The sequence below is a fragment of the Mobula hypostoma genome, chromosome 7 (assembly GCF_963921235.1).
Source record: "Mobula hypostoma chromosome 7, sMobHyp1.1, whole genome shotgun sequence".
Lineage (NCBI taxonomy): Eukaryota > Metazoa > Chordata > Chondrichthyes > Myliobatiformes > Myliobatidae > Mobula > Mobula hypostoma.
In genome coordinates, this window is record NC_086103.1 from 140,419,949 (window position 1) to 140,538,992 (window position 119,044).

The window sequence follows — 119,044 nt, forward strand, 5'->3', positions numbered from 1 at the left end:
TATGTGCAGTAAGTGCAGAAATTGCTGAGGCCCTTGCAGAGATATTTAAAACATACTTTGTGACAGGTGAGGTACCAGAGGATTTGAGGATAGCCAATGTTGTTCGTTGTTTAAAAAAAGGCTTTAAACAGAAACCCAGAAATTATAGGCCAGTGAGTCTGACATCAGTAGTGGGAAAGTTATTCCAAGGACCAGATATATGAGTATTTGGATAAACAAGTACTGATTAAGGATAGTCAGCATGGGTTTCTGCATGGTAGGTCATGTCTAACCAATTTTATAGAGTTTTTTGAGGTCACCAGGAAAATGGATGAAGATAAGGCAGTGGATGTTGTCTACATGGACCTTAGTTAGGCATTTGACTAAGTCCCACATGGGAGGCTGGTCAACAGGATGAGATAGGGCTATAAAGAACACAAAATAATCTGCAGATGCTGGGATCAAAGCAACACTCAAATCATGCTGGAGGAACTCAGCAGGCCGGGCAGCCTCCGTGGAAACGACGAGTTGACGTTTCGGGCTGGAACCCTTCGTCAGGACTGAAGAGGGAAGGGGCAGAGGCCCTATAAAGAAGGTGGGGGAGGGTTGGAAGGAGAAGGCTGGTAGATTCAGTTGAAAAACCAGTAATTTGAAAGACAAAGGGGTGGGGGAGGGGAAGCAGGGAGGTGATAGGCAGGAAAACAATGGGTAGTAGGAGGAGGCGGAACCATAAGGGAGGTGATAGGCAGCTGGGGTAGGGGGCAAAGTGAAATAGGGATAGAGGAAGGGAGGGGGAGGGAATTACCGGAAGTTGGAGAATTCTATGTTCATACCAAGGGGCTGGAGACTACCTAGACGGTATATGAGGTGTTGCTCCTCCAACCTGAGTTTAGCCTCATCATGGCAGTAGAGGAGGCCATGTATGGACATATCTGAATGGGAATGGATAGCAGAGTTGAAATGGGTGGCTACCAGGAGATCCTGTCTGTTGTGGCGGACGGAGCGGAGGTGCTCGATGAAGCGGTCCCCCAATCTGTGCCGGGTTTCACCGATGTAGAGGAGGCCGCACCGGGATCACCGGATGCAATAGATGACCCCAACAGACTCACAAGTGAAGTGTTGCCTCACCTAGAAGGACTGTTTGGGGCCCTGAATGGTGGCAAGAGAGGAGGCGTAGGGACAGGTGTACAGGGAGATCCACCCGGCACTTATCCCTGTAAGCTTAAGTGCTACCTCTACATCGGCCTCCTCTACATCGATGAAACCCAACGCAGATTGGGGTGGGGGACCGCTTCGTCGAGCACCTCTGCTCCGTCCGCCACAACAGACAGGATCTCCCAGTAGCCACCCACTTCAACTCTGCTTTCCATTCCCATTCAGATATGTCCATACATGGCCTCCTCTACCGCCATGATGAGGCTAAACTCAGGTTGGAGGAGCAACACCTCATATACCGTCTAGGTAGTCTCTAGCCCCTTGGTATGAACATAGAATTCTCCAACTTCCGGTAATTCCCTTCCCCTATCCCTATTTCACTCTGCCCCCTCCCCCAGCTGCCTATCACCTCCCTCATGGTTCCGCCTCCTCCTACTACCCATTATTTTCCTGTCTATCACCTCCCTGCTTCCCCTCCCCCACCCCTTTGTCTTTCAAAATACCGGTTTTTCAACTGAACCTACCAGCTTTCTCCTTCCAACCCTCCCCCACCTTCTTTGTGGGGCCTCTGCCCCTTCCTTCTTCAGTACTGATGAAGGGTTCCAGCCTGAAACGTCGACTCATCGTTTCCACAGATGCTGCCCGACCTGTTGAGTTCCTCCAGCGTGTTGTGAGGGTTATAAGGAAAGCTTTTAGCACATTGGCCTTCATAAATCAATGTATTGAGTACAGAAGATGGGATGTTATGTTGAAGTTGTAGAAGACATTGGCGAGGCCTAATTTGGAGCATCGTGTGTCGTTTTAGTCACCTACCTAAAGGAAAGATGTCAACAAGGTCAAAGGAATGCAGAGAAAATTTACTAGGATGTTGCTGGGTCTGGAGGACCTGAGTTATAAGGAAAGATTGAATAGGTTAGGACTTTATTCTTTAGAACGTAGAAGATTGAGAGGAGATTTGATAGAGGTCTACAAAATTATGAGGGGTATAGATAGGGTAAATGCAAGCAGGCTTTTTCCACTGAGGTTGGGTGGGACTGCAACCAGAGGTCATAGGTTAAGAGTGAAAGGTGACAATTTTAAGCAGAACATGAGGGGAAATTTCTTCACTCAAGAGGGTCAAGACAGTATGGAACGAGCTACCAGCACAAGTGATGTATACAAGCTCGATTTCAACAAGAGAAGTTTGGATAGATACTTGAATAGTAGGGATATGGAAGGCTATGGTCTCCGTGCAGGTAAATAGGAGTAGGCAGTTTAAATGGTTTTGGCATTAACTAGATGGGCTGAAGGGCCTGTTTCTGTGCTGCACTTCTCTATGACCGTAGCTTTGTTAAGGAGTCATAACTAGCACAGTCTGGCTGAAATATTAAAAGTGGCTTTTATAAGGCTGCTGTTTTCTGTTCATTATGGCCTATTTTTAGCCAAAACACCACACCCTGTCACCACTGAAAATCTGCTCAGAGTGCATATCTCTGTTATGCACTCTGCTCTGTTGATCTGTTCTGTTGATCTTGCTGAGTCTGATATTTTCAATTTGCCACTCCTCATCGGTTCATCTTCCTTCTTACATAGCATTCCTGATGTCAACCTTTATAGGATGACTAATATAGCTTTAATAGTTACCCTGTATTAGGATGCAATATTGCACACAGTTAGAGTAAAGGCTGGTTCCCTTTTTATAAATTTAGGTCATGATTCCTCAGTACTATTTTAATAGACACCAAGCTGCTTGGCAAATTGGAAATGAGAGATTATGCTGTATTGTTTGAAAATTTTGTAAGTAATATAAATATTATTTATAAACATACTTGTATGTCATAGTAAATATTATGGAAATTTACTTGTAATTTGAAAATCAAGAAACATTGGTAAAAAGGCAGAACTATACATGCTTTAGTCACCCTTTTGTGAATGGAGAGCCAACTGCTTTAATTTCATGAATAAAAGCAGAATGTACTAAAAATATTCAGCAAGTCAGGAAATATTGTGAGTGCAAAGTAGGATTACTGTTACAGGCTGATGATTAGAATTTCTTTCCTTTTTAGGTATTCATACAGTAGCATCACTCCACGTTAAGGCAGTGTACATAAATTCATCATTGTGCCTCCACTGAAATACTGTGCATATTGCTCCCTGTCTGTGGGGAGATGTGGATTGGATAATCTCCCTTCTAAATTCCCTGTAACCACTGATAGTCAACTTAATATCAGCAATCTTTTCTACCTCAGTGCACTGTGTAATGATTTGATCTGTGTGAATAGTATATATAACAAGTATATATAGGTTTTTCATGGTTACCCCGGTATATGTGACAACAGTAAATCAATTCTAATTCCAGTTCCAACTGACTCACAGTTGAATATGAGTTGCAGCCTCCAGGATACAGTGTGCTACATTTATCGAGTAAACAATGCTCCAGACATCCTTAGACCTTAGGACATAGGAGTGGAATTAGGCCATTCAGCCTATTGAGTCTGCTCCATCATGCATTAGGGTTGAGGAAGAACTTGGGACAGATTAGAAGAATGGACAAGAGGTGACAGATGGAATACAGTTCAGGGAACTACATGATCATGCACTTGGTAGAAGGAAGAGAGATGTAGACTATTTTCTAAATGGGAAGCAAATTCTAAACAGGAAATCGGAGTTGCAATGAAACTTGGGCATACTGGTGCAAGATTTCCTAAAGGTTAAGACCATAAGATAAAGGAATAGAATTTGGCCATTTGGGCCATCGAGTCTGCTCTGCCATTTGATCTTGGCTCATTTATTTTCCCTCTAAACCCCAGTCTCCTGCCTTCTTTCTGTGACCTTTGACACCCTTATTGATCAATAACCTATCAACATTCACTTTAAATAAACTCAACGACTTGGCCTCCACTGCCATATGTGGCAATTGTTACGTACCCGGTAACTGGGTTGCCAAACCAGCAGAAATGGACCACTTAGTTGGAGTCTGGATTACTGGAATTAAGAAAGTTTTATTAAAGAAATAAGTAACACAGTATTCTAATCGTAAGGATATAAATGCAACAGGTTAACAATGATAAAACACACATGTACACAGAACTAGGGTAATAGGAATCAATCAAGCTCTATTGCAGTCTAGGGGTAAAATGATCAGTCTCAAGTGACGCAGAGTTCAGTTCAGCTCAGTACAGTTCGCAGCAATCGCTGTTGTGCCGTTGGAGAGAGAGAGAGCGACTATGCAAATTTCTGATTCAAACAGACCTTTGACGTTCCTCGCAGTTAGCTTTTGGGCGAGCCCTTTTACTGTCTTCTGAGGTCACCGACTGTGACCCCTCCGTTCCAGATACGATCGTTCTTCCGTGGTGAACCCGGCACCCAGGCAAGGGCGGACACACACACCAGGTTCTCGCCGATCGTACCTTTTCACCCTGTGCGTCTATGGTCAGTCCCGCGACCAGACCTCCAAACTCTCACCAACTTGTGGGGGCACACCGCACTTCCAGGGTCTCATTATCTCGTGATCTCGTGGTGTCTCTTGCCTTAGTGAACCTGTTCCTTTTATCCCCCTACTGGGGTATCGCCTGTCCATCAAACTTCAAACAGTTCAGGTTCAAAGACAATACTCGGAATTGTGTCTCTTTTAGTTAATCTCTCTCGTCTCTCATTAACATTTCTGAATTCTACTCCATTGTCTCACTTATCTCTCTCATTAGCATCGATCTTCTGATAACTTGGTCTTTCGTCACACAATGAACTCCACAGATTCACCACACTCTGACCAAAGAAATTCTGCCTCATCTCTATTTTAAAGGACATCCTTCTATTCTGAGGCTGTGCCCTCTGGTTATAGACCCTCCCTCTACTGGAAACATCCTTTCCAACATCCACTCTATCTAGGCCTTTCGATATTTAGTAGGTTTTAATTAGAACAACCCCTCCCCCCTTTCATTCTTTTAAAGTCAAGTAAATACAGGTCCAAAGCCATCAAGTGCCTCTTAAACATTAACCATTTTATTCCCAGAATCATTCTAGTGAACCTCCTATGGTTCCTCTCCAATACCAGGACATCCTTTGTTAGATATGGGGCCTAAAATTGTTCATAATACTCCATTTATGGCCTGACCAAGTAAAATCTCAGCATTACATTCTTGCTTTTATATTCTAGACCCTTCAAAATGAATGCTAACATCGTATTTGCCTACCTTACTACTGACTCAACTTGAAAGTTAACCTTTAGGGAATCCTGCACTAGGTCTCCCAAGTCCTTTTGCACCTTCAATTTCTGAATTAGTTCAGAAACCAATTAAGGAAACCATGCTGACTTCCATCTACTTTATCATGTGCCTCCAAGTATCTTAAAACCAAAACCTTAATAATGGACTCTAAAACATCTTACCAACCATTGAAGTCAGGCTAACATGCCTAGAATTTGTCTCCTTAATCTTATCACCTTAATTTCCTAACTTCATCATTCTGATTAGTGATTCGTTTATCTTAAATATATCTTCATGAAGGTCAAAAGCCATCTGTAGCTTACACATGAAAATCCTTGGGTTTTGAAAAGTCGCAACTTGTATGAAGGTTGGTGGAAAGAGTGCAGGAGGCACAATAACCACAATATGCATGGATTTTAGAATAATGTCAAAATTATCAAATATTCAAGAACTCCCCCAAATAAAACTTAAGATCTGAAGAGAGGACTGAGAAGTCATCAACTAGAGGAAGTACTTCAAAGGTGTCTTCTTTGAAGCGGGAGTTCTTGGCAGCACATAATTCACTACAATCTTGGCATTACCCCAGCCAGTAAGAGTTTCATGAGATCATCAGTAACTGAAAAACAAAAAGGTCGCTGAAGCAGACAAAATTCCTGCTGAAGAACATATTGTGTAGTAGTTAAACCACAAGTTAACCAGTTGATGATTCATTACGAAGATCAAAAAACCTTGAAACAGTTGCTTTTTCAAGGCTTTATTTAATGCAGCTACATAACTCTCTGTCACTTCCCTGGAAGGAGAATTATACAGAAAAATCAATGAATATTTGATGCCATGACACTGCATAATACTCTCAATCAATGTTCTCTGTGATTTATTGTCCGGCACTTACCTTGTATGTATTCATGCATAGATCTGAACTCATCAATGGTACATTCCAATGTTATAAAAAGTGTCACTATGTCCAATTTCAATATATTTCAAGTATCCACAGAAAATAAACCTGACATGAACGCATCAGAATAATTGAATAATCCATTTCTTTCCATGGTTGTATTGATGTCTTGTATGATACTGCTCTAAGTTCTTGGGACAATTTACATACCGATGCTACTTCTTCCAGGTCTCTCCCAATATTCATTCAATAAGCAAAACTTCTGGCAACAGCTTTCATGTTGAAGATGCCAGTATGTTTTGAATATAGCTCATCTCAGGTACTTCTTCCTGAGAATGCTTGAAATAATGACTCAGCATTCCCGTTTCAAACAACACTGGTATGTTTGACAATTCAAGTGCTAAATTGAAGAATATTCTGCAAGTCTTCATTTTAGACGTGTCTATGCTGTACCTGTATACTTGCTGAGTCACCTGACTAGTAGTGATAGCAGGGACCTGGAAATCATCAGCTCTAAACTTCAGTTTGAAAATCTTGCACTCTCTACCCATAGCAGAAAATTCATGCAATGATCTGGACAGAGTATCTTGAGTTTGTAATTACATTTTAATTTGATAAATGATATTCAATTGTATATTTACCCTATGAAAGTAAACCTGCCACCAGGGAACTTCCCAATAGGAATCAATGCTATTTCTTCACATGGAAGATAATGGCTTCCTTCCCAGTGATGCTTATTTAATGAATGAGGCAAATAATAAAGGGAACTTTCTAAATACAGTAAAATTCATAACATGGTTGATGACAGCGCCAGTGCTATAACTTGAATCATCTTATGACCATAGGACATAGGAGCAGAATTAGGGCATTTGACCCATCAAGCCTGCTCCAGCATTCAATCATGCCTGATTTACTATCCCCCATTAACTTCATTCTCCTGCCTTCAACTCATAACCTTTGACGTCTTTAGTAATCAAGAACCTATCAACCTCTGCTTTAAATATACCCAAATTGACCTTTCCAGCCGTGTGTGGCAATGAATTCCACAGATTCACCAACCTCTGACCAAAGAAATTCTGTTTTAAAGGACATCCTTCCATTCTGAGACAGTGCCCTCTGACTATAGACCCTCGTACTATTAGAAACATCCTCTCCACATCCACTCTATCTAGGCCTTTCAATATTTAGTAGGTTTTGATGAGATCCCCTCTTTCTTCTAAATTCAAGCAAGTACAGGCTCAGAGCCATCGCATGTGCCTCATACATTAACCATTTCATTTCTGGGATCATTCTCATATCTTATTCTTTCATTAAGGCTTTTGTTCTATCAGAGTGATTCAGCACATTTTTTTAATTTAAGATGTGCATTTATTAAATGTTTTTTTGTTGCACGTTACTCCAATTTCTCATTCTTAAGATACAACAGAGTTAGCACAATTATTAGGTTAGACATACATCTGGAATAACAGTTAGTCATTCCAAGAGTGAAACATTGTGATATTGTCTGGATATTTGGTTCTCATGATAGCATTACTTTTGTCTTTAGGCTTTGGGCTGCTAATACTCACCTTCAAATTTAAGACATGCCATTCCTGGCTGTGCTAATGCACAAGTAAACTATTTACATTCCACATAATGATGATGGAGAAACTTTAATACTTCCTCCAAAATATATGGATTATTTTCTGTAACGACCTGTGGGTTGCATGGACAGATTGTTTGTTAATGCCCAACACAACTGTGTGCATAGAAGGCTAAAAGTTCTTTGAGGATGATTTAATTATATAAAGCAGTTTAGTATAGGAATTCATAATCAGAGACTCCCACCAACCAGGTCATGCTCCCTTCTTGCCACTGCCATCAGGAAGAAAATGCAGGAGCCTCAGGATTCACCTTATCAGGTTCAGGAACAGTTATTAGCCTCAGCCATCAGGTTCTTGAATTACAGGGGATAACTTCACCCATCTTCACTTGCCCCATCACTGAACTGTTCCCACAACCTAAGGACCCACCTTCAAGGATTCTTCACTTCATGTTCTCAATATTTAAGAATGACTCTGTAGCCTGCATCGGTTAGCGGCGCAGGGCTATACTGAACTAAACTAAACCGAATATACTATGGGTTTGATGCTTGATTTTCTATGTGTATTTCGCTCACTTTTTGCCATTTACATAATTTGTTCTTTTTTTTGTGTGTTGGTATTCTATGTTTTCTTGAATGGATTCCATGGTGTTCCTTTGTTTTGTGGCTGCCTGCAGGTGGATGACTCTCAGTGCTGTATTCTGGGTACAGACTCTGATAATAAATTTACTTTGACTTCGTATTATTTATTATTAGTAGCAGTATTCCTTTTTTTTGTATTTGCAGAGTTTTCTTTTTTGTATTTGCAGTTTGTTGTCTTCCACACCTATTGGTGCAGTCTTTCATTGATTCGATTACAGTTACTGGATTTAGAGCATGCCCGCAAGAAAATGAGTCTCAGGGTTATATATAGTGACATATATGTACTTTGATTACAAATTTACTTTGAACTTTTGAACCTATTGTATGTATCAATTAGATGCTCTTCTAACTGTCCTAATCGATTTCCAGCTGCTAATAGGGTACAGCAAATCATTTCTTTCTGAAAAATATGAATGCTCAGTAGGTCTTAAGATTAAAATAACCAAACCTATTGTATGTATCAATAGGCATCCGTTACTCTCATGAGACCATGCATTTGCACCTTGGAAGGTTTCCAGGGTGCAGGCCTGGGCAAGGTTGTATGGAAGACCAGCAGTTGCCCATGCTGTAAGTCTCCCCTCTCCATGGGTGTTGTCCAAGGGAAGGGTACTACAGCTTGGCACTGGTATCGTCACAGAGCAATGTGTGGTTAAGTGCCTTGCTCAAGGACACAACACGCTGCCTCAGCTGAGGCTCGAACTAGCAACTTCAGATCACTAGACTGACAACTTAACCACTTGGCCACATGCCAACAATATGCATCAATTAGATCACTTCTTTCTGACAAATAGGTCTTGAGATTAAAATAACTAAAATGTTCTTCTGGGAAGTGTAGTAAATCATTAGAATTCTCTAATCAAAACTCAGTAAAAGTGAATAAATTCAAGCCAAAGAAAGATAAATACAAAAGATTCTGCAGATGCTGGAGATCTTGAGCAACACACACAAAGACTGATAATTTTTTGGATACCACGGAAATCAAGAGATGAAGAGGCAGGGCCGGATTTTGATGCAGATGATATTGTTGATTGGTAGAGCGGGTTTGATGGATGTAATGGCCTGTTGCTGCTTTTTATGTTCAAAAGTTTTCAGTTCCCTTTGCCATTCTCACATTTTCCACTCTTCAAGAGCTTCTCATTCTCACTTGTCCCTTATTTTATTCTGCACTATCATCGGCGTCCTTTCTAACTTTGGTCCCAACGTTCTGCTCCACATCGCAATTTCACCTCATTCTCCTTTTCATCACTCCACCCGAATCATATATACTTCAACATAGAAATATAAATACTGATCAGAATCAGAATCCTTTATTATCGCCAAGTATGTGGACACATACAGGGAATTTGATGCCGGTTTCCCCGAGCTCTCGCTGTACAGAATCAAAAAACAAATAAAACAATAGCGCAAATAATCGTGAACTATATACAATGAGGTATACCTGTGTATGTACAGGTGGACTTGGTTTATAATAAACTAAAATTCAAGTGTTCATAAGACTGATGCCATACGGAAAAAACTGTTCTTGTACCTATTTGCCCTGATCGCGCATTGTATGTGAAGACAAAATTCATGCTAACGTTTGCCATGCAATCTTTGCACTGGAAACTCACTCTGCTTCACCCGCTGAGCATTTCCAGTATTCTCTTCTCATTACGGTTTGAACTCAACCGCAGGACTAAAGAAATATTCTGTTTACGGCTCGCGGCCGTTTCAGATTTTACACCAGTTCCAACACATGTAAACGAGGTGGTGATGAAAGGAACTGGGCTGAGCGGGCAGTCTGCACCGGCCCTGCTTTGGCTGCAGGTGGCACCAACCCCGGCCCGGGCCTCGGAACGTCGGCGCAGCCTGCTCGCGAGACCGCTTGAATTCGCGAACCGTTTGGGAGCCCGCTCCGGATCAGACCGGCTGTAGCCGGCGCCGGGTGGCGGCTCTACTGGCTGGTGGCAGGGAGAAGATGGACGAGGAGGAAGCAAGCCCTCGGGCCGTTCGCCGGAAAGCACATCCTCGGTTTCCATCTTCGGCCTTCAGCTCGAAGCCGGAGCCGTCGGCGTGAACCAGCGGGCGGCTGCTCCAATCGCCAGGCACGTTCGGCGCGGTGAGTGTGAGCGCTAGCTTGTACAGCCGTCTGGAGTTACTCTGGGTCGGGCGTTGCTATGGCAAATAAGAGGGGAATAGAAAGCTTTCACCACTTCTCCAGTACTTTAACAACAGGCCTTTCTCCAGGAAATGGCAGTGGACTTAACTAATTTGTGCGTGTCTTCACAGAAAAATAAAACAAACACAAATCCTGCCAGAAATAATAATGTATCAGTGACAAGGGGAAACTGAAGGAAATTAGTATTAGCCCAAAAATAGTCCTAAATGATGTTGAAAGCTAATCTACACCCGATCCTGATGAAATATCTTCGAGATGAAACGTCAACTGTTTCTCTTTCCGCGGACGCTGCCTGATCTCCAAGTTTGTCCGGTATTTTATGTTTTCATTTCAAATTTCCCATTATAAAGGTTTTATTTTATCTCAGAATCAGGTTTATTATCACTGGCATGTGACGTGAAATTTGTTAACTTGAAACAGACAAGAGACATAGTGGATACCCTGGTCATTTAAAAATGCTATAGACTCTGAAATTTGTTATTGCAATTTGTTACTTTAAGAAAGCAAAAAGAGACACAACAGAACCACTGTCCTAAACTCTAATGGTGAAACTCCTGAAATGTGAAGTGAAAGATGCAATAATAGAACATTTTCACAGTGTAACAATGTAAAGAATTGAGCAGGGTCAGTGTATATTTATGAAAGGAAACGATTTCTGACTAATCTGCTGGAGAACTCTGAGGACATAACCAGTAGAACCAGTGGATGTGGTGTGTTTGAAAGTTTAGAAGGCTGTTGATAAGGTTCTGCACAAAGACCCACATAGAATTGGGGCTAATTTGAATATTAGACAGAAAGCAAATAATATGAATAAGTGGATTATTCTCATGACAGGGATAGGTGCTTTGGTCACAATTTAGGAATTATTTGAAGAAAATAGTAAACTCACCAGTCACCTGCTTTTCTGCCAAATTTTTCTTAATTCAATAGCAAAGTTTCAATGCTTCTGTTTAGTTTTACAAGTAGAAGTTTTCATGTTTTGGCAAATGCTTTCTGTGGTAAATAATGCTGAGGTTGGGCCTATTCCTGCCTGTACTTTGATCTAAAAGAATGCTTAAAAATCTTAAGTGATGCACAATACCATTTTAAATTAAACTTGTGACAGGCATTTTGGCTTTTTTCTATGTTGATTATGTTGCCAAAATGCATAATATATCATCTGTATTACAATTAATAGTGAGTGGGATGATGCCGATATTTGGATCCCAACATCTACATCTCTCTCATATTGCCTCTATTCCTTATTGAGCCAGTGTTGCTTGTATGTTTACTCCAACCATCAATGTTATTGTTTCAGTTACAGCTTCGGAGCATAGAAAATGAAGGGGGAGGGGTTGAGTTACCAAAAAAAAATTGTGGGGGGTGGGGTGAGTTACCAAAAAATTAGGGGGATCAGAAAGAGGGAATAAAACATTGCATGATTAAGGAAATTCCCAATTCCTTTTAAGTATAAGGACAGGAGGGTTACCAACATAAAAAGTAGGATCCATTGACAATATGTGCACGAAATCAAAGGATGTAGGCGAGGTCTTAAAATTATTTATTCTCATCCATATTCACCAGGAAGAAGGAAACTATAATTAAGAATTTGGAAGTGGATCAATTGAGAAGATAGCATGGCAATGGCAGGTGAAATTTAATCTTGATAAATGTGAGATGTTGTACTTTGAGAAGACCAGTAAGGGTAGAAGTATTGAAGATGGAAAGGCTTTCATTTACAAGTCCAAGATCCTGAAGGTGGCAGCACAAGGAAATAAGATATTGAAGAAGGCTTGCAATATAATTGACCTTGTTGATTGAATCAAAGGCAGTGACGAATTGGCATATAGGAGAGAGATTGAAATTCTGGTTGAATGGTGCCACAACAGCACCCCCTCTCACTCAATGTCAATAAAACCAAAGAGGTTTTATTAAAGGAGGAAGAAACCAAAGGCCCATGAGCCAGTCCTCATTAGAGATGCAATTTAATGTGGATAAATCTGAAGTTATCCACTTTGGTGGCAAAAACAAGAAAACAGATTATTATCTGAATGGTGGCCAATTAGGAAAAGGGGAGGTGCAACAAGACATGGTGTCATTATACACCAGTCATTGAAAGTGGGCATGCAGGTACAGCAGGTGGTGAAAAAGGCAAATGGTATGCTGGCATTCATAGCAAGAGGATTCAAGTACAGGAGCAGGAAGGTACTACTGCAGTTGTACAAGGCCTTGGTGAGACCACACCTGGAGTATTGTGTGCAGTTTTGGTCCCCTAATCTGAGGAAAGACATCCTTGCCATAGAGGGAGTACAAAGAAGGTTCACCAGATTGATTCCTGGGATGGCAGGACTTTCATATGATGAAAGACTGGATCGACTGGGCTTGTACTCATTGGAATTTAGAAGATTGAGGGGGGATCTTATTGAAACATATAAAATCCTAAAGGGATTGGACAGGCTAGATGCAGGAAGATTGTTCACGATGTTGGGGAAGTCCAGAACGGGGGGTCACAGTTTGAGGATACAGGGGAAGCCTTCTAGGACCGAGATTAGGAAAAACTTCTTCACACAGAGAGTGGTGAATCTGTGGAATTCTCTGCCACAGGAAACAGTTGAGGCCAGTTCATTGGCTATATTTAAGAGGGAGTTAGATATGGCCCTTGTTGCTAAAGGGATCAGGGGGTATGGAGGGAAGGCTGGTACAGGGTTCTGAGTTGGATGATCAGCCATGATCATACTGAATGGTGGTGCAGGCTCGAAGGGCCAAATGGCCTACTCCTGCACCTATTTTCTATGTTTCTGGAGGATTGGAGGTGGAGAGGGTCAGTAACTTTAAATTTCTTGGCCTTATCGGAGGATCTAACCTGGGACTATTGCAAAGAAGGCACAACAGTGCCTCAACTTTCTTAGAAGGTTGAGCAGATTCAACATGTCATCTAAAAACTTTAACAAACTTCTATAGATGCACAGTGGAGAGTATCCTGACTGGTTGCATAATGGCCTGATATGGAAACACCAATGCCCAAGAAAGGTAAAACCTACAAAAATGTGGTGGATACAGTCCAGTACATCATAGGATAAGCACATTTACATTCAGCACTGCCACAAGTAAGCAGCATCCATCATCAATGACCCCCACCATCCAGGCCATGCTCTCTTCTCACTGCTGCCAAAGCAAAGGAGATTGAGGAGCCTTGGGTCCAGTCCTACACTACCAGTTGAGGAACACTTATTACCATCCAACCATCATGCTCCTGAAACAATCTGTATAACTTCACTCACCTCAACTCTGAACTAATGCCACAACCTGTTGACTCACTTTCAAGGTGATGTCATTGTGTGAGTTGGCCAGTGTTAGAGTGGGGAGTTCAGGCTTTGGCTCATAAAGGCATCAGTGAGGAGAGGCAAAGGCTCTCTGTAGGAGATTTTTTTTTGTCATAGCAGAGCAGTGGGGATGCCAGGTAGGATATTGGAATGCTTCTTGTAGGATGTGGGAAGGCAGGGAGCTGCAACAAATGGAGCTGAAGTTGGATGAACTCCGGATCATTCAGAAAGCTGAGGGGTTGATTGACAGGACATACAGGAAGGTAGTTATGTCCAAGGTGCAGGGCACCAGTAATTGGTGACCATCAGGAGGGTGGAAGGGAATAGTTAGCGCTTGTGGCTATTCCTCTCAGTAACGGGTATTCCACTTTGGATACTGTTGGGGAGAATGATCCAGCAGAGGAAAGCCACAGCAGTCAGGTCTCTGGTACCAAGTCAGTCTCTGTGGCTTAGAAGGGAAAGTGGGAGAAGAGGCGAGCTTTGGTGATAGGGGATTCATGGACTAGGGGAACAGAAAGGAGGTTTTGTGGGTGAGAATGAGATTTCTGCATGGTAGATTTCTCCTGGTGCCACAGTTAGGACATCTCGGATCGAGTTCATATCATTCTTAAGTGGGAGGGTGAGCAGTGAGAGGTCAAGGTCCACATCAGAACCGATAACATGGGTAGGAAGGGTAATGATCCTGCAATGTGAGCTCATGGAGTTAGGTGCTAAGTTAAAAGACAGGACCTCCAGTATTGTGATCTCAGGGTTGCTACCCATGCCACATGCTAGTGAGGCCAGAAATAGGAAGATCATACAGTTTAACACATGGCTAAGGAGATGGTGCTGGAGGGAGGGCTTCAGATTTTTGGATGATTGGGTTCTCTTCCAGGGAAGGTGGGACCTGTACAGGTGGAAGAGTTAGCACCTGAAGGGGATTAATATCCTTGCAGGAAGGTTTGCTAGTGCTACCTGGTGGGGGGGGGGGGTGGAATGTATAAACTAGAGTTCAAAGGAATAGGAACCAGAGCAGTTAGTGGAGTAGTTATGGGAAAGATGTTGTTAAACCTTCATACAAAGTCAGAGGAATCTAAAGATTCAGCATAGTGGGAGTGACTTTCTGAGTTCTGTACATTTCAATGCAGGGATTTTTGTAGGAAAGGTGGATGAGCTTAGGGCATGGATCAGCACAAGGTCTTATGACATTGTAGCCATTAGTGAGACTTTGTTGCAGGAGGGTCAGAACTGGCAAATCAATGTTCTATGTGATAGAATGGGAGAGATTAAAGGGTGAGGGGTAGCATTACTAGTCAGGGGAAATGTCATGGCAGTGCTCAGACAGGACAGACTGGAGAACTCATCTACTAAGGCAATGTGGGTGGAGCTGGAGTATAAGAAAGGGATGACTGCCAAACAGTCCATGGGATTCAGAGGAATAAATCTGTTGAGAGATTGCAGACTGTTGCAAGAAACATAAAGCTGTGTTAATAGGTGAATTTAACTTTCCACACTGACAAATGTGGACTGACTGGGATTCCTATACTATAAATGGGCTGGATGGGATAGACTTTGTCAATGTATTCAGGAAAATTTCCTTAATCAATATGTAGAGGTACCAACCAGAGAGAGAGTGTGATACTAGATTTCCTATTAGGAAATGAAACAGAAGTTTGTGTAGGGGGACACTTTGCATTTAGTGATTGTAATTATCAAGATAATTACAGAGGATAGGTCTGATCCTCGGGTTGAGATTTAAATTAGATGGCCAGTTTTGATGGTATCAGAAAGGATCTGGCAAGTGTGAATTGGAACAGATTGTTTTCTGAAAAAAGTGTGGATGGTAAGTGGGAGGCCTTCAGAAGTATGAATTTGAGAGTACATAATTTGCGTGTTCTTGTGAGAACAAAAGGCAAGGATAACAGATTTAGGGAACCTTGGTTTTTGAGAAATATTGAGGCCCTGCTTAAGGAAAAGAGGCGCAAGGAAGTATAGGCAGGAAGGAGCAAATAAGGCACTTGAGTGAAAGAAATGCGCGAGAATACTTAAGGAAATCGGGAGGGCTAAAAGAAGGCATGAGTTTGTTCTAGCAGACAAGGTGAAGGAGAATCTCAAGGGTTTCTACAGATATATTAAGAGCAAAAGGATAGCAAAGGACAAAATTGGTCCTCTGGAAGATCAGAGTGGTCATCTATGCATGGAGCTGAAAGAGACTGGGGAGATCTTAAATGGATTTTTTTGCATCTGTATTTACTCGGGAGATGGACACAGAATCTATTGATGTGAGGCAAAGCAGCAGTGAGATCATAGACCATATACAGTTTACAGAGGAGGAGGTGTTTGCTTGCTTGAGGAAAATTAGGGTGGATAAATCCTCAGGGCCTGACAAGGTGTTCCCTCAGACCCTGTGGGAAGCTAGTGCAGAAATTGCAGGGGGCTAGCAGAGATATTTAAAACATCCTTAGCCACGAATGAGATGCCAGGGGATTGGAGGATATCTAATGTTCTGTTATTTAAGAAAGGGTCTAAGAATAATCTAGGAAATTATAGGCCAGTGAGCCTGATGTCAGAAGGGGGTAAGGTATGGTAAGGGACTGGATATATAAGTATTTGGTTAGACAGGGACTGATTAGGGATAGTCAACATGGCTTTGTGCCTGTTGGGTCATATCTAACCAATCTTATAGAGTTTTTAAAGGAAGTTAGCAGGAAAGCTGATGAAGGCAAGGCAGAGGATGCTGTCTAGATGGACTTTAGCAAGGCCTTTGACAAGGTCCCTTATGGGAGATTGGTCACGAGGGTTCAGTCACTTGGCATTCAAAGTAATGTTGTAAATTGGATTAGGCTTTGGCTTTGTGGGAGAAGTCAGAGAGTAGTGGTAGATGGTTGCTTCTCTGACTGGAGGCCTGTGACTAGTGGTGTGCCGCATCCGTTGTTATTTTTCACTATTTCAGTGGTCTAGATAGTAATGAAATAAACTGGATCAGAAAATTTGCAAATGCAACTAAGATTGGGGATGTAGTGGATGGCGAAGAAGGCTATCAAAGCTTGCAGCAGAATCCGGACCAGCAAGATGAGTGGGCTGAAAAATGGCAAATGCAATTTAATGCAGATCAGTGTGAGATGTTGCACTTTGGGAGGATAAACCAGGATTTGCTCGGTGAGCAGTATGGCAAGGAGAGGAGAGTGCCAGAATAGAAGGATCTGGACATGCAGATCCATAATTCTTTGAAAATGTCAACACAGGTAGATAGGGATGTAAAGAGAGCTTTTGGAACATTGGCCTTCATAAATTAAAGTATTAAGTATAGGTGTTGGGATGTTATGTTGAAGTTGTGTTAGAAATTGGGGAGGCCTAATTTGGAGTATTGTGTGCAATTTTGGTCACCTACCTACAGGAAAAATGTTAATACAATTGAAAGAGTGCAAAGAAAATTCAAAGGGTGTTGCCAGGATTTGAGGACCTGAGTTATAGGGAAAGGTTCAATAGGCTTTTTCCTCTGATGTTGGGTGACACTAGAACTAGAGGTTATGGGTGAGAGGTGAAATATTTAAAGGGAACATGAGGGGGAACTTTTTCACTAATAGGGTAGTGAAAGTGTGAAATGAGCTGCCAGAGGAAGTAGTGAATGTGGGTTTGATTTCAACATTTAAGAGAAATTTGGATAGGTACATGGATGGGAGGGATATGGTCCAGGTGCAGATTAATTAATAGTTTGGCATGGACTAGATGGCCTGAAGGGCCTGCTTCTGTACTATAGTGTCTGATAGGATCTATGACTCTGATTCTACAACTCATTCTGTTTGTTTGCTTATCTCTTTACTTAATATTTTTTGTATTTGCACAGATTGTGTTGTTTTGTACATTGGTTGTGTAACACTCAGGTCTAGCAACCCACGTTCATCTAGGGGAAACCGCCAAACCCTGTCTCACGTTTGCGTAGATACTGTGTAATGTATCCCGGTACAACCCACAACGTAAAATATCAGGCAGTACACAATGTACGTTAAACGATTACATTTTATAAATTTTACCGTGGCTATGGGGTTAGTAGAGCAACAAAACTATAAAGTAAAAAGGTGCCAAGAATAGGGATTATACTGTTCATGCACAATGTTGGAGCTCACGCAATATCCTCGATCCACGAGTCAATTTCCTCCAAACTCCACGACCCTCGGACTGGGACCAACCATGGTGGTCTACCAGAGTGCTCCCCGCACGTCCTTCCTCTTCGCCTCTCCTCACCGATCTCCCGCGCACTTCCCAGGTTCCCACATGTACAGATAGAATAACATGACTTCCATTGGTTAGTTCCCCATTATCTATAATTATAACCCAAACATTTCAGCTACAAAGAACATTACCTCATCAGTTAATATTACAGAGAGGCCATTTCATTATAACACTACAGAGAAGCCATTTTATTCTTAGCAATTAACAGTTAACATTACAGTTATATTACTGAGAACCCTACATTCTCCCCCCACCGAATTTAGTCATGCGCTCATGACGTTCAGATAATTCGCCAGCCCTTCCTGCAAAACACAGAGCCCAATCCAAGTGCAGAAAGCAGTGACATAGCTCCCCAAAACAGTAGAGATCACACCCTGTTCCCCAGGCGCTACATAGGCCAACCTTTCCGGGGGGGGGGGTTCCTAATTCTCTGAGACCTCCATACCCCCTCTTCTAACTGTTCCGCCTCAGACACTATGGGGAACTCCTTGGGGCTACGTGGCAAACACTCCTGCGAGCGGTCACTCAAGCCCCTCTGCACCTTGGAGCCCCTTGTCTTGGGTTCAGATCCCACTACCTCTCCTCCCAAGTCCGGCTGTACTCTCAGCTGCCCAGCAATAGCCCCCCCCCTCCCCCCCCGCTCACCTGACACAGTGGGAGAAGGGCCTGGAGTTTCTTCCTCCGTCACAGGTAAGTTAGCGAATGGCAGCGTGTACCACTCATCCGAATCAGCATCTTCCAAATCATTGTCCTTTTCCGGGCCAGTCTCTTTCGCAGTGGGCTCTTCCATCGCCCCGTGCTTCTGCAGAGTCCTCGTACTAGGTGTAGACTCCAAGTTGGGCTCTAGGTCTACCTGCACTTCTTGTCCCTGGGAAACAGGTGGTTCCGATGAAGAATCTTGACAGGCCCCTTCCCTTCCTCGGGCCTCACCCGGAATACGGGTAGGTTTGGCATCTGACTCTCCACCACATAGGGTGTGGCTGCCCAGCGGTCAGCCAACTTTTGCTTTCCAGGTAATCCCAAATTCCTTATGAGGACTCGATCTACCGGCAGGAGTTGGGAGACCAACACTTTCAGGTCATAACTCCTCTTATTTCCCCAATTCTGCTTGGCAGCCGCCACCCCAACCAATTCATAAGTCCTTTTCAGCTCTCTCCTTATATCAGACACGTATTTCAGATAAGGCTTTGGTTGTATGTCACCCACGTCAGTCCCGAAACAGAGGTCAATGGGCAACCTTGCCTCGCACCCAAATGTCAGATAATAGAGTGAGTACCCCGTAGATTCAATGCGTGTACAGTTGTAACAGTGACCCAGATGCCCAATATGTTGACTCCATCTGCTCTTTTTGCTGATGTCCAGAGTCCCGAGCATGTCTAGCAAGGTCCGATTAAACCTCTCGGGCTGGGGATCGCCCTGCAGATGAAAAGGCGTGCTCCTCAATTTCTCAACTCCCAGTATGCCCAGTAACTCATAGATGAGCTTACTCTCAAAGTCCTGTTCCAGGTCACTATGTATCCACCAGGGAAGGCCATAATGCACAAAATACTTCCCCCATAACACTTTTACCACCGTAGTTGCCCTCTGGTCCTTGGTAGGAAAAGCCTGAGCATATCTAGTGTAGTGGTCCGTGATGGCTAAAACATTCGCCGCGTTGCTGGCATCGGGTTCTATGGACAGAAAATCCATACACACCAGGTCCAGAGGCCCTGTACTCTGCAAGTGGGACAGAGGAACGGCCTGCACAGGCAGTGTCTTCGGCGTATGCAGCGAATGCACAACTTGCAGTACTCCTCAACCTCCAATTTCATTCTGGGCCAGTAAAAGCTGTCTTTGAGCAATCCATAGGTCTTTTCTACCCCCAAAGGTCCAGAATCATCGTGCAGTGACTTCAACGCAATCTTCCGATACTTCTCAGACAGGACCAACTGCCAGCACAGAGGTTGGTCTTGGGGTGACGTTACCCAATATCGAATTTGGTTCCTCAACTTCAACCGAGGCCATTCCCTGAGTAATGGAGGCACCAAAGCGTGTTTCGTCTTCTCCGCCCGTGCCATATCCTCCTTCTCCACCGTGTACCAGACAGTACCAATGCCCGGGTCATCTTGCTGAGCAGCTGCCACTTCTCCAGGGCTTAATTTCGGCAGCTGCTTGGTCTTCAGAGCAGTCAGGTCACAGTAAACTGGGGGCAGGGCATCATCAGAAGCCTCCAATGGGTCCACTGCGCAATCCAGCCTCCCCTTTTCCTCAGCCTTCACGGCGGTAGCAAACTGACACATGGCCTTCACCCCAGGGGCTGGAACGCTCTCCCAGTCCTCGACCCCCTCCAGTTCCTCATGCATCCGTCGGGACGAAGCATCTGCATCGACATTCTGGCTCCCCGGCCGGTAATTCAGGCTGAAATCATATACCGACAATGCCACCAACCACCGATGACTGGTAGCATCCAGTTTCGCCGAGGTCAGTATGTAAGTGAGCAGGTTGTTGTCCGTCCTCACCTCAAACTTGACCCCATAGAGATAATCACTCAGCTTATCCACCACCGCCCATTTCAACACCAGGAACTCCAACTTGTGGGTGGGATAGTTTCTCTCGGAGGGCGACAAACTCCGGCTGACAAACGCTCCCGGCCTCAACCCGGTGCCCTGATCCTGATACAGGATGGCCCCTAATCCCTCTCAGCTGGCATTGGTGTGTAGTACATAGGGCAATCGTGGGTCCGCAAAAGCCAGCACCGCTGCCTGGGTCAGCAACTCTTTCTGCGATTTAAAAGCCTCCTCACATTTTGCATCCCACCTCTGTCTGAAGGGCTCTGATGGGTTGAGATATTCTCCAACCTCCTGTCCCCCTTTCCCTTTCTTCCCCAAGGGAGGGTAACCACGCAGAAGCTGGTGCAAGGGTGACTCACTTTGGCGTAGCCCTTCATGAATCTCCAATAATAACCACAGAACCCCAAGAATGAGTGCAGAGCGCTCACAGTCTGGGGCCTTGGCCACATGGTCACTGCTTCTATCTTAGCCGGGTCTGGAGCTACTCCATTCTGCAAGATTATGTGCCTAACATAACTAACAGATGTCTTTCAGAACTGGCATTTGTCCAGGGAAAGATTTAACCCTTCCTCCTTCAGTCAGTTTTGCACCTTCAGTTGCCTCGCTTCATGTTCTTCCAAGGTAGATCCAAATACTATCAAGTCACCTAAACACACCAATACCTGAGCAAATTCATATCCCCCACTGTCTTCTCCATGACCCTCTGGAAGGTGGCAGGGGCTCCTGATATGTCCTGGGGCATCGTTTCGAACTGGAAAAATCCCAGAGGGCGTATAAATGCCGTCTTCTCTTTGTCGGCCTCACTCATCGGGATTTGGTAATATCCACTCCTCAAGTCCAGCACACTAAACCATTTCATACCACTCAGACAGGCCAGTGCGTCTTCGCCCCTTGGGACAGTATACTGATCAGGGACAGTGCACCTGTTCGGGGTCCCATAGTCCACACACATGCGTAACTTTCCGTTCTTCTGGGCCACTATTATTGGGGATGCATAAGGGCTTCGGGATTCAGTGATGATCCCAGCTCGTTCAACTTACGCAAGTGCTGCCGCACATCTTCCACATCTGCAGGGGCCAGTCGCCGTGACCTAAGACCATAAGATAAAGGAGCAGAAGTAGGCCATTCGGCCCATCGAGTCTGCTCCGCCATTTTATCGTGAGCTGATCCATTTTATCCTATTTAGTCCCACTGCCCCGCCTTCTCACCATAACCTTTGATGCCCTGGCTACTCAGATACCTATCAATCTCTGCCTTAAATACACCCAATGACTTGACCTCCACTGCTGCCCGTGGCAACAAATTCCATAGATTCACCACCCTCTGACTAAAAAAATTTTTTCGCATTTCTGTTCTGAAAGGGCGCCCTGCAATCCTGAAGTCATGCCCTCTCGTAATAGACTCCCCCATCATGGGAAACAACTTTGCCACATCCATTCTGTCCATGCCTTTTAACATTCGAAATGTTTCTATGAGGTCCCCCCTCATTCTTCTAAACTCCAAGGAATACAGTCCAAGAGCGGACAAACGTTCCTCATATGTTAACCCTCTCATTCCCGGAATCATTCTAGTGAATCTTCTCTGTACCCTCTCCAACGTCAGCACATCCTTTCTTAAATAAGGAGACCAAAACTGCCCACAGTACTCCAAGTGAGGTCTCACCAGCACCTTATAGAGCCTCAACATCACATCCCTGCTCCTATACTCTATTCCTCTAGAAATGAATGCCAACATTGCATTCGCCTTCTTCACTACCGATTCAACCTGGAGGTTAACTTTAAGGGAATCCTGTACGAGGACTCCCAAGTCCTGTTGCATCTCAGAACTTTGGATTCTTTCCCCATTTAAATAATAGTCTGCCCGTTTATTTTTTCTGCCGAAGTGCATAACCATACACTTTCCAACATTGTACTTCATTTGCCACTTCTCTGCCCATTCTTCCAATCTATCCAAGTCTCTCTGCAGACTCTCTGTTTCCTCAGCACTACCGACCCCTCCACCTATCTTTGTATCATCAGCAAACTTAGCCACAAAGCCATCTATTCCATAATCCAAATCGTTGATGTACAATGTAAAAAGAAGCGGCCCCAACACTGATCCCTGTGGAACACCACTGGTAACCGGCAGCCAACCAGAATAGGATCCCTTTATTCCCACTCTCTGTTTCCTGCCAATCAGCCAACGCTCTATCCACGTATGTAACTTTCCTGTAATTCCATGGGCTCTTATCTTGTTAAGCAGCTTCATGTGTGGCACCTTGTCAGAGGCCTTCTGAAAATCCAAATATACAACATCCACTGCATCTCCCTTGTCTAGCCTACTGGTAATTTCCACAAAAAATTGTAATAGGTTTGTCAGGCAGGATTTTCCTTTAAGGAAACCATGCTGAGTTCTGCCTATCTTGTCATATGCCTCCAGGTACTCTGTAACCTCATCCTTGACAATCGACTCCAACAACTTCCCAACCACCGACGTCAAGCTAACAGGTCTATAATTTCCTTTTTGCCTCCTTGCACCCTTCTTAAATAGCGGAGTGACATTTGCCATCTTACAGTCTTCCGGAACCATGCCAGAATCTATCGACTTTTGAAAGATCATCGCTAATGCCTTCGCAATCTCCACAGCTACTTCCTTCAGAACACGAGGGTGCATTCCATCTGGTCCAGGAGATTTATCGACCTTTAGCCTATTCAGCTTCCTGAGTACTTTCTCTGTCGTAATTGTGACTGCGCACCCTTCTCTTCCCTGCCACCCTGGAGTGTCCGGTATCCTGCTGTCTTCCTCAGTGAAGACTGATGCAAAATACTTGTTCAGTTCCTCTGCCATCTTTCCTCATCTCCCATTACAATTTCTCCAGTATCATTTTCTATCAGTCCTATATCTACTCTCACCTGTCTTTTACACTTTATATACTTGAAAAAGCTTTTAGTATCCTCTTTGATATTATTTGCTAGTTTCCTTTCATAGTTAATCTTTTCTCTCTTAATGACCTTCTTGGGTTCCTTTTGTAAGGTTTTAAAGACTTCCCAATCCTCTGTCTTCCCACTAATTTTTGCTTCCTTGTATGCCCTCTCCTTAGCTTTAACTTTGGCTTTGACTTCTCTTGTCAACCACGGTTGCATCCTTTTTCCACTCGAAAATTTCTTCTTTTTTGGAATATACCTGTCTTGCACATTCCTCATTTCTCGCATAAACTCTAGCCACTGCTGCTCTGCCGTCTTTCCCGCCAGTGTCTCTTTCCAGTCAACTTTGGCCAGTTCCTCTCACATGCCACTGTAGTTTCCTTTACTCCACTGAAACACCGACACATCAAATTTCGGCTTCTCTTTTTCTAATTTCACAGTGAACTCAATCATGTTATGATCACTGCCTCCTAAGGTTTCCTTCACCTCAATCTCTCCAATCACCTCCGGTTCATTACACAATACCCAATCCAGTACAGCCGCTCCCCTAGTGGGCTCAACAACAAGCTGTTCTAAAAAGCCATCTCGCAGACATTCTACAAATTCTCTCTCTTGAGATCCAGTGCCGACCTGATTTTTCCAATCTACTCGCATGTTAAAATCCCCCACAATTATCATAACACTGCCCTTCTGACAAGCCTTTTCTATTTCCAGTTGTAATTTGTAGTCCACATCCCTGCAGCTGTTTGGAGGCCTATAAATAACTGCCATCAGGGTCCTTTTACCTCTCTCTAAATAGGGTGTCCTCAGTCACCCGGATGGTGTGGCGAGTGCTCTTGGAACAACCCACATCAAACTCGCCAAGGGAAAAAACATCTTCGGGCTTCAACATCTTCTCCACCAACCTTTGCTTCCAACCCGGCGGCACAGGAGAGTCCCCAAAGTTAAAGGCCTCAGCAGTCAACTTGCCTCTGTTGTCCAATAGTTCCCCCCCCCCCAGCGGGCCTCACGGGGGCGCTAGACATTACCATCATCAGGAACAAATGCGCCAGCGGCATCCCTCTCTTAAAGGTGATTCCTCTCTTTGTAGTGTTCTGGACAACCACTGCCATCCTGCTTGCCTGTACAACCGGGGGCCTCTGCACTTCGGGCCTCACCAGCACCCCAGCTGGAAATTGTGACTCCCCTTCGAGGTCTTCCAGGACGTCCACTAAAAGGGCCCCTCCATCAGGCACTCTGGGGAAATCTAGGGGTTCCCATCACTCTTGCTACTTCCCTGGGCCTTATTACCTTAGGTGTTGACTGGGTGCACCACACAGTCCCTCATTTAAATTCAGCATCCAGCACTGGGCAGCTCCGCACTTCCTCAAAAGCAGCTCGAAGCACTGGGTGCACAGACAGGGTCCCCAAAAAGTTCTCACTCGCCCTCTCCTTACAGGCTCCCATGAGCCTCCGCACCACAGGGGTGTTGGTTCCCACCAGAATTGAAGTGCCACCCGTCTCAACTGAGTCCGGACAAACCAGCACTAACGTCTCCAGAACTTCAGACACTCCCATCTCGGCTTCTGAAAACTCCAGTCTCACTGACAAATACCCGTCATACGGCTAATCACCCGCACTGACGCCCCAAATCTCCAGCGCACTGAATGGGGACAAGGGCAAATGCTTTAAATACTGGTTGTAAAACGAACGGTATAGTAACGTGACCTGCGACCGGGTGTCAGGTATGGCTTTAGCATAGATCCCTCCTATCCGTAGCAACACACTGGAGCAGGGTCCCACTAATCCTTCTGGAATCGATCTTTTGCTTTCAGAGGTTCCTTGGTACATTGCTGGGAACGTGTTCCCCCAGAGACACCAGGCTGTTCCCTCACTGGCTCTCCTCTATGTCTCCCTACACCTCTCCCTGCTTGGATGTCCGGGGACTCGCTCTCCAAGGGGCTCCTTGCTGCTCACATTCCCGCTGGAAGTGGCCCTCTTCCCCACAGTTATAGCACACTCCCTGCCGCTCACATTCTCTCTGGAAATGCCCCTCTTTCCCACAGTTATAGCACACGCTATCGGCCACTGCTCTTCCCACAAACCCCCCACCCCACTTACAGCCCTCTGCACGGTCTGTCCCAGGGGGGTGGGGGGGGGGAGCCCTCCTGACCCCTCAGTTCTCAGCTTGGCCACCACCTCCTTTATCAATTTCCGGATGGAGCCAGCTCTGATCACTTCCCCACCAGGGGCTGCAACTGAGGATTTCACCCTACTGACAGAGTTGTCCCGTGGCCTCAATGCGTTCTCAGCCCCCCTCACGTCTCTGACCAACTGAACGAACGTCGGAGGAGGGCGCATTTTATAGGACTGCCAGAGACTCCAAGCAATCTTGTCCTCAGCCTGGGCACCTCCAATTACCTGATCCATCCTTAACTGATCTACCCCCTCAGCCTGAATGACCCCCCCCCCCACCACGCCGCAGCCCATTAAGCCGTCTCTCTAGGTATGTGGAGAGCTTCTCACCCTTCTCCTGATGCATGTTTTGAAACTCCCCGAGGAGCTCCTGGTCAACCCAAAAGCACTTTCCAAGGCCTCCAGATAGTCATCCAGAGTGGCCGAAGGCTGGTTAACCTTCACTCCCGGCAAACTTTCAATCAATCTCTGTCGCCTTTCCTCATCTGAGCACTGCCACTCACTTAACAACTGTGACGTTTGCTCTACCCACGTCTCATAATCCTTTTCACCGTCGGGGGTGGGTGTTATCCCTGAGAAAATTCTTATCTTTTGACGGGGCCCCTCTGCCTTTCTTGCCAGGGAGGTAATTGCAAATGCCAACTCAGAACTCTCGCCTTTCGCTGGGGGACAGGAACTAACCAAATCTTCCAAATCTAACCACTCCTTCCCTTCATCCCTCAGTACCGAGAGAATTTGTTCCCTAAGATCCCCTCCCTCATCCGCTGATGACTCAGCTTGCTGAGCTCCAGCCCCTCCCTCCCTGACAACTTGCAGGTGCCATGGTCCCGCCTCCCGGGGATGCCAGTCTCCTGTGGCAACTTCGCCCCTCTTATGTCCTCACTTGTCTGCACTAACACTATGTCTGTACCTGTCTCAAAATCAAAATTGCGTGATACAATCTCCATTTTGCCAACAACTTTAACCCCACTCAAACCTGGAAGTAACACTTCATCCGATGCACTAGACTCCACCCCCTCAACACGCACGCATTGCTCTCTGCCAGCCTCATAGCCGCACACCATCACCAAAATGCTGCTGTCACCATCACAACTTTAAGCTGAGTGGCCACACAGCATCCATAGAATTCAATCCTGGACGAGCCCCTACCTATGTAACACTCAGCTCTATCAACCCACGTTCAGCTAGGGGAAACAGCCGTCTGCCCGCCAAACTGTGTCTCACGTTTGCGTAGATGCTGTGTAATGCACCCGGGTACAACCCACAATGTAAAAATATCAGGCAGTACAAAATGTACGTTAAACGATTACACTTTATAAATTTTACTGTGGCTATGGGGTTAGTAGAGAAACAAAAATATAAAATAAAAAGGCACCAAGAATAAGGATTATACAGTTTGTGCACAACATTGGAACTCATACACGATCCCTGATCCACCATTTGATTTCCTCCGACTCCACGACCCTCGTCCTGGGACCGACCACGGTGGTCTACCAGAGTGCTTCCCGTACATCCTTCTTCTTCGCCTCTCCTCGCCGATCTCCCGCGCACTCCCCAGGTTCCCACACATACAGATAGAATAACATGACTTCCATTGGTTAGTTCCCCATTATCTATAATTATAACCCAAATATTTCAGCTACAAAGAACATTACCTCATTAGTTAACATTACAGAGAAGCCTTTTCATTATAACACCACAGAGAAGCCATTTTATTCTTAGCAGTTAACAGTTAACATTACAGTTAATATTACTGAGAACCCTACAGTTATTTATCATTCTTTGTGTGTAGTTTTTCATTAATCCTTTTTCTTTGTTCTACTGTGAATGTCTGCAAGAAAATGAATCTCAGAATAGTATATGGGGACATTTCCATACTTCGATAATAAATTTACTTCTGAACTTTTAACTTGAGACATCATTTGCCAGTGCATAGAATGTAAGAACAGGGAGGTTATTTATAACCTTAAACTAAACATAGCTAGAGTACTGGTTATAGCACTTTGCAGAATGCCACTGCTTTGGATAGGTTGTAGAAAAAATTCAGGAGGATTTTGCTTGGGATAGAGCATTTCAGTTATGAAGAGACAGTATATAGGCAAGGCTTGTTTACCTAAGAACAGAAGTCACTGAGGGGGATTCCTGATTATGTACAGGCAGGCCTGAGGAGTGTCCATAAGACATTTTTTATCCTGTAAGTTGGAAGCAAGTTATTTCAATAAAGGTTGATTAACAGGGGCATTTGTTTATTGTCTTCCCCTGTGAAGGTAAATGGTACAGAATGAAAATGACCTACATCAAGTGGTCATTAGATGATTGGTAGGGTTCTTGTAACAGGAGGAGGTATTTTAAATATTCGTTAATTGGGTTGGGCATAAGGAGCCCAATAGAGAACAATAAAATAAATAAAGAGGATCTCCTTATGTAAGTTGCTATTCAGTGCTAATATCCCAACTTGAGGACCCTATAAGTTGCACAGAAACCAGGTCCCCGAGTGCTATAAATAGCTGCTTTTATAAATTGAATTGAAGGTGAACGAGCAATTCAAGTGCAGAGGTAGTGTGCTGCCTGCCACTAGACGTTGAATATAACTGCATTTTAACCTGTATTACATGACAGATAAATAGTAAAACAGAACAAATCTGAGCTATGCCAGTTTTTTATTTACTTTTAACTTTGTATAAAAATTGGATTACACTGCACTAAAAATTAGGGTGGTCTGCAGTGTATCTTCTTGGTACTGCTTTTAGATATCTTCTCATCTTTCACAATATGTCTGGGGAAAGAGGGCTTTTGTCATGCACATAGGACTGTGGATGTAAAACTTGCTGTAATGTGGTTGATTTAGATTGCATTTAAAGGAGAAGATAATTTCATATATGGAGGCAGAAAGAGAAGTAATTTATACATTAAGTGGTTAATCCATAGCTTTATTTGCTTAAGTTTCTATGACTAATGTATTTCATGAGTAGTGTTATTGTTACATTATTACAAGCAATTTTGTCTTTAAAGAATTGCCACTGAGCATTGTCAGGTGATCCGAAGTGATTTGATAATGGTGCTGCAATTTGTAAGCATATCACAAAAATATGAGTCAATATAAGTCACATTGACCCTGGTAAAAATTTGGTCAGAGGTAGATTTTGAGGATGTCTTAAAGGGAGTGGTAAAATTAGAAAAGCTTAGGTAAGAAATTCTAAAGCTCTGGGTTTTAGCAGCTGAAAGAATGGCAGTTCATGGTATGTGTGTGTGTGAATATTAGTACTTGCTGCTCATTACGCCACTGGCGTTTAGGGCAGCAATGAAGATCCCTATTTCTGGGGGTGTTCAGGGCTTCCTTCATCATTTCAGTAGCTTCCTCTCAAATTTTCACTACTGTCATTTATGCAAGTCTCAGGTGAAGATTCAGGAATATTGTCACACTCAGATGTAGAGGATTCTTCATTGCTGTTTCCATAACAATTTTTTTACCAGTCAGGGTTGTTACCCCTGAAGCTGAACCCCTGAACCTGGAGGACCAGTGGACCACTTTTAGTCTGGCCTCTACCCTTTGAACTGTTTGGCATGGGTGACCCTACCAAGGGCCAAAGCATAAAGCCCTGATTCCAACCAGCATAACTCATTGAGGTATGCAAGATTCCAAACCCAACAACAAGGTTGTGGTCCTCTTGGAGCTATAGATGGGTAAGGATGTCATAAAGCAAAATTTTGAAAAATGATGTTATAAATTTTAAAATTGTACTGTTGCTTAATTATGGAAAATTAAAGGATCAGACTGAGATTTGGTTGCTGGTGATCAACGGTCAAAGTTGGCAGTCAGCCTGCAGTCAAGTAGAGGATGTTTAATTGGTAGGTGCCAATTGATTTTGTTGGAGGTGAGGAGGTCATAGGATTAGTAGGTGATCCTATGGGAAGGACTGGTTGGTTAGGTCATTGGAAGATTGTGGGGTTTTCAGCTTGACTGGTGAGTGTAGAAAGTTCTTCAGTTAGATAATTGGATTTGCAGCTTGAGACTGCAGGTGCAACATCTGCTGGAAAAACTCAAAGTAAGGCAGCATCTGTATGGGTAAGAAATTGCTGATATTTTAATGGCTACAAGATCTATTTTGCTGAATTGGAAAGAGATTAACCCTCCTACCGCATCTCATTGGTTTTCTCAAATTATGCTGTGTTTAAATTTGGAAAAAGTTAGAAGTGTTGTTTATGAGCCCTCTATTAAATTGGAAAAGACTTGGAGGCCGTTTATACAACATTTTCATATGATGTAATTTGACTTTTTCCAAACTTATTTATCTCTCTGTAATGTTGGTTGAGAGGAACCGAGTCGTCGACACTAAGGTTTTCTCCTTTCTCTTTTTTTTTACGATGTTACAAAACAGCCCATGTCTTTTTTTTAGTTCAGTTGATTAATTCTGTTTAGATTAGTTTTTTTTGGGGGGGGGTTATTTTTTTTTTCTTTCTCATATTTTTTAGATATTTTTCTTTGTTATATATTGTTCATTTGTATCCTATATGATCGGGAGTTTTATCATTTAAGTGTCAACTGGCTTTATAATCACTTATGCTAATTATAACAATGTATTCCCAATAACTCTGTACCATTATCATGTTTTGTTTATTTTTATGAAATTGTTTTGTTTATTTTTATGAAATTAATAAAAAGATGAAAAAGAAAAAAAACAAAATTGCTGATGTTTTGAATTGAAATCCTATATCAGGACTGCGATGGGAGATGGGGGAGTAGCGAAAAAAGAGCCCAAGGTATTGATGGAATAAGAAGGGGTGAAAGATGATAGACTGCATAAGATAAGGGAGGGTTTGAAAGACGATAGCAGGTGAATGATGGCCGGAGGCAGACAAAGAAAAGTGAGACACAGGTGGAGTAAGACATGTGGGGGAGGTTGGAAGTTGAAGAGACTGCAGGAGGATGATAAGCAGAAATACAAAGTGCTACATGGCTGGAATGTGATGCACAGGAGCCTGTGGGTGAACTACAGTGGTGCTAGAACATTTGTGAACCCTGCAGAATTTTCTCAATTTCTGCATAAATACGACCAAAAATGTGATCAAATCTTCATGCAAGTCCTAAAACTAGATAAAGAGAATCCAATCAAATAAATAACACAAAAACATTATACGTGTTCATTTATTTATTGAGGAAAGATGATCCAATATTACATGTATTGGAAAAAGTATGTGAACCTCTGGGGTAATGCCATCTACAAAAGCTACTTGGAATCAGGTGTTCCAATCAAAGAGACGAGATTGGAAATGTGGGTTGTCGAGGTGCCCTGCCCTGTGGAAGAAAGAGAAACACAAAGTCAGGTTACTGACAGAGCCTGCTCTTCTCAAGAAAGATCTGTTTATGTGCAGCATGCCTCTATCAAAACAGCTTCCGGAGGACCTTAGGAGGAGAATTGTAGAGATGCATAAAGCTGGAAAAGGCTACAAAATTATTTCTAAAGACCTGAGTGTTCATCAGTCCACAGTAAGAGAAATTGTCTACAAATGGAGGAAACACAGTAATCTTGCTACTTTCCCTAGGAGTGGGCATTCTGCAAAGATCACACCAAGAGCACAACGTGCAATGCTGAAGGAGGTGAAAAAGAACCCAAGGGTAATGGCAAAAGTCCTGAAGAAATCTCTAGAACTTGCTAAAGTCTCTGTTCGTATGTCCTCTATAAGAAAAACACTGAACAAGAATGGTGTTTGTGGAAAGACACCATGGAGGAAACCACTGCTCTCCGAAAAAAAAACATTGCTGTACGTCTCAATGAAATGCAGATTGCTATGTTTGAAGTAAAAAGGGCGCTGCACACCAACTCCAAAACCTCATTCTAACAGTGAAGCATAGTGGAAGTAGAATCATGGTCTGGGGCTGCTTTGCTGCCTCACAGCCTGGACAGCTTGAAATCGTTGAGCAAGCAATGAATTCAAAAGGGTAGCAGTCCGACACCTGAAACTTAATACAAGTTTGATAATGCAAGAAGACAATAATAAGAACATAAGAAATAGGAGCAGGAGTAGGTCATCTGAGCTGTTGAGCCTGCTCTGCCATTCAATAAGATCATGGCTAATGTGGCCATAGTCTGACAATGATCTGAAAGACAAGACAACAGCAGAAAGGTTTAAAAAGAAGAAAATTCATGTTTTGGCCTTAGTCCTTTAGAAACGTTGTGGAAGGACCTGAAGCAAGCAGTTCATGCAAGGAAGCCTACCAACATCCCAGAGTAAAAACAGTTTTGTAAAGAGGAATGGCCTAAAATTCCTCTAAGTCGATGTGTAGGACTGATCAACAGATACCAGAAACATTTGGTTAAAGTTATTGCTGTACAAGGGTGTCACACTAGTTCCCAAAAGCAAAGATTTACATGCTTTTTCCTTCAAATACACGTAATATTGGACCATTTTTCCTCAATAAATCAACAAGTATAATGTTTTTTGTGTTATTTATTTATTTAATTGGATTCTCTTTAAGCAACACACACAAAAAAATGCTGGTGAATGCAGCAGGCCAGGCAGCATCTGTAAGAAGAGGTACAGTCGACGTTTCGGGCTGAGACCCTTTGTCAGGACTAACTGAAAGAAGAGATTGTAAGAGATTTGAAAGTGGGAGGGGGAAGGGAGATCTGAAATGATAGGAGAAGGCAGGAGGGGGAGGGATGGAGCTAAGAGCTGGAACGTTGATTGGCAAAAGGGATATGAGGCTGGAGAAGGGAGAGGATCATGGGACGGGAGACCGGGGGGGGGGGGCGGGGGAACCCAGAGGATGGGCAAGAAGTTATAGTGAGAGGGACAGAGGGAGAAAAAAGAGAGTAAAAAAAGGGGAAAGAAAAAAATAATAATAAACAAATAAGGGATGGGGTACGAAGGGGAGGTGGGGCATTAATGGAAGTTAGAGAAGTCAATGTTCATGCCATCAGTTTGGAGGCTACCCAGACGGAATATAGGGTATTGTTCCTCCAACCTGAGTGTGGCTTCGTCTTGACAGTAGAAGAGGCCGTGGATAGACATGTCAGAATGCGAATGGGACGTGGAACTAAAATGTGTGGCCACTGGGAGATCTTGCTTTCTCTGGTGGACAGAGCGTAGGTGTTTTCTCTGGTGGACAGAGCGTAGGTGTTTTCTCTGGTGGACAGAGCATAGGTGTTCAGCGAAACAGTCTCTCAGCCTGCGTCAGGTTTCGCCAATATATAGAAGGCTGCATCGGGAGCACCGGACACAGTATATCAGCCCCAGACAGTCCTTCCAGGTGAGGCGACACTTCACCTGTGGGTCGGCTGGGGTGATGTACTGCGTCTGGTGCTCCCGATGCGGCCTTCTATATATTGGCGAGACCCGACGCAGGCTGGGAAACCGTTTCGCTGAACACCTGCGCTCTGTCTGCCAGAGAAAGCAGGATCTTCCAGTGGCCACACATTTTAATTCCATGTCCCATTCCCATTTTGATATGTCTATCCACGGCCTCCTCTACTGTCAAGATGAAGCCACACTCAGGTTGGAGGAACAACACCTTATATTCCGTCTGGGTAGCCTCCAACCTGATGGCATGAACATTGACTTCTCTAACTTCTGTTAATGTCCCAGCTCCCCTTCGTATCCCATCCCTTGTTTGTTTGTTTAGTTATTTATTTTTTTTTTCTTTCCCCTTTTTTCTCTTTCTTTTCTCCCTCTGTCCCTCTCACTATAACTCCTTGCCCATCCTCTGGGTTTTTCCCCCTCCCCCTTTCTTTCTCCCTAGGCCTCCCGTCCCATGATCCTCTCCCTTCTCCAGCCTCGTATCCCTTTTGCCAATCAACTTTCCAGCTCTTAGCTCCATCCCTCCCCCTCCTGTCGTCTCCTATCATTTCTGATCTCTCCCTCCCACTTTCAAATCTCTTACTATCTCTTTCAGTTAGTCCTGACGAAGGGTCTCGGCCCGAAACATCGACTGCACCTCTTCCTATAGATGCTGCCTGGCCTGCTGCGTTCACCAGCATTTTTTGTGTGTGTTGCTTGAATTTCCAGCATCTGCAGATCTCCTCGTGTTTGGATTCTCTTTATCTAGTTTCATGACTTGCATGAAGATCTGATCATATTTTAGGTCATATTAATGCAGAAATAGTGAAAAATTTTCAAGGTTCACCAACTTTCTAGCACCATTGTTTGTGTGTAGTGTGTGAATGGAATTGGTGGGGGGAAGAGATAAAGATGGTTGATGGGGAACTTGCGGGTGGGATGTAGGAAAGTAAGCTAATCATTAGAGATTGGGTTAAAGTGAATTTATTATATAAAACATAGAATTTCTGAGTACAGCACAGTAAGTCAGGGTCCTTCTTCCCACAATGTTTTGCTGACCAAAGTAAATGTATAATACACCATGATTAAACCATCCTTTCACTTCCATAAAGCCCATCTCATTATTTTTCATATATTGTGAACTTTTTTTAAGAGTTCTTTTATTTGTATTTGTGAGCTAAGGGGCAAAAGTTTAGGGGTAACATGAGGGGGAACTTCTTTACTCAAGAGAGTGGTAGCTGTGTGGAACGAGCTTCCAGTAGAAGTGGTAGAGGCAGGTTCGATTTTGTCATTTAAAAAAAAATTGGATAAGGTTATGGGCTGAGTGCCGGTAGATGGGACTAGGTAAGAGTAAGTGTTTGGCACGGACTAGAAGAGCCGAGATGGCCTGTTTCCATGCTGTAATTGTTATATTGTTTTATGAGCTTATCTAAATATACCTATTGTGTCTGCCTCTATCTCCATCCCCAGCAGTACATTCAAGGAACCTACCACTCACTTTGTTTAAAAAAAACTATGTCAGACATCTCCCCTAAACTTTGCTCAACTCACCCTAAACAGATACCAAGAACAGATATACAGTATAAAGACTATGTTGATGAATGGCATACATTGCAGCAAAATTAGTACTGGTTTCATTTTGCACCTTAAAATCATAATATTTCTGACATGAATAATGTTTGTTTTGTGTTTGTATTTATGTGAGCTATGACAGGTATATGGAGGAATTTAAGGTGGGGGCTTATATGGGAGGCAGGGTTTGAGGGTCGGCACAACATTATGGGCCGAAGGGCCTGTACTGTGCTGTACTATTCTATGTTCTATGAGCTGAAAATTTTAAATAGGTGAATCAATGTCTGAAATACTATCTGGAATCTAAAACTTTAAATACAAATCTTATTTTCTGTCTGTCTCAGTCACCTGCAAGCTTGTGAAAATACTGCTACTTTATTGAATTGTGTACATAGTAGCCTTTAAAATTGTTGGGTAGAAAAAGGCTAAAATAAGTCATTTTATCTAAAGTACACAGAAGAATTCAATCAAAAGGAGCAATATAGTGTACAAGGAATTTTAAACTTTTCATTTAAAACTTCTGTTAATAACAGTTGATTTGGAGTAGCCGAAAACTTGTACAACCTTTCTGCTTAGGAATTTGTATTAGGTAATGTGAGAGTTCAAGGCTTTGCCACTGGGCTGAAATCTGCCAAGTAATATTAGAGTAAAATCAGTTATAGATTTTAAAAAGTGTTCAACTCCTATATTAGTAAATGATGGACTTCTTTGTGTATATAATTTCTTGAATTTAGTGAAACTACGAGAGCTGAAACGTAGTTGTTTCATTGTAAGATGAGTGAGTATTAATTGCTAGATTTCTGAAGCTTATTGCTAATAAATTCTTGTTGCACTGGAATCCTTGTGAAAATTTATGAGCTCTGGAAATAGTGAAATAATTTTGCCCCCCCCCAGTACAGTATAAGCTTTTGCAGCCATTTCATCATAATTTATTCTTCTACTGGATGTGATATTGCTTTAAAAGTGTTCCTAACCTAACTCTGAATATTTATGTCAGTTACAAAAGGCCATTTATTTTTATTTATTTTTTATATAGCTAAATATGCTGATCTATTTTAATATTGTAGCAACTTGTATCACTTGTGTAACAATAACAAAAAAGGCAAGACCTTAATGTTTAAATGTTTAAACTTTCAACATGTTTTATCTGATTATGATAGTAGCATGGTTTTGGTGAAGTCCATGGCTGGCCAGGTGTTTTTGCTGACAGCCTGCTGCCTAATGACTCATGCCCTCATTCAGCAGCTGCCTGCTAGTTCCCTTTGTTATGGGTATTGTTGCTGCACACCCCTTGTTAATACACATGATGCCCAGGGCAGACCTTGGTTGACATCAGTGTACTTGTCTTAAAAGGCCCCAAGACCTGACGTGGGATAGAAGTTGGTTTGCATCTGCCTAGGAAACTAATTGTTAGCTGGGTGAGCTCTTATTGGCTAGAAATCTGGTTTGGTAATGGGGGAAAGCATAGACATTGTCGGTCCATCTGTTCAGCTATTCATTGTTCTCTCTGACTGCCTCGACGTCTGCAGCTCAAAGTGTTATAAGGATTTTTTTTGTTAACTGCAATAAAGAACCAAATGTCTGTCTGCTGTTCAACTAATGTAAGTGTTGGAAGTAACAGTTTTTAAAACATGGTTGTGCTTTTTTAATAACTTTATACTATTAAATATTGAAGCAGTGGATTATATTTGAATTGGTCTGAAATCTAGGTGTATTGTGACTAATGTACATCACTTCCTCTTAGCCAGTTCTGAATGGCAATTGAACATGTATTTTGTGAATTTAATGCCAAATATGCAGTTTAACATTTTATACTTTTTACTTTGAATAATTTTATATAAGCTGTTAGGTATTTTGATGATGTATAAATAGGGAGAAAATGATAAAAGCTAATTTCCATTGTTGTCTTTGTATCAACAAAATTAATATACAGTATCAATATAATGGCTTCATAAATGTGTATTGGTTGCAAATTCTGGTTAAAGATTCAACCAAAAATATTTAGATTCCTTTTTTGTTCTATGTTGGAAATTGATTTGAGAACTTTGTTTCAAAAATGAAAACAGGAAGAGCTAGCCAGTCAGCATCTGGAAAGATAAAATAAAAGTTTTTATTTTTAAAGGATGCTTTTTTAGAAATGTGTTTTACAAATGTTAACAAGCAACGTGAATAAATCCAGTTTTTTGTCCCTTCTTTTTGTATGCTTTAGTTCATTTCCACAAAACAAAAGAGCAAGTTGGCTTTGAAGTTTTTAAGAAGATTTCTTGCATCACTGTTTAATTGTTGTCCATGTTGCTTGTGCATTTTAGGTTGCGGAAGTTTTTTTTTCCAGACTTTTACATATTCTTTGAAAATACAATGTAGTGTCCTTAAAAACACTGCTATTGTATCTGTACATTCAGCAATTAATGGAAAGATTTCACTGATTAGTCCACCAGTTGCTTGCCTTAGTGACATCTGGTAGTCCTTTTGCATTAACAAGTTTAGTTTATACAAGTCTTTTTTTATACCAAATTATCAGATTTTGGTTTTAAATAAAGAGTAAGGGAATTGAAAGCTTAATTTTGCAGTGGTTATGATTTGGATTTGATTGGGAAAACTACATGTAGAACAGCGCTGGTTTAAAGCAAAATTTAGATGGCACAGTCTGTTTAGGAAAGGTTGAATTGAAAGTCTTTGATATAAATAAAATACTTTAAAAAATTTTAATATATGCATTGCCTCCTGTGTTTGATTAACAGATTTGGTTATTTTGACACATTGTAAAATTAAAATTGATTCTTTGTTTAAAAAAATCAATTGAGTTTTCAATTTAAATTTCCATTCCTGCTGCAATTGCATCATAGCATTTGTACTGTAAGTGATTTGACCAAAGAGCAAAATTATGTGGGAAATGGTAAAGAATTTACTTTCTGCATTCCTAAATTGGGTTTAATTTTATGCCTTTCGCATGAATTCTAAACAACTTGGGAAAACAATAGTCAAAGGCATTCAACAGTAAAACATTGAACTTGGCTTCTGGGTATTGCTATTAAAATGTGGTATGTATATGCACTTCAGGCTGTAAATGGTAGTTCTGATGTACATATTTTCATACACTGTCAGCATTTAATGACATTTGGTGTATCCAATTAGAATTCTGGTGTTCCATGATCTGGAATAATCACTCACTAAAAGGAAAGAATTCATATTGGCATCAGTAGATCTCTATTTCGCATTATGCATGCATAATTCAAATTAAGTTAGTGTTGTAGCATAATAGTATATTGGACAGTAAGCAAAATCTGCCAGAAAAATTGCATCTTTTTTTTTAAGGCATCTCTAAGGACACTTTACTTACAACCATTGTTCATGTGATTTGTGGAAGATGGAAACAATTTGCATCAAACATTGGTACTCATTATTGGAGTTTCAAAGACTGAATTGATTTCTAGGAAGAGTGTTTTAACTTTCATACAGTTATGCAAAGGAACTTCCAATACTGTATATCCCTCAGATTCATCATTGCTCTAACATGTTTGACTGGTGTACTGTGCAGACTAAAATAATTTTAAAAATAATTATTAAATGTGGTAATTGTACTCATTTTGGGGGGGGGGTGGGCACAAAATGATCCTACTTTGTGTTCTTTATGCTGTTGATCCTATTTTGATATAAGATGTGTTTTGGAAGATACTGAGAAATTTATTTTTGTTAAGTGTTTATTAAATGACTTTGCAATCATGAGTTGGTACATTGTCTAGAACATCACCATTAGGGCAATGAATATTACTCATTAAATAACTTCCCCATTTGTGGTAGAACACAGTCTATATAAGACAATGATGTCGGTTTTCCATGATTTGTTTGGCAGTTTTATTGTTCTAAGAGGGCAAGCCAGACATACTTGAGTCCCTGCACTTTTTGGCCTTTGTTCATTCAAAATTGTTCATTCACTATTGGTGCATTCGTGGTGGTATTTTGAAAGATTGCATCCTAGCAACAGGGAGCGGTTGCTTAGCATCATGTTTTTTGAAATAGATTCTTCCTTTAACAATTTTAAACTAGTTCATAAAGAATATTGTTTTCTTTAAGTTGAATGGTTTAAGTTGTATTTTATAAAAAGCATTCCCTAATAAATTTGATAATCATCTTCTCTGGTTCATTCCGTCTCCACATTTAATTTCCTTTGGTCTTGAATTATAGGAAACAATACCCAACCTTGTGTTGTGAATTGGTGCTCAGCTGAGTTCATTATGCTGATTTTTAACAAATTGTATGACAGTTGAGTTTATAAAGTTCCTTTACATTTGGTTCTGATGAAGTGTCCTTGACCCAAAACATTAATTCTTCCTCTATAAATGTTGCCTAATCTGTTGAGTATTTACAGCATTCTTTGCTTTATTTCAGAATTATTTGGAAAAGTTTTTGTTAGTTCATGTAGTTTGGACCTGACTGACTGGTTCTGAGTATCAGCTTGTAAGTGCCTCTTGAGGTCCGGGTTCAGTCTTTTGCCCTAGTGCTTAAGTCCAGTTTTAAAAGTTTTGACAATGGTACATAACATTTCTGCAAGTACACCTCTTCCCACTTTGTCACTTGTAAAAATGTTATCCCCTTCTGCCAGTTCCTCTGTTTCTGCTATATTTGTTCTCAGGATGAGGCTTTCCATTTGGAACATCTGAGATGTTCTTTTTTTTCAAAGAATGGGGTTTCCCTTCCACCAACATTGACAATCCCCTCACCCATATCACCTCCATTTCCCACCCATCTGCCTTCACTCCATCTTCCTGCATCATAACAGGGATATGTTTCTCCTTACCATTACCTACCACCCCATGGGTCTCCACTTTTGTCTATAATTACCATCTCCAACAGGACCCTACCACTAAGCACATTTTCCAAACCCCCCCACCACCACACCAGTTTCCATAGGTGTTGCTGCCTCCCACCTGATCTCACCTATCACCTGCCAGCCTGTGCTCCTTCCCTTCCATCCTCTTCCTTATTCTGCCTCCTCCTTTACTAGTCTAGCTAAAGGGTATCGGCTTGAGATGTCACCTGTTTATTCCCCACCATTGATGCTACCCGACTTGCTGAGTTCTTACAGCGTTTTTTTGTGTATTGCTTAAGATTTCCAGCATCTGTAGAATCTCTTGTGTTTAAGAAGAACTCCTGTTAGGGCATGATTAATTATTCTGACTACAGTTGTTTCATTTACTGATTTCTATGTATCACAGTTGATTTCTAAGTAGAATTCTCGAACTTCTGTTTAATGCAAGTGTAGCAACATGCTTTACGAAAATGTTCTGAAGGAGGCTGAGTGAATAGCCATTCTGGGAAGAATTTTTAGTCATTTGCCTTAAATTAGGTGGTATTTGCTTTCAGTCTCAACATTTCCATGAACAGGTTTGTTTCCTTCAGTGTAAATCCTGCCACAAGAGCTTAACTTAATAATTAGGAATACACAAACATAACATAATAGGTGAAAAAATATGCCATTCATATTCTCATACTCTTATGCTCTACTATTCATTACAATCATGGCTAATACTCTGTCAATAACATATTCTTGCACTCTGTCCATATCTTTCAACATTTTTCCATCAAGATATTGGTCCACCATCTCGCTAAATATATTCAGCAAATTAATTTCTACCCAACTTTAATCATTTCACCTGAGCTCCATCCACCATGGTTTATGCCTACTGCACTAGTAATCTAATATTCCTAATGGATATACTAGAAATTATAGGCATGTGACATCTTGGATGTTTGGAAATAAGAAATTATTTGTGCATTGAAAACTTTATATAAATAACAATTGTGATGCAGCATTTTTTAGACTTTACTAATATTAAAACCTTCTTCAAAATCTGAAAAAGATGACACCAACAAACATTGTGAGCAAAGGTGTCGTCCTTCAGAGAGTTCATGAAACTCCTTTTACTACTTTCAAATATGATACTGTTACTAAGCTTGAAAGCTGTGATTTCCATTTTGATAGTGTGTTTTTGGGCCGACTGAGTGCTCTGGCGTTTTGCTCTCTGTAGAAGTTCAGTGAGGCTTTGAGCCAAGTGTGCAGACTGGAGGCCAAAAAGCCTAGAGCTTGAGCCCATGATCAGCTCTATTTCTTGCTGATTAAAGTGTTGAACAAGATTGAAATCCACAAGGACGAGTGGAAGGTGAGTGAGTGTTCAGCGCTGTCTGTCTGCAATTGCCTGCTCTCTCCCTCTCCCTCTTCCCACCCCCCCCCGAGGAAGGTGCCTGCATTTGATCGACCTCCCCCTCGCCCTCGCTCACGCTCTCTCTACCTGCTGGAGTTTATTTGAATGTGGAGTGATCTAATTGAAAACTATCAAATATCGAAAGGCCTAGGTAGTGTGGATGTGTAGAGGATGTTTCCTATAGTGGGTGAGCCTAAGACCAGAGTGCACAGCTTCATAATGGAGGGACGTCTATTTGGAACAGAGATGAGGAGAAGTTTCTTCAGCCAGAGGGTAGTGAATCTATGGAATTCATTGGCTCAGATGGCTGTAGGAACAAAATCATTGAGTATATTTAAAGCGGAGGTTGAAAGGTTCTTAGTCAGAGTGTCAAAGGTTAGAGGAGAATGGGGTTGAGCGGGATAATAAAGCAGCCATAATGAAATGTTAGAGGAGACATATGGGCCGTGTCCATCGAAACATCCCATTCCGACATATCTATCAGTGGTCTCCTCTAATGTCGCAATGAGGCCACACTCAGGTTGGAGGAACAACACCTTGTATTCCGTCTTGGTATTCTTCCAATCTGATGGCATGAACGTCGATTTCTCGAACTTCTGGTAATGGCCCCCCCCCCACTCTCTATTCCCCACCCATTCCCCCCCCCCCCACCTTATCTCTTGCCTACCCATCGCCTCCCTCTGGTGCACCTCCCCCTTTTCTCTTTCTTCCATGGCCTTCTGTCCTCTCCTATTAGATCAGGGGTCCCCAACCTTTTTTGCACTGCGGACCGGTTTAATATTGACAATATTCTTGTGGACCGGCCGACCCGGGGTGGGGGTAGGGTTGCCAACGGATAAGAGTAGCAGTAACATTATGTTTACCCCAAGAAAGACTACAATGACCATGAAGACTTGTGCAGGCACCTGTGTGCGCATGCGTGATTCGTGCTGGGTTTTTTTTCCAAATATCGTTTTTGGTGATTCTGTTCGGGGGGGTGGGGGGTAATCACGACCGGAATATAGGTGATAAGTGGCTAATACACTCAATTTCGTTTCTAAAAGGGTTTATCTAACGAATTTAATATTAAACACACAGCGCATATTTTCCTCACATGAATATAGTGATAAGTCAATTATCAGGGGAGGTCAGGGGAGCTTGAAGTAAGTGTTGAACGAACTTTCGGTAGAAGTGGTTGAGGCAGGTTCGATATTATCATTTAAAGAAAAATTGGATAGGTATATGGACAGGCGAGGAATGGAGGGTTATGGGCTGAGTGCAGGTCGGTGGGACTAGGTGTGAGTAGCTTTGCCACAGACTAGAAGGGCAGAGATGGCCTGTTTCCATGTGGTAATTGTTATATGGTTATATAAGTCACTTATAAGTCAATAACATCATAACATTTTAAGTAACGTTTGGATATTAAACACACAGCACATATTTTCCCCGTAAGAACATATAAAATCATTGCAACACACCAATATCGCTGAATCAGTGGGAGCCCTGGGCTTGTTTCCCTGCAAAGAGACAGTGCCATCGAGGGGTGATGGGAGACAGCGATACTCGAAGGGGGTTCCTTATGTCAAGTCTATTCCGCAATTTAGTTTTCGTTGCATTCATTGCAGAGATATGTTGGAAATGGAAGCAACATTTTCAGTGCTTTCGTGGCTATCTCAGGATATTTAGCCTTGACTTTGCTCAAGAATGACGGCAGAGATGTTATGTCAAACATACTTTTCAGCCCGCCGTCATTTGCAAGCTCGAGTTGATCTCCTTCCCGCGCTGACATGGATGACACGCAGGTAAATGACCTCGCGTGTGTTCAAGCTCAACAGTGGGCATGACAGGGAATGAGGAAAGGTGCAGCTGACTCATATCGCCAAATCATATTGTTTCCTCGCGGCCCAGTAGCACATGCTTTGCGGCCCGGCACTGGTCCGCAGCCCGGTGGTTGGGGACCGCTGTATTAGATTCCTCCTTCTCCAACCTTGTATCTCTTTCACCAATCAACTTCCACCTCTTTATTTCACTCTTCTCCCTTCCCAGTTTCACCTATCACCTTGTGTTTCTTCCTCCCCTGCCCCCACCTTCTAGCTCTGACTCCTCATCCTTTTTCTCCAGTCCTGCTGAAGGGCCTTGGCCTGAAATGTTGACTCTGCTCTTCCATAGATGCTGGCTGGCCTGCTATGTTCCTCCAGCATTTTGTGTGTGTTGCTTGGATTTCCAGCATCTGCAGATTTTCTCTTGTTTCTAATTGTGGGTTTACATCTTTAGCACATTTTGGTCCTTCCTTGCCACCTAATATTTCAGATTTGCATATAATGGAATTAAACCCAGTGAGAACTTTGTGCTGAAAAATCACAACAAAAGATCCGAAGTATGTATACAGTATACCAGTGGTGGCCAACCTCTGGGCCGCGGACCGATACATTGCCGCGAAGAATGCAGGGGTGCAGCAGTAGCCGGGACACACCCAGCACATCTTTAAGAAAAAAGCCGAAATAAACAAGCTAATTAATTAGGTGCAGCCCGGCAAGTAAATGTCGGCCCAGATCAGAGGCGATGCAATCGGCAATCGCCTCTGACCTGGGCTGACATTTATGTGCCAGGCAGCACCTAATTAATTAGCTTGTTTATTTTGGCTTTTTTCTTAAAGATGTGCTGGGTGTGTCCCGGCCACCGCTGCTCTGCTGCATTCTCCGTGGCAATGTATCGGTCCGCGGCCTGGAGGTTGGGGACCACTGCAGTATACAGGTTTCCCCCGCCGTCCGAAGGTAGAGTGTTCCTATGAAACGGTTCGTAAGCCGGAATGGCGTAAAGCGAAGAAGCAATTACCATTTATTTATATGGGAAAATTTTGTGAGCGTTCGCCGACCCAAAAATAACCTACCAAATCATGCCAAATAACACATAAAACCTAAAATAACAGTAACATATAGTAAAAGCAGGAATGATATAGTAAATACACAGCATATATAAAGTAGAAATACTTTTCCACAATCATTGTCTGAACTGTTCTCCGTAGCGAAAATCTCACTCAAGCGCCATTGGCAAAAAGACGGCGCAAGCACTTTCGGCAGAAAATCTCACGCGAGCGCTCTCGGCAAAAACACTCTCTCCAGTAACCTTTAAGCTATGAAGCTGCCAAATCATACCAAATAACACGTAAAAATACACAGCCTATATAAAGTAGAAATAATGTATGTACAGTGTAGTATCAGTTACGGGAATCGGGAAGACAGCGCAGAGCACACTGATGATGGTGTGTTAGGCTGAGTCGTTGCAGGTTGGGGTGGTGCAGTGGCCCCCAACCTTTGGGCAGCGAACCGATACCAATCCGCGAAGCATGCAGGGGTACAGCGGCACCTAATTAATTAGTTTGTTTATTTCGGCTTTTTTCTTAAAGATGTGCTGAGTGCCTCCCGGCTACTGCTGCATTCTCCGCAAATCGGAATCTGTCCGCAACCTGGGGTTTGGGGCAGTGGGACACAGGGGTGTCATCTCATCGTCGTCTGTTTCCATGAGGGTAGGCAGGTCATCTTCTTCTATCTCTGCCTGCCTCGATGTCGAAGATCGAGGTTCGTCGTCTGCTGTGGCTGATGTGGAAGGCTTGCTTGACTGCTTAGCCTGGCGCATTTTTAGATCGTACAGTTCTTTGTAAGGACTCAAACCATCTTGCAGATATGCCATAAACCGACGTACCCTTTCAAAATTAAAGTCGTACTTTATCATTACTCATTCGGTTTCGATTGTTATCCTTTCCTCTTCCAATTGCATCAGCTCTTCATCTATCAGTACTTGGTCATGGGATGCCAAAACCTCTTCACCATCATCTTCGTCAACTTCCACAAGCCAAACTTACTTTGTCCTTACTTCGTTCACCACGATCAAATCGCTTAATTATGTCTAGTTTTACGCTAAGTGTAACACCCTTACGAGCTCTTTTAGGCTTTTCCAATACCTTAGAACTCATCTTGCTAACAGCTGCTCACAGGCACGTGTTTAAGCAGTGCCGGCGAGAATGCTGTTCCGAATCCGGGGGAGAGCGGCTGCTTGGGGCGCACGCTGCTTTTTTCATAACACTGAAAACACCTGTTAGCGAAAACAGGGGACTAATGTAGGACTTTTGCAACAGTGAGGTTTCGTAAAGCGAACGTTCAAAAAATGGGGGACACCTGTATAAGCCTGGGATTCATCCTGCTGCAGGCAGCCGCAAAACAAAGAAACACCATGGAATCTGTTCAAAGAAAACATTAAATGTCCAACATATGAAAAAAAAACACACATCACACAAATGGCAAGCTGTAGTGTCTTTGAAATGGTCTAGGCTAGGCGTGTTCAGTTCAGTTCAATTTAGCACTCTGTTGTTCGTTCACTGCAGGCTGCAGAGCCAGTTTGCAATATGCAATATTTTAACAAACTAAGGATTCTGCAACACTTGTAGTGGTTGCAATAATTCAACTTTACCAAGCAGTTTTCATAACTAAAAGACTGATTGAAAGCATAAAAGTTGGGTCAGTGTTGCTTATGGCAACCACAGCAGTATAATAGTTATGTGGTTTGTTACAATGATACCAGAGATATATGGCATCAGACTGGATCATGAGTATTTTAAGTACACAGTAAATTGCACCTTGAGCAGTCTGTATATTGTTTAATGGGCCTTACTTAATTTTTGAAATCTAGTGCAAGATATTTTCCATTGAACTTGTATTAAATTCTGTTGTCTTTGAAGCAATTGACAAATTATAGTTAATAAGTGTGAAAAGATGCTGAAATGAATGCCTTTCTGTAAACAGGAAGATTGCTTCTCCTTTGTGGTATTTTGAATTGGTCTAAGTGGGTCAGTGGATTAAAATTTATAGAGCATTTTCATTTCAGCATTTTCAAGAGTATATATCATACTGTATGATGTAATATTATCTGGGAAAATTATTAAATGCAGAGCACTATGTTTATTTGAGTTCCTTGAAACTTGTGTTACAACAGCGGTCCCCAACCACCGGGCTGCGGATCGGTACCGGGCTGCGAGGAAACAATATGATTTGGCGATATGAGTCAGCTGCACCTTTCCTCGTTCCCTGTCACGCCCATTGTTGAGCTTGAACACACGCGAGGTCATTAACCACGTGTCATCCATGTCAGCGCGGGAAGGAGATCAACTCCTCGAGCTTGCAAATGACAACAGGCTGAAAAGTATGTTTGATATAACATCTCTGTCGGCATTCTGGATCAAAGTCAAGGCTAGATATCCTGAGATAGCCACGAAAGCACTGAAAACGTTGCTTCCATTTCCAACATATCTCTGCAATGAATGCAACGAAAACTAAATTGCGGAATAGACTGGACATAAAGAACCCCCTTTGAGTATTGCTGTCTCCCATCACCCCTCGATGGGACCATCTTGCTGCAGGGAAACAAGCCCAGGGCTCCCACTGATTCAGCGATATAAGTGCGTTGCAATGATTTTATATGTTCATACGGGGAAAGTATGTGCTGTGTGTTTAATATCCAAACGTTACTTAAAATGTGATGATGCTATTGTATTATAAGTGACTTATATAACCATATAACATTCACAGCACGGAAAGTGGCCATCTTTGCCCTTCTAGTCCGTGCCGAACGCTACTCTCACCTAGTCCTGCCGACCTACACTCAGCCCATAATCCTCCATTCCTTTCCTGTCCATATACCTACCCAATTTTTCTTTAAATGATAATATGGAACCTGCCTCTACCACTTCTACTGGAAGTTTGTTCAACACTTACTTCAAGCTTCCCTGTCCTCTCCAATAATTGACTTATCACTATATCCATGCGAGGAAAATATGCGCTGTGTGTTTAATGTTAAATTCGTTAGATAATCCCTTTTAGAAACGAAATTGAGTGCATTAGCACCTTATCACCTATATTCCGGTCGTGATTAACCCCCCTCCTGAACAGAATCGCCAAAAACAATTTGTAGAACACATGCATTTGCTAGTCACACATGCGCACTGGTGCCTGCGCAAGGCTTCATGGTTATTGTCTTTCTCAGGGTAAGCTCAACGTATTTGACTGCTACTCTTGTCCGTTGACAACCCTACCCCCCCCCCCGCCCCCAGATCGGCAAGTCCGCAAGATTATTGTCAATATTAAACCGGTCCGCAGTGCAAAAAAGGTTGGGGGCCCCTGTGTTACAAGATCCAGTGTTATAAATTGATTCCATTAATATGTTACATGGCTCTGTGTTGATGTAACAACCAAGAAAATATTTTCTTCCCTTGGCAGTTCAAGTTTCATGCAGTTCAAGCTTCATTCAGTTCAATTTAATTATGGTAGTAGTTTTTTTTAAAATTAGAGCTTCATTTAAATATTTAGAGAAAATGCTTTGCTTTTTGAATTGTTAGTTGGCTGATAAGATTATGGTAGATATTCAGTTTTGCTCAGTCTTTACATTTGGTCATTGGCTTTTTGTTTGTCCACAGAGTGCCAGCCTGCAGTTCTAGCACTTTCTTTTTTTGTTTAATTTCAATATATTTATGGCCTTGCCTCTTCAAGAAAAAAAGGTTAGATTGTTGAAAAAGGGTAGAAATGAGTAAAGTACATAAAGATCTCTGTATTCCAGTGCACAAATCAGTGGATAGCTAGCAGACAACTTCAAAAAGTCCGAACTATCTTTCACTAGGATTCAAAAATTTAAATAAGATCCTTTTAAGAAGGTATACAGCATTTTGACCTTCATTCCAAAGTGTTTGCTTTTCAAAAATAGGCAGGTTTTATTGCAATTGTACGAGTTTGTGCATGGTTTGATCCCCTTATCTAAAACAAATTAGTAACGTTAGAGCAATACAAAGGAGACTCACCAGGCTAATTCCTAGGATAAGTGGATTGCCCGAAGAGAGAGTAAACAGTTTGGGCCTCTATTCCTTGGAGTTTGTACAAATTGGAGATGACATGAAATAGATTTGCAGATGAGGATAGTTATCCTTTTTTCTTAATATACTTTCTTTATAGATAAGATAGATAAAATTTTAAATATATATATATATACACACACTGTACACACAAATAATATAAAAATATGGGTGGTACAATGGTCGATGAAGGTTATCTAAAATCACAACAGGATTCAGATGAACTGGGGAAGTGAATGAAGGAATGGGTGATGGAATTTAATGAGAGACACAAAAGATTCTGCAGATGCTAGAAATCTTGAACAACACACACACACAAAATGCTGGAGGAATTTAACAAGTCAGGTAGCAGCCATGGAAGGAAATAAATGGTTAACATTTTGAGCCAAGACCCTTCGCTGCAACTGAAAAGGAAGGGGGCAGAAGCCAGAATAAGGAAGTGTGAGAAATGGCCAAGTACAACCTGCAAGGTGATAAATGAGACCAGATGTGGGCGGAGGGGATGTTGTGAGAAGCTGGGAGGTGTTGGGTGGGATAGGCTAAGGCTGAAGAAGAACTTTGATGGAAGAGGACAATGGAATGAAAGGGTGGAAATGAAGAGTCTTGGCCCAAAACCGCGATCTCTTTAACTTTGAGTTCTACCAGCATTTTGTGTGTGTTGCTGGAACTTAATGAAGACAAGTGCAAGGAGTTGCATTTAGCTCAATAAAACCAGGTCAAATGTGCACAATAAATGGTAGGGCTCTTCAGAGTTTTGTAGGACAGAGGAAAATTTTTCTGCTCCATTTAAGAGGAAGACAGTGAAAAGAGCAATAAACACATAGTTGTGCATGCCTTCAGAACATTATTGCACAGAAACAGGCCCTTTTGGTCCATGAAGTTGTACTGACCCATTAAACTACTCCAAGATCAATCTAACTCTTCCCTCCTACATACACCTCCATTTTTCTTTCATCCATGTACCTGTCTAAGAGTTTCTTAAATGTCTTTATCTACCTCTCAAAATTATTAATTTGTTAGTAAATTTATTATTAAAGTACATATTGTATATGTCACCACATACAATGTAAGATTATTTTTTTAAAAAGGACAAACTCAATAAATCCATACTAACCAGAGTAGTATCAATGAAAGACAATATCAATTTGGGCATTTACAGTGCACAAAAGACAACAAACTGTGAAAATACAAGAAAGTAATAATAATTAATAAGCAATAAATACAAGACCATAAGACATAGATTAATTAGGTCATTCAGCCCATTGAGCCTGCTCTGCCATATTATTATGGCTGATTCCAGATCCCACTCAACCACATACACCACCCTTCTTGCCATATCCTTTGATGCCCTGACCAATCAGGAAGCTATCAACATCCGCCTTAAATATACCCACAGACTTGGCCTCACTGTAGACTGTGGCAGAGCATTCCACAAATTTACTACTCTCTGGCTAAAAAAAATCCTCCTTACTTCTGTTCTAAAGGGTCGCCCCCCCCCCCCCCAATTTTGAGGCTCTGCCTTCTAGTTCTGGATACCCCCACCATAGGAAATATCCTCTCCACATCCACCCTATTTAGTCCTTTCAACATTCGGTAGTTTTCAATGAGATCCCCACGCATTCTTCTAAACTCCAGAGAGTACAGGCCCAAAGCTACCAAACGCTTCTCATATGTTAACCCCTTCATTCCCAGAACAATCTTCGTGAACCTCCTCTGGACTCCTTCCAATGTCAACACATTCTTTCTGAGATATGGTGCCCGAAAGTATTGACAATCTCATAGGATACAAGTCTCTTGTAAAGGCTCAGCATTATCTCCTTGCTTTTATATTCTATTCCCCTTGAAATAAATGCCAACGTTGCATTTGCCGCCTTTACCACAGACTCAACCTGTAAATTAACCTTCAGGGAGTCAAAGGTCAAATTTAATGTCAGAGAAATGTATACAATACATCCTGAAATGCTTTTTCTTCGCAAACATCCACCAAAACAGAGAAAGTGCCCCAAAGAATGAACGACAGTTAAACATGAGAACCCCAAAGTCCTCCCGCAGGTCCCCCCTGCACATAAGCAGTAGTGAGCAACAATCCCCCCACCAGCAAAAAAAAAGCTCACCCACTACCGAGCGAGCACAAGCATGAGCTAAGCAATGGGAAAGACACAGACCAAAGTTACCCCAAAGGCCTCGCATTTCATCTGAAATTCGACAACCCACAGGTTCCATTCCTCTCTCCCTGGCAAGGGAGAGGGAGGTGTCCCCCATTTTCACAGTGAGCAGGAGACATAACAACAACCTGCTGGTTTACGATGTTAAAAGTCCGTATCGTTGCTTTTTTCATGCACAAAGAATCCCAAGTCCCTCTGCACTTCTGCTTTGAACTTTCTCCCTATTTAAATAATAGTCCACACTATTGTTCCATTTACCAAAATGCATTATCATACATTTCCCAACACTGTATTCCATCTGCCACTTTTTTGCCCACTCATCCAATTTGTCTAAGTCCTGCTGCAATTACATTGCTTCCTCACCACTACCTACCCCTACACCTACCTTCACATCATGCGCAAACTTTGCCACAAAGCCATCAATTCCATTATCCAAACAATGTGAAAAGTAGTGGCCCAATACTGACCCCTGAGGAACACCACTAGTTCTCTGGCAGCCAACCAGAAAAGGTCTCCTTTATTCCCACTCACTGCCTCCTGCCTGTCAGCCATTCCTCTATCCATGCCAGTATCCTCCCTGTAACACCACAGGATTTTATCTTGTTAAGCAGCCTCATGTGTGGTACCTTATCAAATGCCTTATGAAAATCTAAGTAAATGATATCCACTGTCTCACCTTTGTCCACCCTGCTTGTTACTTCCTTGAAGAACTCTAACAGATTTGTCAGGCAAGATTTCCCTTACAGAAACCATGCTGACTTTAACTTATTTTGTCATTAGTCTCCAAGTACCCCGAAACCTCATCCTTAATAAGAGACACCAACACTTTCTCAACCACTGAGGTTAAGCTAACTGGCCTATAATTTCCATTCTTTTGCCTTCCTCCCTTCTTAAAGAGTGGAGTGACATTTGCAATTTTCCAGTCCTCCAGGACCATACCAGAATCAAGTGATTTTTGAAAGATCATGACCAATGCATCCGTAATCTCTTCTGCAACCACTCTCAGGACTCTGGGATGTAGTCCACCTGGTCCAGGTGACTTATCAACCTTAAGACCTTTGAGTTTGCGTAGCACTTTTTCCTTTGTAATAGCAATGGCACTCACTCCTGCTCCCTGAACCCATGGACCTCTGGCACACTGCTGATGTCTTCCACAGTGAAGACAGATATAAAGTGGGTTGGTGGCAGGGATCGCGCAATTCCAACTCCAGCCTTGACCTTCAGGCTGAGTCTTCATGTGCTGCTGCTGGAACCACCACCTTCATTTCCCCACCACCACTCTGCAATCCCATGTCTCTCAGGACCCACCACCAGCTCTTGGGCCCTTGGAAACTCCATCTTCCTCTCACCTCACCATCCTCGAGTACCCCAAACCTCCCTTCCCCTCAGACACTACCAACCCCCTCACCCCTCTAATCTCGGCTCTCATCCATGCCAGGTCTTCACCATTCCCTCTGACCTTCTCTTCTCTGAGGCAGAACGTTCAGTCCTCAGTAAGGGCCTCACCATCGTCCCCTGCGCCCACACCTCAGTGAGTTCTGCGCCCACACCTCAGTGAGTTCTGCGCCCGCACCTCAGTGAGTTCTGCGCCTGCCATGATGCTGCTTTTCTTCCACCACCTCTGTCTCCGAGCCTTTTTTTTTGGCAAGGACTGTCCTCTTCCTGGACACCCTGCCCTGGTCTTCTGCCTGCTCTGGCCCTTTTCATTGCTAGCTGCCAATGGGACATTAACCATCTAGACTTCAACACTCCTCTCTCCTATTCCAACCTCATTCCTTCCGAATGCTCAGCTCTCCACTCCCTCTGCATCAATCCTCACCGCACCATCAAACTCACTGTAGTAGTCTGGCGTACTGACCTCCACCTTGCTGAGGCCGGGCACCAACTCTCAGACACCTTTTACTTATCCCTTGAACAGGACCCCTCTAAGGAACACCAGGCCATTGTCTCCCACATCATCACTAACCCTATCGACTCTGGGGGAGCTCCCATCCACAGCCACCAACCTCAGTTTCCACACCGTGTACTACCTGTTTCTACCTCCTACCCAAAATCCACAAACCTGCTTGTCTAGATAGATCCATTGTTTCAGCTTGTTCCTGCACCACCAAACTCACATCAGAATACCTTGACTCTGTGTTATTCCCTCCCCCCCAGTTCAGTCCCTTCCTACCTACATCCGTGACACCTGACATGCTCTTGATTTTTTCAAGGATTTCAAGTTCCCTGGCCCCTGTCATCTTATTTTTACTATGGATGTCCAATCCCTATACACCTCCATCTCCCACCAGGACACCTCAAAGCTCTCCATTTTTTTTCTGGACACCAGGCCTAACCAGTTCCCCTCCACCACCATTCTCCTCCGCCTAGCGTAACTTATCCTCTCACTAAATAATTTCTCCTTTGGGTCCTCCCATTTCCTTCAAACAGAAGCGGTAGCCATGGGCACTCATGTGGGTCCCAGCTGTGCCTGCCTGTTTGTTGGTTACATGGAACAGTCTATGTTACAAGCCTATACTGTTGACCATCCCACATTTTTCCTACGCTACATCAACGACTGCATTGGTACTGCTTCCTGCACCCATTCTGAACTCGTCGACTTCATCCACTTTGCCTCTGACTTCCACACTGCCCTCAAATTTACCTTGTTCATTTCTGACACCTCCCTCCCCCTTTCTCAATCTCACTGTCTATCTCCAGAGACAGCTTATGGACTGATGTCTATTACAAACCCATGGACTCTCACAGCGACCTGGACTATGCCTCGTCCCACCCTGCTACTTGTAAAAATGCCATCCCCTTCTCTCAATTCCTCCACCTCTACTGCACCTGCTCTGAGGATGAGGCTTTTCATTCTAGAGTGAAGGACATGTCCTCCTTTATCAAAGAAGGGGGCTTCCCTTCCTCCACCATCAATGCTACCCTCAACCACACCTCTTCCATTTCATGCATGTCTGCTCTTACCCCATCTTCCCGCCACGCTACCAGGGATAACCTTCCTCTTGTCCTCACCTACCATCCCACTGGCCTCCGCATCCAGCGCATAATTCTCTGAAACTTCTACTACCTCAACAGTATCCCATCATCAAACACATCTTTCTCTCTCCCTCACTTTCTGCTTTCCGTAGGGATCGCTCCTATGTAACTCCTTTGTCCATTCTTCCCTCCCCACTTATCTCCTTCCTGGCACTTATTCTTAGGAGTGGAACATATGCTACACTTGCCCCTACACCTCCTCCCTCACTACCATTTAGGACCTTAGATAGTCCTTCCAGGTGAGGTGACACTTCACCTGTGAGTCCCTTAGGGTAATGTACTGTGTTTGGTGCTCCCAGTGTGGCCAACTATATATCGGTGAGACCCCAAGGTAGATTGAGAGACTGGTTCGCTGAGCACCTACACTCTGTCTGCCAGAAAAAGTGGGATCTCCCAGAGGCCAACCATTTTAATTCCACTTCTCATTCCCATTCCGATATGTCCATCCATGGCCTCCTCCACTGTTGTGATGGGGCCACACTTAGGTTGGAGGAATAACACCTTGTATTCCGTTTGGGTAGACCCCCAACCTGATGGCATGGGCTTTGATTTCTCAAACTTCCTGTAATGTCCCCCACCCCTCCCCATTCATTTCGCATCCCCTTTTCCCTCCCTCGTCTTATCTCCTTGCCCACCCATCGCCTCCCTCTGGTGCTCCTCCCCCCTTTTCTTTCTTCCACGGCTTTCTGTCTCTTTCACCAATCAACTTACCAGCTCTTTTTACTTTATCCCTCTCCCTTCAGGTTTCACAGGTTTCATCTATCACCCTGTGTTTCTCTCTCCCCTTCCCCCACCTTTTAAATCTACTCCTCAGCTTTTTCTCTCCAGTTCTGCCGAAGGGTTTCAGACTGAAACACAGACTGTACTTTTTTGCATAGGTGCTGCCTGGCCTGCTGAGTTCCTCCAATATTTTGTGTGTTGCACAGATGCAAAGTACCCATTAAGTTCATCTGCCATTTCTTTGTCCTCATTATATCGCATCAGCATCATTTTCCAGTGGTCCAATATCAGCTCTCACCCCTTTTTACTCTTTATTTAATTGAAAAACTTTTGGTATCCTGCTTTATATTATTGGCTAACCTGCCCTCATATTGCATCTTTTTACTTATAGCTTTTTTTTAGTTACCTTTTGTTGGGTTTTAAAAGCTTCCCAATCATCCAACGTCCCACTCACTTTGCTACCTTATATGTCCTTCCCTTCGCTTTTATGCAGTCCTTAACTTCCTTTGTCAGCCACGGTTACCTACCTCTGCCATTTGAGAACTCGTTCTGTGGGACATATCTATCCTGAGCCTCGTGAACTATTTCCGGAAACTTCAGCCACCTCTGTTCTGCCATCATCCCATCTGGTATCCTCCTCCAATCCACCTAGGAAAGCTCCTCTTTCATGCCTCTGTAATTTCCTTTACAGTATACCATTGTGATACTGATAAATGCGACTGGTGCTTCTTCCTCTCAAAAGGCGGTACAAATTCAAGCATATCATGATCACTGCCTCCAAAGGGTTCTTTTACATTAAGGTCCCTAATAAGATCTGGGTTGTTACACAACACCCAATCTAAGGTGGCCTTTCCCCGAGTATGCTCAAGCACAAGCTGCTCTAAAAAGCCATCTAGTAGGCATTCAACAGATTCCTTCTCTTGCGATCTGACACCAGTCTGACTTTCCAAATTTCCTTGCATATTGAAGTTCTCCATTACAATTGTGGCATTACCCTTATACATGCTTTTTCCAGATCCTTTGCAATCTCAACTCCACATCTTTGCTACTATTTGGAGGCCTATATACGATTCCCATAATGGTCTTTTTTACCCTTGCAATTTCTTAACATCCACAAAGGTTCGACATTCTCTGACCCTACGTCACCCCTTTTTAAAGATGTAATTCCATCTTTTACCAACAGAGCCACACCACTGCCTATGACTTCCTGCCTGTACTTTTGATACCAAGTATATCCTTTGATGTTAAGCTCCCAACTATGGCCTTCTTTCAGCCACGTCTCAGTGATGCCCATGTCATACCAACCAATCTCTAATTGTGCCTCAAGTTCGTGTTTAAATTGTGCATCTAAACACAGCACCTTCAGTCCAGCATTCTTCGCCCTTTTGAATTTTGCCTCTGTGGTACAATTTAACTTTTTGCTCCATCTGCACTTGTACCCAGGACTTGCAGCATTCCACGTTAACGAAGTCCATCAGGATCTTACGACAAGAAGAAAAGTGACTGAGACTATCACTCACTGTTTGACTGTACACTGCCTTCGTGCACCAACTCCTCAATGCCTTTCTGATGCAGACAGGAGCATGATCCACACCAAATCCAGCTCCTTCATTTTCTCCACCAATGAACAACTGGCTGATGGGGTAGACCTTCAGTACTTTAACTTCTTAATGTCCAGCAGGGTCTTGTGATCGTAAAAACTGTTTATAAAAGACAGTTCTAATCAAAAAGCTCCAAAATCTGGGGGACTGTACCTCTCCCTACAACTGGATCCTCGACTTCCTCACTGGGAGACCACAGTTTGTGTGGATTGAAATAACATGTCCTTGCTGACAGTCAACGCTGGTGCACCTCAAAGATGCATGCTTAGCTACTGCTCTGTTCTTTCTACCCATGACTGCCTGGCTAGGTACAGCTCACATACTCCACGTCCGCGATGGTTGGTCTCCAGAGAGTTGTCGCTATTTGAGCCCCCCAAACTTATCTATTTTTATAGTTTTCCTTATCAGGTCAATCTATAATGTCTCAATTTTGTTGGTTTGAGGTCTTCTGACTGACATGATAAATATTGTACTACGGCCTTTCCCTTCAACTTAGTGCCTTGGGTTACTAACATGGATGGAGCATTGGCTGATCGGCAGAAAAGAGAGAGTTGGAATAAAGGGATCCTATTCTGACTGGCTGCTGGTTACCAGTGGAGTTCCACAGGGGTCAGTGTTGGGACCACTGCTTTTTACGATATATGTCAATGACTTGCACTATGGGGATAATGGATTTGAGATTAAATTTGCGATACAAAGATAGGTGGAGGAGTGGGTAGTGTTGAGGAAGCAGACAGCCTGCAGAGAGACTTGGATAGTTTAGGGGAATGGGCAAAGGAAATGCAATGTTGGAAAATGAATGGTCATGCACTTTGGTGGAAGAAATAAATGGGCAGACTATTATTTAGATGGGGAGAGAATTCAAAATGCAGAGATGCAAAGGAACTTGGGAGTCTTGTACAGGATACCCTAAAGGTTAACCTCCAGGTTGAGTCAGTGGTGAAGAAGGCAAATGCAACGTTAGCGTTCATTTCTAGAGGTATAGAATATAAGAGCAGGGATGTGATGTTGAGGCTCTGTAAGGCACTCATGAGACCACACTTGGAGTATTGTGTGTAGTTTTGGGCTCCTTATTTTAGAAAGGACATTGGAGAGGGTTCAGAGAAGATTCACGAGAATGATTCCAGGAATGAAAGGGTTACTGTATGAGGAACGTTTGGCAGTTCTTGGGCTGTATTCCCTGGAGTTCAGGAGAATAAGGGGGGGATCTCATAGAAACATTCTGAATTTTAAAAGTCCGGAACAGATTAGATATGGCAAAGTTATTTCCCATGGTAGGGGAGTCTAGGACAAGAGAGCATGATTTCAGGACTGAAGGACGTCCATTTAGAACAGAGATGCGGAGAAGTTACTTAAGTCAGTGGGTGGTAAATCTGTGGAATTTGTTGCCACGAGAGGCTGTGGAGGCCAAGTCATTGGGTGTATTTAAGATAGATAGGTTCTTGATTAGCCAGGGCATCAAAGGGTTTGGGGAGAAGGCAGGGGAGTGGGGATGACTGGAAGGATTGGATCAGCCCTTGACTGAATGGCGGAGCAGACTCGATGGGCCAAATGGCCAACTTCTGTTCCTATATCTTATGGTCTTGGGTGACTTCTTTTGTTCTGTTTAACTTTGGTTCAACCAGTCAAACCAGGTCACCTAGTCACTGGGCCTAACAAGGTCACAGACTGCTTCTTCAAGCCTGCCATTTTACACAATAAACCGCCTACCTGAGAATGGTCTCAGCTTTAGCGGATACTCCTTGTGTCCGCATTTCATCAAACAGTGCACAAAATGGCAGCTCAAGGACAGACTCATGAAATGGCCTCCTTCATTCCTGTTCACTTACTGATTGTCATTCTTTCTGGCGAACACACTCAATGTTAGTAAAACCAAGGAATTGATTGCACAGTTCAGGAAGGGGAAGTCAAGGGAACACACAACAGTCCTCACCACAGGATCCCTTCCCACTACTCTAGCTAGGCACTAATAGACAGAGTAAGAAATAAACTTATTAGAAACTTAATTTAGCCTTTGCCTCTTCTCACTGAAGCCTTTTGAGCCAAAACCTCAAATTCGCAGCTCTCACAATGGTCGCTCTGCTTAAATCCAACTTCTTTTTATAGTCCTTTGTCAAATGCCTAATAAACTGCTATGTTTCAAGTCTGCTGAAAAGTTCTGAAAGAGGTAACTGGTTAGGCATATTATTCGTAAAATCTCTTAAGAGCTTTAAATGACTTAACAAAATCATAGACTGCAAAGTTATCTGAGGGATTAAGGAAAAAAGACCTTGGAGGAAAGGGTGTCAAATTTTGCACAGTTAGACGAGAGATTATTTAGGGGATATAGTTATTGTTGTAATTTGTGAGTGAGCCATCAGTGAAAAAGCTGTTGCAATGAATTAACGCATCTGCAAGGACCAGAATGAAGAGCTATAGATTAGGAGAATTAAGGAAATATTAATGCAAAATGGATTATGGGTAACACAAAAATAAGTCTGCCCTTGGTTTTTCTCCAATTTGAATTTTAAATAGCTTTGTAAAATAGATTAAACTTATTGCTGAGTATTCAGAATAAGTATGTACCCAGAATAAGCTAACCACATGACAATTGTTAAATTACACAAGGAACTGGTTTACCAACATTTAATATAACAAGCATAAAGCAAAAACAAGTAATCAAGACTCCAACAAAAAAAAAACCTGGAAAGAAAACATAATTATTTTTCTGAATCACAGACCAGGTGGAAAGACCCAAATAATTTATCTATCTTATGTGAGGAGTAGTGAGCACCCAATGAAGAAGCAGAACTGGAATTGACAAAGTATAACATTTCCAAATTACAGAAATTAGATCTGAAATCTTTGCAAGTCTTTGGTTAATTACATTAAAAGAAATAATCTGGATTATTGTATTGAAATGTTCGAATTTCTTATGCGGATTGACAAGGTAGTTGCAGAAATTACCTAGGCTGAGGGGTCAGGGGTCATGATCTATATAATACTAAAACTCTCATGCTCTGTTTGTCTGTTTGTGACCTCCAGTTAGCTCAAATGGTGCATTACAGCGGCACTTTCTTTGGCTAAATCGAATTAAAATGTGCTAACTTACAGAGTGCAGGCAAAGTTCAAGGTTATATATTCGTATAAAATTGCTCATTCCCCAAAAATCAACAGGCTGGCTTTCACCCGAGACCCGAACGGCCATCATGGAAATCGGAACGCGACAGCCTGACGCATGCACATGGCCATCCTCAGCAGCGACACCTACCAGAGCAAAAGGGCAGGGCAGCTGTATTTCAAGGGGTCACATTCTGCTGATCACCATCAGCATGCACAGGATTGGGACAGATCTAACTGCCACTCATCAATAAGAGATAATTACATCTTATTGTAATGACGTACTTCGAGACCCTTTGCTGCAGTCAAAGGACAGCTGTGACTATATCACGTCCATTTAGGAGAGCGCCAACCACATCATCAAGAATAATCAGCATCCTTTGGTGTTACTGCTTCGTATCTTCTATCCAGCATTAGGGTAAAAAAAATGGTCAGCCTAATTATGCCCCATGGAAAGGGAAGGGTGACATTATGGTCAAGAGATGATGCCAAACATAGTCGGGAAGTGGCAAGGAGAGGGAGAGAACAAGAATCGGATGAGGTCCGGGATGTATGGCTCCAGGGTCAAAGAGTCAGGACAAAAAAAGATGAGAGAAGAAGAGACAGAGGAGGAGAGGCATGCACGTCTCCAGGATCAGAGAGAAAGAATAAACAGCAGAAGAGATGAAGGATGAAAGGGCTGCATGTCTCCAGAATGACAATGAGAGGCACAAGGGTGGCAGATAACCAGAAATGATGCCATCAAAAGTGTCCTTCGTTAAACGAGGAGCAGCTATATTTGCTTTGCTACGCTTTGTTCTTCTTTAATAAACTGAGGTTTTCTATTTCAGTTTCCAAAGCAAAGCGATACCAATAGCATTCAGGAAAATTTAATGTTCATCTGGTCACATCAGACTGCACCACCCTTCTCTCAAAGGGTGCCCCAATGGGTCACCCCGTTGTCTAGTTTTAAAATAAAGGGGAAGGCCATTTAGGCTTTTTCTTTTACTGATGGAACAAATCTTTGAAATTCAGTAACCAAGAGGTTATTGGAGACCCAGTTGATGATTATATTCAAGCTGGGGATCAATAAATGCTTAGGTATTATATCAATCAAGAGATGCAAGAAATTTCCACTGAAATAAAATAGAAGTCATGATATTATTGAATTTTGAAGCAGGTACAAGAGGCTGAATGACCTACTTCTGCTTTTTCACATGTTATGTTCTCTACATCATCTTGTCCCAGGCTGCCGGAGAGTTCTGCAAGGGCTCGAAAAGCTGGTGGAGTGGGCCCGGATGCGTTTCAAACCTGCCAAATCAAGATCGATGGTACTGAGGAAAGGGAAGGTGGAGGACAAGTTCCAGTTCAGCATCGCAGGCACAGCCATCCCAACCATCACAGAAAAGCCAGTCAAGAGCTTAGGCAAAGTTTTTGACAGCTCTTTAAGGGACACAACATCCATTCAGGCAACCTGCACCGAGTTGGATGGCTGGCTGAAATCTGTGGACAAGTCTGGCCTACCTGGGAAGTTTAAAGCCTGGGTGTATCAGCATAGCATTCTTCCCAGAATCCTGTGGCCCCTCCTGGTCTATGCAGTTCCGATCTCGACAGTCAAAACCTTAGAGAGGAGGGTTAGCAACCACCTCAGGAGATGGCTAGGGCTGCCAAAGAGCCTGAGCAGCATCGCACTCTATGGACACCACAACAAACTGCAACTGCCATTCAAATCCTTGGAGGAAGAATTCAAGGTAACAAGAGTCAGCGAAGTGCTACAGTGACCCAAAGGTGGCTGGAGCAGGGATCCAAGTAAGTACTGGCAGGAAGTGGAGGGCAGAGGAAGCTGTTCAGGAGGCAGCGGTGAGGCTGCGTCACAGGAGGCTGGTGGGAGTGGTCACACGAGGCCGAGCTGGGCTAGGATCCTTTCCAACTCCCCAAATGGACACCAGAGGGAAGGAAAGGCGTCGTCTAGTTCAGGAGGAGGTGAGAGCAGTAGTGGAGAAGATGAGAGCCTGCAAGGCGGTGGGAATGAAGCAACAGGGAGCTTGGACAAGATGGGAGAATGCGGTTGAGAGGAAAGTGACCTGGGCTGATCTTTGGAAAGCCGAACCACACCGCATCCAGTTTCTCATTCAGGCGGTGTACGATGTGCTTCCAAGCCCATCAAACCTGCACACATAGGGCAAGGCAGAGTCATCTGCATGCCCACAGTGCTCCAAGCGAGGAACCCTGGAGCACATCCTCAGCAGCTGTGCAAGGGCACTTGGTGAGGGACGGTACAGTTGGAGGCATGATCAGGTCCTGAAGACCATCGCTGAAGCTGTCAGTGCAGGAATTGTGTGGGCGAAGCGGTCCCGACCCTCCAAGCAGACCATTGCCTTTGTCAGAGCTGGGGAGCAGCCAATACCTGCCAAAAGAACATCTGCAAGCATTCCGACCTCTGCAGGGGACTGGCAGCTGTTGGTGGACCTCGAAGGGCAGCTAAGTTCCCCAACCATATCGCAGCCACCACCCTGCGACCAGACATTGTCCTAGTGTCTGAGTCTACTAAGCAAGTGGTGCTGTTGGAGCTGACAGTCCCATGGGAAGATAGCTTGGAAGAGGCCTTTGAAAGGAAGTTCTCCAAGTATGCGGGACTGGTCAGCAACTGTCAGCAGGCTGGATGGAGAGCGAGGTGTTTCCCAGTGGAGGTTGGTTGTAGGGGATTCGTAGCCCGTTCTTTAGTTAGAGCCCTCGGCATTTTGGGCATCAAGGGAGAGAGGAAGAGGAGAGCCATCCGCAGTACCACCGATGCAGCAGAGAGGGCCTCAAGATGGCTGTGGCTCAAAAGAGGGGAGCCATGGAGTCATAAGTAGCTAGCCATCTGGACACAAGCTGGGGTCTGATCAGCCCTGGCTGGGTCACCTGGAGGAGGGTGTATGATGTTGAAAGACCCGAAACACCCGATGATTCCAGGAATATCACTGAAGATGTGTCCAGAAGCATCAATAGATGTATGTACACAGCGAACAAAGCATCCTATCTACTGTCCCAACTTGTTCTCCTTTACAATGAGCCCAATGTGGCTGTTGTACCATTTGCAAAATAAAGTTTAGCAACTCATCTGGTTGCAAAACATTATAACCCAGATTTTGTGCTTTTTATTCAAGATTAATTTATTATCAAAGAATGGATAAATTATACTACCTTAAGATTTGCTTGCCCACAGATAGCTATAAAGGAAGAAACTCAAAGGAATCCAATTAATAAGAAAAAAAGAATAAAAAATAAAAATAAAAGACCAACACTTGATGCACAGGAGAAAGTTAAAAAGTACAAGTCATGCAAAAAATTTAAGTGAACAACAACATTCCAAACCAAAATGGAGTCCTCAGATCTGAACCCCAGAGCAGCCTAGAGTAGGCTCAAAGCCTCGCTATCAGTTCATTATATTAACAGGCACAGAACATAGCAACTGGGGCAATCTTCATAGCCTCAGCACCATGGAGATGACCATCACAGTGAACAACTGAAATCAGCTCTATTCCTGACTGACACCCTGCCTTGTGAATGGCATCACTTGTGCATTCCTTTTTCAAGATGTATACAATACCAATTTGGACTTTTGTTTAAAATTTCTGGAAAACGCTATAAACATTCAGTAGAAAAGCTGCAGCTGTTTTAGAATGGTGATTCCTTAAACATGACAATTAAGAATGCCCAGTAGTGCTTAATATGCAAATCGATGTCTTATGAGTAAATAAAACAAGAGTAATTTTGAGTACAGTTCACTTTTATATAAGTGGATTTTCCACAATTTTTAATGTTGGTTAAAAACGTTTCTAGCATAAATTGGTCAGTCACTGAGAAACCTATTGAATTTTGAAAGGCCTGGATACAGTGGGCATGGAGAAGATGTTTCATATAGTGAGGGAGTTTAGAACCAGAAGGCACAGCTTCAGAATAGAATCAGATTCCCTTTGAAACAGAGATGAGGAATTTCTTTATCCAAAGGGCGGTAATCTGTGGAATTCATAGCCACAGATGGCAGTGGAGACCAAATCATTAGGTATATTTAAGCTGAGGTTGATAGGTTCCTGGTTAGTCAGGCATCAAAATGTATTGGGGAAAAGGCAGGAGAATCGGGTTGAGAGGGATAAGAAATCAGCCACGGTGGAGCAGACTCAATGGGCTGAATAGCCTAATCCTGCTTCTACATCTTATGGTCTATAATAAAGAGCTTGACACACTGACCGTGACTGAGTTGTTTAAAATTTTGTTTTTAGTGCATGAAGATACTCACATTTTAAGCATTATAAATGTTTATTTTATTAATATAGATTACTACATACAAAGAAAGTTTATATGACAAGTGTTTTAAAATGCTAGTTAATTGTGAGATTTTTAAATAATCTCAAACAAAATGATAGTTTAGCCACAGTATTAAAATCAATACTTGCCTTTTGGAGAGTAATAAAAGTAGGGGGTGGGGGGATGAGGAAGGGAAGAGGAGCAGGAGGGGTGTTTTCCCAAGTTGCTATAGAACAGTTAGCAAATCAAATAAACCTAGATTTTCAATCAAAGGAGCTAAGTCATGGTCCAGTGCTTCATCTTTCCCGGTGCTTCGTCCTTTCTTCTCCATCCTACTTCTCTCTCTGTTACTCTTGCTGCCTTTAAAGGTTGTTTTTTTTAATCCTGATACGTTGTTTCTTTTTCCTATTAGATCATGTGATTAACGTGTATTTACAGTGCCTATAAAAAGTATTCACCCCTGCCCCTCCTGGGAAATTTTCATTTTTTTTTAGAACATTGAACCACCACAGTGAATTTAATTTGGCTTTTTTGACTCTGGTCAGCACAAAAGACTCTTTCGTGTCAGTGAAAACAAATTTCGCCAAATTGGTCTAAATTTAATACAAATGTTAAATGAAATAATTGATTGCATAATTACTCACCCCCTTCAAGTCAGTATTCAGTAGATTTACCTTTGGCCGCAGTTATAGCCTTGACTCTGTGTGGATAGGTCTCTATCAGCTTTGCACATCTGGACATTGCAATTTTTCCCCTTTCTTCTTTACAAAACTGCTCAGGCTCTGTCAGGTTGCATGGGGTTCGTGAGTGAACAGCCCTTTTCAAGTTCAGCTGTAAATTCTCAATTGAATTGAGCTCTGCATTGAGTGACTTAGACACTATGGGACATTAACTTTGTTGTTTTTAAGCCATTCCTGTGTAGCATTGGCTTTATGCTTGGGGTTATTGTCTTGCTGGAAAACAAATCTTCTCCCAAGTTGCAGTTTTCTTGCAGACTGCATCAGGTTTTCCTCCAGGATTTCCCTGTATTTTGCTGCATTCATTTTACCTTCTACCTTCACAAGCCTTCCACGGCCTGCTGAAATGAAGCATACCCACAGCATAATGCACCCATCACCATGCTTCAGGGTAGGGATGGTGTGTTTTTGATGATGTGCGGTGTCCGGCTTACGACAAGCATAGCATTTAGTCTGATGGACAAAAAGCTCAATTTTGGTTTCATCAGACCATAGAACCTTTTTCCAGATGATTTCAGAGTCTCCCATGTGCCAACTGGCAATTTCTAGCCAAGATTTCCTGAGATTTTTTTTTCAACAGTAACTTTCTCTTTGCCACTTGCCCATAAAGCTGTGACTGTGAAGCACCTAGGCAACAGGTGCAGTCTCTCCCATCTCAGCCACTGAAGCTTGTAACTTTTCCAGAGTTGTCATAGGTCTCTTGGTGGCCTCCCTCACTAATCCCCTTTTTGCATGGTCACTCAAGTTTTTGAGGACGGCCTGCTCCAGGCAGATTTACAGCAATGCCATATTCTTTCTATTTCTTGATGATTGACTTAACTATATTCCAAGGGATATTCAATATCTTGGAAATTTTCTTGTATCCATTTCCTGACTTGTGCTTTTCAATTACTTTTTTGCAGAGTTGCTTAGAGTGTGTTTTTTTTTGTCTTCATAGTGCAGTTTTTGCCAGGATACTGACTCACCAGCAGTTGGGCCTTATACCTTGACTACACACAGGTGATGTCCATTTAACTTGTGATTTTTAAATCAAATTGGCTGTACCAGTGATAATTTAGTGTGTCATATTAAAGGGGTTGAATTCTTATGCAATCAATTATTTTATGTTTTATATTTGTAATTAATTTAGATCTATTTTCACTTTGACATGAAAGAATTTTTTTCTGTTCATCAGTGTCAAAAAAGCCAAATTAATTCCACTGGGATTCAATGTTGAAAAAACAATAAAACATGAAAATTTCCAGGGGGAGATAAATATTTTTTATAGGCACCGTAACAAATGAATTTGGGATCAAAAATATCAAATGCTATTGACAGATACTATTTTTTTAATTGGACTGCTCACAAATGTTGGAATAAACACTTTGAAATTCAAACTCTGAATTTCAGCTACTTTGGTTTGTTTAATGCAATGAATTTTCATTTTATATTACTTCATTCATTTCTGTTGGTGTTTGGAGGATTTTCTTATTGGTGAATATGCAAATAGATTTGGGGAAAACATTAACCATGACTTTGGTAAATCCACACAGTTTGGCATAATTTGGGTGGCATTTTAACTTAATGGTTAGCGTAACACAATTGTAGCATCAATGATCGGGGTTCAATTCCCACCACTGTCTCTAAGGAGTTTTTACGTTCCCTGACCACATGGGTTTCCTCCAAGTGATCCGGTTTCCTTCTACATTCTAAAGACGTATGGATTATGGTTAGTAAGTGTGGGCATGCCACGGTGGTGCCGTGGGCTTGCGGCTGCCCTCAGTGCACACTCAGGCTGTGTTGGCAATGGTGCAAATGACACATTTCAATGTACATGTGACAAATTTAGCTAATATTTAATCTTTATGTTGAAGCTGGTGATTGCACTTGTGATTCAACATACTTTTGTGCTTCATTCAAATCTCTTATTGCCTTCTATATTTTGTTTTTTGAAGCATTTTTGTCAAGTAGCATATTTTTCTCTGGAATACTTTATGAATGTACGTTGTTTGTTTAGTACAGCAAATCTAACTCTATTTACCTAGCAGTCATTGCCATTTTTTTATGTGGCTGATTCAAGAGAGCACCACCTGCTGTTAAATTCTGAGAAACCTTGGAATTTCTTTGTCTAATACTGGTGTAATTTTCATCTAGTTTATAAAATGAATCACATTTGCGCTGTATTTTATTGAAATGTAATTTGGTGCTACACAATATAAAGTAATTAAAGCACAGATATCATGAATACATGTGTTCGGGAATTACTGTTGAATTGAGAGGAAAAACTGGCCTAGATTTTATGGTCTATGGTGAACATGACATTGTTTCTCGACAATCTTTCCTCACAGGAATGATTTTATATTGATGGCCAAAAGTAACCTTTGCTACTACATGAATTATTTAATGTACAAAAGGAATGTGTTCCTTGGAAACATTTCACTAAGGAGATTTTAATTTTAAAAGATTGAGCAAAATTGCATTTTGGGAATTATGGTGCAGTACATTTCTATGCAAATGCAACTTAGTCATTATTGTAAAAAATAACTTGGCAAATTGAAAATGTGTGCCCCAAGTATCAATACTATTGTAATGAAAGCTCATTAATCAAAGAATACCTGTGCTCTTACTAAAATATTCTATAATCTTGAAAGGCTCTATTAAAACTTCATTTAACTGCTTTTCCAGTGGAAATGTTTGTAGCATTTTGTGTGTAAATTTTGTCTCAATCAGTGTTTCAGCCTTGGTTTGTTTCAGATTAATGCTGAATCCTCTTATTTTATAGTAACACCTGTGATGGTGGGCATAGAATTCTATGGAACATATTTTAGTATCACCACCAACATATAACCAGGCATAATGGACTCGAGTCCTTGCATATAATGCAGGGAGGAAAAACCACACACCAGCAACAAGATAGATTGGATGGGTTCCTTCGCTCAGTGTCTTTTTATGATATATTCTAGGCATGTTTGAATGCTCAAACATGTCAATCAACAACTTGTGTGCTGAACTGTCCTGAGTACTGTACACGAAAAGTACTATTTAAGTAAAACTGTTTTACAACAAACTATTTATTATTGTTGCAGTGGATTAGCAGTCTTTGTGGAAGCTCACTATATACTATGGCTTGTTTAATTTTTAGAAGGAAACTGATAATATCTCCCTTTTTTTTGTGTCACTTTGCTTTCCTATGTACACTTCTATAATTCTTTGCCTCCTTTTGTCTTACTGGGATGTGTCCCGAAAACATTTTCTTTTGCCAAAAGAAAATCAAGAAATTGGACACTATCATTCATTGCCAACAGCATTTATACTGCACCTCTATTTAAAAAAAACTCTTCCAAGCTTTAGAGACTTGTGTTCTGTAGGTTTTCAGTTTAACATTAAAATCAATAAGTTGTTTGCTTTTTCACTTGTAGAATGCACTGTTATCTCTAAAACATACAATTCAAACTTCAAAAGGGAAAATACCTGAAACATTTAGCAGATCAGTGTCATCTGTAGAGAGAAATAAAAGTAATGTTTCAAACCAATGACCTTTCTCACAAATATACTGTACAGTGGATTCCAGTTCATTGGGCCATCAGTCAATCGGGGCAACTGCTTATTTGGGACAACTCTTAAGTACAAAAGCTATTCGAGAAAATAGCCAGGCTTCCCTTTGTTTAAATGGGACACCATGCCACTTGGAACAGCAGACAGTTGCCAAACAGTTTCTAATTAGCAACAGTTACATATACTTACATGGCTGTTAGACATGATACTATGCTTAAAGCAAACAGTTTTTAAATACAGGTGTCACCTGCTATTCAAATGTTCGCTTTATGAAACCTCACTGTTACGAAAGACCTACATTAGTTCCCTGTTTTCACTAACAAAAAAAAGCAGCGCATGCCCTGAGCAGCCCCCCGGATTCGGAACTGCATTCTCGCTGGCATTGCTTAAACACGTGCCTTTGAGCAGCCGTTAGCAAGATGAGTTCTAAAGTATCGGAAAAGCCTAAAAGAGCTCGTAAGGGTGTTAAGGGTACATAAAACTAGACATAATTAAGCGTTTCGCTCATGGTGAACGAAGTAAGGACAAAGTGAGTTTGGCTTGTGGAAGTTGACGAAGATGATGTTGAAGAGGTTTTGGTATCCCTTGACCAAGAGCTGATAGATGAAGAGCTGATGCAATTGGAAGAGGAAAGGATAACAACCGAAACCGAATACGGTAGCAAACAAACCGAAAGTGAAGTCGTCCAGGAACTGAACGTGAAGCAAATGCGTGAGATTTTCGCTGCAATGATAAAGTACGACTTTAATTTTGAAAGAGTAGGTCAGCTTAGGGCATATTTGCAGGATGGTTTGAGTTCTTACAAAGAACTGTATGATAGAAAAATGTGCGAGGCTAAGCAGTCAAGCAAGCCTTCCACATCAGCCACAGCAGACGACGAACCTCGACCTTCGACATCGAGGCAGGCACAGATAGAAGAAAATGACCTGCTTGCCCTCATGGAAACAGATGACGAGATGACACCCCAGTGTCTCACCACCCCAACCCCTGAGCTGGGGACAGATACCGATCCGCGAAGAATGCAGCAGTAGCCAGGACGCACCCAGCACATCTTTAAGAAAAAAGTCAAAATAAACAAGCTAATTAATTAGGTGCTGCCCGACACGTAAATTTTGGCCCAGATCAGAGGTGATGCAATCGGCAATCGCCTCTGATCTGGGCCAACATTTACGTGCCGAGCGGCACCTAATTAATTAGCTTGTTTATTTCGGCTTTTTTCTTGAAGATGTGCTGGGTGCGTCCCAGCTACCGCTGTACCCCTGCATGCTTCACAGATCGGTATCGGGCAGCCTGGAGGGTGGGGACCACTGCACCACCCCAACCTCCGACAACTCAGCCTAACACACATCATCAGTGTGCTCGGCGCTGTCCCAATTCCAGTAATTGATACTACGTTGTACGTACATTATTTCTACTTTATATCGGCTGTGTATTTTTACGCGTTATTTGGTATGATTTGGCAGTTTCATAGCTTAAAGGTTACTGGAGAGCGCTTGTGCTGTGGTTTTGCTGACGGCACTTGCGCCATGTTTCTGCCGAGAGCGCTTGCGTGAGATTTTCGCTACCGAGAACAGGGCAGGCAATGATTGTAGAGAAGTATTTCTACTTTATATAGGCTGCGTATTCATCATATCATTCCTACTTTTACTATATGTTACTGTTATTTTAGGTTTTGTGTTATTTGGCATGATTTGGTAGGTTATTTTTGGGTCTGCGAACGCTCACAAATTTTTCCCATATAAATTAATGGTAATTGCTTCTTCGCTTTACGACATTCCGGCTTACGAACCGTTTCATAGGAACGCTCTACCTTCGGATGGCGGGGGAAACCTGTAGCATCAGTTGTGTGTGTGTGTGTTCATAAAGCAGTGAGGCAATTCAGAAATGTTCTCCACACTGCAGTTTCAAACATTCAGGCTTGGAGTTGCCAGAAAAGGCCATGAGTGAAAATGTAATTATTTCACTACTTCCAACAAGTTAGCGACTATGAAGAATTTCAAGGTATCAACAATTATTTTGAATGTTAAAATGAAAATTAAGATTCGGAAAATACAATTGTTGAAAGTATCGTATGAAGTTAGTCCATTATCTGCACTGGGTGTTTGCGCTGATTTTGTTCATTTGCAGTCAATTAAAAGAACACAGCTGCATATACTGGATTAATTCCTCCATCTGTAACTATTAGGAACCAATACACAGTTTGATAGTACTGTAGTAGTATTCGTAATGTTCTAATTTGTTCTGTATTTCATAAAAATACATGTTACTCAGTTAAATGGTAGGTTTTTTTTATATATAACTTTTTAACAATTTCCATGAAACTTCAGCTAATTGGGGCAGCTGCTTTACTTGGCCAAAATGTATTGTGCCCTAATTAACCAGAATTTACTGTATTTGTATTGGAATGTAACAATTAGAAGGTGGCCTCTTAAACTCTGAACATAGTGACTAATCAGCTTGTATCTGCACTTACCATTCCCTCTTTTCCCTAGTGACATACTACTTCATTGTATGTCACAGATCTATTCATCTCTACATTAAATGTATTCAAAGATTATTTTTCTTCTGCCCTTTGAAGAAAAGCGTTCAAAGACACAAGCCTTTCTAAAAGAAAAACGTCTGCCTCACCTTAGACTCAATTCTAACTCATCATTCTTAACCAAATAACCTATGGTTCTAGATTCTTCCACAGGAAGAAACTTATCTTTTCATATCCACACTATCAAGAACCTTCAGGATGTTAAATGCTCTCGGTTTTTTTGCTGTACCTTACTTTCCATTTTTCTATTTTAAATTTATGATTTATAATTTAAATTTTTAATATTTACTATCGATTTGTAATCCAGGGAGTGGAAAGCGCAGAGTCAAATATCGCTGTGATGATTGTACGTTCTAGTATCAATTGTTTGGTGACAATAAAGTATAAAGTATAATCAAGTTGCCTCTCTCTTTCCTAAATTCCAAAAATTTTTGACTGGTTTAACCTTTTCTTATAAGGCAATCTGTCAATTTCTTATATCAGTTTGGTAAACCTCTGAGATACTGCTTGCACTCGTACATCTTCTTTGTAGCAGTACACAGTACTCCCAGTGAAATGTCATCACCAATGCTGTATATAATTGATGCATAATCATTTGCATTCAATTCCTTAGCAACCAACTATAGCATTGCTGTACCTGCATATTCACCACTTCTGAATCATGTTCTGTGACACCCAGATTCCACTGTACCTTAGAGTTCTCCAGTTTCTCACCAATTTTTCCCTGCCCAAATTTCTTATTTTCTCCCATTTCACTCCACTTAGCTCAACTATGCCCACTCACTGACCTAACAATACCACTTTGAATCAGTCAGTATCAGAATCAAGTTTAATATCACTGGCATATGTCATGAAATTTGTTGTTTTGCAGCAGTAATACATTGCAATACATAATAAAACTTCAAATTACAATAAGGAAAATAATTACCTTAAAAATAATTGCATTATGATCATTAGAGGCAAAGTGATCTCCTATACAAACTTCTGTCACCTGCCCTGTCTCATTCCCTAATAGGAGATTTTGTATTGCATTGTCTCTAGTTGGAAACTTTCCTGAACAAATATGACAAACTCTTTCCCATCCAACCCTTTTACAGAATGGGAATCCCATACTGTACCTCTGCTCCCTGACACTCTGTAAGTTCTGGCATTCTGCTAGTGCCCATCACAGTGAAGACTGAAGCAAAAAACTTATGTTTGTCTGCCATTACTTTGACCCCTTTACTAGCTCTTCAGTGTAATTTTTTATGGTCCAATATCCACTCTCACTTCTCTTTTATTCTTTATATGTCTGAAAAATCTTTTGGTATCCTCTTTGTCATTATTGACTAGCTTATCTTCATATTACATCTCTTAACTCCTTATGTTTTTTTTTAGTTGCCTTCTGGTTTTTAAAAGCTTCTGAATCCTCTATTTTCCCACTAATTTATGCTATATTATATGCCCTCTTTTTCGTTTTTATGGCGTGTTTAACTTCACTTGTCAGTCATGGGTACCTCATTCTCCTTTTAGAATACTTCTTTATCATTGGGATATAATTATCTTGTGCCTTCCAAATTGCTCCTAGAAATTCAGCTATTGCTGTTCTGCTGACATACCTACCAATATTCCCCTCTAAATGAAGCATGTCTCCTTCTGGATGAAACTTTGGCTAACTCCTCGTTCATGCCTCTGTAACACAGATACACCTGATTTTAGCTTCTCTCTCGCAAACTGCAGGGTGAATTCTATCGTATTTTACTGATTCCTAAGGGCTCCTTTACCCTAAGTTCACAAATCAAATCTGATTTATTACACAACACCCAATCCAGAATTGCCTTATGCCTGGTGGGCTCAGCCACAAGCTGATTTAAGAAGCCATCTTGTAAACATTCTAAAATTCCTTCTCGAAATCCAGCAATCCACCTGAATGTTGAAATCCCTATGACTATCGTAATGTCGCCCTTTTTACATACCTTTTCTATTTCCCATTGAAATTTATATCCTACATCCTGGTTATCATTTGGGGTCCTGTATATAACTCCCATCGGTATTTTTATCCCTGCGGTTTCTTAACTCTACCCACAAGGATTCTGCATCTTCTGATTCTATGTCACTTCTTCCTAAGGATTTGATTTCATCTTTACCAATACTGTCACTGCACCCCCTCTACTGGCCTGCCTTCCTTTCGATACAATGTGTATCTTTGAAATATTAAGCTCCCAACTATGATCTTTCAGCTACGATTCAGTGATGCCCACATCATACTCGCCAGTCTCTAACTGCTTTTCAAGATCATCTACCTTATTCCATGTACTGTAGACATTCAAATGTAATGTCTACAATTCTGTATTCACTACCCTTTTCAATTTTACCCCCATTTTACACTTCGACTCGACCCACTATCATCTGTCTCTACTTTCTCTCAGTCTCACTGCACAATGCATCGACTTGTATACCAACTGCTCCATCCTGAGCCCTATCACTCCAGTTCCCATTCCCTTCCAAATTAGTTTAAGACTTCCCCAGTAGCTCTAGTAAACCTGCCTGCAAGGATATTGGTTCTCTTCAGGTTCAGCTGTAACTATTCTTTGTACAGGTCAACCTTCCCTAGAAGAGTTCCCAGTGATACAGAAACCTGTAACACCGCACACTGCACCACTTCCTCAGCCACTCATTCATCTGTACTATCATCATATTCCTGCCCTGACTAGCACATGGCACTGGGAGTAATCCGGAGATTATACCTTGGAGGTCCTGCTCTTCAGCTTCTTCTCTATGTCATTGGTGCCACTGTGCACCATGACTTCTGGCTGCTCATTCCTCCTCTTGAAAATCTTCTGCAGCCGCTCTGAGACATCCTGGACCATATCACCCGGAAGGCAAAACACCATTTTGGCTTTCTCTCTCAGTCACAGAATCTGCTGTCCATACCCTAACTATTGTTAACTCTGCACCTGATTTTACCCTTCCCTTCTGAGCCTTAGAGCCAGCTACGGTGCCACTCACCTGTCTGCTGCTGATCGGTCATCCCTCCCAGCAGTATCTAAAGGAGTAAAATTGTTGCCAAGGAGAACGTCCAATGGGGAACCCTGCACTGATTGCTTATTTCTCTTGCTTCTCCTGGTGGTCAACCGTCTCCTATCTGAAGGCCGGACCCTAGCTGTGCCCACCTCAGTAAAAGTCTCATCTATGAGCTTTTCTGCCTCCCAGATAGTCCTAAGTATATCCAGCTCCAGCTCCAGTCCCTTGACCTTGTCAATCAGGACTTGAAATTGGGTACCCTTCCTGAAGATCTGGTCATCAGGGTACTGAAATCCTACATCTCACAGGAGGTGCATTCCTCTGCCTGAACTACCATCCTGCCAGCACTTGTTATTCATATAACTTCTCAAGCTTAAATTCTAGCCTCTGCCTGTTCTCACCCAAGCCTGTTGAGCCAAAGTCTGATCACTCTATCACTGTCCCATCCACACGTCTGCTTTGCTTACACCTCACTTTTTATTAGCCTCTGCCGAGTGCCTAAAAGATCATGATGATTGCAGCCTGCTTAAATGTTCCAAAAGGCCACAAGCTCTTTTTAAACCTCATGCAGCCTCACCAGTTGATGACTTCTTGCAATTATTGCAGCCCACTAAAAAGATTGGCACTGGAAGTATGGCAAAACTTGGAGGCTGACCCCAGCATATCCCTACTCTGTTGATCATTTACGCAACTGATGAATTCTACTGGATGTTTCGTTGTGCAAGTGACAAATAAAGCTAATCTTTATCTTAATTTTATGTGTCTCATACTTAAATAACACATTTTAAAATATTACGGGCTCCTCTCAGTAGTCAAGTTCAAGTTTATTGTCATCTGACTATACATACATACAACTAAATGAAACAGTTCTCTGGACCACAGTGCACCCACAATACACACAGCACATAAACAAAATAGTATTACAAATAACAATAAAATATAATTTAGAATACATACAATGCACAGCACAGGTAAATAGTAAACGGTTCAGTAAACACCTTGCTGTCCTAGTGACGAAACCTCAGTGGTGGCAGGGTTTTCGTTAGTATCACAGCCTGCAGGAAGGAGCTGTTACCCAGTGTGGCAGTCCTAATCCTGATGCTCCTGTACCTCTTTCCTGATGGTAGTTGGTTAAAGAGATTATGGGATGGGTGGGAAGGATTCTCAACAGTGCTTCATATTGTACTGTAACCAACTTCTGGGTAATCTGTTGGGGACTCTGAATTTAGGCATTCCTTGACAAAGTAGGCATATTAAAGTGCACATAATTAGTGTGTTCTTGTGGGAGATGTGTGTTTGCAATCCAAGTAAATTTCTCATTGGAAATCTTGATTTAAATACGGTGAAATGTCAAATCATTTCACAAAATTGGTCATCAAATCCTTGACATTCTTGATTCAGGCCATCCAGTGACTTCAGACTTTCAGAAAGTTAGCCCTTGTTGATGAGAAACATTATTCTTTAAAAAGTTGGATTTTAGTCATCAGTTTTCCTGTTTTTTAAATGTAAAGGTTTATTTTGAGAAAGTGAATTGATGCATAATACTACAACTCCTGGTTGCTACTGTTATCCTATTATGTGATTCATTTATGTGACCCAGTCCTGCCGAAGAGTTTCAACCCAGAACGTCGACTGGACTTTTTTTCCATAGAAGCTGCCTGGCCTGAGTTCCTCCAGCATTTTGTGTGTGTTGCTTGGATTTCCAGCATCTGCAGATCTTTTCTTGTATGCAGATTTTCTCTTGTATGTGATTCATTTGATGTTTTCTTGCACAGCAACCTGTTTTATGTTTTAAAGGCACATTTAGCATTCTTGTGAAGAATGTTAAATATAAACATTTGGATCAGCCTTTCTTAAGCTTTTTGCTGTAGAGGAACCCTTGAAGTAATTTTCAGGTCTCAGGGAATCCCTGCTTAAAAATTGTTGTACCTACAGCTCACAGTATGTTAGTGTGGTCAATAAGTTATAGATATACTAATGCAAAAATAATTGTCAATACTCTTTCGAGTAGAGAATGAATTTTTAGCCAACCTTTCTTGGAAAAAAGGAAAAAGCTTAGCTTACCTTTCTTGAAATTAATCTCTTTCTTGCCCTTTCATAAATTTTAAAAACTCATATGGCAAACATAATAATTTTCTGTTAAATAACTGCCAAAAGAGGACTTAATTTTTCTAAAGGTAAGCATAGTAGTTTTAATTCAAATAAAGGTTGTAAATTGATTTTAATTAATGCTATTTACGACATGAACTTTTATTTGCAATGTTGAAGCAGTGTGTTGTGACCATGTCAGGATTATTTTTACAAAAAAATCAGAACCTTTCAAGGAGCCAACCATTGATGGGGCACCATCAGTACAGATACCAATACAGTTCCTCCAAGACAGACCTTATGTTTCCAGATATGAAGACCAAATATTAAATGTTTCTTGGCTTGTTTCCGGCAGCTCTTTGCAACAAAAAGGTTTACTTGAATTTCACCATCATTTATAAATCTTTCAAATGCTACAACATGACATTTATTGGTGAAGTCTTTTTACTCATCAACCTGGATAGGGAAGCTGTTGTTTTTCAGTTTATCACACAAAACCTCTTCAGCATCATGTGATATGTCATCAGTACGTCAACCTTTCATACTGTTTGAGAGTGAAATTTTTTCAATTTCTCATACTGCATCTTGTCCTAACATTTTACCCACTATAATTTTACATGCTGGCATTATTAGGTTCTCACCAACTGTATGACTTTTCCTTCTCGGGGTAATAATTTCTGCTACTAAATAACTTGCTTCCTGATTCCCTTTACTGAATGACTTTATTAACAAAAGCTTTACTCTGTTGGTTTTGAGATTCCAATAGCTGTTTAAAATAATTAGCACTTTTACATGTCATATGGCTGTGATTTGTAGTTAAGTGTCTTTTTAATTTAGCTGAAGCCATTTCTACATTTGTAAGTTGTTTGCCACAGACTAGACACAATGGAATAGGACAGCTTGGATCACCAGTCCATGTAAAACCCATTGATCAGTAGCCTTCATTGTAAAGGCAGACTTTTTTTGTGTCTATTGCTGCACAATAAGAATGGCATAATAATAACTAAATGAGAAAACCACAAAAAATATGAAAACTTCACAGTACAATCATCAGTCTACCGTCTTCCCCTCTGTGCAATACAGCACTCGCCAATTATCAACGGTCTCCCCTAACTCGCATTAAAAAAAACTGAGCATGGACTCACCCGAATAAACACAGCCCTACTGCGCACTGCCATACTGGCGTGAAAGGCCTCCAACAAAATTGCTGGTCACTGCCCACCACTGCAAGTGCAAGCATCACACTTTGCGCAAAGTTCAAAAATCAATGTTTATTTTTTAAATCACGATCTCTTGCAGAACCCCAGTTGAGAAACCCTGATTTGGATGGTAACAAGGTAGTTTTCACAAACTGCACAGGTGGTCCAAACTAGAAGCCTCATTAGTCTGTGATGATTTTAGCAATACAACTGATAAAGAAGAATCCTATCTGGGCAAATCATTTTAATTACAGTTTTCATAGACTAAATAGTGACAGGAATGTAGTCAAAATATCACTGGATACAAATTGAAGTTTCAATATACTTATAGTTCCCATATAATGTAATCGTATTTGTGATAGCACAGCTCATGGCAACGCAAACTAGACGCAAGGGAAATATTTTAATTTTCTACCCAATGGTTGATGCGCATCCACAATAACAATGTGTAAAGTTTCAATTCCTTGGCTTTCTACAAATTACAGTAAGAACATAAAGCAATTGATGTAGGAAATTTGCTCTCAATTTGACAAGTTTATTTATTTATGGCTCTTTTCACTTTTAGAAGCACAGCCTGTTGTGTGTCCAAACACACACAGCTCCAGGATTGACTCTCCATACACGCAACAAATTCATGGGCTTGAAGGATCACTCAGTGACTGAGAACAGCACAGTTCTTAGACTTCTACATCTCAATGTGGAAAACACTAACAACCCGCTAAACGTGATTACATCTTGGTCAGTAGTGGATAAAATAGCAATGGATAAAGGATATTCCAATACAGAGCATTTTAAAGAATGGGAAGTGCAAGACACAGACAGCTCTGGTTCAGACAGTGAATTGGAGCAGTTAGGAATTGCCATGTTGGAGACCAGTTCTAATATGAAACAGTTTTGTCAGTCACCTAGTGTGGAATCAAAACTACTGAAATGCAACGAGCTTCTGCAAGACTTTAAAATTGATACTGAAACAAAACCAAAGGATGATTTACGGATTACAGATGAAGACAAAGTTTACAAAACCAAAATGGAGTTTGCACTGAAACTGGGATATTCAGAGGAACAACTGCAGTTGGTCCTGAACAAGTTAGGAACTGATGCCTTGCCCAATGATATACTAGGTGAACTTGTGAAACTGGGGAACAAAATTAATTCTGATGCCTCCTGTGGCAAAAGTACTCCTGGAACTATAAATCTACGAGATACAGCATCAACAGATTCTCAGCGATCTGATTCTCCTGTAGAAGATGTGATGGATGATGGGAATAATCTAAAACCTATAGTAATTGATGGCAGTAACGTGGCAATGAGGTGAGTGCAGAAAATTGTTTTCCTTTCCATACCCCCACCTCTCAATCTCTCTCATACATTTTCTATCTCTCTCAAACTCTCATACACTCTTTCTCAAATTCTCTCCCTCAAGCTCTCAAACCCTCCCCCCAAGTTCTCACTTCCCCCCAAGCCTCCTGAGCTCTCTCCCTCAGGCTGTTTTGGAGAATATAGAACGGTACAGCACAATGCAGGTCCTCTGGCCCATAATGTTCTGCGGACTTTTTAACGTACGGCGATTAATTTTAGCATTCTCTCCAACACAGTCCTCCATTTTTCTTTCATCCATGTGTCTATCTAAGAATCTAATAAATGTCTCTAATGTATCAACTTCTACCACAAGTCCCAGCCTGGCGTCCATGCACTTACCTCTCTCTGCAATATAAAAGCCTACCCCTAACCTCACCTCTACACGTTTTCCAGGCACCTGAAAAGTATGTCCTCTTGTATTTATCTTTGCCGTCACGGGAAAAAGGCATTGGCTGTTCACTCTATCTTTAGTTTTATTAACGTGATGCTATTATAGCTTGGGGGCATTGGAGTTCGGAGTTCGTTTACTGTATCCTCTGTAAGAAGTTTGTATGTTCTTCCCATGAGCGTGTGGGTTTTCCCTGGATGCTCTGGTTTCTTCCTATATTTCAAAGACGTACTGGTTGGTAGGTTAATAGCCATTGTAAATTGTCCTGTGATTAGGTTAGGGTTAAGTAGGTGGGTTTCTGGGTGGTTGGGCCAGAAGGGCCAGTTTATTTATTTATTTATTTAGAGATACAAATAAAAGATTATTTATTTGCATCTCTAAATAAATAAGTACATACATAAATAGCTAAATAAACAAACAAACAAGCAAACAAACCTCTACCTAGTCATCTCTGAACCTCCTTCTCTCCAAAGAGAAAAGCCTTGTGCTCAACATTTCCTCATAACAAATGTTCTCTAATCCAGGTAGCATCATGGTAAATCTTCACTGCACTCTCTCTAAAGCTTCCACATCCTTGCTGTAATGAGGTGACCAGAACTGAACACCATACTTCAATTGTAATCTAACCTAAATTTTATAGAGCTACAACATTATATCACAGCTCTTGAATTCAATGCCCTGACTAATGAAGGCTAACACACCACCTTAATCACCCTATCAACCTGGGCATCAACTTTGAAGGATTTATGGACTTGGACCACAAGATCCCTCTTCCTCCACACTGTTAAAAATCCTGCCATTAACCTTGAATTCTGCCTTCAAGTTCAACCTCAAAAAGTGTATCACTTAATACTTTACTGGATTGCATTCCATCTGCCACTTCTCACCCCCGCTCCTCATCCGTGTAATCTACAACAGTGTCCTATTATAACCTACAGAACAACACCTTTCTACACTATAACACCACCAAGTTCATGCCGTTTGCAAACTTACTAACCCACCCTTCCACTTCATCATCTAGGTCATTTGTAAAAGTCACTAAGAGCAGGGGTCCCAGAACAGATCCCTGAAGAAGACCCACTAGTCAATAACCTCCAGGCAGAATCCATCTACTACTACATTCTGCTTTCTGTAGGCAAGTCAATTTGAATCCATGCAGCCAGGTTTACCTGGATCCCATGCCTCCTGACTTTCTAAATGAGCTCATCATAGGAACTTTGTCAAATGCCTTTATTATATAGCAGTTACCATAATGCTATTAAGCATCACCAACCCGAGTTCAAAGCCACTGCTGTCTGTAAGGGATTTATGCATTCTCCCCATGACTATGTGGTTTTCCTCCAGGTGCTCTGGTTTCCTCCCACATTTCACTAGATGTTTGGATTAGTAGGTTAATCAGCGACATGAGTATAACTGGACGGCTCAGGGTCCTTTGGCCAGAAGAGCCCGTGACCGTGCTAAATACGAGGGGTAATTGATAAGTTCATGCCTAAGGTAGAGGGAGTCAATTTTAGAAAACCTAGCACATTTATTTTTCAACATAGTCCCCTCCTACATTTACATACTTAGTCCAGTGGTCGTGGAGCATATGGATCTTGGACCTCCAGAAAATGTCCACAGCAGGAGTGATTGATAAGGTTGTGGCCTAAGGTAGAAGGAGATGAGTTATAAGCTCTCATTACATGCACATGCAGTTCAACTCTTTGAATGATTATGCAGAAAGTTTGGAGTTATTAACTCCTCGCCTTCTACCTTAGGCCACGAATTTATCAATCACCCCTGCTGTGGACAATTTCTGGAGGTCCAAGATCCGTATGGTCCACGACTACTGGACTAAGTGTGTAAATGTAGACGGGGACTATGTTGAAAAATAAATGTGCTAGGTTTTCTAAAACTGACTCCTCCTACCTTAGGCCACAAACTTATCAATCACCCCTCATAAAACAAATAAAATCCATATGTGCCAATCCACCATTCTACCCTCATCAATTTGTTTTGTTACTTCCTCAAAATAGTCAATCAAGTTTGTGAGGCATGACCTGCCCTTCACAAAGCCATGCTAACTACCCCTAATCAGACCATGCTTCTCCAAATGTTCATAGATCCTGTCTCTTAGAATCCTCTCCAATAGTTTTCCCACCACTGATGTAAGATTCACTGGTCTATAATTCCCAGGTTTATCCATATTACCTTTCTTGAACAAGGGAATTTCACCTTCCAGTCTTTTGGTACTACTCCTATGACCAGTGAGGACACAAAGATCATCACCGATAGTACTGTAATCTCTTCCCTTTCTTCCTGTAGTAAACTAAAATATATCCTGTCTTGCCCCAAGGACATCTATGCTAATGTTCTTCAAAAGTTTTAACACATCCTCTCTCTTAACCTTGACATGTTTCAACACATTAGCCTGTCCAAGCTGACCTCACATATGTCAGGGTCCATCTCAGTGGTAAATACTGAAGCAAAGTATTCAATAAAGGCTTCCTCTGACTCCAGGAACACATTTCCTCTTTTATCCCTTAGCAGTTGTTCCCTTACTATAATCATCCTCCTGTTCTTCACGTATGTGTAAAACACCTTGGGGTTTTCATTAATCCTATTCGCAAGGACCTTCTCATGCCCCCTTCTTACAATGCTTAGTCCATTCTTAAGCTCTTTAATGTCTACCTTATAACTCACAAAAGGCCTGCATGATTTTTGCTTCCTAAACTTTAAGTATGCTTCCTCCTTTGTCTTGATGAAATATTCTATCTCTCTTATCAACTTTTCCCCTTCTCAATGGGACAGACCTATCCAGAACCACATGCAAGTGTTCCCTAAACCCATAGCCTTGGCAAGGATAGGAGCAGACAGTATGGGAAAGTATGTAATTTGGGGAGGCTAATTATGAAGCTATTAGATAGGAATTTGGGAGTAGAAATTGGGAACTGATGTTCTCAGGAATATGTACAATGGAAATGTGACGATTATATGGGGATAACTAGAGAGAGTAGAACCACCACTGAAGGATAAAGGGGGTAAATATTTGCTTGGATGCAAAGGATGTGGGTGAGGCCATTAACGAACACTTTACATCAGCAGTTACCAAGGAGAAGGACATGGAGGATAAGAGATCAGTGCTAAACATATTGATATACTAGGGCAATTTGAGGTAAAAGAGGAGCTAGTATTGGGACTCTTTTTCAGAGCATTAAGGTGGATAAGTCCCCAGGGCCTGATGGGAAATACCCCATGTTATTCAGAGAAGTGAGAGCAGAGATTGCTGAGACCTTGATCAATATCTTCTTCATGTCCTCTCTAGCCACAGGCAAGTTTTTGGAGCACTGATGAGTGGCTAATGTTGTTCCGTTATTCAAGAAGGGAACCAGGAATAATCCTGGAAAAACTATAGACCAGTGAGTTTCACAACAGTGGTAGGGACTTTACTGGAGAGAATTCTTAGGGATAGAATTTATGAACATTTGGAAAACCATGACCTAATTAGGAACAGCCAGCATGGTTTTGTACAGGGCATGTCATGTCTTACTAAATTGATTGAATTTTTTGACAAGTTGATGAGAGTGATTGATGAAGATAGTAGAGCTGTGGATGTTGTTAACATGGATTTTGGTATGATGTTTGCCCAGATCCCTCATGAGATGCTCATTCAGAAAATTAAGATGCATGTAATCTATGATGAATTGGCCGATTGAATTCAGATCTGGCTTACCCATAGAAGACTGAGAGTAGTAGTTGAAGGGACTTATTTTAGCTGCAGATTAGTGGTGTTCTGCAGCGATCTGAAGCCTCTGCTGTTTTGTGATGTACATAAGTGACCTGGATGAAAATGTAGATAGGATGTAAGTTTGCAGATGATACTAATATTGGTGGCAAACAATACAGCAGGATATAGATGAGTTGCAGGTATGGGCGGAGAAATGTCCAATGCAGTTTAACCTGGCCAAATGTAAAGTATTGCTTTTTGGTAGGTCAAATGCAAAGAGGTAGTACACTGTTATGGGCAAGTTCCTTAAGAGTGTTGCTAACTAAAGCATGCAATTAAGGTGCGAGGGGTTAAATTCAAAAGAGATGTGAGGGGCAAGTTTTTTTGCACAGAGAGTGGTGGGTGACTGGAATAAGCAGCCTGAGGTGTGATAAAGGCAGAAACATTAGAGACTTTTTAAGGGACATTCATGTGTGTAAGGAAAATGGAAGATTACGGACATTATGTGGGCAGAAGAGATTAGTTAGCCATTTGATTACTGATTTAATTTGTTTGGCACAACATTGTGGACCAAAGAGCCTGTTTCGTGTGCTGTACTGTTCTATGTTCTATGTGCAGTGGTGCTAGACAATTTGTGAACCCTGTAGAAATTTCTTTATTTCTGCATAAATATGACCTAAAATTTGATCAGATCTTCACATAAATCCTAAAACTAGATAAAGAGAACCCAATTAAATAAATAACACAAAATCATTATACTTTTTCACTTATTTATTGAGAAAAATGATCCAATATTACATGTATTTGTTGGAAAAAGTATTTGAACCTTTGCTTTCAGTAACACACATAAAATGCTAGAGGACGCAAACATGAGGAAATCTGCAGATGCTGGAATTTCAAGCAACACAAATAAAAGTTGCTGGTGAACGCAGCAGGCCAGGCAGCATCTCTAGGAAGAGGTACAGTCGACGTTTCGGGCCAAGACCCTTCATCAGAACTAACTGAAAGAAGAGCTAGTAAGAGATTTGAAGGTTTGAGGGGGAGGGGGAGATCTGAAATGATAGGAGAAGACAGGAAGAGGAGGGATGGAGCCAAGAGCTGGACAGTTGATTGGCAAAGGAGATATGAAAGGATCATGGGACAGGAGGCCTAGGAAGAAAGAAAAGGGGGGGGCGGGTGGAGCCCAGAGGATGGGCAAGGGGTATAGTGAGGAGGACAGAGGGATAGATCATTTTGGATCTCCCCTTCCCCCTCCCACTTTCAAATCTCGTAGTCATACTTTATTGATCCCGGGGGAAATTGGTTTTCATTACAGTTGCACCATAAATAATAAATAGTTATAAACCATAAATAAAAAAAGTAAATTATGCCAGGAAATAAGTCCAGGACCAGCCTATTGGCTCAGGGTGTCTGACCCTCCAGGGGAGGAGTTGTAAAGTTTGATGGCCACAGGCAGGAATGACTTTCTGTGACGCTCTGTGTTGCATCTCGGTGGAATGAGTCTCTGGCTGAATGTACACCTGTGTCCACCCAGTACATTATGTAGTGGATGGGAGACATTGTCCAAGATGGCATGCAACTTGGACAGCATCCTCTTTTCAGACACCACCGTCAGAGAGTCCAGTTCCATCCCCACAACATCTCTGGCCTTACGAATGAGTTTGTTGATTCTGTTGGTGTCTGCTACCTTAAATCTCTTACTAGCTCTTCTTTCAGTTAGTCCTGACGAAGGGTCTCAGCCCAAAACGTCGACTGTACTTCTTCCTAGAGATGTTGCCTGGCGGAAATGCTAGAGAAACTCAGTAGGCCAGGCAGCGTCTATGGAGAAGAGTACAGTCAACATTTCGGGCCAAAATCCTTTAGCAGGACTGGAGAAAAAAAGCTGAGGAGTAGATTTAAAAGGTGGGGAGGGGAGAGAGAAACACAAGGCGATAGATGAAACCTGAAGGGGGAGGGATAAAGCAAAGAGTTGGAAAAATGATTGGTGAAAGAGACTGAAGGCCATGGAAGAAAGAAAAGCAGAAAGGTGGGGGGGGGGAGGAGCACCAGAGGGAGGCGATGGGAGGGTAAGGAGATAGGTGAGAGAAAGAAAAGGGGATGGGAAATGGTGTGACGGTGGGGGGGGGCATTACCAGATGTTTGAGAAATCGATGTTCATGGCATCAGGTTGGAGGCTACCCAAACGGAATATAAAGGGTTAAACATAGAAACCTAGAAAATAGGTGCAGGAGTAGGCCATTCGGCCCTTCGAGCCTGCACCGCCATTCAGTATGATCATGGCTGATCATCCAACTCAGAACCCTGTACCTGCCTTCTCTCCATTCCCCCGATCCCTTTAGCCACAAGGGCCATATCTAACTCCCTCTTAAATATAGCCAATGATCTAGCCTCAGTTGTTTCCTGTGGCAGAGAATTCCACAGATTCACCACTCTTTGTGTGGAGAAGTTTTTCCTCAACTCGGTCCTAAAAGGCTTCCCCTTTATCCTCAAACTATCACCCCTTGTTCTGGACTTCCCCAACATCGGGAACAATCTTCCTACATCTAGCCTGTCCAATCCCTTTAGAATTTTATACGTTTCAATAAGATTCCCCCCTCAATCTTCTAAATTCCAGAGAGTATAAGTCCAGTCGATCCAGTCTTTCATCATATGAAAGTCCTGCCATCCCAGGAATCAATCTGGTGAACCTTCTTTGTACTCCCTCTATGGCAAGAATGTCTTTCCTCAAATTAGGGGACCAAAACTGCACACAATTTCTCCAACCTAAGTGTGGCCTTATTATGACAGAGGGGAAGGCCAGGGGTGGACATTTCGGAATAGGAATGAGAAGTGAAATTAAAATAGGTGTCCACTGGGAGATCCCACTTTTTCTGGTGGACAGAGTGTAGATGCTCGGCGAAGTGGTCTCCCAATCTACCTCAGGTCACAGGGATATACATGAGGCCACTCTGGGAGTACCAGACATTGTACATGACCACAACAGACTCGCAGGTGAAGTGATGTCTCACCTCGATGGACTGTTTAGGGCCCTGAATGGTAGTGAGGAAGGAGGTGTACAGACAGGTGAAGCACTTGTTCCGCTTGCAAGTATAAGTGCCAGGAGGGAGATCAGTGGGGAAGCACAAATGGTCAAGGAAGTCACATAGGGAACGATCCCTGTGGAAAGCAGAAAGTGGGGGGAGGGAAAGATGTGCTTGGTGGTGGGATCCTGTTGGAGATATCAGAAGTTTCAGATAATTATGTGCTAGATGTGGAGGCTGGTAGGGTAGTAGTTAAGGACAAGAGGAACCCTATCCCTGGTAGGGTGGCGGGAGGATGGGGAGAGAACAGACGTGCATGAAATGGAAGTAACTGGTGTAACACCCTTCTGCAGTAATAACTTCAACCAAACATTTCCAGTAACTGTTGACCAGTCCTGCACGTTGGCTTGGAGGAGTTTCAGGCCATTGCTTCTTACAGACTATTTCTACTCTGGGATGTTAATGGGCTTCCTTGCATGAACCACTTGCTTCAAGTCCTTCCACAACATTTCTATAGGATTAAGGTCAGGACATTCCAAACCACGGATTTTCTTCTTTTTAAATCATTCTGTTGTTGATTTACTCTTTTCTTTCAGATCATTGTCTTGTTGCATTAACCAACTTTTATTAAGTTTCAGCTGATGGACTGCTACCCTGACATTCTCCTGTAAAATATCTTCAGACAATTTTGAATTCATTGTTCCATCAATGATTGCAAGCTGTCCAGGCCCTGAGGCAGCAAAGCAACCCCAAACCATGATGCTCCTTCCACTATGTTTCATGGTTGAGATGAGGTTTGAGTGTTGGTCGACAGTGCCCTTTTTCCTCCAAACATAGCAATGTGCATTTCTGTCAAGAAGTTCAACTTTTGTCCCGTATGTCCACAGAATATTGTCCCAGAAGTGCTGTAGAACATTCAGGTGGTCTTTTGCAAACTTGAGATGTGCAGCAAAGGTTTTTTTTTGGGAGAGCAGTGGTTTCCTCTGTGGTGTCCTTCCATGAACACCATTTTTGTTCAGTGTTTTACTTACAGTGGAAACATGACAGTTTTAGAGATTTCTGCAGGTCTTTTGCTGTTACCCTTGGGTTCTTTTTCACTTCCTTCAGCATTGCAAATTCTGCTCTTGGTGTGATCTTTGCAGGATGTCCACTCCTAGGGAGATTAGCAAGAGTACTGAGTTTTCTCCATTTGTAGACAATTTCTCTTAATGTGGATTGATGAACAATCAGGTCTTTAGAATTGCGTGTGTAGCCTTTTCCAGCTTTATGCATCTCTACATTTCTTCTGATAAGGTCGTCTGTCTGGAAGTTGTTTTGACTGAGGCATGGTGCACATAAACAGATCTTTCTTGAGAAGAGTCGCTCTGTCAGTAACCTGACTTTATGTGTATTTTTTTATATAGGGCAGGGCATATCTACAACTCACACCTCCAATCTCATCTCATCAATTGGAACACCTGACTCCAAATAGCTTTTAGGAAGGCATTACCCCAGAGGTTCACATACTTTTTCTATCAAATGCATGTGATATTGGAACATTTTTCGCAATAAATAAATGAACAAGTATAATGTTTTTTGTGTTGTTTATTTAATTGGGTTCTCTTTAACTAGTTTTAGGATTTGCGTGATGATTTGATCACATTTGAGGTCATATTTATGCAGCAATGAAAGCAAAAAAGTACCTAATACTGGTCTTAAGGTGTTATACTTAAATGCAGGCAGCATAAGGAATAAGGTGGATGATCTTGTCGTACAGCTACAGATTGGCAGATATGATATTGTGGCCATCACTGAGATGTGGCTAAAGGATGCATGTCTCTGGGAGCTGAACGTCCAAGGATACATGGTGTATCGGAAGGATAGGCAGGTAGGCAGAGGGGGTGGCGTGGCTCTATTGGTAAGAAATGATATTAAATCATTAGAAAGAGGTGACATAAGATTGGAAGGTGCAGAATCTTTGTGTTGAGCTAAGAAATCGCAGGGGTAAAAGGACCCTGATGGCAGTTATATACAGGCCTCCTAACAGCTGCAGTGATGTAGACTACAAATTACAACAAGAAATAGAAAAGGCTTGTCAGAAGGGCAGTGTTATGATAATTGTTGGGGATTTTAACATGTGAGTGGATTGGGAAAATCAGGTTGGCACTGGATCTCAGGAGAAAGAATTTGTAGAATGTCTGCGAGATGGCTTTTTAGAACAGCTTGTTGTTGAGCCCACTAGGGGATCAGCTGTACTGGATTGGGTGTTGTGTAATGAACCAGAGCTGATTAGAAAGATTGAGGTGAAGGAACCCTTAGGAGGCAGTGATCATAACATGATTGAGTTCACTGTGAAATATGAGAAAGAGAAGCCGAAATCTGATGTTTTGGTATTTCAGTGGAGTAAAGGAAATTACAGTGGCATGAGAGAGGAACTGGCCAGAATTGACTGGAAAGGGACACTGGCGGGAAGGACGGCAAAGCAGCAGTGGCTGGAGTTTATGCGAGAAGTGAGGAAGGTGCGAGGCAGATATATTCCAAAAAAGAAGAAATTTTTGAATGGAAAAAGGATGCAACCATGGCTGACAAGAGAAGTCAAAGCCAAAGTTAAAGCAAAGGACAGGGCATACAAGAAAGCAAAAATTAGTGGGAAGACAGAGGTTTGGGAAGTTTTTAAAAGCTTACAAAAGGAAAAGAGGTCATTAGGAGGGAAAAGATGAACTATGAAAGGAAGCTAGCAAATAATATCAAAGAGGATACTAAAAGCTTCTTCAAGTATACAAAGAGTAAAAGACAGGTGAGAATAGATATAAGACCAATAGAAAATGATGCTGGAGAAATTGTAATGGGAGATAAGAAGATGGCGGAGGAACCGAACGAGTATTTTGCATCTGTCTTCACTGAGGAAGACATCAGTATACTGGACACTCGAAGGTGTCAGGGAAGAAAAATGTGCGCAGTCACAATTACGACAGAGAATGTACTCAGGAAGCTGAATAGTCTAAGGGTAGATAAATCTCCCGGACCAGATGGAATGCACCCTCGTGTTCTGAAGGAAGTAGCTGTGGAGATTGCGGAGGCATTAGCGATGATCTTTCAAAAGTCAATAGATTCTGGCATGGTTCCGGAGGACTGGAAGATTACAAATGTCACTCTGCTATTTAAGAAGGGAGCAAGGAAGCAAAAAGGAAATTATAGACCTGTTAGCTTGACATCGGTGGTTGGGAAGTTGTTGGAGTTGATTGTCAAGGATGAGGTTACAGAGTACCTGGAGGCATATAACAAGATGGGCAGAACTCAGCATGGTTTCCTTAAAGGAAAATCCTGCCTGACAAACTTATTGCAATTTTTTGAGGAAATTACAAATAGGCTAGACAAGGGAGATGCAGTGGATGTTGTCTACTTGGATTTTCAGAAGACCTTTGACAAGGTGCCACACATGAGGCTGCTTAACAAGATAAGAGCCCATGGAATTACAGGAAAGTTACATACGTGGATAGAGCTTTGGCTGATTGGCAGGAAACAGAGAGTGGGAATAAAGGGATCCTATTCTGGTTGGCTGCCGGTTTCCAGTGGTGTTCCACAGGGGTCTATGTTGGGGCCGCTTCTTTGTACATCAACGATTTGGATTATGGAATAGATGGCTTTGTGGCTAAGTTTGCTGATGATACAAAGATAGGTGGAGGGGTCGGTAGTGCTGAGGAAACACAGAGTCTGCAGAGAGACTTGGATAGATTGGGAGAATGGGCAAAGAAGTGGCCAATGAAATACAATCTTGGAAAGTGCATGGTTATGCACTTTGGCAGAAGAAATAAACGGGCAGGCTATTATTTAAATGGGGAGAGAATTCAAAGTTCTGAGATGCAACGGGAGTCCTCGTGCAGGATACCCTTAAGGTTAACCTCCAGGTTGAGTCGGTGAAGAAGGCGAATGCAATGTTGGCATTCATTTCTAGAGGAATAGAGTATAGGAGCAGGGATGTAATGTTGAGGCTCTATAAGGCACTGTGGGCAGTTTTGGGCTCCTTATTTAAGAAAGGATGTGCTGACGTTGGAGAGGGTTCAGGGAAGATTCACTAGAATGATTCCGGGAATGAGAGGGTTGACATATGAGGAACGTTTGTCCGCTCTAGGACTGTATTCCTTGGAGTTTCGAAGAATGAGGGGGGACCTCATAGAAACATTTTGAATATTGAAAGGCATGGACAGAGTGGATGTGGCAAAGTTGTTTCCCATGGTGGGGGAGTCTAGTACGAGAGGGCATGACTTAAGGATTGAAGGGCGCCCATTCAGAACAGAGATGCGAAGAAATTTTTTTAGCCAGAGGGTGGTGAATCTATGGAATTTGTTGCCACGGGTGGCAGTGGAGGCCAAGTCATTGGGTGTATTTAAGGCAGAGATTGATAGGTATCTGAGTAGCCAGGGCATCAAAGGTTATGGTGAGAAGGCGGGGGAGTGGGAGTAAATGGGAGAATGGATCAGCTCATGATAAAATGGCGGAGCAGACTCAACGGGCCGAATGGCCAACTTCTGCTCCTTTGTCTTAAGGTCTAAATAGAGAAAATTCACCAATTTTTTAGCACCACTATATATTAAGCACCAAGTAAATCTTTTCCCATAATCTATTTCTCTGTAGCATCATAACAAAGCTAATTTGCTCAACTAATATCAGAAATTTTCTGTCAGGAAAGGACAGGCACTCAGTTTACTTTTTCACTTGTTAATAAGGAAACCTTTTGAGAAGGTAGACACAGTGGGTCATAATTTGCCAGGCAAGACATAGCGCACAAAATCAACATCTGCATGCCCATCCTTAAATGGGCTAGGTTCAGAGGACCAATGTTTTTGGGTATGTCATACCTTCAGATTGGATAGCAATGCATGAACAGCAATGGGGCTAGAACAGCGTATTGCAAAGATCAATTTCCTCACCCCACCCAACACTAATCACTCATGATTGACTTTGACAAAACTTCATGTACTTTAATTTTAGTAGAATATTTTAGGAATACAGAGGAAGGAGGGTGGAAGTTATAATTTATTTGATGATTCCTGGGGATCTCAATCAAGGAAATCATCCATGGGTAATGTAATACTTTGGCAGGCTGGTAGTATTAAGTAAAGTATAGACACAATGCGTAGGTGGTTCGAACAACTATCAGCAAATGAAAAAGATGATGCTGCAAAATGAGTAATGTTATTAAGGCTAAAAGAATATCTTTTATGCTTGTTTTTCAGAAATATTCTTAAAAATATAATTGAAAAAGTGAAGATTGTAAAAGGGATTAAAGCAGCTAACAAGACTTGCAAAGGAGCCATGAGCCAAATATTCACCACCTCTTCACTAACATATGGTTTTTAGACTTGCTTACCTTCCCCTATTTTGAAAAATCAACTTCCCACCAGTTACTTAATTCTGTTGTGATGTTTTAAAACTAAATTTAATAATGAAGCTTGTTGTTTTATCAATAATTTATTTATCTCTTCTGGTGCACAAAATTGAGGACATGAGGCTCCTTTCTGTCAAATTTTTACTAATCCATCTTTCTGGTATTAATCTTTTACATCATTTAGTGGAGTGTTAATTCAGAATGATAATCCAACACACGTTTCCCCCACCATCCGAAGGTAGAGCATCCCTATGAAATGGTTCGTTAAGCCGAAATGTCGTAAAGCAAAGAAGCAATTACCATTTATTTATACGGGAAAATTTTGTGAGCGTTCGCAGACCCAAAAATAACCTACCAAATCATACCAAATAACACATAAAACCTAAAACAACAGTAACATATAGTAAAAGCAGGAATGATATGATAAATACACAGTTTATATAAAGTAGAAATACTTTTCCACAATCATTACTGCACTGTTCTCCGTAGCGAAAATCTCACGCAAGCGCTGTTGGCAAAAACACGGCGCAAGTGCTCTCCAGTGACCTTTAAGCTATGAAGCTGCCAAATCATACCAAATAACACGTAAAAATACACAGCCTATATAAAGTAGAAATAATGTATGTACAGTGTAGTATCACTTACCGGAATAGGGACAGCACCGAGCACACTGATGATGTTGTGTTAGGCTGAATCGTCGCAGGTTGGAGTGGTGCAGTGGCCCCCATCCTCTGGGCCACCAACCGATACCGATCCGCAAAGCATGCAGGGGTGCAGCGGTAGCCGGGAGGCACACAGCACATCTTTAAGAAAAAAGCCGAAACAAACATGCTAATTAATTAGGTGCCGCCCGGCACGTAATTGTCGGCCCAGATCAGTGCCGATTTCTGATTGCGTCGTCTCTGATCTAGGCCGACAATTACATGTTGGGCAGCACCTAATTAATTAGCATGTTTATTTCAGCTTTTTTCTTAAAGATGTGCTGTGTGCCTCCCGGCTACCGCTGCATTCTCCGCGAATCGGTATCTGTCCGTGGCCTGCGGGTTGGGGTGGTGGGACACTAGGGTGTCATCTCATCGTTGTCTTGTTTCCATTAGGGCAGACAGGTCATCTTCCATCTCTACCCGCCTCGATGTCGAAGGTCGAGGTTCGTCGTCTGTTGTGGCTGATGTGGAAGGCTTGCTTGACTGCTGAGCCTCGCACATTTTTCTATCACACAGTTCTTTGTAAGGACTCAAACCATCTTGCAAATCTCCCCTAAACCTAAGTACCCTTTCAAAATTAAAGTCATACTTTATCATTGCAGCAAAAATCTCACGCAGTTGCTTCACGTTCAATTCGTTACAGCATTCGGTTTCGATTGTTATCCTTTTTTCTTCCAATTGCATCAGCTCTTCATCTATGCAAACACGAGGAATTCTGCAGATGCTGGAAATTCAAGCAACACACACCAAAGTTGCTGGTCCTATCATTTTGGATCTCCCCCCTCCCCCTCCCACTTTCAAATCTCTTACTAGCTCTTCCTTCAGTTAGTCCTGACGAAGGGTCTCGGCCTGAAATGTCAATTGTACCTCTTCCTAGAGATGCTGCCTGGCCTGCTGCGTTCACCAGCAACTTTGATGTGTGTAGCTCTTCATCTATCAGTTCTTGGTCATGGGATGCCAAAACCTCTTCAACATCATCTTCGTCAGCTTCCACAAGCCAAACTCACTTTGTCCTTGCTTCATTCACCATGATCGAAATACTTAATTATGTCTAGTTTTACGCTAAGCGTAACACCCTTATGAGCTCTTTTAGGCTTTTCTGATACCATAGAACTCATCTTGCTAACGGCTGCTCACAGGCACGTGTTTAAGCAATGCCGACGAGAATGCCGTTCCGAATCCGGGGAGAGCGGCTGCTCAGGGCACGCGCTGCTTTTTTTCGCGCGCTGATTTTTTATCGTGCGTTGATTTTTTTTCATAACAGTGAAAACAGCTTCTGAAAGCGAAAACGGTACTAATGTAGGTCTTTTGTAACAGTGAGGTTTCGTAGAGCGAACGTTTGAAAAGCGGGAGACACCTGTATACCGATTTAAGAGTTGTTTTTCTTTCTTGCAGTCATGGCAATAAAGAAGTATTCTCCTGTCGAGGGATTAAATTAGCAGTGGACTGGTTTTTGGAAAGGGCCCATAAAGATATTACTGTGTTTGTACCTGCCTGGAGGAAGGAACAGTCGAGACCTGATGCCCTCATCACAGGTAATCTCAATTGGTTTGTATTGATATATGAATTAAAAATTGGGAGTGTTGTAGTTGATAGAATAGCATGATATATTCATAGCCCTGTTTCAATTTTTACTTTAGTTCTAAAATTTGAAAGAAGTTTTTATACAGAATTATTGTTTGGGTTTTAAGTGTTGTAATGTCTTAGAATCATAAATTTTTTACAGCAGTTTATGGTTATGCAGCACAATCTAGGGAAGAGAAAATATTGTTCCATAGAAAAATACAGCTGGCCTGTGTTTAAATAGATTGTCTATCTGTTTCTTTTAAATACTATACAACTTAAATGATTTTGTTGACACTGTACATGCAGGCATCTTTCTAGACGTAAAGTAGATTGTACCTCAGGCTGCTCGCTGCCTAAAAACCAAAGAAGCCTAAAATTGCTACTTAAAAAGTACTTCTCCTACTTTCATATAAAAAGAGTTGTTTTTCACATTTACCACATGCTGTAGGAAACAACAAGTCAGGCAGCATCTATGGAAAGGAATAAACAGTCGAAGGATCGGCCAAGAGCCTTCATCAATATCCCTTCATATCTACATTACAAACTGTTCTTTTAACATAACTCTTAAATTAGGAATTCCAAACAACTTTCAGATGCTCAGTAAGATTAGATGAATATTTAAAAATATGCTACAAAATGTTTGGGGTATTGGGGCAGTTAAATAAATGCTAATGGCTGAAAGATAATGAGACTTATAGGAACAAAAGTAATCTATTTTCCTTCTATCATTTGGTGATATCATTGTTGTTCTTTGACCGTGTACCTTCCGTTGTACATTACAATCTGTTCTTTTGCTTTAGTAATTGATACATGAATGTTCACTGATGACACAAAATAGATGGAAAAGAAAGTTGGAAACAGACACAAAGCTGTGCTGCAGCTGGATGAGCTTCAGCTCATACAGGAGAATGAGCAAACAGTATACAGAAGGATAAGGTAGATGATCTTGTTGCACAGTTGGAAACTCGCAGGTATGATGATGTGAGCAACACTGAGTCATGGCTGAACATCTAAGGATACACATTGTATCAAAAAGATAGATAGATACACAGAGGGGGTGGCTGTATTAGTAAAAAATGAAGTTAAATCCTGAGAAAGAGGTGACATGGAATCAGAAGATGTAGAATCCTTATATATAGAGCCAAAGAACTGCAAGAGTTAAAAGGCATTGATAGAATATATATACAGGCTTCCGAGCAGTAACCAGGATGTGGAGTACAAATTACAATGGGAGATAGAAATAGGCATCCATTAGTCTCATGAGACCATGGATTTGCGCCTTGGAAGGTTTCCAGGGAGCAGGCCTGGGCAAGGTTGTATGGAAGACCGGCATTTGCCCATGCTGCAAGTCTCCCCTCTCCACGCCACCGATGTTGTCCAAGGGAAGAGGATTAGGACTTATACAGCTTGGCACCAGTGTCGTCACAGAGCAATGTGTGGTTAAATGCCTTGCTCAAGGACACAACACGCTGCCCCAGCCAAGGCTCAAACTAACTCATCACTAGACGAACGCCTTAACCACTTGGCCACGCGCCAACATACAGATAGAAAATACATATAAAAAATAGCAGTGTTACACTAAGCATGGGTGATTTCAATATGAAGGTAGATAGGGAAAATCAGGTTGGTGCTGATTTTAGATCCCAAGAGAGAGAATTTGTAGAATGCATAGGAGCTGGCTTTTTAGAGCAGCTTGTGTTTGAACCCACTAAGAAAAAGGCAATTCTGGACTGGGTGTTGTGTAATGAACCAGATTTGATTTGTGCGTTTAATGAAAGGAAACCTTAAGAGGCAATGATCATACTATGATAGAATTCACCCTGCAGACTGAGAGGGAGAAGCTAAAATCAGATGTACCAGCATTACAGTGGATTAGAGGCATGAGAGAGGAGCTAACCAAAGTTCATTGGAAGGGGACACTAGCAACAATAAGGGCAGAACAAAAATGGCTGGAGTTTATGGTAACAAGTCAGAAAGTGCAGGATAGATTCATCCCAAAGAAGAAATTTTCTAAAGGGGAGGGTGAGGCAACCATGGCTGACAAGGAAAGTCAAAGACAGCATAAGAGCAAAAGAGAGGGCATATAATATAGCAAAAATTAGTGGGAAGCTTTAAAAGCCAACAGAAGGCAAACAAAAAAGCAATAAGGGAAGAAAAGATAAAATATGAAGGTAAGCTAACCATTAAAATAAAGTGGATACCAAATTGTTTTTTCAGATATACAAAGAGTAAAAGAGAGGTGAGAGTATATATTGGTCTGCTGGAAGATGACGTTGAAGAAGTAGAATGGGGAACAAGGAAATTGCATACAAACTCTAAGTATTTTACGTCAGTCTTTACTGTGGAAAGCACCAGCAGTATGCCAGAAACTGAAGAGTGAAAGGGCCAGAAGTGAGTGTATTTGCTATGACTAAGGAGAAGGTGCTTAGGAAGCTGGAATGTCTGAAAGTAGATAAATCACCTGGACTAGATTTACTACATTCCAGGGTTCTGAAAGAGGTTGGTGAAGAGATTGTGGAGATATTAGTAGCTATCTTTCAAGAATCACTAGTTCTGCAATGGTTCTGGAGGACTGGAAAATAGCAAATGTCACTCCACTCTTTAAGAAGGAAGACAAAAGACAGGAAATTATAGGTCAGTTAGCTTGACTTCAGTGGTCAGGAAGATGTTGGAGTCCATTATTAAGGATGAAGTTTTGGGTTACTTGGAGGCACTTGATAATATAAACCAAAGTCAGCATGGTCTCCTTAAGGGAAAATGTTACCTGACAAATCTGTTGGAATTCCTGGAGCAAATAACAGACAGGATTGACAAAAGAGAGTCAGTAGATGTTGTTTACTTGAATTTTCAGAAGGGTTTTTAAAAGGTGCCACACATGATGCTGTTAAACAAGATAATAACCCATGGTATTACAGGAAAGATATTAACATGGATAAAAGATTGGCTGACTGGCAAGAGACAAAGAGTTAGAGTTAGTTGGGCCATTTCTGGTTGGCTGCCAGTGACTAGTGGTGTTCCACAGGGTCATTGTTGGGACTGTTTCTATTCAATTATATGTCAGTAACTTGAATGATGGAATTGATGGCTTCGTGGCCAAGTTTGCAGATGATATAAAGATAGGTGAAGGGGCAGTTAGTGTTGAAGAAGCAGGAGTCTGTTGAAGGACTCGTGCAGATTAGGAAAATGAGTGAAGAAGTGGCATATGGAAGGCAGTGTAGGGAATTGTATGGTGATGTACCGTGGTGGAAGGAATAAAGGCATAGACTATTTTCTAAATGGGCATAAAATTCAGAAGTCAGATGTGAAAAGGGACTAGGGAGTCCTCATGCAGCATTCTGTAAAGGTTAACTTGCAAATTGAGTCGGTGGTGAGGAAGGCAAATGTAATGCTGGCATTCATTTCAAGAGGCCTAAAATATAAAAGCAAAGATGTATTGCTGAAGCTTTATAAGGCATTAGCCAGGTCAAATTTGGAGTATTGTGAGCAGTTTTGCACCCCTTATAAAAGAAAGGATGTGCTGGCACTAGAGGAGTTTCAAAAGAATTATCCTGGGAATGAAAGAGTTAACATATGAGGAGCATGTGATGGCACTGTGCCTGTATTCACTCAAGTTTAGAAGAATAAGGGAATCTCATTGAAACCCTCCTAATATTGAAAGGCCTAGAAAGAGTGGAATTGAAGAGGATGTTTTCTGTTGTGGAGTCTAGAACCAGACGACACACCCTCAGAATAAAAGGATATCCCTATAGAATGGAGATGAAGAAGAATTTCTTTACCCTGAATATGGTGAATCTGTTGAATTCACAGACGGCTGTGAAGGCCAAATCACTGAATATATTTAAAGCGGGGGTTGATAGGTTGCTGATTAGTAAGGGTGTTCAAGTTTACAGGCAGAAGGCAAGAGAATGGGGTTGAGAGGGATAATAAATCAACCGTAATGGAATGGTGGAGCAGATTCCATGATATTCCAGGCATTCATCATTATCATTGTCAGAATGAGCTTGAGCAAAAGTCTGGAAGAGGTACCAAGATGTTTCAATATGACTGTCAACATACAATTAAGAAAACTATCTAGATAAATATTTGAGGGGACACAAAAGTACACTTCACTGTAGTTCTTGTATTGGTGAAATCAGTGATTTTAACATTATAATCTTAAAAGGAAGCCTTTGCCAAAGAATGCCCAATAGTATTTATGGTGTGAATACATAAAAAGGTTGAAATGGAAGGAGAATAAGAAATAGGGGTGAAAACAAAATGTGATAGAAGACTAGGTTCTTTAACAATTAAAGAAAAATTGGTATTACTGGCTTTTGATTTGTTCCAGGGCAACAAGATGATTTTGTGAAAATATGGTTTAAGGTTTTAAACAGTCATAGGGACATTATTTCCAAGAGTATGACAGAAGTTTTACAGCTTTACTGGAAATTGGCAAGTAAGTTAAGGAGTATATGAGGAGGAAATAGGTGGATGGGTGGCATGAAAGTGGGTGTGTCTTTGTGCCGAAGGAATTCTAAAGTAATCAGAACTATGTACTTTCACCATTGAAGGGTAATGCTTACAGCGGAACATTTGAGATGGTAACCTAAAACTTAAGTTTCCAGAAAGGGCTGGAGCAGTAGTGTCTCCATTCCTATGTATTGCCATTTACAAGAGATTATGTATCCCAAGTCTTGCTGTACAGTAATACTCTCCAGGGCCTTGCCATTTGATGTGTGTGCCTTGGCCTACTTTAACTTCACAAAATCTGTCACTTTGCATTCATCTGAGTTAAATTCCATCTGCCATTCCCTTGGCTAACTTTCTCATTTGATCTAGATCCTGTTATAACTTTAAACAACCTTCTTTGCTGTTCAATATACTATTAATTGTGGTATCATCTGTCACCTTATTAATCATGCCACGTATATTTAACAAGCAATAAGGGATCTAGTACCACCCCTTGGTGCAAACCACTCATTATAAATATCCAGTCTGTAAAGCAATTCTCCATTACCATCCTCTGCTTTCCACCACCAAGCCAAATTTGCATCCAATTTGCTATTTTGCCCTGGATCTCTTATTCTCACCTTCTAGACCAGCCTAGAATGTGAACCCTGTCAAAGGTCTTGCTAAGGTCCACGTAGATGATGCCCACATGCCCTTGTCAGTCTTCTTGGTCACCTCCTCAGAAAGCTTAGAGAAGAAAGCCATGCTGATAATCCCTAATCCTTATTTTGTGTTTCTGAATAAAAATAAATCCTGGCCATCAGAATCCCTTCCAAATAACTTTCCCACCACTGACGTAAGGCTAATTGCCCTGGTCCCTGGCTTGTAGCCCTTCTTAAATTAAGGCTCAACATTAGCCATCCTTCATTCTTCTGGTACCTCATCCATGGCTAATGAAGGTTATAAAAATGTCTGTCAGTGCTTAGGCAATCTCCTCCCTTGCATCCCACAATATTCTAGGATACATCTGGTCAAATCCCTGGACCTCATCTACCTTTAAGCACTGGAAGACCAATGGCATCACCTTCATAATATCAATATGCTTAGTGATATCACTGTCCTCTTCCCTGAACCCCTAGCTTCCATGCCTTTCTCCATAGTAAATACAGACAAAAAGTATTCACTTAAGACTTTGTCTATTTCCTGTGCAGTTTCACATGTAGGTTATCACACTGTTCCTTAAGGGTACCTGTTCTCCCCAGTTATCCTTATGATCATAATACACTTGCAGAACCTTTTAAGATTCCTTATACCTTTTCCAGTGTTATCTCCGGGCCCCTTTTTGTCCTTCTATTTTCCTTCCTAACTTCACTCCTAGATGTTATACCTCTCACCTCCTGATCAGAGTCTGTTTATTCCTAATCCTGCCATCTTTGTCCTTCATTTTAACAGGAACATTCAGGTTCAGAACTCTCCCTGTCGCACTTTTAAAAGCATCCAACTTGCCACAGTTCCTTTTAGTTTCTCCCAATCAACTATTGGTTGGTTGATTCTAGTGTTATTCATTCATATTCATTCATTTTTATTAGGGCAATGATGTTTATGAGAAACTGGTCAAAAACCCAAGATGTAGTCTAAAATTTATGTAACAAACTGAGCCATAAACATTATCAATAATGTCATACATTTCTATTCATATTGCAAAATTTTATCTGATCTTTTTAAATGAAATCTGATGTAATTGTTTTCTAATTTCCTCTTCTTCTCTTCCAGTTATTTCCCAAAAATAAACATTGGCTTTCTTACTTATCACAACAAAGGTGGAAACCATTCAGGTCCTTGGCTCAGTGATGGCTCCCAGTAGACTAATCTCACCAATCCCATTGCCGCTTTCCCCTATTCCCTTCCAGAAAAATTCTGCCTCATGTAACTATCAGCTCCCTTTATTGATACCTTTTGCCATTTATTTTTAAGAAATTTGCGACTAAATTACCAGGAAATAATTTGCAGTAGCCAATTAACCCACCAGTATATTTGGAATATTGTAGGAAACCAAATCACTTGGAATCCCAGAGAATGTGCAAAATCCATACAGTATTTGACATCAGGTTTGAATCCCTGTCCCTGAAGCTAAGTGCTGCATCAACATTCTCCTTATATGATGCTTGAGCTAATATTCTAGTGTGTTTACTAACTCAGATAGATAATATAAACCTAGGATATCAAAGTTCATGACAGTCAAAATTAGAAATTGTACCTTGAAGTTAGAAAATGCTCCGAAATCCAAAATATTTGGAGCAAATACCAAATTAAAAACTACTTTGTTTCCACAGATCAAGAAATCCTGCGCAAGTTGGAAAAGGATAAAATACTTGTCTTCACGCCATCTCGTCGGGTGCAAGGGCGGAGAGTTGTTTGTTATGATGATCGCTTCATCGTGAAACTGGCTTATGAGTCAGATGGTATCATTGTATCAAATGATAACTACAGGGATTTGCAGAATGAGAAGCCAGAATGGAAAAAATTCATTGATGAGAGATTACTTATGTATTCTTTTGTTAATGACAAGTGGGTATTCAGATTTTGATATAGAGTTTATCCTAAGTATTATCATGAAAAGTATTAATATAACATCACTTCATAATTGTATTTTATATCATTTAATTTCAGATTTATGCCACCAGATGATCCCCTGGGTCGCCATGGACCCAGCTTAGATAACTTTCTAAGGAAACGACCTGTTGTACCAGAACATAAGAAGCAGCCTTGTCCATATGGTAAATACATTTTGAAAAATAAAATTCCTGTTTATACTTCTCAGTTTCAGCTGCATAAGAACATTTAAATATTTTCCCCAAGTAAAGGGAAGAAATTCCTTCACAGTACAAGTTCAGCAGGACAAAAGTTCAAGTGCCTTGTATTTATATTTGGTATATTTGACAAAGGTTTTGCTAACATTCTTGCAGTTTATAATTATAAGTGACCTGTCACATGTTGAGTCTTGGTTGTGAGGATGATTGCAAACTTCTTTCTATATAGAGGTATAAAGATTCTAACCAATCCAAAATTCCACATGCTTTCAAAGTGATATTAATATTTAATTCTTACAATTCAGATGAGGGAGCACACTATATAGAGTAGCACAGTGTCATTCCATTTAAAAGCATGAGAAATAGGAGTACACCATCTGGCCTATAGGGCCTGCTCTGCCATTCATGGCTGATCTGGCCATGGACTCAGCTCCACCTAACTGTCTTTTTCCAATAAACCTTAATTCCCCTACTATTCAAAAATCTATCTTACTCTGTCCTAAATACATTTAATGAATGAGCCTCTACTGCTTCCCTGGCCAGAGAATTCCGGAGATGTACTACTTGCAGGGAAAAGCAGTTTATAGAACATAAGAACAATTATAGCACAGTACGGGCTCTTTGGCCCGCATAGTTGTGCAGACCTATATAACCCTATGCCACGATCAATCTAACACTTCCCTCCTACTCATCCCAAAACCATCCATTTTTCTTACATCCATGTGCCTATCTAAGAGTATTCAAAATATCCCAATTGTATCAGCTTGTATCACAACGCTCAGCAGCGCATTCCAGGCAACTACCATCATCATCATCATTATGCACCATGCCATAGAGTCATAGAAAAGTACAGCACAGAAATAGGCCCTTCAATCCATCTAAATTTGCTGACCCATTTAAACTGCTTGCTCCCATTGATCAGCACTGGGACCATAGCGCTCCGTACCCATACCATCCATGTACCCATCCAAACTTCTCTTAAGCATTGAAATTGAGCTTGCGTGCACCACTTGTGCTGGCAGCTCATTCCACACTCTCACGACCCTCCGATAAAAGCAGTTTCCCCTCATGTTCCCCTTCAACTTTTCACCTTTCACTCTTAATCCATAACCTTTGTTAAAGGCTTTTGACAAGGTCCTACACAGGAGATTAGTGTGCAAACTTAAAGCACACGGTATTGGGGGTAAGGTATTGGTGTGGGTGGAGAATTGGTTAGCAGACAGGAAGCAAAGAGTGGGAATAAACGGGACCTTTTCAGAATGGCAGGCGGTGACTAGTGGGGTACCGCAAGGCTCAGTGCTGGGACCCCAGTTGTTTACAATATATATTAATGACTTGGATGAGGGAATTAAATGCAGCATCTCCAAGTTTGCGGATGACACGAAGCTGGGTGGCAGTGTTAGCAGTGAGGAGGATGCAGGGTGACTTGGATAGGTTGGGTGAGTGGGCAAATTCATGGCAGATGCAATTTAATGTGGATAAATGTGAAGTTATCCACTTTGGTGGCCAAAATAGGAAAACAGATTATTATCTGAATGGTGGCCGATTAGGAAAAGGGGAGGTGCAACGAGACCTGGGTGTCATTATACACCAGTCATTGAAAGTGGGCATGCAGGTACAGCAGGCGGTGAAAAAGGCGAATGGTATGCTGGCATTTATAGCAAGAGGATTCGAGTACAGGAGCAGGGACGTACTACTGCAGTTGTACAAGGCCTTGGTGAGACCACACCTGGAGTATTGTGTGCAGTTTTGGTCCCCTAATCTGAGGAAAGACATCTCTGCCATAGAGGGAGTACAAACAAGGTTCACCAGATTGATTCCTGGGATGGCAGGACTTTCATATGAAGAAAGACTGGATCGACTAGGCTTATACTCGCTGGAATTTAGAAGATTGAGGGGGGATCTGATTGAAACGTATAAGATCCTAAAGGGATTGGACAGGCTAGATGCAGGAAGATTGTTCCCGATGTTGGGGAAGTCCAGAACGAGGGGTCACAGTTTGAGGATAGAGGGGAAGCCTTTTAGGACCGAGATTAGGAAAAACTTCTTCACACAGAGAGTGGTGAATCTGTGGAATTCTCTGCCACAGGAAACTGTTGAGGCCAGTTCATTGGCTATATTTAAGAGGGAGTTAGATATGGCCCTTGTGGCTACGGGGGTCAGGGGGTATGGAGGGAAGGCTGGGGCGGGGTTCTGAGTTGGATGATCAGCCATGATCATAATAAATGGCGGTGCAGGCTCGAAGGGCTGAATGGCCTACTCCTGCACCTATTTTCTATGTTTCTATGTTATAGTCCCACCCAGCTCCGTGGGAAATTACGCTTACCCTATCTATACCCCCCCATAATTTTGTATACCTCTATCAAATCTCTCAAACTTTCTACATTCCAAGGAATGAAGTCCTAACCTATGAGTGGCGACACTTATTTAAAAAGAGAGCTTCGCGAGCGTTTGGCCATTGCAGAGACCCTATCAGCAGCAGGAGCAGAGCACTGCAAACTAAATAAAAGTACAGAAGAGATAAGTGGGGCGGCCAATGTCAGGAGTAGGCTGGTGGCAAGAGTAGAAGCATCAGGCTGTGGCTCAAAGGAGGCTTTGGCTCTGGGTAAGCTTCAGTTAAGGTTTTCTTTTTGTTTTTCTTTTTACCTGGTATAGTAAATGGTGGTTCTGTTTCTTCATGCCGGATGTTGGAGTCCTAAGAGACTCAGAGTCTCCCAGGGAACTACATCTGCCTGAAGTGCATCCTGCTGCAGCTCCTTGAAGACTGTGTTAGGGATCTGGAGCAGCAGCTGGATGATCTTCGGCTTGTATGGGAGAGTAAGGAGATAATTGATCAGAGTTACAGGGAAGTAGTCACTCCGAAGTTGCAGGGGTTGAGTAGCTGGTTGACTGTCAGAAGAAATGGAAATAGGCAGCTAGAGCAGAAGCACCCCTGTGGCCATTCCCCTCGAGAAACAAATATACCATTTTGGATACTTATGTTGGGGATGACCTCCCAGGAGAATGCCACAGTGACTGGGTTACAGGCACTGAGCATGGGTCCATGGTGCAAAAAGGAAAAAGAGAGAAGAAGGGAGCGGTAGTGATAGGGGACTCAAATAGTGAGGGGAACAGACAGAGAATTCTATGGATGTGAACGGGACACCTGGATAGTATGTTGCCTCCAAGGTGCCAGGGTCAGGGACGTCTCAGATCGCATCCACGACATTTTGGAGAGGGAGGGAGAGCAGCCAGATGTCTTGGTACATACTGGTACCAAAGACATAGGAAGGAAAAGCAAATAGGTCCTGAAAAGAGATTTTAGAAAGCTAGGTAGAAAGCTGAGAAGCAGGACCTCCTGGGTGATAATTTCTGGATTGCTGCCTGTGCCACACCCCAGTGGGGGTAGAAACAGGATGGTTTGGCAGAGAAGCTGGTGCAGGGGGCAAGGGCTTCAGATTCTTGAATCATTGGGATCTCTTCTGGTATGACCTGTGCAAAAGTGATGGGTTGCACCTGAACCTGAAAGAGACCAATATTCTCACAGGCAGGTTTGTTAGAGCTGTTGGGGAGGGCTAAACTAATTTGGCAGGGAGGTGGAAACTGGAGTGATGGGACTCAGGATAGGACGGATGGTAAAAAAGTAAAGATAGCATGCAGTCAGACTGTCAGGAAGGACAGGCAGGTGATGGGACATAGTTGCAGCCAACAGGATGAGTATCAGTACATTAGGGATGCAGAATCAGAAAGGGTAGCAAATATGGTACTCAAGGTGTTGTATCTAAATGCGCGTAGTATAAGAAATAAGGTGGATGATCTTGTTGCAATATTACAGATTGCCAGGTATGATGTTGTGGCATCACTGAATCGTGGCTGAAGGATGGTTGTAGTTGGGAGTTGAATGTCCAAAGGTACACTTTGTATTGGAGGGATAGGAAGGTAGGCAGGGGGGAGGCATGGCTCTACTGGTAAAGAATGGCATCAAATCAGTAGAAAGATGTGACATAGAATCAGAAGATGTTGAGTGCTTGTGGGTTGAGTTAAGAAACTACAAGGGTAAAAGGACCCTGATGGCAGTTATGTACAGGCCTACCATTACTGGCTGGGAGGTGGACCACAGATTACCACAAGAAATAGAAAAGGGATGTCAAAAGGGCAACGTTATTATAGTCATGGGAGATTTTAATATGCTGGCCGATTGGGAAAATCAGGTTGGTAATGGATCTCAAGAGAGTGAGTTTGTTGAATGCCTAAGAAATGGCTTTTTAGAGCATTTTGTTGTTGAATTCTAGGGGGATCAGCTATACTGGATTGGGTGTCATGTAATAAACTGGGGACAATTAGGGAGCTTAGGGAAAAAGAACCCTTAGGAACCAGTGATCACAATAAGATCGAGTTCAACTTGAAATTCAATACGAGGAAAGCAAAGTTTGACTTAGCAGTATTTCAGTGGAGTAAGTGAAATTACAGTGGTATGAGAGAGGAGTTAGCCAAGGTAAATTGGAAGGAGTTGCTGGGAGGGATGTCAGCAGAGCAGCAATGGCATGCACTTTTGGGAAAAATGAGGAAGGTACAGGACATGTGTTTTTCAAAAATAAAGAAATACTCAAATGGCAAAAGAGTGCAACCATTGCTGACAAGGGAGGACAAAGCTAATGTAAAAATAAAAGAGAGGGCATACAATAAAGCAAAAATTAGTGGGAAGATAGAGGATTGGGAAGTTTTTAAAATTCTACAGAGAGCAACTAAAAGAATTATTAGAGGGGAAAAGATGAAATATGAAAGCAAGCCAGCAAATAATATTAAAGAGGATGGTAAAAGCTTTTTCAAGTATGTAAAAAACAAAAGAAAAATGAGAGTGGATATAGGACCGCCGGAAAATGAGGCAGAAGAAATAATAACAGGGGACAAGGAGATGGCAGATGAACTAAATGAGTATCTTGCATCAGTCTTCACTGTCGAAGACACTAGTAGTGTGCCAGATGTTGTAGTGTGTGAAGGAAGAGAAGTGGGCACAGTTACTATTACAAGGGAGAAGGTGCTCAAAAAGCTGAAAGACCTAAAGGTACATGAGTCATCCGGACCAGATGAACTGTACCCTAGTGTTCTGAACGAGGTAGCGTTAAGAGATTGTGGCGGCATTAGAAATGATCTTTCAAAAATCATTGGACTCTGGCATGGTGGTGCCAGAGGACTGGAAAATTGAAAATGTCACCCCACTCTTTTAAGAAAGGAGGAAGGCAGCAGAAAGGAAATTATAGACCAGTCAGCTTGACCTCAGTGGTTGGAAAGATGTTAGGGTCAATTGTTATGGACGAAGTGATGGAGTACTTGGTGACACAGGACAAGATTGGACAAAGCACGGTTTCCTTCAGGGAAAATCCAGCTAGATGGACCTATTGGAATTCTTTGAGGAGATTACAAGTAGGATCGATAAAAGGGATGCAGTGGATGTTGTATATTTGGACTTTCAGAAGGCCTTTGACAAGGTGTCACACATGAGGCTGCTTATTAAGTTGAGAGCCCGTGGTATTACAGTTAAGTTACTAAGATGGTTAGAGCATTAGCTGATTGGAAGAAGGCAGCGAGTGGGAATAAAAGGATTCTTGTCTGGTTGGCTGCCAGTGACTAGTGGTGTTGCGCAGGGGTCGGTGTTGGGACCACTTCTTTTTGTGCTGTATATAAATGATTTAGATGATGAAATAGATGGCTTTGTTGCCAAGTTTGCAGATGATACAAAGATTGATGGAGGGGCAGGTAGTGTTGAGGAAGCAGGACGCAGAAGGACTTAGACAGATTAGGAGAATGGGCAAGAAAGTGACAAATGAAATATAATGTTGGAAAATGCATAGTAATGCACTTTGGTAGTAGAAATAAATATGCGGACTATTTTCTTAACAGGGAGAAAATCCAAAAAATCTGAGATGTAAAGTGACTTGGGAGGCCTTCTGCAGAACACCCTAAAAGTTAACTTGCAGGCTGAGTCAGTGGTGAGGAAGGCAAATGCCATGTTAGCATTCATTTCAAGAGGTCTAGAATACAGGAGCAGGAATGTGCTGCTGAGGCTTTATAAGGCACTGGTGAGGCCTTGCCTTGAATATTGTGAACAGTTGTGGGCTCCTCAATTTAGAAGAGATGTGCTGGCATTGGAGAGGGTCCAGAGGAGGTTCACAAGGATGATTCCAGGAATGAAAGTGTTATCATATAATTTGATGGTTCTGGATCTGTACTCACTGGAATTTGGAAGGATGGGGAGGAGGGAATCTCATTGAAACCTTTCGAATATTGAAAGGACTAGACAGAATGGATGTGGGAAGGATATTTCCCATGGTGGGAGAGTCTAGGACAAGAGGGCACAGCCTCAGGATAGAGCGGTGTCCATTCAAAACAGATGCAGAGAAATTTATTTAGCCAGAGGGTGGTGAATTTGTAGAACTTGTTGCCACGTGCATCTGTGGAGGCCAGATCGTTGGGTGTATTTAAGGCAGAGAGTGATAGGTTCTTGATTGGATATGGCATCAAGGTTACAGGGAGAAGGCTGGGGAATGGGGTTGAGGAGGAGAAAAAAAAAGCCCAATTCTGCTCCTATGTTTTATGGTCTATTCAGTCTTTCCTTACAGCTCAGGTCCTTCAGACCCAGATGCATCCTTGTAAGTTTTCTCTATACTCTTTCAAATGTATTTACTGATTTCCTCTATGTAGGTGTCCAAAACTGCACACAATACTCCAAATTGGGCCTCACCAGAGTCTCTTTCCCAGACCCTGATTGTTCTTGGCTTTTTCCTTGTACAGAAGTGGTTTACTATTGCGTTCCCCTGACCCCAGCTATTATCAATATTCTTCAGAGAGTGTCTCCCTGGCATCAATGGTCACATAACCAAGACTTATAATATACACCAGCTGCTCATACGACCATCCACCCCTGCTCCCATGGCTTCATGTGACCCTCATCAGGGGCTAAGAAGGTGCTACAACTTTCCGAAGGGTGATCTGCAGGTTAGAGAGGGAAGGAACACCTTACACTTCCTCTGGTAGAAACACATCTCCACTCCACCACCCAAGAAAACTACCACTTGCTGTGTATGTAAAAAAAAACACCTAACTTTGACATCTCCCCTAAACTTTCTTCCAATCACCTTAAATGGATCTCTTCTGGTAAATACCTTATTGATCCCAAAGGAAATTACAGTGTTACCGTAGTGTTACAAGTGCACAGATATACAAATATTAGAAGAGAATTAAGAAAAAATACAAAATAAGTTACCTCAAACAGTCTAATAGGAAGGGGGGGTGGGGTCATCACTTCCATGGCTATAAGTTGACTCATTATAGAGCCTAATGGCTGGGGTAAGAATGACCTCATATAGAGCTCTTTGGAGCAGTGCGGTTTTCTTAGTCTATTACTAGAAGTGCTCCTTTGTTCACCAAGGTTACATGCAGAGGGTGAGAAACATTGTCCAGAGTTGCCTAGATTTTGTGTTGGGTCCTTTGTTCTACCACAGCCTCCAGTGTGTCCAGTTTGATTCCTATAACAGAGCCAGCCTTTCTAATCAGTTTAGTGAGCATGTTGGCATCATCCGTGTTGATACCGTTGCTCAACACACAACCGCATAGAAGATTGTACTGGTGACAACAGACTGGTTGAACATGTGAAGGAGAGGCCTGCATACTCCAAAGGACCTCCAAAGGGTATTAGCTATTGCCACTCTGGGAAAAAGATGCTGGCTGCTTCTAACATTCTTATACACCTCTGTCAAGTCACCTCTCATCCTCCTCCTCTCTAAAGAGAAAAGCCCTCGCTCACTCAGCCTTTCCTCATAAGACATATTTTCTGATCTAGGCAGTATCCTCCTGGTAATCTCTTCTGTGCCCTCTCTAAAGCTTCCACATCCTTCCTTTGATGAGATCAGAACTGAACATAATACTCTTAACTGTCATCTAACCATAGAGCTGCAACATCACCTCACGGCTCTTGAACTCAATACCTCTGACTAATGAAGATCAGCATACCATACGTCTCCTTAACCACCCTATCGATTTATGCGGCAACTTTGAGGGATCTATAAACCAAGATCCTTCTATCCTCCACACTGCTAAGAATCCTGCCATTAACGTTGTAGCCCACCTTTAAGTTTGATCTTCCATAGTGTATCACTTCACATTTTTCTGTATTGAACTCCATCTGTAATTTTACACCCAGCTCTGCATCCTGTCTAGATGCAATAGTAATCCTCAACAACCTTCTACAGTATCCACAATACCACTAGCCTTCATTGTCATCTACACACTAACTAACAATCTTCCAAGTCAATTACAAACATCATAAAGAGTAGGGATTCCAGAACAGATCCCTGCAGAACACTACTAGATAACCCTCTGTTTTTTGTGGGCAAGCCAGTTCTTAATCCATGCAGCCGTTTCCATGGATCCCATGTCACAAGACTTTCTGGATGAGCTTACCATGGAGAACACCTTACTAAAATCCATAGACACCACATCCACTATTTTACCTTCATCAATATGTTACTTCCTCAAAAACCCAATTAAGCTCATGAGGAATGATCTACCACTCACAAAGCCATCTAACTATCCCTAATAAAACTGTCTCCAAATCCTCATAAATCCTGACCCTAAGAATCCTCTCTGTTAATTTGCCCACCACTGACTTAAGACTTACTAGTGTCTGACTCCCAGAATTATCCACATTATTTTCTTGAATAATGGAACATTTGCCATTCCCCCAATCCTCTGGTATTGCTCCAGTGGCTAGTGAGCACGCAAAGATCATCAGTGCCCTGACAATCTCTCCCCTCACTTCCTGTAGTAACCTGGGGACTCACCTATCCTAATATCTTTCAAAAGCTCTAACACTGCCTCCTTCTTAAACTCGACATTAGCATGTTCTACATTGACTCCCGTGTTTGTCAAAAGTCCCTCCCACTGGTGAACACTGAAGCAAAGTATTCATTAAAGATCTCCCCTACTTCTACCTCCAAGCACATTTCCTCCTTTATCCCTGAGTGGTCTGTAGTCATCCTCTGTATAGAATGCCTTTGGGTTTTCCTTAATCCTACTTACCAAGGCCTTCTCATATCCCCTTGCTCTCCTTAGTCCATTCTTTCTTAGCAGCTCTTTTCCCGGCTGCTTTATAACTCGAGCCTGGCTAATTTTTTGCTTCCAAAACCTTAAGTATGCTTCCTTCTTCCTTTTAAGTAAATGTTCCACCTCTCTTGTCAATTATGCTTCCTTTAAATTGCCATCCTTTCCCTGTCTGAGTGAGACAGACTTATCCAGAACCCCATCCAAGTGCTCCCTAAACAATCTCCACATTTCAGCAGTGCATTTCCCTGAGAACATCTATTCCCAATTTACACTCCCAAGTTCTTGCCTCATACCATCTTAATTAGCCCTTCCCCTATTAAATACGTTCCCATACCATGTGGTCTTGTCCTTGTCTGTGGCTATGCTGAAGATCAGAGAGTTATGGTCACTATCTGAAATGCTCACCCATGTAGAAGTCTGTCACTTGATCAGGTTCATTGCCTCCTACTAGATTTAATAATGGCCTCTCTTCATGGCGCGAGTGTGGAACAAGTTGCCAGCAGAAGTCATAGATGCATATTCAGTTGTAATATTTAAGAGAAATTTGGATAGGTACATGGATAGGTGGGATTTTGTCTTGTAGATGGGACTAGACAGAAGATCAGGTTGGTGTGGACTCATTGAAGGGACTTTTTCGGTGCTGTAGTAACCTATTCCTCTATAACCCCAAGGCATTTCCACCATCTACAAGGTGTAGGTCAAAAGTGTGTGGAATGCCCTCAGTCTGCTTGGATGAATGCAGCACCACCAACTTTTAAAAAGCTGAAGACAGCCTGGTTAATGACCTAAACATTCATTCCCACTGCCATTGGCACACAAGAGCTGTAATGCTCACTTCAGTTACTTTACCAAAGGATTCTGAAAGAACCTTCTAAACTGAAAACCTCAACTATTAACAGAGAAAGGGCACAAGTGCATGGGAACACCACCACCTTTAGGTTCTGCTCCAAAAGTCACATCCACCTGATTAGAAAATATGTCACCACTTACTGCAGCAATTGAAGAAGGTGGTTCACCACTACCTTCAGGGCAACCAATGATGGGCAATAAATGCCCATCTTGCCATCGATATCCATATCCTGAAATTAAAATTTGAATATATGAGGATGTGTATTAATGATATGTTGCAAAATGGATAAAACTTAACCTCTGCAGTGTGAATAACCAATATCTAATCCTTGATCAAATAATTGATACAAGCTGAAGTACACTGCCATGGCTCACTTATGTCTCTTGAATTTTAGATTACTTCTCGGATTTTTTTGGCTACCTAGTAAAAATTATTAGACCATAAGATATGAAAGCAAAATTAGGTCATTTGTCCCACCGAGCTTGCTCCGTTGTTTCATCATGGCTAATCCATTTTTCCTCTAATTCATTTCCAGTGAATACAGGCCCAGAGCCATCAAACACTGTTCATAAGACAAGATTGAATAATCTTGGAATCATTTTCATGAGCCTTCTTAGAACCCTCTCCAGTTTCAGCACATCCTTTCTAAGATAAGGGGCCCAAAACTGCTGACAATTCTCCAAGTGAGGCCTCACTAGTGCTTTAGAAAATCTCAATATTACATCCTTGCTTTTATGTTCTAGTCCTGTTGAAATGAATGCTAACATTGCATTTGCCTTCTTTGCCACAGGCTCAACCTGCAAATTAATCTTCAGAGAATCCTACACAAGGACTCCCAAGTCCCTTTGTGCCTCAGGTTTTTGTATTTTCTCTCCATTTAGAAAATAATTTACCCCTCCATTTCTTCTTCCAAAGTGCATGACTATACACTTCTCGACACTGTATTCCATCTGCCACTTCTTTGCCCATTCTCCTAATCTGTCTAATTCCTTCTGTAGCCTCTCTACTTCTTCAAAGCTACCTGTCCCTACACCTATCATCATATCATCTGCAAACTTTGCAACAAAGCCATCAATTCCATCATCCAAATCATTGACATCTGACATAAAAAAGAATCAGTCCCAACATCGACCCCTGTGGAATAGCCACGTCACCAGCAGCCAACCAGAAAAGGCTCCTTTTATTCCCACTCTTTGCCTCCTGCCAATCAGCCACTGCTTTATCCATGCTAGAATCTTTTCTGTAATACCATGGGCCCGTAGCTTGTTACGCAGCCTCATGTGTGGCACCTTGTCAAATGCCTTCCGAAAATCCAGTTACACAACATCAACCAATTCTCCTTTGTGTAGCCTGCTTGTTATTTCTTCAAATAATTCCATCAGATTTGTCAGGGAAGATTTTCCCTTCAGGAAACCATGCTGACTACGGCCTATTTTATCATATGCCTCCAAGTACCCTGAGACCTCATCCTTAACAATCCCCAACATCTTCCCAACCACTGAGATCAGACTAACTGGCCTATAATTTCTTTTCTCTGCCTCTCTCCCTTCTTGAAGACTGGAGTGACATGCAATTTTCCAGTCTTCTGGAACCATTCTGAAATCTAGTGATTCTTGAAAGATCATTACTAATGCCTCCACAATCTCTTCAGCCACCTCTCTCAGAACCCTGGGGTGTACGCCATCTAGTCCAGATGACTTATCTACCTTCCAACCTTTCAGTTTTTTTAAGAAAGTTCTGCCTGGTAATGGTAACTTCACACATTTCATGATCCATGACACCTGGAACTTCCACCATGGTGTTAATGTCTTCCACAGTAAAGACTGATGCAAAATACTTATTCGGTTCATCTGCTGTTTCCTTGTATCCCATTACTACCTCTCCAGCATTGTTTTCCAGTGGTCCAATGTCCACTATTGCCTCTCTTTTACACTTTATATATCTGAAGGAACGTTTGGTATCCTCTTTAACATTATTGGCTAGTTTACTTTCATATTCCATTTTTATCTTCGTGACTTTTTTAGTTGCCTTCTGTTGGTTTTTAAAAGCTTCCCTATCCTCTAGCTTTCCACTAATTTTTGCTGTATTATATGCTCTCACTTTAGTTTTTATGTTGGCTTTGACTCCTTTCCTTTATCTTTCCTTTAGAATACTTCTTCCTCTTTGGGATGTATCTATCCTGTGCCTTTCAAATTGCTTCAAGAAATTCTTTCTTCCTTTTTTTCTGTTTTTTTTTCTTTTTCTTTCTTTTCTTTTAGGTAGGGGTATGTATCGGGGGGGGGAGGGGGGAGGGTAGATATTATTATTCCATGTAATCAAGTTTGAAATTGAATTAAAAAATTATTTAAAAAAGAAGAAATTCCAGCCATTGCTGCTCTGCCGTCATCCCCGCCAGTGTTCTTTTTCAATCAATTCTGGCCAGCTCCTCTCTCATGTCTCTGTAATTCCCTTTACTCCACTGTAACAATGATACATCTGACTTCAGCTTCTCCTTCTCAAATTCAATCATATTATGATTCTTTTACCTTAAGCTCTCTAATCAATTCCAGTTCATTGCACAACACCCAGTAAATAGCTTATCCTCTAGAGAGCTCAACCACGAGCTGTTCTAAAAAGCCATCTTGCAGGCATTCTAGAAATTCCCCCTCTTGGGATCCAGCACAGACCTGATTTTCCCAATCTACCTGCATATTATTGTCCCCCATCATTATTGTTACATTCCCCTTTTGGCATGCATTTTGTATGTCCCATTGTACTTTGTAGACCACATCTTTACGAATGTTTGGGTGCCTGTATACAACTCCCATCAGGTTTTTTAACCCTTGCAGTTCCTTAGCTCTACCCTCAATGATTCAACACCTTCCGACCCTATGTCACCTCTTTCTAATGATTTGATTTCATTTCATTTTTTAACCAACAGAGCAACCCTTCTGCCTACCTGCCTTTCCTTTCGATATATTAAGCTCCCAGCTATAGTCTTCTTTCAGCCACAATTCCTACATCATACATACCAGTCTGTAACTGTGCTACAAGTTCGTCTATGTTATTATGACAGATTAAGTTACAAGTACTTTTAAGGTTTCCTTGGATGCACATTTTAAATTTTTTTGTTTTTTCATTATGTAAGCATGATGTTCTTGTAGAATTGTAGTTTTTTTTAACTACAGTACCTTGATTCTACAGCTGTTGCTTAAAAATCTCTCTTCTGTTTTCAACAGGAAAAAAGTGCACTTATGGTCATAAATGTAAGTACTATCATCCAGAAAGAGGTACACAGCCTCAGCGTTCTGTGGCAGATGAACTACGTGCTAGTGCTAAGAATTCAATAATGAAAACAAATGAAGGATTGGTGAAGAGCAACAGTGTTCCATCTAACAGTAAAACTGAGGCTACATTTGATATCAGATGTATAGCTCCAAAACGACAATCTGATCCAAGTATTCAAACCCCTCTTTATAATGCAGTTGAAGAGAAACTTAGCAATAAAACCAGACTGGAAACCAGGTCTGTGCCCTCTCTCATTAGTGCATCCAATGCTTCAGCTGCATTAATCCCAGGTAGTGCCAGATCAGGTTCTGGCATGCACTTTGTGACACAAGAACAAGGAATGCCATTACAGTTTCCAGCAATTCTAGTAAATAGTCCCCATGGAACACACATGTCATATAATAACCAACGCCCAAAGTGTGACTCTCCTGTTGATGGAAGTTATTATTCTATGATGAATCCTTATCCTAATCTTACTTTACCTGGTACACACAGCCCTGACCAGTTTTCTGTGGATAAACAATACAGATTAAACGAGGTAGGTTCTGAATGCAGCAGTGAAGGTAGTGTCAGCTGTGGTAGCAGTGATTCATATGCTGGATATAATGAGCATGCCTACCGAAGTTCTCCTGTTATAATGCTTGAGGAAAACCTTAAATGTCCTCAGCTTCATAAGCAACATCAACCCCTTCATCACGGATATCATGATGATTTAACGAGAGTTCCAGCTTACAGTAAAGAAGAGCAAAAGTCAATGCACAAAGCTGCAGTCCCTTGCATGACATCACATTTGCCACACACAGTGATTGGAGCTCAGTCCAATTGTCCAGGTGAATATTGTACAGTATCTCATAATGCTCATCACCCTCAGAATATGCATATGAGAACAGCAGTAGGAACTGCAAGGGTAGAAAGCTTTCCAGACTTGCATTTGTATGAAAATCAACCAGTGAGACAAAGAAAACCTTGCGTAGATCAGGAAATGTATGCCAATTGGAATAGGTTTGGTTATAGTGTGGACATTTGCAATTACCTACAGGGATTTTCATTACCTAATAATCCCACGCAGCTATGCTATGATCAATTTACATTCCAAAGCCTACCTGAGAAAAGGGAACAAACCTGGAGGATGCCATGGAGTGGTCTACCAATTGAGCATCTGAATTCACAAAGATTTCCGGATGCTCGTGAAAAGGTCTTCACAAATTTGTGCAACATATTTCCATCTGAACTTGTACGGATGGTGATGAAAAGAAATCCTCACATGATCGATGCTGAAAAACTTGCGGCAGCTATTCTAGTTGAAAAGTCAAAACTGGGTTATTGAATTTAAATGCATCATCTTGGTGTTCTTATTTCTCAGCCCAAATGCTGAGGTAGCTTACATTTGTGAGATTATTCAGAATAAGATGATAAAATACTCTACTTCCTATACAAAAGGGAATATTTTGTGTTTTCATAACTACCTTTTAGACTTTGTATTATTTAAAGCTACAGTTTTCCATAGGAAAATATAAAATGTGTATTTTAAAGCACCTTTTAAATATTTACTTGTGATAAAATTTACTGTTTTAATCTGATATAGCAGTATTAGTAAGCCTGAGTGTGTTTTTTTTTTCATCACAGTGCATTTAGTGGCTTTTGGCACTTTTTCTTCAGCATTTAACGAAGTATTAATGGTAAAGATATATTAGTGCAGGTACCTTTACTACCACTAATTGAATAGTGTGATAAAAACATCTGTGATTTCCGATTAATGGTAATTTAAAAGCCAAGTAGAAATGCTCATGATATATATTATTTCAGGATGTAATAATTGAAGTTGCAATTAAAAGCAACCTTTTAAATTTATTTAAAAATATATTCTAACCTTTTTAATTAATGCACTAGGTCTGTGGTGTTATAAGAAAGCCTAATTTATCTTGCCACATTTTTTTTTACAAAGTGGAAACAAACAGATTATCTGTTTAATTTCAGTAAGTGTTGTTTCTGGTATTTTTAATGGATTTTTGTCTGCTGCAGTGCTATGGTTGTCATACAAGATATATTAGCAATCAGTTCTATTTTAACTGTTGAGTATACTGCAACTGCAAGCAAAATCCAGAATAAGCAGAAATGACCTTTCATTGTTGATGCAAATTGTATCTGTTATAAAAATGAAATCTCTAGTAGTTTTAAATTTGTACTTGTGTAAATGAGATTAGGGATTATTTGGGCGGCATTTTACCAGATCCTTGAAAAAAATCATTGGTTTACAGAATTATTCAATCTTTCCTTTCACTAGTTAGCAAAACTGAGAGTTAGAAGATATTGCCAACTGAACAGAAAAATCCTACATTTGGTTTTTGTGTGTTTCTCTTCGCAGATATTAAACAGATCTGCTCAGGGTAACACATACAAACACTGCTCAGTGCTTTTTTTTAAATACAGCTTAAATTGAAGCTCAAGTTACAAGGAGTTTAATCACTTCATATTTATTTTTCTGTTTGTTCTTGTTTCTGTAGTTTCTTGGTTTGAATTTTCACAGATCTGAGTCTCATTTCTTTATAGTCAGGCTGCAAGCTGTACAAAGGAAAAATTGCTATAAATGTATGCTTACTTAATAGATTCCTAGTTGTTAAATTCATTGATTTCAGGAAAATAACCATAGTTTTAGCTTTGCAGCATGATCATCAATTTTATTTAATATGCAACTGAATGTATGCAAAATATGCTGAAAGGAAATAAAATTGTAAAAATCTAATTGCCTGCCATTATGAAAGAGGATCTAGTGCATTCCCGACGTACATGACAAATAAACTCTTCTTGGGTTTCTAGCTGAGTACAATCGATGTTTCGATGACAAACTCTAAGAAGATGGCAGTTTGTCATCAAAACTTTGGTTATAATCGATAGCTATACTCGGCTGGAAGTCCGAGAAGGGTTTATTATATTGATACTTATCTGAGGGTGAATTTTTTTTAATCAAAACTGAAAATTCTATTTCTTAGAACCTACTCAGTACTGCACAATATCAAATTTCTAATTTTTCGGCACATTTTTTTTTCAGACTCACTATTGAATGACCAATTCACATTTTTCTTTTACTTTTTACTCAGTGAGTTTATGCATTCCATGCAAAATACCGTCTTGCAGCCAGATCAAAAGAAAATGAGACTTGCATATTTGAATGGATATTTTGTACTTCAATATGTCAGTTTAACAAATGAATTACAAAATTTCAGGGAACATGGTAAAATGGATCCTAAAACCACGTCCAACACACCTAATAGAATAACCTTTTCACTACTTGTGTGACACTATGTGTGACAGTAAGTAGATTTGGGTAAGAATGCTTTTTTAACAGGGCATTGTGCTTATAGACATAACTGATACTCTGAACCATGTTCAGTACATTTCCAAAATAAATTGTAATATAAGTATTTTTTCCTCATCTGCAGTACAATGCTGTTGATTTTTGAATTGCACGCATCCCAGTATCATTGTAAGGCTTCAAGTTTGTAATGGTACTATAAAATCTAGTGTATCTATTGAAAAGTTTAAGGAACTTTGTATGCCTCTATCAGTATTAGAATTTTGAAATGATATTCATGAATAATTGGATTATTTTATTGTTTTCCATTTTGTGTCAACTGATTAATTTATCAGACGGTTTTGAGCTACAACAGTATTTAATTGTATCATTTTATATTATATTCATCATTTTGAAAATGTAACTAATAGTTGAGTTTATAATAAAGTATAATAAAAAAACATTTCAAATGTGAGTTTGTTGAACAGCTTCTATATAATGCAGCTGACATTAATGCATATTGTAGGTTAAAAACAACTAATTTTACTGTAATTGTAAGCTAAATCAGTCTTGTGTCCGTTATAGCTAATTATAATTTTAACTCATTGGGTAAATAATCAGGCACACAAACTCAAAGTTACTTTGTGGTAACTTTTATATTTTAATGCAAGACAACACTGGGGTCAATTTTTGGTAAAAGTTTTAATCTTGTTAGTATTTTTTAACATTGCATGTCAAGCTAATGCACAATTATTCATCACATTTGGTTTCCAAGATAAATTCATACTTTAAGATAAGCATCATTTGCACATCACAAAAAGTAGGTATCAGGAAATCCGTAAATCTTGCATGCTTTATGATTCATTTACATGTGATATAAAATACATTAATCTACCCTCAATTGTGACCCCACTAAGGAGCACCAGGCTATTGTCTCCCACACCATCAGAGGCTTTATCCGCTCAGGGGATCTCCCATCCACTGCTACCAACCTTATAGTTCCCACCTCGCACTTCCCGTTTCTACCTCCTACCCAAGATCCACAAACCTGCCTGTCCTGGCAGACCTATTGTCTCAGCTTGCTCCTGCCCTACCGAATTCATTTCTGCATACCTCGACATGGTTTTATCTCCCCTTGTTCAATCCCTTCCTATCTATATTCGTGACACTTCTCATGCTCTTAAACTTTTCAATGATTTTAAATTCCCTGGCCCCCACCGCTTTATTTTCACCGTGGATGTCCAGTCCCTATATACTTCCATCCCCCATCAGGAAGGTCTCAAAGCTCTCTGCTTCTTTTTGGATTCCAGACCTAATCAGTTCCCCTCTACCACCACTCTGCTCCTTCTAGCGGAGTTAGTCCTTATTCTTAATAATTTCTCCTTTGGCTCCTCCCACTTCCTCCAAACTAAAGGTGTAGCTATGGGCACCCGTATGGGTCCTAGCTATACCTGCTGTCCCCCACTTTTCCTTCGCTACATTGGCGCTGCTTCCTGCACGCATACCGAGATCGTTGACTTTATTAACTTTGCCTCCAACTTTCACCCTGCCCTCAAGTTTACCTGGTCCATTTCCAACACCTCCCTCCCCTTTCTAGATCTTCCTGTCTCTATCTCTGGAGACAGCTTATCCACTGATGTCTACTATAAGCCTACTGACTTTCACAGCTATCTGGACTATTCCTCTTCTCACCCTGTCTCGTACAAAAATGCCATCCCTCTCTCGCAATTCCTTCGTCTCCGCCACATCTGCTCTTAGGATGAGGCTTTTCATTCCAGGACGAGGGAGATGTCCTCCTTTTTTAAAGAAAGGGGCTTCCCTTCCTCCACCATCAACTCTGCTCTCAAACGCCTCTCCCCCATTTCACGCACATTTGCTCTCACTCCATCCTCCCGCTACCCCACTAGGAATAGGGCTCCCCTGGTCCTCACCTACCACCCCACCAGCCTCCGGGTCCAACATATTATTCTCTGTAACTTTCGCCACCTCCAACGGGATCCCACCACCAAGCACATCCTTCCCTCTGCTTTCCGCAGGGATCGCTCCCTACGCAACTCCCTTGTCCATTCGTCCCCCCCATCCCTCCCCAATGATCTCCCTCCTGGCACTTATCCTTGTAAGCGGAACAAGTGCTACACATGCCCTTACACTTCCTCCCTTACCACCATTCAGGGCCCCAGACAGTCCTTCCAGGTTAGGCGACACTTCACCTGTGAGTCAACTGGGGTGATATACTGCGTCCGGTGCTCCCGATGTGGCCTTTTATATATTAGCGAGACCCGACGCAGACTGGGAGACCACTTTGCTGAACACCTATGCTCTGTCCGCCAGAGAAAGCAGGATCTCCCAATGGCCACACATTTTAATTCCACATCCCATTCCCATTCTGACATGTCTATCCACGGCCTCCTCTACTGTAAAGATGGGGCCACACTCAGGCTGGAGGAACAACACCTTATATTCTGTCTAGGTAGCCTCCAACCTGATGGCATGAACACTGACTTCTCTAACTTCCGCTAATACCCCACCTCCCCCTCGTACCCCATCCGTTATTTATTTTTATACACACATTCTTTCTCTTACTCTCCTTTTTCTCCGTCCCTCTGAATATACCCCTTGCCCATCCTCTGGGTTCCCCCCCCCCGTCTTTCTCCCCGGACCTCCTGTCCCATGATCCTCTCATATCCCCTTTGCCAATCACCTGTCCAGCTCTTGGCTCCATCCCTCCCCCTCCTGTCTTCCCCTATCATTTTGGATCTCCCTCTCCCCCTCCCACTTTCAAATCCCTTACTCACTCTTCCTTCAGTTAGTCCTGACGAAGGGTCTCGGCCCGAAACGTCAACTGTACCTCTTCCTAAAGATGCTGCCTGGCCTGCTGCGTTCACCAGCAACTTTGATGTGTGTCGCCAAAAACGATATGGGGGTGGGGGTGGGGATGGGGGGGGGAATCAACACATACACGCATACACCCACAGGTGCCCACGCAAAGCTTTATGGTCATTGTCGGCTTTTCGGCGTAAAAATAACGTATTTGACTGCTACTCTTGTCCGTTGGCAACTCTACCCCCCAGTCGGCCGGTCCGCTAGAATATTGTCAATATTAAACTGGTCTGCAGTGCTAAAAAGGTTGGGGACCCCTATCCTTGGGGACATACCAGTTCTCCTTAAACTAATGAAATATAGTGGCTGTCATGTCTTCTTTGTAATTGCATCAATATGTTGGCCCAGGCTAGATCTTCAGAGATGCTAACACCGAGGATCTTGAAACTGCTCACCCTTTCCACATCTGATCCCTTGATGAGGACGGGTGCATGCTCCTTCGACTTCACCTTCCTTAAGTCCACAACCAATTCCTTAGTCTTACTGACACTGAGGAAAGGTTGTTGTTGCAACACCACTCAGGCAGCTGGTCTCTCTCTCTCTCTCTCCTGTACCCCTCCTTGTCTATTAACTCTACTCCAATCACCCATTTAGTGGAATTATCCTCATTGTTCTGGTATGTAATTTTTCCAAGTTTTATAAATCAACATTTTACAATCTTGTCATCACTTC

At 41.8% G+C, this 119,044-nt stretch overlaps 1 protein-coding gene across 4 annotated transcripts; it reads left to right on the plus strand.

Moving 5' to 3' along the window:
- The first annotated feature begins 10,255 nt into the window (after positions 1–10,255).
- On the plus strand, positions 10,256–115,870 carry LOC134349590 (probable ribonuclease ZC3H12C). 4 transcript variants are annotated; one of them, XM_063054142.1, is made up of 6 exons: positions 10,256–10,535; positions 76,219–76,964; positions 91,594–91,733; positions 98,526–98,760; positions 98,863–98,969; positions 112,152–115,870. In XM_063054142.1, exons 2-6 carry the CDS (start codon positions 76,288–76,290, stop codon positions 113,525–113,527), a joined length of 2,535 nt encoding a protein of 844 aa, XP_062910212.1. In that variant the 5' UTR covers positions 10,256–10,535; positions 76,219–76,287; the 3' UTR covers positions 113,528–115,870. The 4 variants fall into 4 exon arrangements, with proteins under 4 accessions (XP_062910212.1, XP_062910213.1, XP_062910211.1 ...); XM_063054143.1 differs by lacking the exon at positions 10,256–10,535 and adding an exon at positions 35,827–36,004; XM_063054141.1 differs by lacking the exon at positions 10,256–10,535 and adding an exon at positions 36,139–36,187.
- Positions 115,871–119,044: the final 3,174 nt, after the last annotated feature.

Excerpts from the sequence above, each read along its gene's own strand:
- LOC134349590 (XM_063054141.1), top strand. The coding sequence starts at position 36,164 with ATGTCTGTCTGCTGTTCAACTAAT. Across the intron at positions 91,734-98,525 it reads ACCTGATGCCCTCATCACAG|ATCAAGAAATCCTGCGCAAG; the intron begins GTAATCTCAATT and ends TTGTTTCCACAG. Across the intron at positions 98,761-98,862 it reads TATTCTTTTGTTAATGACAA|ATTTATGCCACCAGATGATC; the intron begins GTGGGTATTCAG and ends ATTTAATTTCAG.